Below are 144,179 nucleotides of genomic sequence, written 5' to 3' on the forward strand. Positions count from 1 at the left end.
TTGTGTCTAGGTAGAAAGGTACCGACACAACAGTTTCATCTAAACAAGGTGCAACTTGGGATATCTTAAATTAGTTTGGAGAAGATCCCACAAGAAATCTGACGCAGCATGAGTTATGTTGTGAAGCACTTTATCCTTCAGTCACCTAACCACACTGTCAAGAGGAGCTGTATGTGGCAGCTCTTGAGCTGCTGTGGTCTTCCTCTATTTTGATCAAATGGAGATTTATGAAGTAATTCTGGCAGAGACAATTATAGGAATTATTTATAGTTTCCAAAGCCAACGTAATTGCAATTGTTTTATTGCTACTTGGAGCAGCATCTATCGCAGTGTTTGCCAATATAATGCATTCCTAAACTAGAAAAGTGAGAAAGGTTAGAGTAGAATGAAGAGATGATTATCCTGAACAACTTTATAATCAATTTAATAGCATTTTCTCATTTTTCAACTACCTGCACAATCTATATGCATTCCAATAACATGCATATAAAAACAGTAAGCAATACTTATGAGTGGCCACTTCTACAGGTTTTACAAATTTGTATCGACCCCTAATCTGGTCACATTATGACCTTGATAAACTGAAGTAGGCACTTGTTGTGTTCCAATTTTACCTAGAAACACATTCCAAGGACATGTCCATATTAGCTGGGATGTTTTCTCAATTAGATTTTATGTTGCTTTTTAGCAGACTGTCTTTGACGATATAAAATAACTATAAGGAATTTTGAAAGACATTGAGAAAGGCTATCTCACCTTTGAAGCTGAAGTGAATAGCAGATAAATAAAACTTTGACAATTCAAAAGCAGCTTCAAAGAGAATACAGTATCTGGAAAAAGTGGGAGCAGCTCAGGGTTTTACATGGCAAGGATAATCATCTGCATTTCTTCCAGTTGTTTTGAATTGAGTAAATTATACAATACTGGAGCAATTTCCCAAATTCTATACCTTTTAAAAATTGATTTTAAATAGGTTTCCTATTAAATACATTAGGGATAGGTTTCTGACATCACACTGCTGATGGGGAGCCTTGCCCACTCAAAGTGCATATGGGAAACCCTAGCACACACCACACATAGATTTTTGACCAGCCCCAATAACCTTGCCACACAATCCAAAAACCAACCTCAATAATCTAACCACAATAGCAGGGTGAATGAGAGCTCTGGTCCCCGGGTAAGGGTATGGCCCCTTTATGGAGCTCCCCTTTAAAGATAACTGCACCTGGAGTGGGAGGAGACTTTCTCCAGGCAGGTGAACATAAAAGGGGAGGTTCAGGGGAAGTAAGAGGGGTTCAGTTTGATTTGAGGGAGTTTGGGAGGTGAGTAGCTATAAGACATAGGGGGCAACTTCGTGCCACCTGCTCATTATCATGATTGTAGTGTGCAGCTAGCAGGGGGCCCAAAATTGTGAGAGACAAGCACAAGTTAAAAGTAGCCTGCACTACTTAAAGCCAGCCTGCACTTTTTAAAGGGGAGGTGCATTGTGGCTGGAGCAGGTGGTGGAAGTTCTTGTACAAGTCACTCTGACATGGAAAAAGACTGACATTTTTTTAAAATGTGTTCCTAGGGCGTGGGCACCACTGGCAAAGCCAGCATTTATTGCCCATCCCTAATTACCCTTGAGAAGGTGGTGGTGAGCTGTCTTCTTAAACCACTGCAGTCCATGTAGTGAAGCTACTCCCATAGTGCTGTTAGGGAGGGAATTCCAGGGTTTTGACCCAGCGATGATGTAGGAATGGCAATATATTTCCAAGTCAGGATGGTGTGTGACTTGGAGGGGAACTTGGAGGTGATGGTGTTTCCATGCGCCTGCTGCCCTTGTCCTTCTAGGTGGTAGAGGTCGTGGGTTTGGGAGATGCTGCCGAAGAAGCCTGACACAACATGGGAGAGAGCATGTTCCAAGGTTCTCGAACGCTGCACTGGAGACCTTGGTGGAGGAGGTGGAAAGGAGGAGAAAGTGCTGTATCCACAGGAGGCCCTCCAGACAAACACTCAAAAGGCAGTGGGAGAAGATAGCCGTGGCGGTCAATGCCAGGAGTCAAGCCGCGAAGATCTGGATGCAGTGCCGCAAAAAATTCAATGACCTCACACGAGTGGTCACGGTCAGTGAATTCAGCTTCAAATGCCATATCCCATCAACAGCACCACTAGCCTTAGACACTGCCCAATGCACCACACCCCCATCACTCATGTACCAACAATATTAGGACACATACCTAGGGCTAGAACTTCGTTATAGCCAAAGATTGGGCAGCGCTTAGACTAAAAATGGTTAATTAGCGCCAGGTGAAAATCGTCTAGACTGCATGCAAAATTCATGCTCACTCCTCATTAAAATGATTGCAGTCATAAATCTAGTCTAAAAACCCAAGCTCATTGGCGTTACACTGAAAAGCTGGACCAATATTGGGGGCAGTCTAATTGTAAGTCATGATTGCCACTGTGTCATTGCATCTCTCACCCGCAGACACCAGCTCAGATACTGGCACTACGTGTTCTTTAGAGGCTAGTATAGTAGTGGGATCTACACAGGGTGAGGCACCGGGGACGAATGGACTGCAGCAAGGCCAGGGGGAAAGGGTAGCTCAGGGGCCAGCTCCCCGGAGGGCAAGTTCACGCTTGGGTTCTGCTGCACAGGATTCAGATGAGGACCTCAATGGGGAGACCTTTAGAAGAAGGGTGATGGGAATGCACACGGAGATGATAGGTGCAATGCCAAGGGTGCCTGAGAGCCTCTCAGCAATGGCAAGGGGCATGGAGGAGTCCACCTCCAACATTGCACAAGGCTCTGCACAGAGCATGGAGCCCATCATTTCCAGTCTGCAAATGATGGTACTCTCCCAGAGAGACCGTGGCGACCCAGACATGATGGCATGCATGATGGGCAATGTTGCAGCTTCCATTGCAGCACAGGTGGAAGCGACCCAATATCTTAGTGCTGCAACGGAAGCTCAGACTGCTCTCATGCAGTCTCTGCTTGGTGGCATCCAACCTCTGGCTTCTCTCATGCAGTCTCAGTGTGATGCCACCCAAGCTCAGACTGCTGCCATCACTGTCGACTGGGGCTTTCACGGTGTCGCAGCAGGCCAGCAACCTGAGCTCCAACAGGTTGCTAGGGATGCTGAGGTGCCACCCCAGGGAAGTGGCAGCGGGTCTGTGGAGCAGGAACCTGCTGTCCTCTCGCAGGATGAGAGCATTCCTGCTCCCACCACTGCCACTCTGCCATTGCTCTTGTCACTGCCTGTCATCCAGCCAGCCCAGACTGCTGCCGCCCACGCTGAGGTGGTGCAGTCCGCAGCCGGGCCTTCTAGGTCCAGAGCTGGTCGAGGGCGTCCTGCAAGTCCATCTGAAGTGTCCCGCATGGAAATTACTGTAGAGAACCTCAGTGACCTCCCGGATGCAGCGATGGACGATGAACTGTGAGATGGCATAGTGGTTAGCACTGTTGCCTCACAGCACCAGGGACCCGGGTTCAAATCCGGCCTCGGGTGACTGTCTGTGTGGAGTTTGCACATTCTCCCCGTGTTTGCGTGGGTTTCCTCCGGGTGCTCCGGTTTCCTCCCACAGTCCAAAGATGTGTGGGTTAGGTTGATTGGCCATGATAAAAATTGACCCTTAGTGTTAGGGGGGATTAAATACGTGGGGTTACGGGGTTACAGGGATAGGGCTTGGGTGGGATGGCTGTCGGTGTAGGGACCAGGTGCTAGGGTTTGGGTGATCAGCCATGATCTCGTTGAATGGCGGAGCAGGCTCGAAGGGCCGAATGGCCTACTCCTGCTCCTATCTTCTATGTTTCTATGTATGTTAGCTATGTCTCCTGCTGCAGACTGGAAAGTTCTGCTGGTGAAGAAATTGAGGGCGACGATGACCTTGACTGCCACTGGGAGAGCCGTGGTCGCCCTGGTCTGAGGCTGGAGGTCTGGTTGCAGGAGGTTGCAGAGTTCTGTGACCAACTTCTTGGTGAAGCAGAGCCTTCTAATAAACTGCTCATCACTTAATTGAAGGTAAAGTGCTCTCGGAAAACCCTCGGAGGGTAAGGCCTCCTGTTGAGAGTCCTGATGGCCCTCCTCCTCCCTCTGCACACATGTTCCCATCTTTCTCACTGCTCCGCTCCCTCCACCGTAGATCCTGGAGAGCCAGGTCAACTGCCAGTACAGTCCCCATTAATCTTAGCAAGTGCTGTAGCTTGAATCTTTCCAGAAATAATTATGATACCAAAGAACCTGGAAATTACTAAAGAAAACTGTTGCAGTGCAGGAACTAACACACAGCCACTCAAACTTCACAAACCTGTCAGGTGCAAGTGATTGATGATGATCCCCTTAAGTAACATCACTGGAGCCGGCTTCCTGATGCTGCACGCCACCTCAAACTGTCGTTGTTAACTCCAGCCAGTAAGTCCATTGGCTATAAGGAAGTTGGGAGATTGGGTGTTCAGTGAGCATTGCACACTTGCTGACGTCATGATCTCCATGATGGCGAGGTCCCGAGCAAGTTTACCAGCAGCACTACCGGTAAGACTGATATGGCATGTGGTGCTGGAACCAGCATCAGCTGTTGTTACAGCTGTCAACACCGTTTTAGCGCCATCTTGTGTCACGAATGTATGGCGCAAACCACACAAAATCTTCCCCCCTAATATTCATAACTGCACCTCATCCTCATGCACTTAGCACTGCTGCAAACTTCACAACCACATCTCACTGCTTGCACATACTGCCAGCTATTCAACCATGATAGCCACATCACCCGAACAGATTGCACGACATTCACTGACACACTTCCCTCTCTCTTGCAGGACAAGGTGGCACACAACCAAAGGCAGCTAACCGGCAGGGAACAAGTGCACCTGCAGGTCCTTACCCCCATGGAGGAGATGGTGCTTGCCATCATTGGAGCGGCCATTGCTGAGGCCATGGCCAGCGATGGGGCTGTACCATAGAAGATGACGGTATCCTCATACGTAATACTCCTTCTCACATCCAAGTTCCCCCTCATCCCACAATCTCTTCTGATTTATAAGCTGCAGATGGTGTAAGCATGCACCTCTTGCTCCTCCCTCGCCCTCCCCCTCCCCTGCTTCCCCTCACCACAAACTTATCCGTGGCATTTCTCCTTTCAGATACTCAAGAACTGTAACTTGGCAAGGCAGTGGTAGAAGAGTAACAGGTGGAAGAACAGCAAGACACTGATGATGAAGAAACACCATCACTCGATTTCACACTAGCAGCCACCAGCTCAGATACTGACAATGTGCGTAACTTAGAGGTTAGCATAGAGGCGAGATCTGCACGTGGTGAGACACTGGGCATGAGTGGGCTGCAGCCAGGGCAGGGGGCCGCACACGAGTTCTGCTGCAGAGGACTCAGATGAGGACTTCGATGAGGCAGGCTACAGAAGAAGGCTGATGGGTATGCACACTGAAATGCTTGGTGCATGGAGAAGCCTGCCAGAAAGCCTGCGTGCAATGTCAAGGATCATGGAGGAGTCCGGCACCAACTTTCCAGCATGGAAGTGGTGGCCAAGTCCCATCAGCACACACACAAATTAATATTGAATCGGGGCCAGGGACTCAATAAAATTAACGTAAGTAAAATAACAGTAATGAAGAAAATAATGGCTCTGAAGAGTGATAAATCCCAGAACCAGATGGTTTCCACCCCAGGGTTTAAAAGAAAGTAGGTGAGCATATTGCAGATGCCCTAACAATAATCTTCCAAAGTTCTCTTGTTTCAGCAACTATTCCTTTAGATTGGAAAATTGCACATGTCACTCTACTATTTAAGGATGGCAAGAGAGGGAAACCAGGGAATTATAGACCAGTTAGCCTAACATCTGTTGTCGGGAAATTACTAGAGTCTATAATTAAGGATAGGGTGACTGAACACTTTGAAATTTTTTTAGCTGATCAGAGAGAGCCAGCATGGATTTGTGAAAGGTAGGTCATGCCTGCCAAACCTGATTGAATTTTTTGAGGAGGCGACTAAAGTAGTGGACAGAAAAATGTCTATGGATGTTATTTATATGGACTTCCAGAAGGCATTTGATAAAGTCCCACATAAGAGACTGTTAACTAAGGTAGATGCCCACGGAATTGAAGGTAAATTATTGACCTGGTTAGGAAATTGGCTGAGCAACAAGGGACAGGCAGTAGGGATAATGGGTAGGCACTCAAATTGGCAGGATGTGACAAGTGGCGTCCCGCAGGGATCTGTGTTGGTGCCTCAACTATTCACAATATTTATTAACGACTTAAATAATGGGATAGAAAACCACATATCCAAATCTGCTGATGACACAAACACAGGCTGCATTGTAGGCAGTGTAGATGGAAGCATAAAATTACAAAGGGATATTGATAGATTAAATGAATGGGCAAAACTGTGGCAAATGGATTTCAATGTAAGCAAATGTGAGGTCATCTACTTTGGACCTAAAAAGGATAGAACAGAGTACTTTCTAAATGGTGAAAAGCTAAAAACAGCAGAGGTCCAAAGAGATTTGGGGATCCAGGTACATAGATCATTAAAATGCCATGGACAGGTACAGAAAATAATCAAAAAGGCTAATGGAATGCTGGCCTTTATATCTAGAATTCAATTCAATTTTATTTGTCATATATGCAGCAGACGTGTGTACTGCACAATGAAATGTTGATTTTTACGAGTCCTCCCAACATTGGAATAAATATGGCATAACAATGATAAAATACTAATAGAAATACAGTAATAATAAATAAAACAACAGTAATAAATAATAATAAATTATACATTCATGAGTCTTATGGCCTGGGGGTAGAAGCTGTTTCGAAACCTGCTGGTACGAGGCCGTATGCTTCGGTATCTCTTACCGGATGGGAGCAGGGCGAAGAGGTTGTGGCTGGGGTGGCTCGCGTCTTTAATTATTCTCAGGGCCCCCGGCACCTCTCGGGGTAGATATCCTGGACAGTGGGTAGTTTAATTCCTATAGTATGTTGTGCAGCTTTCACCGCCATCTGTAGAGCCTTGCGGTCTGTGGCGGTGCGGTTGTCATACCAGGTAGTGATGCAGCCGGACAGGATACTCTCGATGGTGCACCGGTAGAAGTTGGTGAGAATCAGGGGGGCCATTCCAAATTTCTTCGGTCTCCTGAGGAAGAACAGGCGTTGGCATGCCTTCTTCGTTACGACGTCGATGTGATGTGACCACGTTAAGTCCTCCGTAATGAATACACCCAGGAATTTGAAGCTGCTGACCCTCTCCACCTCAGCCCCTTTGATGTAGATTGGGGTGTGTCCCTCCCCCTGCCACTTCCTGTAGTCCACGATCATCTCCTTTGTTTTGCTGATGTTGAGGGAGAGGTTGTTGTACTTGCACCATTCTGCTAGAGCTCTTACCTCCTCCCTGTAGCCTGTCTCGTCACCATCTGTCATCAGGCCTACAATGGTAGTGTCATCAGCAAACTTGATGATGGAGTTGGAGTTGTGCGTGGCCACGCAATCGTGAGTAAACAGGGAGTACAGAAGGGGGCTGAGCACTCAACACTGGGGAGCTCCCGTGTTCAGGATCAGTGTTGAGGAGGTGTTACTGCCTATTTTCACCACCTGGGGTCTGCCTGTCAGGAAGTCCAGGATCCAGTTGCATAGGGAGGTGTTAAGTCCTAGCTCGCTGAGCTTGTTGACAAGCTTGGAGGAGATAATGGTATTGAATGCTGAACTATAATCAATGAACAACATTCTCACACAGGTGTTCCTCTTATCCAGGTGTGATAAGGCAGTGCGCAGTACAGTGGCGATGGCATCATCCCTAGATCTTTTTGGGCGGTAAGCAAATTGGAGTGGGTCCAGTGTGTCAGTTAGTAAGGAGTTGATGTGGGTTTTGACCAGCCTCTCAAAGCACTTCATGATGACAGAAGTGAGTGCTATGGGGCGGTAGTTGTTTAAACAGGTTACTTTTATTTTTTGGGGGACTGGAATAACCGATGTCATCTTGAAGCAGGTGGTGACTACAGACTGGTACAGTGAACGGTTGAATATATCCGTAAACACGGCTGCCAGCTGGTCAGCGTATGCTCTAAAGACACGCCCAGGGAGTCCATCTGAACCGGGTGCTTTGTGGGTGTTCACTCTCTTAAAAGTCTTGCTCACGTCAGCCACGGAGATTGAGAAGACTCGGTTGTCCTGAGCCGCGGGCGCCCTTGTAACAGGCCAGTTGTTGTTGGCCTCAAACCGGGCGTAAAAAGTGTTAAGCTCGTCCGGGAGAGAGGCATTGCTGGGCATGACACAGCTGGGTTTCCCTTTGTAGTCCGTAATAGATTGTAGTCCACTCCACATCCTTCGCGAATCTGAGCTATGATAGTGTGACTCCACTTTATCCGTGTATTGTTTTTTTGCATTTTTGATGGTTTTTCTTAGCTCGCACTTTGATTTCTTGTACTCATCTATGTCCCCAGAGTTGAATGCGATGGACCGTGCTTTTAGCATAGCACGGATATCGCCATTTACCCATGGTTTCTGGTTGGGAAATGTTCGTACAACAATCCTCGGAACAACGTCATCTATGCACTTGTTTATGAAACTAATGACTGAATCTGCATATGTGTTGATGACATTGTCCGAGGCATTCCGGATCATATCCCAGTCAGTGGAATCAAAACAGTCTTGTAACATACCGTCTGATTGATCCGACCACCGTTGTAGAGATCTCATCACAGGCTTTTCCTGTTTCAGTTTCTGCCTATAGGTGGGTAACAGCAGGATGGAGTCGTGATCTGATATGCCGAAGGGAGGGCAGGAACGGAGTGTAAACATGATCTGGTGTGTTCTTGGCTCGCGTTGGGCAGGTGATATGCTGATGGTATTTAGGCAGTACTTTCTTCAGATTGGCTTTGTTGAAATCGCCAGCCACGATGAATGCAGCCTCTGGATGGGAAGTTTCAAGCCTGCTAATGGTCCCATACAGCTCGTTTAGTGCCCTATTTGCATTGGCCTGTGGTGGAATATACACCACTGTAATGATCACGGATGAGAACTCTCTCGGGAGGTAGAAGGGTCGGCATTTGATCATCAGGTGTTCAAGATCGGGTGAACAAGAAGATGTAAGTAGTTCCACGTCGGAACACCAAGAATTGTTGATCATAAAGCATACTCCACCCCCCCTATTCTTCCCCGAGTCCTTTGTTTGGTCTAGCCGGTGAATGTTGAATCCCTCTGCTTGAATGGCCGAAGCCGGTATCGATGGATCAAGCCAAGTCTCAATGAAAATCAAGACATTGCAGTTCTTAATGTCTCGCTGGAAGGTGAGCCTCCCCCTGAATTCGTCCAGCTTATTGTCCAGTGACTGCACATTCGCCAGGAGAATACTCGGAAGGGGGAGGTGGTGCTCACGTCGCCTCAGCTTCACTAATGCACCTGCTCGTCTGCCCCGCTTGCACCGTCGTTGCTTCCTGATCACAGGAATGAAGTCAGGTAAGCAGGTGGGAGGGTAGATGGTCGTAGCAGCAGAATCCCAGTTCGAAAAATCGGGGGTAGGTCCTATATCTCTGGACGTGATTGACGGTCGTAGCGGATAAGCGAAGAAACAGTACTTACAAAATTGTTTAATAATAACAATAAAATAATAAATAAAGTGGAAAGTTGTGGACGAGCTCGTAAAACAGCGGCTACCCTCATGAGCCATACAGGTCGGTTAAACAGTAGAATATTTTTTAAAAAACAACTAAACTACTAATACTAAAACTAGAATGCTAAATACTAAACAGTAGAATACTAAAAAACTAACAGTACGATATATTAAAATACAACATTAAATACATTAAATACAACATTAAAATACCAGTTGGCGAGGAGCTCGTAAAACAGCGGCTATACAGGTTGGTTAAACAGTAGAATATTTTTTTTTAAACTAAATTACTAATACTAAAACTAGAGTGCTAAATACTAAACAGTAGAATACTAAAAACTAACAGTACGATATATTAAAATACAATATTAAATACATTAAATACATTAAATACAACATTAAAATACCAGTTGGGGAGGAGCTCGTAAAAAAAATAGAAGACTAGAATGCAAGGGGATAGAAGTTATGTTGCAGTTATACAAAACCCTGGTTCGACCACACCTGGACTACTGTGAGCAGTTCTGGGCACCACACCTTAGGAAGGATATATTGACCTTGGAGGGAGTGCGGCGTAGGTTTACCAGAATTATATCCGGACTTCAAGGGTTAAGTTACGAGGAGAAATTACACAAACTAGGGTCGTATTCCTAGAATTTAGAAGGTTAAGGGGTGATTTGATCAAATTTTTCAAGATATTAAGGGGAACAGATAAGGTAGATAGAGAAAAACTATTTCCACTGGTTGGGGAGTCTAGAACTAGGGGGCATAGCCTAAAAATTAGAGCCAAACCTTTCAGGATTGAAATTCGGAAACACTTCTACGCACAAAGGGTGGTAGAAGTTTGGAACTCTCTTCCGCAAATGGCAATTGATGCTAGATCAATTGTTAATTTTAAATCTGAGATTGATAGATTTTTGTTAACCAAAGGTATTAAGGGATATGGGCCAAAGGTGGGTATACGGAGTTAAGTCGCAGATCAGCCATGATCTCATTGAATGGTGGAACAAGCTCGAGGGGCTAAATCATCCTTTAATTATCTTAAACACCTCAATTAGATTACCCCTTAATCTATTGGGCCAAAAACTGCAGTTGGAGGCTTACCGCCGGAGTATGCCTCCGACCCACGAAGGGAATAAGCATCTACCTGATGGCAATGAGGCTGCGATAACTTGCGGCCTGAGGCTGCAAGGCGGAGGACGGTGTAATGGCCCACGGATCCCAGGGATGCAGGGGGTGCCGAAACATACCCGGGATCAAGTGGGCCTGGTCCTCCAATCAAAAATAGAATTCGATTTCAGTCATTTCCAAAGAGAATCCGTAATGAGATTTAATGGAATCCCAAAATCAGATTTAATTACATTTTACAGGATTGGAATTTAATTCGTAATGAGCTTCATTCCACCAATCTCACTAAAAATTAAATTTTTTGATAATAATTTTCATCATCATTAAAACGCTAATCTGGGCCAATATTTGCAGAAACTCATTTGATACAGTGTATGTGTATAATTTCTGATATGAAAATGTTTGAACCATGCCTGAGGTAGCCCCTTACGCTGAGGCAAACAGGCCCAGAACCTGTTTACATCAACCGTAACATTTCCATATGCAATTGCTGGCCAGGCGTAGCCCAACTCTGCACTAGCAATTACATTTTCGTGGGCCGTGCGGATGACCTGTCAGCGCGTACGTCGACAGGCCGCAAGTTCCGGATTTCGCACATGCACAAGCGCATGCGGAAATCACAAACTTGTGGTGGATTTCAAAGGAGATATGACGGCGTACTCTGAGAGAACACCGTCATACCGACTGCAAAATCCAGGCAAATATACTTAAGGGAATACAAGCCCAATCTATGCAACCTGTCCTCATAATTTTAATCCTTTTAGCCTAGTATCATTCTGGTGAATCTAAGGCCAATATGACATTCCTGAGGTGTGGTGCCCAGAACTGAATGCAGTACCTCAGATGGCGTCTAACTGAGCTCTGGACAGCTGCAATACAACTTCCAGCCTTTGTATTCCAGCCCTCTTGAGATAAGGGCCAACACTTCATTTGCATTTTAAAAATATTTTCTGTACCTGCCTGTTGTGTTTGTACCGCTATCCACAACTACATAAAATAATAAAGTAGCAGAGACTGAGAGTAACTTCAAGTGATCTTTACTGGGTAACTGGAACTTCGGCACTGACTGTACAAATCGATACGCGTCTGTTATGTACGCTCGCAACTAAGGATATACATCCGCAATACAAAGTAGGCCCTTCAATGTTGTATACATTACACTTCCTCCCCCTTTAGTTTAATAGTATATTAATGCAAAATTTCTATAATTAACATACAGAGCCTGTCTTTACAGTAACAAAATTCAAATTCCAACATAACATTTTATTTTGTCAACAGCTCTTTTACAAGTCAAATCTCTGGGGAGGCCTCCTCTGCCTCTCTGGGTAACGTCTCTCCAGACTCTTTTGCTTTGGGGAATGAGACTGTACAGGTACAGTTGCATCAGGTGAGCTATCAGCACAGGTAGAGCTCTCAGCTGAGGATGAGGCTGGTGCTGATGCTAATGAATCAGGAGTGTCTGTTTCCATGTTTGGTGAGTCTGGGCGAGGTATAGGGGTGTTTTCCACCTGAACATCCAGAATTTGGTCCACATGACGTCTCAAAACATTCTCTCCCACATCCACTGTATACATCAGTGGTCCCTCTCTTGTGGATATTGTCCCTGGTTGCCACTTTTCCGTCTGGAAATCACGAGCAAGAACTGACTGTCGCACACTGAAGCTTCTTGTTGGCTTAGCATTCAAATGTTTGAACTGTTTGTTCTCTACATCACGACATACATTCGGTTTAAGAAGGTCCATGCGAGATTTCAGGTTCCTGTTCAGAAACATCATCGCTGGAGTCTGATTAGTGGCTGCGTGTACTGCGTTCCGATAAGCAAAGAGGAATTTGTCTATCTTGTGTTGCAGTGGTAGATTCTCGCTGTACATTGCTTTGATGGCCTTCTTGAAAGTCTGTATGAATCTTTCTGCCAAGCCATTTGTAGCTGGATGGTACGGGGCAGATGTGTAGTGCTTGATTCCATTTTTCCTTGTGAACCTTTGGAATTCGTCAGAGACAAATTGTCGTCCATTGTCTGTGCAGATTTGTTCTGGTAGTCCATTTCTAGCGAACATGGTCCTCAGAACTGAAATGGTCTTTTCAGATGTGGTTAATTTCATTTTAATGACCTCGGGCCATTTGGAATGTGCATCGACTGCAATCAAGAACATGGAGTCCATGAACGGTCCAGCAAAGTCTGTGTGCACACGTTGCCATGGTGATGAGGGCCATTCCCATGGATGGAGAGGGGCTTGTGTTGGTGCGTTCTGGACCTTTTGACATCCTGAGCAGCTCTTTGTCAGGTCCTCGATCTGTTTGTCAATTCCCGGCCACCACACGTAACCATGGGCAAGGCTTTTCATCTTTACCGTACCTAAGTGGCCTTCATGCAGTTCATCTAGCACTCGGTTACGAAGCTTGGGAGGAATCACAACTCGTGAGCCGCACATCAGTGTTCCTCGACACACTGATAACTGCTCCCTCCTAGCTGAGAATGCTGGAAACAATGAGTCACCATGCGCTGGCCATCCCTTCACAGTGATGTCATAAACTTTTGACAATGTAGGGTCATTGCGTGTTTCTCTTTCAATGAGGGAGTTTGTCACTGGTAGCTGCTCAACTATTGTTGTGTGAAATACCTCTGCTGAGTCAACTGTTGTAGTTTCCTCTGAGGTCGGCAGTGGTAAACGTGACAAACCATCGGCGTTGCCATGTTGCTTGGTCCCCTTGTATTCAATGTCATACAGGTGAGCCCCTAGGAAGAGTGACCATCGCTGCAGCCGTTGTGCCGTCATCACTGGAACGCCCTTCCTTGGGTTGAAGATTGAAACGAGAGGCTGGTGCTCAGTTAACAGTGTAAACTCTTGACCATACAAGTAGTGGTTGAATTTCTTGACTTCCCACACAAGGCTGAGGGCTTCTCGGTCAATCTGTGCATAATTGCATTCAGCTGCAGTCAATGATCTTGAAGCAAAGGCTATTGGTCTCTCTGAGCCGTCTGGGAACTTATGTGACAACACAGCACCAATGCCATGGGGTGAAGCATCACATGCCAGTCGAATAGGTAAGGATGGGTCAAAGTGAGCTAACACCTCTTCTGAAGTAATGAGTCTTCTACTCTCTTGAAAAGCTTGTTCACAGCTGTCACTCCACTTCCATTGTGACCCTGTCTGTAGCAGTGCATTTAGTGGATGTAACACTGTGGATAGGTTGGGCAAGAACTTGTGATAGTAGTTCACCAGTCCAAGATATGATCTCAACTGAGACACATTTTCAGGTGTTGGTGCATTAATCACAGCTTCAATCTTGTCTGGAGACTTGTGTAAACCGTCCTTGTCAATCACATGTCCACAGTATGAGATTTCCTTTTTGAAAAACTCACACTTGTCTCGGTTCGCTCGGAGCCCATACTCCCGTAACCTGATGAGCACCTGTTCGAGGTTGGAAAGGTGGCCGTTGTCATTCTTGCCAGTAATGATGATGTCATCAAGATAACACTGAGTACCTGGGATCCCCTGCAGGACTTGGTCCATTGCCCTTTGCCAGATTGCAGGAGCTGATGCTATTCCGAATACCAGCCTGTAGTGTATGTACCTTTAAGAGGAACTATGTTTTTGAAGCCCCTGTATACTGTAGTACCAGTAGTGACCACTCGGGTATATAAGCCTGTGTAGCGTCTTGTGTAGTTAGTTCACCTCCAGACTTTGTTCAGTAAACACTTGTTAAACCAACTCCTGCATTCCGTGTCTCGATTAACACACGGATCTAACAGTGGCGACAAGTTAGAAACAAACTTACCTGCAATTCGGCAGCACCTCAAGGGGATCGATTCCTCAGACGAAGGTCGAAGCCAGAAGCAAGAAAAAAAAACTGTGGTTTCACCAGCTAAACGGGCTGGTGGCAGGTAGTGCTCTGATCCTTCCTGGGCTGCGGCGGGCTAGAGCTCGATCGGGTGGCTCTGCAACGGGGCCGGGCAGCGAGTCGGGAAGCAGAAGCAAAGAGAGAGAGAGGGTGGAGCACTCAGGGCGCGGCCGGTGCTGCAAAGCAGGTCGGCGTTCAGACCGAGCAGAGGGAGGGGAAAGTTCCAGAGGGTCCGCTCCACGACGGGAACGGTTCTCCAAGTAACGGAGAAACTATTGAAGCGATATATAAAAAAAAATAGAAATACCGCGAAAAGCTGCAGGTCGCAACGGGAACCGCGGAGAACAGCGTTGGCAGCAGCGGCAGCGGCGGGAAAGCGTGGGAGGCGCCATCTTAACTCGGCGGGGAAGAAAGAAAAGCGTGGGAGGCGCCATTTTGATCCATCGGGGACGGAGGAAAAGCGCGGGAAGCGCCATTTTAGATTTTCAAGATGCCGAAGACTGGCAATATTACTGCTTTCGATAGTGATATAGAAGATTGGACCACATATGTGGAAAGAGCGGAGGTATATTGCAAGGCGAATGAAGTAGCGGATGATAAAAAGGCATCGGTACTTCTAAATCTGATGGGCGCAAGGACATACGGGCTGTTACAAAACTTGATCACTCCAGCCAAACCGATGGACAAGAATTTGAAGGAGATTGTTGATACCTTACAGGAGCACTTAAACCCAACACCGCTGCTGATAGCGGAACGATTCAAATTCTTCAGGAGGAATCAGCACAAGAATGAAAGTAACGCTGATTACCTCACCGAATTATGAAAGCTGTCAAAGCACTGCCAATTCGGGGCAGGACTGGCAGATTCTCTACGAGACAAATTCGTCTGCGGTCTCCTAAGCGAAGGAACACAGAAAAGACTACTTTCTGAGAAAGATTTGACACTGGACAAGGCTTTCAGTGTGGCTGTATCATACGAAGCAGCAGCAAGAGGAGCTGCAGAGATACAGCAATAGCCACAGGACTTCGGCACCCATGAAATGACACGGGGTTTCGAGAGATGTTATCACTGCGGCAGATCCACCCATGACCAGAAGGACTGCTGGTTCAAGGACAAAGCATGCAGGCAATGCGGAAAGATGGGACACATTGCACGTGTATGCAGATCTGGAAAGAAATCTGCTGACAGTAAAAAGGTCAATAAGGAACAGTACAGAAAGGCACAAATGATGACGGACAGTAGCTCCGAAGACCAGAAGAGCAATAGCGACTCCGGAAACAAGAGACTAAGCTGTCTCAAATTACATAATGTAATTGCCAAAGAAGATTACCAGACCATTTGGGTTGCCCTCACGATAGCGGGGTCCCCAGTCAAAATGGAGCTAGATACAGGATCAGCTCTGACCGTCATGAGTCGACGGGATTACGAGCGGCTATTTCCGCATATACCTTTGAAAGACACATCCATTGTCTTGAAGACATATACGGGGCAGAAAGTATACCCCAGAGGGAAAATAAGGGTGCCTGTTGTATACAACGGCAAGGAAATACAGAAGTTGTATTTATACGTTCTGCAAGATGGTGGTCCACCGTTGTTGGGACGTGAATGGATCAGAAAGATACGTTTAGACTGGCACTCCATTCAGGCACTGACGGTGACCAGTAAGAAAAAAATGATGGTGACGTCATACCTGGACGATTAAAAGAAATCTTGGCTAACACCAAAGAAGTGTTTCAACAGGAACTAGGAACCCTGAAAGGCGCCGCCGCCTCAATAAAAGTGGAAGATGCGGCAATTCCCAAGTTTTTTAAGGCAAGGCCGGTGCCATACGCAATTCGTCCAGCCGTCGAGGCAGAGCTGGAGAATTTGAAAAAAGCAGGCGTGTTATCCAAGGTAGATTGGAGCGAGTGGGCAACACCCATCGTCCCGGTCATGAAGAAAACGTTGAATAATGATAAATATGAAGAACAGAGAAAAATTCGCATCTGTGGGGACTTCAAGGTGACTGTAAACCCGGTTCTTCACACGGTACAGTATCCTCTTCCGAGGATAGAAGATATTTTTGCCTCACTATCCGGAGGGAAACGTTTCACCAAAATTGACTTAGCACAGGCATATCTACAGATGGAAGTTGAGGAGGCCTCTAAAAAGTATCTCACGATAAACACACAATCGACTGGTTTTCGGAGTGGCATCAGCTCCGGCTATCTGGCAAAGTGCTATGGAGCAAGTCCTGCAAGGGATTCCGGGGACTCAATGCTACCTAGACGACATCCTTGTAACAGGAGAAAACGACAACGAGCACCTTGCCAACTTGGAGCAGGTGCTCATGAGGCTGAGAGAACGGGGCCTACGAGCAAATCGCCCCAAGTGCGACTTTTTCCAGAAACAAATATCATATTGTGGCCATGTCATTAACGAAGAAGGGTTGCATAAGTCACCTGAAAAAATTGAAGTGGTCGTAAAGGCCCCAGCGCCTGAAAATGTCTCACAATTAAGGTCGTTCCTGGGATTAGTAAATTACTATCATAAATTTTTACCAAACTTGTCGACGGTTCTGCACCCTCTTAACGCACTGCTACAAACGGGACTGGTTTGGAAATGGAGCGAAGACTGTAAACGTGCCTTCCATAAATGCAAAGGCTTGATCACGTCCAAGGACGTGTTGGCTCATTACAACCCATCACTGCCAATCAGACTGGCGTGCGATGCATCCCCTTACGGCGTGGGAGCGGTATTATCACATAGATTCCCTGATGGCTCGGAGCGGCCGATAGCTTTTGCGTCACGCTCATTGAACTCAGCTGAGCGTAACTATGCCCAGATCGACAGGGAGGCACTCAGCCTGGTGTGGGGGGTGAAGAAATTCAACCATTACCTACACGGACAAACATTTACCTTGTTGACTGACCATCAACCCCTCGTCTCCCTATTCAACCCTAAAAAGGGCGTTCCCATTATGACAGCGCAAAGGCTACAGAGGTGGTCCCTTTTCCTAGGGGCACACCAATATGACATAGAATACAAAGGAACAAAACAGCATGGGAATGCTGACGGGTTATCGCGCCTACCGTTGCCAATGGTGGAAGAGGCGCCTACAGTGGACCCAGTGGAGATGTTCCACTCGACCATAGTGGAATGTCTACCGGTGACAAATTCTACCATTGAAAAGGAAACGCGAAATGACCCGACTCTCTCACGAGTCTACGATTTAACGGTGAAGGGATGGTCAGCACATGGCGAACCACTGTTGCCAGCATTCTCGCAAAGAAGAGAACAGCTGTCAGTGTGCCGAGGAACCTTGATGTGTGGATCCAGAGTGGTGATTCCACCCAAACTCAAGGATAGAGTGCTAAAGGAGCTTCACGAGGGGCATCTGGGTGGAGTGAAAATGAAGAACCTAGCCAGAACATTTGTGTGGTGGCCAGGTATCGATGGAGACATCGAAGAAATGACCAAGAGCTGTCTAGGATGCCAGAAGGTCCAAAACGCCCCAACACAAGCCCCTCTACATCCATGGGAGTGGCCCTCATCTCCATGGCAAAGGGTACATATCGACTTTGCTGGTCTATTTATGGACTCAATGTTCTTAATCGCGGTGGATGCACACTCCAAGTGGCTGGAGGTAATAAAGATATCCTCCACCACCACGGAAAAAACCATCACAGTATTAAGGACCATATTCGCCAGGAATGGGCTGCCTGAACAGATCTGTTCTGATAATGGACCGCAATTTGTATCCGAAGAATTCAGGAAGTTCTTAAAAAACAATGGGGTTAAGCACTACACGTCCGCCCCATACCATCCCGCCACCAATGGATTAGCTGAAAGGTTTGTCCAGACCGTCAAGAAGGCCATAAAGGCCATGGGTAATGAAGACATAAATCTGCAACATAAGGCAGATAACTTCTTGTTTGCATACAGGAATGCAACACATGTGGTTACAAACCAAACCCCCGCCATGATGTTTTTCAATAGAAGCCTAAGATGCCGGCTGGATTTGGTCAAGCCAAACGTCAGAAGGGACGTAGAGAACCGGTAATTTCAAAGCATGAATGAAAGGCCAACTAGAACCTTCCAGATAGGTCAACCAGTTTTGGCCTGGGACTACCGTACCGAGAAATGGCAGCCTGGAACTATTTGCACACGACTAGGACCGCTGATGTATACTGTGGACATTGGAGAAAGCATAATAAGGCGCCATGCTGACCAGATCATAGAGTCATCCGAAAAAGAACAACCTACACCACAACTCTATACGCCTAGTGATGAAGCAGAGATACCCATAGTATCTACCTCCGATCCGGTGATACTGGAACCAGATGAACCCGACACTGGCATTGAAGCTGAATCGACCTTGCCAAAAGAACCTACTACACCACCGAGACATTATCCGGACCGAGTCAGGAAGCCTCCAGAGAGACTTAATTTGTAATTGATTAACTTCAGCAAATGTGTATATTATTATTCTTGTAAAAATGTTATTTAATGATTACTTAAAATGTTATGTACTATTTATCTAAAAGGGGAGGAATTGTAGTGTATGTACCTTTAAGAGGAACTATGTTTTTGAAGCCCCTGTATACTGTAGTACCAGTAGTGACCACTCGGGTATATAAGCCTGTGTAGCATCTTGTGTAGTTAGTTCACCTCCAGACTTTGTTCAGTAAACACTTGTTAAATCAACTCCTGCATTCCGTGTCTCCATTAACACACAGATCTAACACAGCCGATTGTACTGGTAAAGGCCTTTGTGCGTATTTATTGTCAGGTACTTCTTTGATGCATCATCACTTTCCATTTGGAGATAGGCCTGGGCCAAGTCAATCTTTGTGAAGCGTTCCCCTCTTGACAGGGAAGCAAAGATGTCCTCAATGCGAGGCAATTGGTACTGTACTGTGTGGAGGACTGGGTTAACAGTCACTTTAAAGTCTCCACAGATGCGCACTTTTCTTGGCTTTCCTGGTTTTGTGCTGGAGGTTTTCTTCATCACTGGAACTATAGGTGTGGCCCATTCACTCCAATCCGCCTTGGACAGGACCCCTAACTGCTCCAAGTTCTCCAGCTCTGCTTCTACTGAAGGGCGAATTGCATAAGGCACTGGTCTGGCCTTGTGGAACTTTGGATTTGCATTCTCCTCAATCTTAATTTTTGCTTTCATGCCCTTAAGTGTTCCTATTCCCTTCTTGAACAGTTTCTGAGAGTCAGAGAGTATTTGTGACAGTCTCTCAGGAGTGGCGTTGCTGTCCTCCTTTGCTGACACAAACAGTGCTTGGATGGTGTGCCAATCCAACTGTATTTTCCTGAGCCATTCGCGTCCCAGCAATGGTGGTCCTCCATTTTCCACTACATAGAGGTTCAATTGCGGTATTTTTTTTTCTTTGTATGTCACTGTCACTTTTATTTTACCTTTGGGGCACACTCTTTGTCCTGTGTATGTCTTTAACAGTACTTTAGTTGGCCTTAGCGGTATGTGTGAAAACAATTGTTTGTAGTCATGTACAGAGATCACTGTTAAAGCTGAGCCTGTGTCCAACTCCATTTTCAGCCTAACTCCTGCCACTTCTGGAGTAACCCATATTATTCTGTGATCCTGTTTCTTTCACACTGTGTAGTTTTAGACAAGCCAGATCCTCTTCCTCTGAAATAACAACAGAAAATGCTGGAAAAACTCAGCAGGTCAGGCAACATCCGTGGAGAGAAATTTGAGTTGACGTTTCGGGTTTGACCCTTCTTCAAAACTGGAGAGAAAAGGCCGCGGGGGGGGTGGTGGAGGAGGCCGGGGAAGGAGGTGCGGGCAGCAGCCCTGCCTTCGATCTAGTTCCTTTTCTCTCCAGTTTTGAAGAAGGGTCAAACCCGAAACGTCAACTCAAATTTCTCTCCACGGATGTTGCCTGACCTGCTGAGTTTTTCCAGCATTTTCTGTTGTTATTTCGGATTTCCAACATCTGCAGTATTTTGCTATCCTCTTCCTCTGAGTCTGTGTCACTTTTTCCTTTATCTGAACTGTCTCCAGTCATGTAGTGTACCTTCTTGTATCTATCTTTGAAAGGTTTCTTGTTTTCAGTCACTTGGTGTGCCTTTGTATCAGTTTTCTGTTTCTTTGCTTTGCAGACCCTTTCAATGTACCCTCGTTTGCCACATTGTCTGCAATCTTTGGCCTAGAAATTCACTATGGCCCCGCCAGCTGGCTAGCGCCCAAAAGTTAGCGCTGGGCGCGGAGCCATTTGCGACCGTCAGATATTCACTTTTTGCGCCCCAAGTCAGAACCGGGCGCTATTCCAGGGTGTGCCCGCCCCCGCTTGGGGCGCTGAAACTGAATTTCAGCGCTCTAGGTGCCACTGCGCCACCCGATGCGGTGCGGCAGGCTGCGGTACTGCAGGCCTCCTCCTTCTCTTAAGGTGGAGGTGCCTGCAACGGGGAGATCGCCGCTGGATTGTGCCGGCAAATGAGCCCGGCACCACGGAGAAGTGCCGGGCTCGCGGAAAGCAGCCAGCAATGCCGCAGGGGGGGTGGTGGAGGAGGCCGGGGAAAGAGGTGCGGGCAGGCGGCCGCCGAAAAAGTGGCCGGCCGCACCTCCACCTTTATGCGCCCCACTAAGGCTGCAGTAAGGCCCTGGTCTCTGGATGTTAGTAGCGGCCGCCACGGAGGAGGCGGCGGCAACTGAATATGGGCGTCGGGCCGGCATCGGGGCGGAAAAGGGGCACTGCGCACACCGATGACGTCATCGGTGCCGGCGCAGCGCTACCGGCTACCGCCGCCATTACCGCCGAGCTTAATATCAGCGCAACCTCCTCTACTGGCGCAGAAGCCCTCTTTAGGCGGTAACTGGGTGCAAAGCTTGCAGCGCCTTACTGAATATCTAGGCCTTTGTCTTTAAACCAACAGTCATTGTGGTCATGTGACATTTTGCCACAGCGATAGCACTTCTTTTCTTGTTTCAGTGCAGCTATGAGCAGTGGTTTGGGGCTTAAATGGTCTTGGAGTGTGTCCACTATTTGTTTGAATGTTTTGTTTGCTGGCTTTTCAGGGGTTAATAAACTACGTAGCAGCCCGTATGTCTTTGCGCCCATAACACACAGCAAAACAGTGGCTTTCTTTTCTACCTCCACTCCGTTAGTCTCACAGTACAACTCCACTCTTTCAATGTAAGTTGCCCAGTCTTCAATGCTGCTATCAAATGCTGCAATCATGCCAATCATCGCCATTTTGTTTTCCAAACCCGTTTTTCTTTCTTTACTAGTTAGCTAGCGTCATGCAAGTCCTGTGCACTTTTCACTTGACTTACGTATCCCCTGCCTAGCTTAGCAAGCATGCTCCGTTTTCTCTACCTTCTCGCTCCCTTGTTCCAAGTTTCGGTGTCCTCTGAATGCGATGCCAGAATAGGAAGACGTAGGTTCATAATTCTCATCGCCAATTTGTTGTGTTTGTACCACTATACACAACTACATAAAATAATAAAGTAGCAGAGACTGAGAGTAACTTCAAGTGATCTTTACTGGGTAACTGGAACTTCGGCACTGACTGTACAAATCGATACGCGTCTGTTATATACGCTCGCAACTAAGGATATACATCCGCAATACAAAGTAGTCCCTTCAATGTTGTACACATTACACTTCCCACTACTTTGACATCTAAATCTCTCTGCTCATCCACAGTTCCTAGCTTCTCACCATTTAGAAAATACCAGAGTATTTTCTAACTATCTATCTATCTATTTTAGGTCCAAAGTGGGTGACTTCATACTTTCCCACATTGAACTCCATCTGCCACAGCTTTGCCCATTCATTTAATCTTTCAGTGTCCCTTTGCAACTTTCTGCTCCCATCTACACTACTTACTGTGCCACCTGACTTAGTGTCATCAGAAAACTTGGATATTGGGCTCACTATTTATTCATCTATGTCATTTATAAATATAGTGAAAAGCTGAGGCCCCAGTACAGATCCCTGGGGGATACCACAAGTCATATCCTGCCCATTTGAGTACATAATCATTAACCCCACACACTGTCTCCTACCTCTGAACTACCCATGTCAGTAAGTTGGCACCAATTCCATGTGCTCTCATTTTTGTTAACGGTCTCTTATGTGGAAACTTATTGAATGTCTTCGGGATGTCCATATAAATAACATCCATAGACGCGCCCTTATCTGCCACGTTGTTACTTCCTCAGAAAATTCAACTAGATCCATGCTGGCTATCACCGATCAGTTCATATTTGTCCAAATGGTCAGTCATTCTGTCAATAATTTCTCCACAACCACCCCAATAATCTCTCCACACCCCAAAAACCCACAATAATCTCTCCACACCCCAAAATCCAACCCCAATAATCTCTCCACACCCCAAAAACCCCCAATACTCTCTCCACACCCCAAAATCCAACCCCAATAATCTCTCCACACCCCAAAAACCCCCAATAATCGCTCCACACCCCAAAAACCAACCCCAATAATCTCTCCACGCCACTAAAAACCCCAATAATCTATGCATACCCCAAAAACTAACCCCAATAATCTCTCCACACCCCAAAAACCCCCAATAATCTCTCCACACCCCAAAAACCAACCCCAATAATCTCTCCACACCCCAAAAATCCCCAATAATCTCTCCACACCCCAAAAACCAACCCCAATAATCTCTCCACTCCCCAAAAACCCCCAATAATCGCTCCACACCCCAAAAAACCCCAATAATCTCTCCACACCCCAAAAACCAACCACAATAATCTCTCCACGCCACTAAAAACCCCAATAATCTATGCATACCCCAAAAACCAACCCCAATAATCTCTCCACACCCCAAAAACCCCCAAATACTCTCTCTACACCCCAAAAACCAACCCCAATAATCTCTCCACACCCCAAAAACCCCCAAATACTCTCTCTACACCCCAAAATCCAACCCCAATACTCTCTCCACACCCCAAAAACCAAACCCAATAATCTCTCCACACCCCAAAAAACCCCAATAATCTCTCCATACCCCAAAAACCAAACCCAATTGTCAGGGCGAGGCTGGTTCTGGACCCAAGTGCAGACAGACGAGGCGAGAAGCAGGTATGCAGTCTTAAATAAAAGTACTTTACTAGAATCACACAGGTAAACAGTTACAAACATAGGAGCTCAAGACAAGCTACCACTAGGCAAATGGCTTGTCAAGACTGAGCATAGAGGGAAGAAACCACAGAACTTAAATACAAGCAAATACAGGTGAAACCAATAAACCTGATAAAAGGCAGTTAAGTAATAAACACAGGAGAAACTAGTAACAATTAGCAAAGGGAAAAAAACAAGTGAAGGTGCCATCTAGGGGTTACTGAGGGAACTAACCGGCACCCTCACAGGACCCCCTCCCCTAGGAACGGCTCCTGACGTTCCTCCTGGATGATCAGGGTGGCGACGGCAAATATCCCTGATGAGTTCAGGATCCAAAATGTCCCGGGCTGGAATCCAGGAATGCTCTTCAGGACCATAACCCTCCCAGTCGACCAGGTATTGAATGCTCCTCCTAACCCGGCGACTATCAAGGAGGTGACGGACAGTGTAGGCTTGCTGACCGTCAATTATGCGGGGTGGGGGGGGGAGGTCTGGAAGCAGGAACCAAGGGACTGGTAAGTACCGGCTTGAGGTGAGAGACGTGGAATGTGGGATGTATCTTCATCGACCAAGGAAGGAGGAGCCGGTAGGCCACAGGGTTTACTTTTTCCAAAATCCTAAAAGATCCGATGAACCGGGGAGCCAACTTGCGGGACTCCACATGGAGCGGAAGATTCCGGGTAGACAGCCAGACCTTCTGTCCGGTCCGGAACCGAGAAGCTGGGCGGCGGTGTCGGTCAGCCTGCACTGTCTGCCGAGAAGAAGTGAGCTGCAAGGCGGATCGGACCCTCCTCCAGGTACGGCGGCTGCGTTGGATGAACCCCTGGGCAGCCGGGACTCCTACCTCCCTCTCCTGTTCAGGGAAGAGTGGCGGTTGGAAGCCATATTGACATTCGAAAGGTGAGAGGCCAGTGGAGGAGCTCTGAAGGGTATTGTGCGCGTACTCTGCCCAGACCAGATACTTGCTCCAGGTGGAAGGATTGGAGGACACAAAGCTTCTTAGCACCCTCTCCAGATCTTGGTTGGTTCTCTCAGTCTGGCTGTTAGACTGTGGGTGGAACCCAGAGGAGAGACTGATGGAAGCGCCAAGGAGGGAACAAAAAGCCTTCCAGAACCTGGATGAGAACTGGGGACCATGGTCAGAGACGACATCCAGGGGCAAACCATGGAGGCGGAAGACATGCTGGACAACCAGCTGGGCAGTCTCTCTGGCAGAGGGAAGCTTGACAAGAGGGACGAAGTGAGCAGCCTTGGAAAAGCGATCGACCACAACTAGGATGGTAGTGAATCCCTCAGATGGAGGTAGCCCGGTGATGAAATCCAGGGCGATATGTGACCAGTGACAGCTTGGGATGGGCAAGGGGTGCAGGAGACCAAGCGGAGGTTGTTGGGATGTCTTGTTCTGGGCACAGACGGGACAAGCGGAGACAAAGGCCCGGGTGTTGGCTTCAATAGAGGGCCACCAGAACCTCCTCTTAAGGAGCTCGAGAGTCTGACAGATCCCAGGATGACCAGTCAATCGAGAAGAGTGCCCCCATTGAAGGACCTGGGCGCGCACCTGACTGGGAACATAAAGGCTATGAGGAGGACCTCCTCCAGGGTCAGCCTCCTGACGTTGGGCCCCTCGCACCACAGTCTCAATCTCCCATGCGACGGGAGCAACGATGCAGGAACTGGGGATGATAGGTTCCGGGGTCCGGTCCTTTTCCGAGGGGTCAAACTGGCGAGAAAGGGCATCCGGTTTGAGGTTCTTAGACCCTGGGCGGTAAGACAGGAGAAAGTTGAATCGGTTAAAGAAGAGAGCCCACCTGGCCTGCCGAGGGTTGAGGCGCTTGGCGTCCTGGATATATGTCAGATTTTTATGGTTGGTCCAGACGACAAAAGGATGCTCTGCTCCCTCCAACCAGTGTCTCCACTCCTCCAAGGCCAACTTAACTACCAAGAGCTCCCTGTTGCCGACATCGTAGTTACTCTCTGCTGGCTTCAGGCGATGGGAAAAGAAGGCACAGGGATGTAGCTTTTGGTCCTTAGGGGAGCGCTGGGACAGGACAGCCCCGACTCCAATATCCGAGGCATCCACCTCTATGATAAAGAGCAGGGTGGGGTCCGGGTGTACCAGAATGGGAGCAGAGGTGAAGCGTTGTTTGAGCTCCTGGAAGGCCCGTTCCGCTTCAGAAGACCAACTGAACCGTAAAGACGAGCCCTTGGTCAATGCGGAGAGGGAGGCGGCAAGGGAGCTGAAGTTGTGGATGAAGCGTCTGTAAAAGTTGGCAAATCCCAGGAACTGCTGAACCTGCTTAACCGACGTGGGACGTGGCCAGTTCAAGACGGCTTGAACCTTGCTAGGATCCATCTGGACGCTTCCACAGGAGATGACGTAGCCCAGGAAGGTGACCTTAGAGACGTGGAATTCACATTTCTCGGATTTGACAAAGAGACGGTTCTCCAAGAGCCTCTGCAGCACCCGTCTGATGTGTTGGACATGCTGCTGGGGGGACTTTGAGAAGATGAGAATGTCATCCAAATAAACAAACACGAACTGGTTCAGCAGGCCCCGGAGCATGTCATTGACCAGAGCTTGGAAGACAGCTGGAGCGTTAGTGAGACCAAAGGGCATGACGAGGTATTCCCAGTGACCGCTAGGGGTGATAAAGGCAGTCTTCCATTCGTCCCCCTCCCTAATGCGGACCAGGATGTACGCGTTGCGGAGGTCAAGTTTGGAGAAGATGGTAGCTCCCTGCAGCTGCTCAAACGCTGAAGACATCAAAGGGAGAGGATAGCGGTTCTTAATGGTAATTTTGTTAAGCCCCCGATAGTCTATGCAAGGCCTGAGACCACCATCCTTCTTCTTTACAAAAAAGAAGCCAGCACCCGCTGGGGAGGTGGAAGGGCGAATGAAACCTGTAGCGAGGGCTTCCTTGATGTATTCTTTCATGGAAACATTCTCAGGGCCAGAGAGAGAGTAGAGCCGACACCGAGGGGGGCTAGTGCCAGGCAGGAGATCAATGGCACAGTTGTAGGACCGGTGTGGGGGGAGTGTAGTGGACCGCCTCTTACTAAACACAGCATGGAGGTCCGAATATTCAGGGGGCACATGAGCAATGTCCAGCTGATCAGCTGGCTCGGGAGAGGAAGGACGGGGCAGACTAGGGAAGACCTTAAGACAGTTGGCTAGACATGAAGGACCCCACTCCAGCACAGTCCCGGTAGTCCAGTCAATGTGAGGGTTGTGAAGAGAGAGCCATGGATGTCCAAGAACGAGAGGGAGCTCAGGTGAATCGATAAGGTGAAACTGCAGCAACTCTTGATGTCTCTCCCCTACTTGAACATGTAATACCCTGGTGATATGATGAATACGCCCAGAACCAAGGGGCCTGCCGTCGAGGGCGGTGACTTGTAAAGGCTTGTCAAGGCAGGAGAAAGGAATTTTCAGGCTGCACACAAGGGTGGCATCGATAAAACAGCCAGCGGCCCCGGAGTCAACAAACGCCTGGAGGTTGTACTGTTGTCCCTCCCAAGAGAGACGAGCGGGAAGCAGGGTTTGGAAGACAGAAGGGGTAGGAGAAAGGATTTGATCTGTCAGTATTTTCCCAATCCTCCTGGCTTTTTCCTGAAGCTCAGGGCATGTGGCTCTGAGATGGCCAGACAGGCCACAGTAAAGACAACGCCCCTCTCTCAATCTCCTCTGTCTCTCAAACTGGGGGAGCTGAGTTCTGCCGAGTTGCATAGGTTCCTCTTCGGTGCTAACAGATGGACTCGGGGGTACTTGGAAACGCTTGGGCAGATTCAAAACACCGGAAGATCTCACCTCTGTGGAAGTAGTGAATCTCCTCTCTCTACCATGCTCCCGGAGGCGGTTATCCACACTGATGGCAAGGGAGATGAGCGTGTCAAGGTCCTCCGGAACCTCTCTGGATGCCAGTTCATCTTTGATAGATTCGGAAAGGCCATGAAGAAACGTGGAGAGAAGGGCCTCGGTGTTCCAGCGGCTTTCCGCAGTGAGTGAGCGGAACTCAAAGGTGAAGTCGGCTATGCAGCAGTTGCCCTGGCGGAGATTCAAAAGTCTCTTAGCTGCCTCCTGTCCACTCACAGGATGGTCAAAGACTTTGCTCATCTCTTCGGCGAAAAGGAGAATGTCCGAGCAGACGAAAGATTGCTGCTCCCAGATAGCGGTAGCCCAGGCGAGAGCTTTTCCCGAGAGTAGTGATATGATGAATGCTACCTTAGAGCGGGGTGATAGGAACATGGAGGGTTGGAGTTCAAAAACTAGGAAGCACTGGGTCAAGAAGCCGCGACACTTGCCCAGATGACCGTCATAGCGCTCTGGCGTGGGTAGGCGAGGCTCTCGGTCAGCCTGGAGGTCAGCGACCGGTGGGGTAGTACCCAAAAGAACTGATTGAGGAGGAACATCCTGATCAGAAGCCACAGCGGCTGGGTGTTGAATGGTCTGAGTCCACGTATTTACCTTGTCCGAAATGCTTTGGAGAAGTTGCTCAAGGCGGCCGAGGAAAGCACCTTGATGGGAGAGAATAGAACGAAATTCCTCCATCACTGTTGGGTCCATACTGGCTCAGTCTTGCTGTCAGGGCAAGGCTGGTTCCGGACACAAGTGCAGACAGATGAGGCAAGAAGCAGGTATGCAGTCTTACATAAAAGTACTTTACTAGAATCACACAGGTAAACAGTTACAAACATGGGAGCTCAAGACAAGCTACCACTAGGCAAATGGCTTGTCAAGACTGAGCACAGAGGGAAGAAACCACAGAACTTAAATACAAGGAAAAACAGGTGAAACCAATAAAGCTGATAAAAGGCAGTTAAGTAATAAACACAGGAGAAACTAGCAACAATTAGCAAAGGGAAAAAAATAAGTGAAGGTGACATCTAGGGGTTACTGAGGGAACTAACCGGCACACTCACACCCAATAATCTCTCCACACTACAAAAACCCCCAATAATCTCTCCACACCCCAAAAACCAACCACAATAATCTCTCCACACCCCAAAAAGCAGCCCCAATAAACTCTCCACACCCCAAAAACCCCCAATAATCTCTCCACACCCCAAAAAAACCCCAATAATCTCTCCACATCCCAAAAACCAGCCCCAATAATCTTTCCACACCCCAAAAACCAGCCCCAAAAATCTCTCCACACCCCAAACACCAGCCCAAATAATCTCTCCACACCCAAAAAACCAGCCCCAATAATCTCTCCACACATCAAAAACCAGCCCCAATAATCTCTCCACACCCCAAAAACCCCCAATAATCTCTCCACACCCCAAAACCCCCCAATAATCTCTCCACACCCCAAAAAACCAGCCCCAATAAACTCTCCACACATCAAAAACCAGCCCCAATAATCTCTCCAAACCCCAAAAAACCCCAATAATCTCTCCACACCCCAAAAACCAGCCCCAATAATCTCTCCACACCCCAAAAACCAGCCCCAATAATCTCTCCACACCTCAAAAACCAGCCCCAATAATCTCTCCACACCCCAAAAACCCCCAATAATCTCTCGACACCCCAAAAACCAACCACAATAATCTCTCCACACCCCAAAAACCAGCCCCAATAATCTCTCCAAACCCCAAAAACCCCCAATAATCCCTCCAGACCCCAAAAACCCCCAATAATCTCTCCACACCCCAAAAACCAGCCCCAATAATTTTTCCACACCCCAAAAACCAGCCCCAAAAATCTCTCCACACCCCAAACACCAGCCCAAATAATCTCTCCACACCCAAAAAACCAGCCCCAATAATCTCTCCACACCCCAAAAACCCCCAATAATCTCTCGACACCCCAAAAAACCCCAATAATCTCTCCAAACCCCAAAAAACCCCAATAATCTCTCCACACCCCAAAAACCAGCCCCAATCATCTCTCCACACATCATAAACCAGCCCCAATAATCTCTCCACACCCCAAAACCCCCCAATAATCTCTCAACACCCCAAAACCCCCCAATAATCTCTCCACACCCCAAAAACCAACCCCAATAATCTTTCCACACCCCAAAAACCCCCAATAATCTCTCCACACCCCAAAAACCAGCCCCAATAATCTCTCGACACCCCAAAAACCAGCCCCAATAATCTCTCCACACCCCAAAAACCAACCCCAATAATCTCTCCACACTCCAAAACCCCCAATAATCCCTTGACAACCCAAAAAACCCCAATAACCTCTCCACACCCCAAAAATCCCCAATAATCTCTCCACACCCCAAAAACCAACCCCAATAATCACTCCACACCCCAAAAACCAACCCCAATAATCTCTCCACACCCCAAAAACCAACCCCAATAATCTCTCCACACCCCAAAAACCAACCCCAATAATCTCTCGAAACCCCAAAACCCCCCAATAATCTCTACAAACCCCCAAAACCAACCCCAATAATCTCTCCACACACCAAAACCCCCCAATAATCTCTCCACACCCCAAAAACCAAACCCAATAATCTCTCCACACCCCGAAAACCCCCAATAATCGCTCCACACGCCAAAACCCCCCAATAATCTCTCCACACCCCAAAAAACCCGAATAATCTCTCCACACCCCAAAAACCAACCCCAATAAGAACATAAGAACATAAGAAATAGGAGCAGGAGTAGGCCAATCAGCCCCTCGAGCCTGCTCCGCCATTCAATGAGATCATGGCTGATCTGATCCTAACCGCCAATCCACTATCACAGAACCATCTCCTGAATCTAACAGAATTAGACACACAAAATAGGAGCAGGATCAGGCTACACGGCCCCTGGGCCCGCTCCGCTACCCACAGGGCCATGACCGATCCGAACCTAGACTCATGTCCAAATTCCTGCCCGCTCCCCGTAACCCTTAATTTCCTTTACTTCTAGGAAACTGTCTATTTCTGTTTTAAATTTATGTAATGATGTAGCTTCTACAGCTTTTTGGGGCAGCATATTCCATGGACCTACCACCCTCTGAGTGAAGTAGTTCCTCCTCATCTCAGTTTTGAAAGAGCAGCCCCTTATTCTAAGACTATGCCCCCTAGTTCTAGTTTCACCCATCATCGGGAACATCCTCCCCGCATCCACCCGATCCAACCCCTTCACAATCTTATATGTTTCAATAAGATCGCCTCTCATTCTTCTGAACTCCAATGAGTAGAGTCCCAATCTACTCAACCTCTCCTCATATGTCCACCCCCTCATCCCCGGGATTAACCGAGTGAACCTTCTTTGTACTGACTCGAGAGCAAGTATGTCCTTTCTTAAGTATGGACACCAAAACTGTACGCAGTATTCCAGGTGCGGTCTCACCAATACCTTGTACAACTGAAGCAATACCTCCCTATTTTTATATTCTATCCCCCTAGTAATGAAAACCAACATTCCATTGGCCTTCTTAATCACTTGCTGCACCTGCATACTAACCTTTTGAGTTTTGTGCACCAGGGCCCCCAGATCCCTTTGTACTTCAGTACTTTCCAGTTTCTTGCCATTAAGATAATAACTTGCTCTACGATTTTTCCTGCCAAAGTGCATAACCTCACACTTTCCAGTATTGTATTCCATCTGCCAAATCTCTGCCCACTTACTTAGCCTGTCTATGTCCCCTTGCAGGTTTTTTATGTCCTCCTCACTCACTACTTTCCCTCCCATCTTAGTATCATCTGCAAACTTTGATATGTTACACTCGGTCCCCTCCTCCAAATCGTTAACATAGATTGTAAAGAGTTGGGGACCCAGCACTGACCCCTGCGGAACACCACTAGTTACTGATTGCCAGTCTGAGAATGAACCATTTATCCCAACTCTCTGCCTTCTGTTAGACAGCCAGTCCTCTATCCATGCCAGAATATTACCCCCAATCCCGTGATTCTTTATCTTAAGCAATAATCTTTTGTGTGGCACCTTGTCAAATGCCTTTTGGAAGTCTAAATACACTACGTCCACTGGTTCACCTTTATCCACCCTATATGTTACTTCCTCAAAGAACTCCAGCAAATTTGTCAAACATGACTTCCGCTTCATAAAACCATGCTGACTTTGTCCAATTAAATTATGATTATCCAAATGTCCTGTTACTGTCTCCTTAATAATGGACTCCAAAATTTTACCTACCACAGATGTTAGGCTAACCGGACTATAGTTACCAGCCTTCTGTCTACTGCTCTTTTTAAATAAGGGTGTTACATTAGCAGTTTTCCAGTCTGCCGGCACCTTTGCCAAGTCCAGGGAGTTTTGGAAAATTATTACCAATGCATCCACAATCCCTACTGCCACTTCCCTCAAGACCCTAGGATGTAAGCCATCAGGTCCAGGTGATTTATTCGCCTTGAGTCCCATTATTTTACCGAGTACCACTTCCTTAGTGATTTTGATCGTGTTTAGCTCCTCCCCCCCTTTAGCCCCCTGTTTGTCCAGTGTTGGGATGTTCTTAGTGTCTTCTACTGTAAAGACTGATATAAAATATTCATTCAGTGTTTTTGCCATCTCCATATTTCCCACCATTAATTTCCCGGTCTCATCCTCTAAGGGACCGACATTTACTTTAGCCACCCTTTTTCTTTTTATATAACTATAAAAACTCTTACTATCTGTTTTTATATTTTTTGCTAATTTACTTTCATAATCTAACTTCCCTTTCTTAAGCAATCTTTTTGTTATGTTTTGCTGTCTTTTAAAGTTTTCCCAATCCTCTATCCTCCCACTAGATTTGGCTACTTTATATGCCCTTGTTTTTAGTCGAATACTATCCTTAATTTCTTTACTTAGCCACGGATGGCTGTCTTTACTTTTACACCCTTTTCTTCTCAGTGGAATATATTTTTTTGGGAAGTTGTAAAATAACTCCTTAAATGTACACCACTGATCATGCATCATCTTACCCTTTAATCTATTTTCCAAATCCACTCTAATCAATTCCACTCTCATACGTTCATAGTCTCCTTTATTCAAGCTTAGCACGCTTGTTTGAGATCCAACCTTTTCACCCTTTAATTGAATATGGAATTCAACCATGTTATGGTCGCTCATTCCAAGGGGATCCTTCACTAGGACATTTTTAATTAATCCTGTCTCATTACACAGGACCAGATCTAAGGTTGCTTGCCCCCTGGTCGGTTCAGTTACATACTGCTCAAGAAACCCATCCCTAATACACTAAATGAACTCATCCTCAAGGCAGCCCTGCCCAATTTGATTTGTCCAATTAATAATCTCCCCACACACCGAATACCCCCAATAATCTCTCCACACCACAAAAACCCCCAATAATCTATCCACACCCCAAAAACCAACCCCAATAATCTCTCCACACCCCAAAAAGCAACCCCAATAATCTCTCCACACCCCAAAAACAAACCCCAATAATCTCTCCACACCCTAAAAACCAACCCTAATAATCTCTCCACAACCCAAAAACACCCAATAATCTCTCCACACCACAAAAACCCCCAATAATCACTCCAAACCCCAAAAACAAACACCAATAATCTCTCCACACCCCAAAAACCAACCCCAATAATCTCTCCACACCCCAAAACCCCCCAATAATCTCACCACACCCCAAAACCCCCCAATAATATCACCACGCCCCAAAAACCAACCCCAATAATCTCTCCAAAATTCAAAAACCCCCAATAATCTCTCCACACTCCAAAAACCCCCAATAATCTCTCCACACCCCAAAAACCAACCCCAATAATCTCTCCACACCCCAAAAACCAACCCCAATAATCTCATCACACCTCAAAAACCAACCCCAATAATCTCTCCACACCCCAAAAACCAACCCCAATAATCTCTCCACACACCAAAAATCAAACCCAATAATTTCTTCACACCCCAAAAACCAACCCCAACAATCTCTCCACACCCCAAAAACCCCCAATAATATCTCCGCACCCCAAAAAACCCCAATAATCTCTCCACAACCCAAATACCAGCCCCAATAATCTCTCCACACACCAAAAACCCCCAATAATCTCTCCACACCCCAAAAACCAACCCCAATAATCTCTCCACACCCCAAAAACAAACCCCAATAATCTTTCCACACCCCAAAAACCAACCCTAATAATCTTTCCACACTCCAAAAACCAACTGCAATAATCTCTCCACACCCCAAAAACCAACCCCAATATTCTCTCCACACCCCAAAAAACCCCAATAATCTCTCCACACCCCAAAAACAAACCCCAATAATCTCTCCACAACCCAAAAACACCCAATAATCTCTCCACACCCCAGAAACCAACCCCAATAATCTCTCCACAACCCAAAAACACCCAATAATATCTCCACACCCCAAAAAGCAACCCCAATAATCTCTCCACACCCCAAAAACAAACCCCAATAATCTCTCCACAACCCAAAAACACCCAATAATCTCTCCACACCCCAGAAACCAACCCCAATAATCTCTCCACAACCCAAAAACACCCAATAATCTCTCCACACCCCAAAAACTAACCCCAATAATCTGTCCACACCTCAAAACCCCCAATAATCTCTCCACACCTCAAAAACAAACCCCAATAATTTCTCCAAACTCCAAAGACCCCAATAATCTCTCCAGACGCCAAAAACAAGCCCCAATAATCTCTCCACACACCAAAAACCCCCAATAATCTATCCACACCCCAAAAACCCCCAATAATCTCTCCACACCCCAAAAACCAACCCCAATAACCTCTCCACACCCCAAAAACCAACCCCAATAATCTCTCCACACCCCAAAACCCCCCAATAATCTCTCCACACCCAAAAACCAAACCCAATAATCTATCCACACCCCAAAAACCAACCCCAATAATCTCTCCAAACCCCAAAACCCCCCAATAATCTCTCCACACCCCAAAAACCCCCAATAATCTCTCCACACCCCAAAAACCTCCCCCAATAATCTCTCCACACTCCAAAACCCCCAATAAGCTGTTGACACCCCAAAACCCCCAATAATCTCTCCAAACCACAACCCCCCCAATAAACTATCCACACCCCAAAATCCAGCCCCAATAATCTCCCCACACCCCAAAAACCAACACCAATAATCTCTCCACACCCCAAAAACCAACCCCAATAATCTCTCCACACTCCAAAACCCCCAATAAGCTGTTGACACCCCAAAAAACCCCAATAATCTCTCCACACCCCAATAACCAACACCAATAATCTCTCCATACCCCAAAAACCAACCCCAATAATCGCTCCAAACCCCAAAAGCCCCCAATAATCTCTCCACACCCCAAAAACCAACCCCAATAATCTCTCCACACCCCATAAACCAACCCCAATAATCTCACCACTCCAAAAACCAACCCCAATAATCTCTCCACACCACAAAAACCAACCCCAATAATCTCTCCACACCCCAAAAACCAACCCCAATAATCTCTCCACACCACAAAAACCAACCCCAATAATCTCTCCACACCCCAAAAACCAACCCCAATAGTCTCTCCACACCCCAAAAAACCCCAATAATCTCTCCACAACCCAAAACCCCCCAATAATCTCTCCACAACCCAAAACCCCCCAATAATGTCTCCACACCCCAAAAACCAACCCCAATAATCTCTCCACAACGCAAAAACACCCAATAATCTCTCCACACCCCAAAAGCCCCCAATAAGCTCTCCACACCCCAACAACCCCCAATAATCTCTCCACACACCAAAAACCAACCCCAATAATCTCTCCGCACCCCAAAAACCCCAATAAACTCTCCACACCCCAAAAACCAGCCCCAATAATCTCTCCACACCCCAAAACCCCCCAATAATCTCTCCGCACCCCAAAAACCCCCAATAATCTCTCCGCACCCCAAAAAACCCCAATAATCTCTCCACACCCCAAAAACCCCCAATAATCTCTCCACACCCCAAAAACCAGCCCCAATAATCTCTCCACACCCCAAAAAGCCCCAATAATCTCTCCACACCCCAAATACCCCCAATAATCTCTCCACACCCAAAAACCAACCCCAATAATCTATCCACACACCAAAAACGCCCAATAATCTCTCCACACCCCAAAAACCAACCCCAATAATCTCTCCACACCCCAAAAAAACCCAATAATCTCTCCACATCCCAAAAACCACCAATAATCTCTGCACACCCAAAAAACCCCAATAATCTCTCCACACCCCAAAAAACCCCAATAATCTCTCCACACCCCAAAAAACCCCAATAATCTCTCGACACCCCAAAAACCCCAACAATCTCTCCAAACCCCAAAACCCCCGAATAATCTCTCCACATCCAAAAAACCAACCCCAATAATCTCACCACACCCCAAAAACCATCCCAATAATCTCTCCACACCCCAAAAAACCAACCCCAATAATCTCTCCAAACCCCAAAACCCCCCAATAATCTCTCCACACCCCAAGAACCTACCCCAATAATCTCTCCACTCCCCAAAAACCAACACCAATAATCTCTCCACACCCCACAAACCCCCAATAATCTCTCCACACCCCAAGAACTTACCCCAATAATCTCTCCACTCCCCAAAAACCAACCCCAATAATCTCTCCAAACCCCAAAAACCCCCAATAATCTCTCCACACCCCAAAAACCAGCTCCAATAATCTCACCACACCCCAAAATCCAACCCCAATAATCTCTCCACACCACAAAAACCTCCCCCAATAACCTCTCCACACCCAACAAACCCCCAATAATCTCTCCACAGCCCAAAAACCTACCCCAATAATCATTCCACACCCCAAAATCCAACCCCAATAATGTCTCCACAGCACAAAAACCAACCCCAATAATCTCTCCACACCCCAAAAACCATCTCAATAATCTCTCCACACTCAAAAACCCCCAATAATCTCTCCAGACCCCAAAACCCCCCAATAATCTCTCCACACCCAAAAAACCAACTCCAATAATCTCTCCACACCCCAAAACCTCCCCCAGTAATCTCTCCACACCCCACAAACCCCCAATAATCTCTCCACACACCAAAAACCAACCCCAATAATCTCTCCACACTCCGAAAAACGCCAATAATCTCTCCACACACCAAAAACAACCAAAAATGTCTCGGCACCCCAAAAACCAACCCCAATAATCTCTCCACACACCAAAAGCCAACCCCAATAATCTCTCCACACTCCAAAACTCCCAATAAGCTGTTGACACCCCAAAAACCCCCAATAATCTCTCCACACCCCAATAACCAACACCAATAATCTCTCCACATCCCAAAAACCAACACCAATAATCTCTCCAAACCCCAAAAACCCCCAATAATCTCTCCACACCCCAAAAACCAACCCCAATAATCTCTCCACACCCCAAAACCACCCCCAATAATCTCTCCACACCCCAAAAACCCCCAATAATCTCTCCACACCCCAAAAACCAACCCCAGTAATCTCTCCACACCCCAAAAACAAACCCCAATAATCTCTCCACACCCCAAAAACCAACCTCAATAATCTCTCCACGCCCCAAAACCCCCCAATAATCTCTCCATACCCCAAAAATCAACCCCAATAATCTCTCCACACCCCTAAAAACAACCCCAATAATCTCTCCACACCCCAAAAACCCCCAATAATCTCTCCACACCCCAAAAAACCACAATAATCTCTCCATACTCCAACAACCAACCCCAATAATCACTCCACACCCCAAAAAAGCCCAATAATCTCTCCACACCCAAAAAACCAACTCCAATAATCTCTCCACACCCCAAAACCTCCCCCAGTAATCTCTCCACACCCCACAAACCCCCAATAATCTCTCCACACACCAAAAACCAACCCCAATAATCTCTCCACACTCCGAAAAACGCCAATAATCTCTCCACACACCAAAAACAACCAAAAATGTCTCGGCACCCCAAAAACCAACCCCAATAATCTCTCCACACACCAAAAGCCAACCCCAATAATCTCTCCACACTCCAAAACTCCCAATAAGCTGTTGACACCCCAAAAACCCCCAATAATCTCTCCACACCCCAATAACCAACACCAATAATCTCTCCACATCCCAAAAACCAACACCAATAATCTCTCCAAACCCCAAAAACCCCCAATAATCTCTCCACACCCCAAAAACCAACCCCAATAATCTCTCCACACCCCAAAACCACCCCCAATAATCTCTCCACACCCCAAAAACCCCCAATAATCTCTCCACACCCCAAAAACCAACCCCAGTAATCTCTCCACACCCCAAAAACAAACCCCAATAATCTCTCCACACCCCAAAAACCAACCTCAATAATCTCTCCACGCCCCAAAACCCCCCAATAATCTCTCCATACCCCAAAAATCAACCCCAATAATCTCTCCACACCCCTAAAAACAACCCCAATAATCTCTCCACACCCCAAAAACCCCCAATAATCTCTCCACACCCCAAAAAACCACAATAATCTCTCCATACTCCAACAACCAACCCCAATAATCACTCCACACCCCAAAAAAGCACCAATAATCTCTCCACACCCCAAAAACAAACACCAATAAACTCTCCACACCCCAAAAACCCCCAATAATCTCTCCACACCCCAAAAACCCCCAATAATCTCTCCACACCCCAAAAACCCCCAATAATTTCTCCACACCCCAAAAACCCCGAATAATCTCTCCACACCCCAAAAAACCCCAATAATCTCTCCACAACACAAAAACCCCCAATAATCTCTCCACACCCCAAAAAACCCCAATAATCTCTTCGCACCCGAAAAACCAACCCCAATAACTCTCCACACCCGAAAAAACCCCAATAATCTCTCCACAACCCAAAACTCCCCAATAACCTCTCCGCACCCCTGAAACCAACCCCAAAAATCTCTCCACACTCCAAAAACTCCCAATAATCTCTCCACACCCCAAAAACCCCCAATAATCTATCCACACCCCAAAAACTCCCAATAATCTCTCCACACCGCAAAAACTCCCAATAATCTCTCCACACCCCAAAAACCAACCGCAATAATCTCTCCACACCCCAAAAACAAAGCCCAATAATCTCTCCACACCCCAGAAACCAACCCCAATAATCTCTCCACATCTCAAAACCACCCAATAATCTCTCCACACATCAAAAACCAACCCCAATAAACTCTCCACACCCCAAAAACCAACCCCAATAATCTCTCCACACCCGAAAACCCCCCAATAATCTCTCCACACACCAAAACTCCCCAATAATCTCTCCACACCCCAAAAAAAACCAATAATCTCTCCACACACCAAAACCCACAATAGCCTCTCTACACCCCAAAAACCTGCCCCAATAATCTCTCCACACCCCAAAACTCCCCAATAATCTCTCCGCACCCCTGAAACCAACCCCAATAATCTCTCCGCACCCCAAAAAACCCCAATAATCTCTGCACTCCCCAAAAACCAGCCCCAATAATCTATCCATACCACAAAAATCAACCCCAATAATCTCTCCACACCCCAAAAACCAACACCAATAATCTCTCCACACCCCAAAAACCAACCCCAATATTCTCTCCACACCCCAAAAACCAACCCCAATAACCTTTCCACACCCCAAATAGCCCCAATAATCTCTCCACAACCCAAAACCCCCCAATAATCTCTCCACACCGCAAAAACAGCCAATAATCTCTCCGCACCCCAAAAACCTGCCCCAATAATATCTCCACACCCCAAAAACCAACCCCAATAATCTCTCCACACCCCAAAAACCCCCAATAATCTCTCCACACCGCAAAACCACCCAATAATCTCTCCACACCCCAACAACCAACCCCAATAATCACTCCACACCCCAAAAAAGCCCAATAATCTCTCCACACCCCAAAAGCCCCCAATAATCTCTCCACACCGCAAAACCACCCAATAATCTCTCCACACCCCAACAACCAACCCCAATAATCACTCCACACCCCAAAAAAGCCCAATAATCTCTCCACACCCCAAAAGCCCCCAATAATCTCTCCACACCCGAAAACCCCCCAATATTCTCTCCACACCCTAAAAACCCCCAATAATCTCTCCACACCCCAAAACCCCCCAATAATCTCTCCACACCCCAAAAAGCCCCAATAATCTCTCCACAACCCAAAACTCCCCAATAATCTCTCCACACCCCAAAAACCAACCCCAATAATCTCTCCACACCCCAAAAACCAACCCCAATAATCTCTCGACACCCCAATAACAAACCCCAATAATCTCTCCACAACCCAAAAGACCCCAATAATCTACCCACACCCCAACAACCCCCAATATTCTCTCCACACCCTAAAAACCCCCAATAATCTCTCCACACCCCAAAACCCCCCAATAATCTCTCCACACCCCAAAAAGCCCCAATAATCTCTCCACAACCCAAAACCCCCCAATAATCTCTCCACACCCCAAAAACCAACCCCAATAATCTCTCCACACCCCAAAAACCAACCCCAATAATCTCTCGACACCCCAATAACAAACCCCAATAATCTCTCCACAACCCAAAAGACCCCAATAATCTACCCACACCCCAACAACCCCCAATAACCTCTCCACACCCCAAAAACCCGCCCCAATAATCTCTCCACACCCCAAAAACCCCCAATAGTCTCTCCACAACACAAAACCCCCCAATAATCTCGCCACACCCCAAAAACCAACCCCAATAATCTCTCCACACCCCAATAACCAACCCCAATAATCTCTCGTCACCCCAAAAACCAACCCCAATAATCTCTCCACACCCCAAAAACTCCCAATAATCTCTCCACACCCCAAAAACCAACACCAATAATCTCTCCACACCCCAAAAACCCGCCCCAATAATCTCTCCACACCCCAAAAACCCCCAATAGTCTCTCCACAACACAAAACCCCCCAATAATCTCGCCACACCCCAAAAACCAACCCCAATAATCTCTCCACACCCCAATAACCAACCCCAATAATCTCTCGTCACCCCAAAAACCAACCCCAATAATCTCTCCACACCCCAAAAACTCCCAATAATCTCTCCACACCCCAAAAACCAACACCAATAATCTCTCCACACCCCAATAAACCACCCCAATAATCTCTCGTCACCCCAAAAACCAACCCCAATAATCTCTCCACACCCCAAAAGCCCCCAATAATCTCTCCACACCCCAAAAACCAACCCCAATTAGCTCTCCGCTCCCAAAAACCCCAATAAACACTCCACACCCCAAAAACCCGCCCCAATAATCTCTCCACACCCCAAAAAATGCCAATAATCTCTCCACACCCCAAAAACCCCCAATAATCTCTCCACACCCCAAAAACCCCCAATAATCTTTCCACACCCCAAAAACCGCCAATAATCTCTCCAAACCCCAAAACCCCCAATAATCTCTCCACAACCCAAAAACCCCCAATAATCTCTCCACACCCCAAAAAAACCCTAATAATCTCGCCACACCCCAAAAACCCCCAATAATCTTTCCACACCCCAAAACCCCCCAATAATCTCTCCACAACCCAAAAACACCCAATAATCTCTCCACACCCCAAAAAAACCCTAATAATCTCGCCACACCCCAAAAAACCCCAATAATCACTCCACAACCAAAAACCAACCACAATAATCTATCCACACCCCAAAAACGCCCAATAATCTCTCCACACCCCAAACAACCACCCCAATAATCTATCCACACCCCAAAACCCCCCAATAATCTCTCCACACCCCATAAAACCCCCAATAATCTCTCCACATCCCAAAAACAAACCCCAATAATATCTCCACACACCAAAAACCCCCAATAATCTCTCCACACCCCAAAAACAAACCCCAATAATCTCTCCACACCCGAAAAACCCCCAATAATCTCTCCACATCCCAAAACCCACCAATAATCTCTGCACACCCCAAAAACACCAATAATCTATCCACACCCCAAAAACCCCAATAATCTATCCACACCCCAAAAAACCCCAATAAACTCTCCACACCCCAAAACCCCCCAATAATCTCTCCACACCCCAAAAACCCCCAATAATCTCTCCACATCCCAAAAACCACCAATAATCTCTGCACACCCCAAAAAACCCCAATAATCTCTCCACACCCCAAAACCCCCCAATAATCTCTCCACACCCCAAAACCCCCCAATAAACTCTCCACACCCCAAAAACCCCCAATAATCTCTCCACACCCCAAAAACCCCCAATAATCTCTCCACACCCCAAAACCCTCCAATAATCTCTCCACACCCCAAAAACCCCCAATAATCTCTCCACACCCCAAAAACCCCCAATAATCTCTCCACACCCCAAAACCCCCCAATAATCTCTCCACACCCCAAAAACCCCCAATAATCTCTCCACACCCCAAAAACCCCCAATAATCTCTCCACACCCCAAATACCACCAATAATCTCTCCACACCCCAAAAACCCCAATAATCTCTCCACATCCCAAAAAACCCCAATAATCTCTCCACACCCCAAAAACCCCCAATAATCTCTCCACACCCCAAATACCACCAATAATCTCTCCACACCCCAAAAAACCCCAATAATCTCTCCACACCCCAAAAACCCCAAGGCCTAGAAATTCATTGATGCCACTTTTGGGGCGCTAAAGTGGGGCGTCCGCTAAAGTTTGCGGCCGCCGCCAAATCTATGCCACTTCTCCGATATTCATTAGTTTCGCCCTACTAGTTCGGGCGAGCGCTAAAACTGCTGCTGGACGCCTCTTTTTGGGCGCTAAGCCGGAGGTGGTGATCGATAGCGCCGAGCGAGACCGGGCGCAGCGCAGGTGCGACCATCTTGTGATTGACAGCAGACACCCTGGCGCCGGCCAGCTCTTAAGGGGGAAGGGTCGACTGTGTCTGCTGCCACGCCCTGGATAGTGGAGCCCTCCAGCTAGGCCTGAACACTGCTGCTGGACCCAAATAGTGCCTGAAGACATGGAGAAGGCCCGTGAACCTGCGCAGCGCTTCTCAGAGCGTGATCTGAGTGTGCTGCTTGCTGCTGTGGAGAAGAGGCGCCATGTTTTGTACCCGGACAATGGCAAGAAGGCGACGGTCCGCGTCTACAGGAGAACCTGGAGGCATGTCGCCAGCAAGCTGTCAGCCAACAGCGACGTCCCCAGGACCGGTGCCCAATGCCGCAAAAAGTTAAATGACCTCACACGCATTGTCAGGGTGAGTACCCTTTCCAATTACCTCCTCATCCTTGCATGTGCACCTCACATTATGGGCAAAGGGACCTGAAAGCTCTAATGGCCAGCCTTCATCCAGCAGCTATGGGACAGGCATGAGCATCAATTGCACATTCTGCACTGAACACACTGGCCAAGCTATTCCACCATGGGAGGCAGTGCACACCAGATCATGGCGACACACTGGCCAGGCTATTCCACCATGGGAGGCAGTGCACACCAGATCATGGCGACACACTGGCCAGGCTATTCCACCATGGGAGGCAGTGCACACCAGATCATGGTGACACACTGGCCAGGCTATTCCACCATGGGAGGCAGTGCACACCAGATCATGGCGACACACTGGCCAGGCTATTCCACCATGGGAGGCAGTGCACACCAGATCATGGTGACACACTGGCCAGGCTATTCCACCATGGGAGGCAGTGCACACAAGATCACGGCGACACACTGTACTTAGAGGCCGTCCTTTCTCTTGCAGGCCAAGCTGGCGAATAATCGCAAGAGCCGGACTGCGACCGGGGGAGGACGACCCCATATCCAGCCACTCACCGACCTGCAACATCGCGTGGAGAGCCTCATGGGTGGCCGGGTGATTGGGCCCGTTGCATGTGGAGATGCCGACCCTGTTCTGGGCAGCAATGGTAAGGACATCACCTTTTGCACCTCTCTCGCCCCACTTGCGCATCAGATCTACATCCTTTGCCACTGTCCGACCAATGCGCTGAATGCCACCACTCATGCATCCCGCACTGATGCCCTCTCCTCACTCTAAAGCTACTCTTGTGCCTTCCTGCTTTCAGATGGTCAAGAGGAGGTCCCTCAACTTGCCAGTGACAGACCCTCCGAGGAGGAGCAGGAGGAGGAGCAAGAGGAAGGCGGCCCATCAGGGGAACCCTCAGCCGCGGCCACCCAGGCAAATGTAGGGGACACGTCTTCCCTGGAGGGCAGCGTGGCGGAAGTGTCGAAGGGGAGGGGAGCTCCTGGGACCTGCGTGCTGCAGAAAGGCGGGAGGGGGGTGGAAGCTCGGCGGCCTTCTCCCCAGAGGGGGGATGCGTCGGAGGGGAGTCCAATTGCTGGGCCCAGCGGCCTCCAGCAACGCAGGAAGGGTCGGCCAGCTCGGCAGCCTTCTCCCCAGAGGGAGAGTCCGGCCTCCAGTCAGGAGATGCTCTTCGCCGAGGAGTTGGAACGCCTCGAAGACTTGTCCGCGGACTCGGAGCGCCGGCACACGGAGCTCATGGCAGCAGTGGCACGGTTGCCTGAGTCCATTGATTCCCTCTCTCGGAGTGTGGCCGAGTTCGGGCCCTTAGAGGCCACCAGTCGGGCGGAATACCGGGCAGATCTGTCAGCGACTGGCCAGGTGATCAGTGGTGCCGTCCAGTCACTGGCTGCTCTGCTGCGGTCAGTGAACAGGTCAACACGGGCACTCACTGCTGCCACACTCGCTGTGTCAGCCAGTCATCGCCAGGGCACCCGGCGCGCTGCAGCAGCACAGCGGTCTGTCCCTCGGCAGATTGGTGCGCATGCTGCAGTGCTGGCCCGGGCGAGTGCCAGTGTCTCAGGCGACCAGCGAGCGCCTGCCATCCGCCAGCTTGCCGCCATTCCTCCAGCCGCCACTGCCACTCCCCCACTGGAGCTGCCAGGAGCTGCTGCAGCGACTGATGCTGGCCAGCCACAGCTGCAGCAATCAACAGCCGGCCGCTCGACGGCCAGACCTCGACTAGGCCGACCCCCAAGGGCATCTGCCGTCACGACATGTGCCCCTCAGGAGCCTGCCCCCAGCCTTGCAGCAGCCAATGACCTTACTTTGAGGCGGAGCAGCAGGGCGGGCAGGGGCCACCCAAAGATGGCCAAGGCATCGCCCTAGCGGGCCAAATAGTCGAATGTGTGGCCATTTGTGTTTGTTTCTTGAGGCCGAGAATTGGATGTTTGTTTTTTGAAGGCCGATGATGTGATGTTTGTTTTTGACGAAGGCCGAGAATGACGGCCATTTTAGTTGCCCTATTTTGTTAATCCTCTCCAGGTTGTGGGAGCGAGTAATGTGTTTGAGTGTTTTTTGGGGGTTTCGTCTGTTTTTGGTTTTCATGTGGGAAGGGCCCAGAGTTTGTACAATAAAGCATTTTATTTATTCACATTGTCCATGTTTGATCTTTGAAGTGTTTGTTGCCTTAACCGGCTGAGGGCTTGCGGAGCGGCTGCAATCATGTTCTATCATTGGCACAAGCCATTCCCTGACAGGGGGCCTAGAAGTGACGTTCAATAAGCCGACGACGGGCGGCCCTTGGACCTTGTGCGTCCCTCCTGGGCTGGTACTCCTCGTCCTCGTCGTCCTCATGCTCCTCCTGCTCCTCCTCCTGAGGTGGTGTCCAACGTGAGGTGGCAGTGCCTGAGTCCTGCGGATAGCCAGGTTGTGCAGCATGCAGCAAACGACAACGAATTGGGAGACTCGATCCTGCAAATACTGGAGGGCTCCCCCGGAGCGATCGAGACAGTGGAACCGTTGCTTGAGCACGCCGATTGTTTCTTCTATGAGGTTCCTCGTCGCTTGATGGCTCTCGTTGTATGCCTCTTCAGCAGGGGTCGTGGGCGCGCGGAGCGGGGTCATGAGCCAGGTACACAAAGGATAGCCTTTGTCCCCGATAAGCCATCCTCTTGGGGAGGCTGTGCCTGGAACATGTCAGCCACAGTTGTCTGTCGCAGGATAAAGCCATCGTGGCTGCTGCCTGGAAAGCGGGCATTGACAGCTAGGATGCGCTGCCTGTGGTCACACACCAGCTGTACATTGAGGGAATGGTAGCCCTTCCGGTTGCGGTACTCCTCGGCATGCTCAAGAGGTGCCCGCAAAGCCACATGCGTGCAGTCAATGGCGCCCTGCACCATGGGGAAGCCCGCTATTCTTGCAAACCCCACTGCACGCTGCTGCTGCTTGTCCAGGGTCATGGGGAAGGAGATGAATTGATGTCTCCTTCTGAAAAGGGCTTCGGTCACCTGGCGGATGCAGCAATGCACGGCGAACTGGGAGATGTTAGCGATGTCCCCAGTAGCGGATCGGAAGGAGCCGGAGGCATAGAAGTTGAGAGCCACCGTCACCTTCACTGCCACCGACAGAGACGTCCTGCGCATCAGCTGTGGCTGCAGATCTCTCTGAAGCAGCCGGCAGATGTCTGCAACCACCTCCCTTCGGAATCGCAGCCTCCTAACACACTGCGCGGCAGACATGGTCAGATAGGAGAACTGCTGGCGGTATACCCTGCGTGGGGAAGGCCTCAGTTGGCGACGCCTGTTGCCCCCTCTGCGTCTGGCCAGGGCTGCCACTCTCTCACGGCGTCTGTAAGCCCTTCTGGCATAAGGCTGAAATTCAGCGTTGCCACCCAATGCAGCCCCCATTATATGCTGGCAAACACTGAGCTCTGAATGAAGGCAAAGATAATTGGTAAGCTCTGGCCTGAGCCAAAATTACCTGTCCAAGTGTTGGTCCAAACCAGTAAACTCTCCTCCTTGGTCTCTGTCCAAAAAACCGTTGCACAAGAGTGAATGCTGCAAAATGGCATGGCTGGCCTTTATACTGCTGGGTAATTGCCCTTTAATTAGCGCTCCCCGCGGCCCGGCTGGCCTGTGTACCGTTCCACTTCACAGTCGCTCGTGCCGCCCGCCGCACATTGGGCCGGCGCGAGTGAAGTTCCGGTTTGAGGCGCACAAAGGGCGTTGCACTATTAAATGACGTCATGATCTGCGATCGCAGCAGGGCGCGCGCTAAGACTTTGCGCCGGCGCTAAATGTGTCCTGAAGTTGGGGAGAGGCGCAGATCGCGCTGCGCCCAGGCGATAAGCGCCTAGCGCTCGAGATCTACTCCTCCTAAGGCGCTAACGGCTGGCGCGCCCAACTGAATTTCTAGGCAACATAATCTCTCCACACCCCAAAAACCCCAATAATTTCTCCACACCCCAAAAACCCCAATAATCTCTCCACACCCCAAAAACCCCAATAATCTCTCCACACCCCAAAAACCCCAATAATCTCTCCACACCCCAAAAACCCCAATAATCTCTCCATACCCCAAAAACCACCAATAATCTCTCCAAACCCCCAAAACCCCCAATAATCTCTCCACACCCCAAAAAACCCCAATGATCTCTCCACACCCCAAAAACGCCCAATAATCTCTCCACACCACAAAAACCCCCAATAATCTCTCCACACCCCAAAAACCCCAATAAACTCTCCACACCCCAAAAACCCCCAATAATCTCTCCACACCCCAAAAACCCCAATAAACTCTCCACACCACAAAAACCCCAATAAACTCTCCACACCACAAAAACCCCCAATAATCTCTCCACACCCCAAAACCCCCAATAATCTCTCCACACCCCAAAAACGCCCAATAATCTCTCCACACCACAAAAACCCCAATAAACTCTCCACACCCCAAAACCCCACAATAATCTCTCCACACCCCAAAACCCCCAATAATCTCTCCACACCCCAAAAACCCCCAATAATCTCTCCACACCACAAAAAACCCCCAATAATCTCTCCACACCACAAAAACCCCCAATAATCTCTCCACACCACAAAAACCCCAATAAACTCTCCACACCCCAAAAACCCACAATAATCTCTCCACACCCCAAAACCCCCAATAATCTCTCCACACCCCAAAAACGCCCAATAATCTCTCCACACCCCAGAAACCCCAATAAACTCTCCACACCCCAAAACCCCCAATAATCTCTCCACACCCCAAAAACCCACAATAATTTCTCCACACCACAAAAACCCCAATAATCTCTCCACACCACAAAAACCCCAATAATCTCTCCACACCCCAAAAAACCCCAATAAACTCTCCACACCCCAAAAACCCCCAATAATCTCTACACACCCGAAATCACCCCAATAATCCCTCCAAACCCCAAAAAACCCCAATAATCTCTCCACACCCCACAAAACCCCAATAATCTCTCCACACCCCAAAATCCACCAAAAATCTCTCGACACCCCAAAAACCAACCACCAATAATCTCTCCAAAACCCCAATAACCAACCCCAATAATCTCTCCGCAATCCAAAACCCCCAATAAGCTGTCGACACCCCCAATAAACCCCAATAATCTCTCCATACCCCAAAAACCCAACACCAATAATCTCTCCACACCCAAAAAAAAACCCCAATAATCTTTCCAAACCCCCAAAAACCCCAATACTCTCTCCACACTCCAAAATACAACCCCAATAAACTCTCCACACCCCAAAAACCCCCAATAATCTCTCCACACACCAAAAACCCCCAATAATCTCTCCACACCCAAAAAAACCAAATCCAATAATCTCTCCACACCCCAAAAACCAACCCCAGTAATCTCTCCACACCCCAACAACCTCCAATAATCTCTCCACACCCCAAAAAACCCCCATTAATCTCTCCATTACCCCAAAAACCAGCCCCAATAATCTCTCCACACCCCAAAAACCCCCAATAATCTCTCCACTCTCCAAAAACCCCCAATAATCTCTCCACACCCCAAAAACCAGCCCCAAAAATCTCTCCACACCCCAAAACCCCCCAATGATCTCTCCATACCCCAAAAACCAGCCCCAATAATCTCTCCACACCCCAAAAACCCCCAATAATCTCTCCACTCTCCAAAAACCCCCAATAATCTCTCCACACCCCAAAAACCAACCCCAATAATCTCTCTACACCCCAAAAAACCCCAATAATCTCTCCACACCCCAAAAACCCCCAAAAGTCTCTCCACACCCCAAAAGCCCCCAATAATCTCTCCACACTACAAAAACCCCCAATAATCTCTCCGCACCCCAAAAACCAGCCCCAATAATCACTCCACACCCCAAAAACTCACCCCAATAATCTCTCCACACCCCAAAACCCCCCAATAATCTCTCCACACCCCAAAAACCAACCCCAATAATCTCTCCACACTCCAAAAACCAGCCCCAATAATCTCTCCACACCCCAAAAACCCCCAATAATCTCTCCACACCCCAAAAACCAACCCCAATAATCTCTCCACACTCCAAAAACCAACCTCAATAATCTCTCCACACACTCCAGGCATCATGAATGTGGGCAAGCTTGATGGATCAGCAGGTCTTTTCCTGCCTATGATTTTCGTATGTTCGTATGGTTCATAAAACCCACCCTTTATAATCCCTAACCTTACAATCAGCACTCTCCTGCATTTGACCACTCCTGGAATGCTGCACAAGACTCTCATGTGCCGCAATATGCCAGCACATCATATATACGGATCTGTGCAGTGGACTCCTTCCTGAGTGTCAGCAACTTTGTTGCTAACAGGTACTAAAGAAATCAGGAATATTCAACCTGAGTGTTAAAAGCCATTTCCGGTGACATTAAAATCGATATTAGACCTGATAAGCACAGTTATATTCAGTGGTTGCTTTCTAGAATGGCAGTTATCAGCAAGGTAGATATGTGATGTCACTACCAATCATGACCCTGCCCTCACCCACACAACAAACCTTACAACTGATTTTCTTGTTCTAACCTAGGGATGTCATGGCCGGTTTAATATCCTGGGAGTTCGCCCAGGAGGCGTTGGCCAGAAGTGTGGTCCACAGAACTCTCACCCAGTGCCGGAAGAAATTCAATGACCTCACTCCGGTGGTCAGGGTGAGTACATGCTTCAAAAACCTCCACATGCCACCATCTCAATCTCACTCTGTGCACACACTGTATAAACCGCCACATCCCCAACACTCACCCACCAAATATGTCCAGCTACTGAAAGTCACATCCACATCTCGTGCCTTTCATATATTAACAGCTATTCAACTATGGTAGGCACATCTGCCAAACACATAGCTACACACTCACTCACATGCTTTCCTTTTTCTTGGAGGCCAAGCTTGCTCACAACAGGAGGGGGCAGCTACGAACGGGAAGAGGTGAGGCGGAGCTGCACCCCCTTACAGACCTGGAGGAGCGAGTGGTCCACATCATTGGGGCCCAGGTCGTGGGTGCTGTGGCTGTCGGAGATGTCGACCCCCTTGGGGACAACAACGGTATGTTCAGCGCCACTCCCTCTTCTCTCATACCACTTCCCCCTCACACCACAAGCTTTTCTCACTTTCCATCTAAGTATACTGGCCTAGAAATTCATTGACGCCACTTTTGGGGCGCTAAAGTGGGGTGTCCGCTAAAGTTTGCGGCCGCCGCCAAATCTAGGTCACTTCTCCGATATTCATTAGCTTCGCCCTACTAGTTCGGGTGAGCGCTAAAACTGCTGCTGGACGCCTCTTTTTGGGCGCTAAGCCGGAGGTGGTGATCGATAGCGCTGAGGCCGGGCGCAGCGCAGGTGCGGCCATCTCGTGATTGACAGCAGACACCCTGGCGCCGGCCAGCTCTTAAGGGGGAAGGGTCGACTGTGTCTGCTGCCACGCCCTGGATAGTGGAGCCCTCCAGCTAGGCCTGAACACTGCTGCTGGACCCAAATAGCGCCTGAAGACATGGAGAAGGCCCGTGAACCTGCGCAGCGCTTCTCAGAGCGTGATCTGAGTGTGCTGCTTGCTGCTGTGGAGAAGAGGCGCCATGTTTTGTACCCGGGCAATGGCAAGAAGGCAACGGTCCGCGTCTACAGGAGAGCCTGGAGGCATGTCGCCAGCAAGCTGTCAGCCAACAGCGACGTCCCCAGGACCGGTGCCCAATGCCGCAAAAAGTTAAATGACCTCACACGCATTGTCAGGGTGAGTACCCTTTCCAATGACCTCCTCATCCTTGCATGTGCACCTCACATTATGGGCAAAGGGACCTGAAAGCTCTAATGGCCAGCCTTCATCCAGCAGCTATGGGACAGGCATGAGCATCAATTGCACATTCTGCACTGAACACACTGGCCAAGCTATTCCACCATGGGAGGCAGTGCACACCAGATCATGGCGACACACTGGCCAAGCTATTCCACCATGGGAGGCAGTGCACACCAGATCATGGCGACACACTGGCCAAGCTATTCCACCATGGGAGGCAGTGCACACCAGATCATGGCGACACACTGGCCAAGCTATTCCACCATGGGAGGCAGTGCACACCAGATCATGGCGACACACTGGCCAAGCTATTCCACCATGGGAGGCAGTGCACACCAGATCATGGCGACACACTGGCCAGGCTATTCCACCATGGGAGGCAGTGCACACAAGATCACGGCGACACACTGTACTTAGAGGCCGCCCTTTCTCTTGCAGGCCAAGCTGGCGAATAATCGCAAGAGCCGGACTGCGACCGGGGGAGGACGACCCCATATCCAGCCACTCACCGACCTGCAACATCGCGTGGAGCGCCTCATGGGTGGCCGGGTGATTGGGCCCGTTGCATGTGGAGATGCCGACCCTGTTCTGGGCAGCAATGGTAAGGACATCACCTTTTGCACCTCTCTCGTCCCACTTGCGCATCAGATCTACATCCTTTGCCACTGTCCGACCAATGCGCTGAATGCCACCGCTCATGCATCCCGCACTGACGCCCTCTCCTCACTCTAAAGCTACTCTTGTGCCTTCCTGCTTTCAGATGGTCAAGAGGAGGTCCCTCAGCTTGCCAGTGACAGACCCTCCGAGGAGGAGCAGGAGGAGGAGCAAGAGGAAGGCGGCCCATCAGGGGAACCCTCAGCCACGGCCACCCAGGCCAATGTAGGGGACACGTCTTCCCTGGAGGGCAGCGTGGCGGAAGTGTCGAAGGGGAGGGGAGCTCCTGGGACCTGCGTGCTGCAGAAAGGCGGGAGGGGGGTGGAAGCTCGGCGGCCTTCTCCCCAGAGGGGGGGTGCGTCGGAGGGGAGTCCAATTGCTGGGCCCAGCGGCCTCCAGCAACGCAGGAAGGGTCGGCCAGCTCGGCAGCCTTCTCCCCAGAGGGAGAGTCCGGCCTCCAGTCAGGAGATGCTCTTCACCGAGGAGATGGAACGCCTCGAAGACTTGTCCGCGGACTCGGAGCGCCGGCACACGGAGCTCATGGCGGCAGTGGCACGGTTGCCTGAGTCCATCGATTCCCTCTCTCGGAGTGTGGCCGAGTTCAGGTCCTTAGAGGCCACCAGTCGGGCGGAATACGGGCAGATCAGGCAGCGACTGGCCAGGTGATTAGTGGTGCCGTCCAGTCACTGGCTGCTCTGCTGCGGTCAGTGAACAGGTCAACACGGGCACTCACTGCTGCCACACTCGCTGTGTCAGCCAGGCATCGCCAGGGCACCCGGCGCGCTGCAGCAGCACAGCGGTCTGTCCCTCGGCAGATTGGTGCGCATGCTGCAGTGCTGGCCCGGGCGAGTGCCGGTGTCTCAGGCGACCAGCGAGCGCCTGCCATCCGCCAGCTTGCCGCCATTCCTCCAGCCGCCACTGCCACTCCCCCAGTGGAGCTGCCAGGAGCTGCTGCAGTGACTGATGCTGGCCAGCCACAGCTGCAGCAATCAACAGCCGGCCGCTCGACGGCCAGATCTCGACTAGGCCGACCCCCAAGGGCATCTGCCGTCACGACATGTGCCCCTCAGGAGCCTGCCCCCAGCCTTGCAGCAGCCAATGGCCTTACTTTGAGGCGGAGCAGCAGGGCGGGCAGGGGCCACCCAAAGATGGCCAAGGCATCGCCCTAGCGGGCCAAATAGTCGAATGTGTGGCCATTTGTGTTTGTTTCTTGAGGCCGAGAATTGGATGTTTGTTTTTTGAAGGCCGATGATGTGACGTTTGTTTTGGACGTAGGCCGAGAATGACGGCCATTTTAGTTGCCCTATTTTGTTAATCCTCCCCAGGTTGTGGGAGCGAGTAATGTGTTTGAGTGTTTTTTGGGGGTTTCATCTGTTTTTGGTTTTCATGTGGGAAGGGCCCAGAATTTGTACAATAAAGCATTTTATTTATTCACATTGTCCATGTTTGATCTTTGAAGTGTTTGTTGCCTTAACCGGCTGAGGGCTTGCGGAGCAGCTGCAATCATGTTCTATCATTGGCACAAGCCATTCCCTGACAGGGGGCCTAGAAGTGACGTTCAATAAGCCGACGACGGGCGGCCCTTGGACCTTGTGCGTCCCTCCTGGGCTGGTACTCCTCGTCCTCGTCGTCCTCATGCTCCTCCTCCTGAGGTGGTGGTCCAACGTGAGGTGGCAGTGCCTGAGTCCTGCGGATAGCCAGGTTGTGCAGCATGCAGCAAACGACGACGAATTGGGAGACTCGATCCTGCGAGTACTGGAGGGCTCCCCCGGAGCGATCGAGACAGTGGAACCGTTGCTTGAGCACGCCGATTGTTTCTTCTATGAGGTTCCTCGTCGCTTGATGGCTCTCGTTGTATGCCTCTTCAGCAGGGGTCGTGAGCGCGCGGAGCGGGGTCATGAGCCAGGTACACAAAGGATAGCCTTTGTCCCCGATAAGCCATCCTCTTGGGGGAGGCTGTGCCTGGAACATGTCAGCCACAGTTGTCTGTCGCAGGATAAAGGCATCGTGGCTGCTGCCTGGAAAGCGGGCATTGACAGCTAGGATGCGCTGCCTGTGGTCATACACCAGCTGTACATTGAGGGAATGGTAGCCCTTCCGGTTGCGGTACTCCTCGGCATGCTCAAGAGGTGCCCGCAAAGCCACATACGTGCAGTCAATGGCGCCCTGCACCATGGGGAAGCCCGCTATTCTTGCAAACCCCACTGCACGCTGCTGCTGCTTGTCCAGGGTCATGGGGAAGGAGATGAATTGATGTCTCCTTCTGAAAAGGGCTTCGGTCACCTGGCGGATGCAGCAATGCACGGCGAACTGGGAGATGTTAGCGATGTCCCCAGTAGCGGATCGGAAGGAGCCGGAGGCATAGAAGTTGAGAGCCACCGTCACCTTCACTGCCACCGACAGAGACGCCCTGCGCATCAGCTGTGGCTGCAGATCTCTCTGAAGCAGCCGGCAGATATCTGCAACCACCTCCCTTCGGAATCGCAGCCTCCTAACACACATCGCGGCAGACGTGGTCAGATAGGAGGTCTGCTGGCGGTATACCCTGCGTGGGTAAGGCCTCAGTTGGCGACGCCTGTTGCCCCCTCTGCGTCTAGCCAGGGCTGCCACTCTCTCACGGCGTCTGTAAGCCCTTCTGGCTTAAGGCTGAAATTCAGCGTTGCCACCCAATGCAGCCCCCATTATATGCTGGCAAACACTGAGCTCTGAATGAAGGCAAAGATAATTGGTAAGCTCTGGCCTGAGCCAAAAATACCTGTCCAAGTGTTGGTCCAAACCAGTAAACTCTCCTCCTTGGTCTCTGTCCAAAAAACCGTTGCACAAGAGTGAATGCTGCAAAATGGCTGGCCTTTATACTGCTGGGTAAGTGCCCTTTAATTTGCGCTCCCCGCGGCCCGGCTGGCCTGTGTACCGTTCCACTTCACAGTCGCTCGGGACGCCCGGCGCACAATGGGCCGGCGCGAGTGAAGTTCCGGTTTGGGGCGCACAAAGGGCGTTGCACTATTAAATGACGTCATGATCTGCGCGCGCAGCAGGGCACGCGCTAAGACTTTGCGCCGGCGCTAAATGTGTCCTGAAGTTGGGGAGAGGCGCAGATCGCGCTGCGCCCGGGTGATAAGCGCCTAGCGCTCGAGATCTACTCCCCCTAAGGCGCTAACGGCTGGCGCGCCCAACTGAATTTCTAGGCCACTGTCTCCATTTCTTGCTCCCTTCCTACACCCCTCCCCTGACCTAAACCCCACTCTTGTGCCTTTATGGCTTTCAGATAATCAGCCACCACATGACCAACCTGTCCCTCAGCCTCCTAGTGGCAGCGACACAGTAGAGGAGGAGGAAGAACAAGCCAGAGCCTCACTGCCTGTGTCTCCCGAAGGCGCTAGGTCAGATAATGGGGCGACACGGCCGCTGGAGCGGAGCCTAGAAAATGGGTCTGATGTGGGTGAAGCTCCGGGACTCAGCGGGCTGCAGCAACACCATGGGCAAAGGAAAGCTCGGGGGCCATTTCCCCGGAGGGTGAGTTCGCGCATGAGTTCTGCTGCACAGGACTCAGATGAGGACATCGATGTGGAGGCGTTGACCAGTCGGGCGATGGGCATGCACACTGAGCTCATGGGTGCAATGTCAAGGGTGCCCGAGAGCATGGATGCACTGGCAAGGAGCGTGGAGGAGTCCGCCTCCAACATTGCACTCAGCTCTGCTCACACCATCGAGCCCGTCCTTGGCAGTTTGCAAAGTATGATTGGCTTGCAGAGAGACCGTGGGGACCCAGACCTCATGCCACGTGTCATGGGTGAGGTGGCAGCAGCTATTGCAGCACAGGCCGAAGAAATGCAACGGCTTAGTCCTGGAATGGAGATGGAGTCAATGGTTGCTGGCATCCAATCTCAGACTGCTCTCATCCAGTCTCAGACTGCTCTCATCCAGTCTCAGATTGATGCCATGCAAGCAATGACTGCTGCCATCATCGCTGGGTTGACCACAGTCCACCAGGGACCTGACGGTGCCGCAGCAGGCCAGCAATCTGTGCTTGAGCAGATTTCTCTGGATGCTGAGGTTCTGCCTCGGGGGAGTGGCAGTGTGTCGGTCGAGCAGGAACCTGCTGTCCTCTATCAGGATGACAGCATTCCTACTCCCACCACCGTCACTCCGCCGTTGCACATGCCGCAGCCTGTAACCTAGCCAGCCCAGACTGCTGCCGCCCATGCTGAGGTGTGCAGCCTACAGACGGGCCTTCCAGGCCCAGAGCTGGTCGAGGGCGTCCTGCAAGGCCATCTGCAGTCTCTGGCTCCCAGACTCAGCAGCCTTCCACCAGCCTTGCTGCAGCCACTGGGGCCACATTACGGAGGAGCAGTAGGGTTGGGAGGGGGGAAGTGCAAAGGGGAGGGAAATCATTGAAGAAGGGGAGTAAAGAATACTTTAGTAGCAAATTGGGGTAGTGTGTGTTAATAAATTGATGTGTTTGTAAATATATTGTTGTGTTTGTGAACAAATAGTTATGCTTGTAATTAAATATTTGTGTTTGGTAACAAATAGTTCAGTTTGATAAGAAAGAGTTGTGTTTGTTGATAAATGGTTGTGTTTGTTTATGAATAGTTGTGTTTCATAAGAGAGAGTTGTGTTCGATAATAAATTGTAAATTTGACATAGCACATTTTGTGATGTTTCTCATTTGACCTTTGCCTGGTGATAGGGACCGTGAGCTGGCTGTAATGATGTGGTTGTGCTGCACAATGGCCATGTGCTACATCATTCATTGGAAGCGCTGTCTAATGAGGCGCTCACGCACGGCCCTTGCAGAAGCAAGATTGAGTGGCTCCATCCACCACTGCTGCTGCTCCTCCTTCTCTTCATCCTCCTCCTCCACCTTCTCCTCCTCCTCTTGTCCCTCTTCCTCCTCCTGAGGTGGACCGCCAACACCTGGTGGCAATGACTAGGCCCTCAGAATGGCCAGGTTGTGCAGCATACAGCACACAATGATGAAAAGGGAGACGCAATCAGGGGAGTACTGCAGGGCTCCTCCAGAGTGGTCAAGGCAGCGGAACCATTGCTTTAGCACCCCGATAGTCTGTTCGATCAGGTTCCTTGTGGCGGTATGGCTGTTACGTTATGCACGATGAGCGGGAGTGTTGGGGTTGGAGAGGGATGTCATCAGCCAGGTGGCGAGTGGATAACCCTTGTCTCCGAGCAGCCAGCCGCGAGCTTCATGTGGTGGGTGGAACAGTGCTGGGACACGGGTCTGCAGCCGAATGAATGCATCGTGGCTGCTGTCAGGACAGCGGGCATTGACGGCGAGGATGAACTGTCTGTGGTCAAACACCAACTGAACGTTCAAAGGGTGGTAATCTTTGCGGTTACGGAACACCTCTGCATTTTGATGAGGTGCCCGCAATGCCACGTGGGTGCAGTCAATGGTGCCCTGAACCATGGGGAAGCCTGCTATCCTTGCAAAGCCACATGAGCATTCATCCTGCTTCCCTCTGGTGATGGGGAATGAGATGTACTCCCTTCTCCTCCTGTAGAGAGCATCTGTTACCTCCCAGATGCAGCAATGGACGGCAAACTGCGAAATATATCCCCTGTTGAAGCCTGGAAGGAGCTGCTAACATAGAAATTGAAAGCGACTGTGACCTTAACTGGCACTGAGAGAGATATCCTGGTCCTGAGCTGAGACTGGAGGTCTGGCTGCAGGAGATGGCAGAGCTCTGTGACCACCTCCTTGCTGAAGTGGACTCTTCTAAGGCACTGCTCCTCTGAGAGATAAATGTAGGAGAAGTGCTCCCGGAAAATCTTGGGAGGGTAAGGTCTCCTGTTGCAAGGTCTGTCGGCCCTCCTCCTACCTCTGGCCACATTTGGCAATCTCTGCCTCTGCATCTGCTGCCTCCGACATAGTTGCCGGAGGGCAAGGTGGAGTGCCAGTACAGCCCCATAAATGAGAGAAAAGAGGACGTAGAAATGTTCAGAGCAATACAAGTGAAGAAACTGTGAGAGCAGCAACAAAGCAAAAATGGAGAAAATGTGAATGCAGCCAAAATGCTATCTGACAAGCCCGCAATGAATCTGGCCTCACTTTAAATAGTGCCCCGGAGCGGCAATCCCAGGTATCAACGCCTGCTATTTCTGTCGTTCTCAGTGCCAGGCAGTAAACCAGGGGAAGCGACTGAATTTCGCATCCGGGGTGCTAACGGGGCGTCGCACACTCATTGACATGACGGTCTGAGCGGTGCTCGAGGGCCAGGCGCTAAGTTTTAGTGCCGGTGCTAAATGCCGACTGAATTTCACGGGCGGCATTGGAATCGCCGCGCCCGGGTGATAAGCCCTTAGCGCCCCATTAGCGCCCCGCCCGAGTGCTGTATTGTCGGAGGTGCTGTCTTTCGGATGAGACGTTAAACCGAGGCCCCGTCTCCTCTCTCAGGTGGATGTAAAACATCCCATGGCACTATTTCAAAGAAGAGCAGGGGAGTTATCCCTGGTATTTATCCCTCAACCAACATAACAAAAACAGATTATATGGTCATTATCACATTGCTGTTTGTGGGACCTTGCTGTGCGCAAATTGGCTGCCGCATTTCCCACATTGCGACAGTGACAGCACTCCAAAAGTACTTCATTTGTTGTAAAGCTCTTTGAGACGTCCGGCGGTCTTGAAAGGCGCTATATAAATGCAAGTCTTTCTTTCTTAACAGGAGGCGCTAAGGTACTGAATTTCTAGCCCTACTTGTTTATTTATTCCACAGAAAACATTGAGCGCTGCATTACTCAGAGAGTGGTAAGAATGTGGAACCTATTACCACATGGAGAGTTGAGGCAAACATCATAGATACCTTTATAGGGAAGCTAGATAAGTACATGAGGGAGAAAGGAATAGATGGATAGGCTGATAAGATTAGATGAAGTCAGGTGGGAGGAGGCTCATGTGGAGCATAAACACTGGCATAGACCTGTTGGGCTGATCTTGTTTTTAAGAATCAGCTTTCATTATAATTATTAGCAACTCTTTCATAACAGAAGATTTTTTGGAAGCTGCGAGGAAACTCTCCGTGGGTTACCTATATTCAATATAACTAACAGACTAGACTGACCTGCCAAAGGTTATTAGACAGTGAGAATTCTGCTGTGTTCAGGGTGCTACCTATAAGCACTAGATAGGTGTGGCAATTATACCAAGATGGCCATGCACTAGGGAACAATGACATGCAGATATATATGATAAGAGGAGATAGCAGAGCAAATTTATAGGTAAATTTCTGAAAGATGCAAGAACAATAGAGTAATGATAATGGGGGACTTCAATTATCCTAATATAGATTGGGATAGTAACAGTGTAAAGAGCAAAGAGGGGGAAGAATTCCTGAACTGTATACACAAGAACTTTCTTAACCCATATGTTTCCAGCTCAATGAGGAAGGAAGCAGAGCTGGATCTGGTTCTGGGGAATGAAGTGGGGCAAGTGGAGCATGTTCCAGTGGGGGAGCATTTGGGGAACAGTGATCACAATATCATTAGGTTTAGAGTAGTTATGGAAAAGAACAAGGAAAAATCAAATGCAAAAATACTCATCTGGAGGAGAGCTAATTTCAATGAGTTGAAAGGGGATCTGGCCCAGGTGGATTGGAATCAAAGATTGGCAGGTAAAACAGTAAATGAGCAATGGGAGGCCTTCAAAGAGGAGATAGTTCAGATGCAGACTAGAATCATTCACATGAGGAGGAAAGGAAGGGAATCCAAAGCTAGAGCTCCATGGATGACTAAAGATACAGGCCAAGAGTTTCCGCTTTGGGCGCAATCAACAATCTGGGCGCCAATTGCACTAAAATTGCACTAGTTTGAAGAAGTTTTTTTTTGCTCAAGTTTCCACTCAAACTCATTTGCATATTGCCAAACATAACGGCCTAGAAATTCAGTGGCCTGTGCCACCCAGTAGCGCCATAAGAGGGCACTTAGTGGGTTTTGCGCCACTGGCCACGCCTCCCGCTAAATTTAGCAGGACGCTAATGGCGGCACTAGCCATTAGCGCTGCGCCGCTACCTATGACAACACCCCGCTACCGCCCTGATCGTGAAATTTAGTAGCGCCCACTGCTTTAACGCCAGTCGCAATTTGCGACCGGTTCAGGGGGGCCTACCTGCAGTGGTAGAGGCGCTGAGGTGCGAGGCAGCCATTTTTTTTGCTGGCCGCCTGCCAACACCTCTCCGCGCCGCCATCCCCAGCCTCCTGAGCACCCTCCCCCCCCCGCCCACGGAGTGCCGGCTGTGTCCCAAGAGCCCGGCACTTCTCCTCGGTGCCGGGCTCTTTTGCCAGCACTCGCGCTCTTCGAGCGTGCTGCAGCAGGCCCCTCCCCTTTAAAAAGGGGAGGAAGGCCTGCAGTACTGCAGCGCGCCGTGCCGCAGCGTGTGGCGCTGCGGCACGTTGCGCTGCGATTTTCAGTTGCAGCGCCCCAAGAGGGATGCGGGGCGCCTCGAGTAGCGCCGCGCTTCCGTCTGGGGCGCTGAAACTGAATTTGCGGCGGGCGGCCGCGACTCCTTCCGGGGCGGTACTTCCGGCGCTCTGGCGAGGCTGGCGCCCCAAACAGGGCGCCAGTGAATTTCTAGGCCAACATCTTCCATGAAGCAGCACAATCGTGGCAGCGTTTTAGAACATCATTTTAAAAAAACAATTTTGCATTAAAAAATATTCCTTGATATATTTAAAAGTGGTAACCTGGTGCAGTTTGAGTAATGCAGCTGAAAATGGGTTTATCACAAAAAATAAGCATTCTTAATCAGAGTGTCTAGTCCACCATCTGTGAGTAACCCGATTTTAAATAACTGAAAATTACTTTAAAAATCTATAAAGAGCCATTTATTAGTTTCAGTGGTGTACATTAGTCAGTTTCTTAGTAAATTAAAAAAAATATTTAAATGCTTTTAAAACATGCCTACTAGTGTGCTTACACCTAAAAAGGAGCTTAATTTTAAGAACCTCCTCGAAGGCCCACAAATGGGCACAAATAGTGGAAACTCCCAATGGTGATTAATTAGATCTGGGGGGACATGGCCAGTTTTGTGCACGGGGCTGGCTTCCAGCGTGATGCTTTTTAAACTAATGCAAAAGTTCGCGGAAAGTTGATTTGCGCTGGACATAATTTGTGCTTGAAATTCCTCTGGTTTGGTCGATGTCAGGCGAATTGCACTGAAAAAACCAACACAACCTCATGGGAACTCCAGGCCAGAGAGATTAAAATTAAACAGAAAAAGGAGTCTTATGATAATTGTTAGATTCATAATAGGGTAAAGAGCCAAGCTGAATACAGAAAGTTAAACTGTAAAAGGAAATAAGAGGGGCAAAGGAAGTGTAAGAGAATAGATTAGTAGGTAAAATAAAAGAGAACACTAAAGCCTTTTATAATCATATAAATAGTAAAAGGAGAGTCAAAGGAAATTTGGGGACTATTAGGGACTAAAATGGACATCTTCTTGTGGAGGCAGTGGACATGGCTGAGTTACTGAATGAATATTTTCCATCTGTCTTCACTAGAGAAGAGGTTGCTGCCAGCGTCACAGTAAAGGAGGAGGTAGTAGAGAAGTTGGATAGGATAACAATAGATAAAGAGGAGGTACTTAACAGGATGGCAGTGCTTAAAGTAGAAAAGTCATCTGATCCAGATGGGATACATACTAGTTTGCTGAGGGAAATAAGGGTGGAAATAACAGAAGCTCTGGACACAATCTTCCAATCCTCCTGAGACATGGGAGTGATGCCAAAGGACTGGAGGGTTGGAGAGGGATAAACGAGGCAACTACAGGCCAGTCAGGCTAACATCAGTGGTGGGGAAACTTTTTGAGACAATGGCCTTGATATTAACTTGGAGACATGCTGGGAGTGATATTGAGCAAGAAACCCAGAAGTAAGTTCAGTGCGTCTGTCAGTGGCATTTTAACAGCCACCTCATTAGCAATTTACTTCTGGGTTTGGCGACCAATCCACAACAGCGGGCATGATGAGGACCAGCATGATGTGATCTCAACTCTAGCATTTAAAGGGCCAATCCAAAGATGGAATTTGGAGGAGTTGGAGTTTGAAACAAAGAAAGTGGAAGTTAAAGAATAGATTCCAGGTGGACAAAGGCTTCAACATGTTTCAATGACGCCTCCTTTGATGTACTCCTGGGGTCAGTGAGGAACCAGAAAAAGATACTCTTCCCCAGCAATGGGAGGAATAAACCCACTGCTGCCACAAAGAAGGCGTGGCTGGAGGTGGCCCAGGTGGTCAGCAGCAGGAGCATTGTGCCACGCTCCTGGATTCAGTGCAGGAAGTGCTTTAATGACTTAACCAGGTCAGGAAAGGTGTGTACAGTTGCACATTCACCTACATCCTGCTGTGTGCATCATCCCACCCCCTCACTCTGCCTTGTCAAGCCTACTCCATCATATCACTCCTCACACCCACTTATCTTGCAAGCGCACCCATCCTTCTCTTTCTATACAATTCCTCACATCCCCATCTATCCATCCACCACTCCCATTCACCCTCATCCTTATGCAATTTGATGACTCTCCCTGATACTCACCCTCACCAAATGCACTCATCCATCAGGTGAACACATGTCATTACAGTCACTCACAGGTCTGCTCTTTCCCTCCTTGCAGGAGAAGAGAACACAGAACACAAGGGAGAGGGAGAGAACCTGATGTCGGCCTCCATTTCCCAGCTTACAAGTGCATAGGAGGAGGTGCTGGCAATAAGTGGATTTTCAGCGCCCCTGGTCGCTGAAAATGGGGAGATGGGGACCATCTAGCTTCCTGGTGACATAATTAAATATCAGCGACTCACATGTCATACAGTACTCAGTCATGTTGAGTTAATTTCAACAGTGGGTGAAATATGATCATCTCCATAATGATAACTTGCAACATTCTTACCTTGCCAGAACTAATTCATGTCTTTTGTCTCTGCCAGGGCCTTCACGCATGCAACAGAAGTTGGTGGACCTCATGAACAACAAATCCTCAGAGGAGCTGAATCATTCTGAGGGTGCGCCGTCTCAGGACTCATGCTCACCATGCACCAGCTCAGATACTTGCATTTTGGTGGGACCAGTAAGGTAGATAGCTGAGTTTTCACCTGATGACTTATTCTACACAAGTGAGCAAGAGCAGATGGTAGTATGGTGGTGGCAGGGACAGCAGTGGAGAGTCCACGTTGGAGGGTGCAGCCCTCTCCCAGCTCTGCTCAGCTGGACACAGATGCTGTACCCCGTGGACCATCGATGAAAAGGAGATTCATTGAGCAGCAGCAGAGAATGTGCGATGCACTGACAGGCCAACACGCACACTGACCACAATTCAGAGAGAATGGGGGAGTCTGCCTTAAGCATGAGTGGGATGATGTCACTGGGCATTGCGATGATGTCTTCTTCCATGGATGGAGTGGCCAACTCTGTGGAACATCAAACGCTGCAATCAAATGAGTCCATGCAGGCCTTGGCCATGGCCGTGCACACTCTGGATGACATCAAGTCTACCACCTTAGATAGGATGACAGCTGCCTTAGCCTTGGCTTTCATTGCTGCACTGATCTGCACCAAACTGCTCTCCAGTAGAGTGGTAGCAATGAAGTGCAGCTGGCGCATGAGAGGGATGATGGCGAAAGGGGACATGGAAGTGTGGACTACACTCAAAGCGCTTCCACTGCTCACCTGTTGCCCCCCCCACCCCCCCCAGTCAGTAGCCCACATGCTGCCTTGAGTCCCAATGGCTGAGTCTGCCCCTGAACAGGTGCAGGTAGAGCAGTCTTTGGTTGGGCCCTCACGGGCCCCAAAACCCAGAAGTTGTCGGCCAAGAGCATCTCAGCAGTCAGAGCAGAGATCTGAGCAGCCTGCCTCTACCTCTGCTGAAGCCACAGTGGTTGCACCACATAAGAGCGGAAGGAAAAAGAAGAGTAAAGCTTTATAGTTGCACAAGGGTATGCACATGGGTGTCTGAGAAAATTTAATGCTGTTAAGTTTCTGTTGTTTAGTTAAAGCATATAAATTTCATTATTTTGCACCACTTTCCCATCTTGCTCATTCTTGGTTGCTGGGTGGTAATTCACCTTTTAACTTGTTCGATGATGAATGGGAAGACACAAACTGACGGGGACCAATGGGGGGATATGCAAGGGGTGGTTGGTTGTTTGCAGGACCGCTTTGTGTCAGTGGCATTGTGGGAGGGGGGCATGGAAAGAGTGGCCATTGCATATGCTTCTGGCATTGATCCACTGGTGCAACCTAAGTGAACTTTGCATTAATAAGGGCATCCCTGGCATTCCAGGCACCAATGTGAGCAGCTGGTGGAGCATTGCCCTCGTCACCTTCCTCCTCCTCAGAATCGTCTGAAGAGGATCTGCACTCTGCGTCTTGTTCCTCCTGCAGGTCTAAACCTCGCTGCTGCACAATGTTTTACAGAGCGCAGCAAACCACAACCATTCTGGACACCCCAGCTGCTGCATACTGATCTGTCTAGGTACCTGAAGCTCATCTTCAGCATGCCGATAGCTTGTTCGTTCACACATCTGGTGGTCAAATGGCATTCATTGTAGCGCTGTTGGGCTTCATTGGTCGAGTTTCTGACAGGTGTCATCAGCCAAGTTTGAAGTGGGTACCCCTTGTCTCCTAGCAGCCACCCCTTAAGTCTGCTTGCAGGTCCAAAGAGGTCAGGGAGCTTGGACTGCCGCAGGGCGAAAGCATCATGGCTACTCCCCCGTAATCTTGCGCGCACCTGCAGAAAAATCTTCTTGTGGTTTCACACCAGCTGCACATTGATGGAGTGGAAGCCCTTGTGGTTGACGAACACTCCTGGTTGATCTGGGGGTACCCGGATTGCCACGTGTGTGACGCCCTGCACCTGTGGGAAACCAGCCAGAGACGCAAATCCGAGCACCCACTCATTCTGACTGGTGTCATCACAGACGAAGTTCACAGAATTGCTGGCCCTGGCAAACAAGCTATCAGTCACCTGTCTCATGCGTTCCTGGGCTGCCAACAGGGAGATCCCGGATATGTCTCTGACAGAGCCCTGGAAGTTGAGGGTAGTGGTGACTTTGACAGCATGGCCACCGGGTCCAGCAGGGAGCAGGTCTTCTTCTAGGAGGCTTCAGATGTCTGTCACCACCTGACACGACAACCTGAGCCTCCTGAAGCACTGTCGAGGAAACCCAGCCTCTGCCTGTACTCTCTGTGTCGCAGGTAGTGCCTCCTGCGAGCTGCACCCCTCTGCTGCTCCCCTCTCTGCTCCAGTTACAGGTCTCTGAAGAGCAGGCTCCTGGTCCTGCTGCTACTGCTGGTGCTGGTCATATTGCTCCTTGGCCGAGGTCCAATCTAAGGCAGCCAAAGTGCCATCCATGCTGATTTGTTTCAGAAAACCTCCAAATTGTGGAAAGTAAACTCTCAGCAAAAGTACTATGAACACACCCTTTCCCACTAGCAGGTATGAAAGCTGCTGTGAGTACTGAGTATGTAGAGCAGTAGTGCCATGAGATTGATTCAGCTCCCTCAATTGCCATTGTGTTCTCACCTTGCTTTCACTGGTGGGTTTCAGGAAGCTCGAGAACCTCGTGGATGCGCCGTTAAATTTAAGTCAGTTGAAATATCGCTTCAATTGAGTGATTAGTATGTGTTTTTCCAAATTTCTGACATTTTTATCAATATATGTTTGTGAAAATTCTTTAAAGATTTTTTTTACTCTTTAAAATTGTTTCTAAAATGCCTATATATATAATTCATGTCTGAGGTGCCTCATTAATATTTAAATATCAATGTCTGATGATGTCATTCAGATACCGAAGCGATCTTAACTGCTGAGTGTGGCAGTGACACCCAATGCCAGAGCCGCCATTGAAGGTTGATGACAAGCTGGAGCCGGAGCCAGAGCCAGGCCATAAGAGGCCAACAAAAGTTATTGCGGGTGAAATTCGATTAAGCTCAAAAACAGGCACGGGGATCACGATGCACGATCTGCTTGTGCCCATTCAAAGGAGTTCAGGCAGCACGTAAAATTCGTGCTGCCGACTACTTTACATGATTTCAGCCCACAGCCCAGCTCAGCAGGGGGCCGAAGTTCACGATGTTCGCGCAAAGCTAGCCTGCGTCTCTTAAAGGCAGTCTGCTCCTCTTAAAGGTGAGCTGCCTTCTGGTGATAAAAAATGTAAAAAATGCTTCCGCACAAACCCAAATGGTTCAACAGGCCAGGGAAAGGGCACCCAGGGTCTCGGAGGCAGCACTCAAGGCCTTTGTACAGGGGGTGAACACTCAAAGAGAGGTCCTCTACCCACAGGGGGCATGGAGGCTCTCCAGAAAGAAGGATGTGGGATCAAATCGGCAAGGCGGTCACTGCCAGTAGTGTCGCCCCTAGGACGTAGCTCCAGTCCCCAAAGAAGTTTCATGGCCTCCGACGAGGGGTCAAGGTCAGTGAATGGATCCTACCAACTGCACCACTAGCCTCACACACTGCTCAATGCATGACCCCCTCATCACTCACCTAACAACAATCTCTACCAAAAAAGAGGCACACCTCACATTCCTATCTTCACCTCAACCCCTTGGAGGAGATGGTGCTGGCCAATCTTAGTAGGGGCATGGCTAAGCCCATGGCCAGCAGTGGGGCTGAAAGAACACAAGATGCTGGTACATTAATACATTATCTGCCTTCTCACATCCCACTTCCCCTCATTCCACAATCTCTTCTGATTTACAAGCTGCACTTGGTGTAAGCATGCACCTCTTGCTTCCCCCCTCTCCCCTCACCACAACCCTACCCTTCTGCCTTCCTCATTTCAGACACCCAAGAAATCCAGTCATCCCAGGCCAGTGGTTGAACAAGAAGAGGGAGAGGAGTGAAGAAGAAGAAACACTGTCACTCAATTTCACACTCCCAGCCACCAGCTCCATGAGGTCAACCCCACTGAAAGTCAGCAGCCTTCCACCAGCCATGCTGCAGCCACTGGGGTATCACTGTGTAGGAGCACTAGGATAGGCAAAGGCACACGCAAGACACTCACTAAGGGAATGCACAAGGGTGATTGATTTTTTGATGCCATATTGGATGCATATATGGATAAAGTTGGATTGGAAAATTTGCTTTGTGGCCAAGAGGACGCTGTGATGGTCAGTAACAGAGTGAAGGTAAGGTGTGGGACTAAGGTTGAAAGGGGAAATGGAGTTGTATTCACTGGTACCGCAGGCGGATGATTCGATCCCAGATATCTCAGAAAGGGGCTGTCTAGGTTGCTTCCTTCCTTTTGCTTTCTCCTCATCTTCCATTTCCTCCTCTCATGTTTCTCCCTCTTCTGCTTCCTCCTCTTCCTCCTCCGCCTCCCTCTGCGAGCAACTTGTCCACTTTGCTGCCTCTGCTCCATCTCCATGTCATGCTGCAGCCCAAGCGGGACTGCAATAGAGCCCCCAGGACTGGGAGCAAGTGGTGATCTCAGAGGCCTTCCTTTAATAGCCAAAGCCCAGCAAATGTTCAGCAGCATTCCCTGCACTCCCTGCACACTTTGACAATTTTTTAAATGTCCCACACCAAGCCACTACTCAAATAAACTGTACAGGAACCAGTACAAAAGCAAAAATCAAAACTTACCTGAAAGTTGTGTGTGTCCCTTTAAGTAGCGCTAGTGGGGTGTCCGTCCTGCAGCTAAACACACATTCAGCTGTGTGTGCTCTGGAGAGGGCGTACATTTGAGCGTCGACGTCCAAAATAGCAGGTCATGCATCAAATCAACATTGCACGCCTCATTACAACTTTTATAGTGAGTGCAGGCAACGGCCGCGCTGCCGACCTGCCCAGAATTGCGGCCACTGCAGCCCACGCCGGAAGTGGGCGGAAGCAAGGCGGCCGCCATTCTTTTGATGAAACCGGCCATAACAGCCGGCGCTAAGGTTCCGAATTTCACGGCCATCATTTTTAATTGTATTTAGTTTTCCTTGTGGGCCAAGAGGAGCAGGAATGCTCGTCCAGGCCTCACAAGGAAACCTTGGGTCTCCCTCATGCTCCCCCAACCGATCACCTGAGGAACACCCACCAACCACTTATCTTATGCCAGGGACCATTCCCTCAGTTCCTTAGTGGCAAACTCCTGCTGCCCGCAATCCCACGTCCGCCCGCCAGCCGGTAGCAATTCCCGCCAGTTTCAGGCAGGAGGCCGAGTTCCATAGTTTAAATGCGGCTCGGGAGTTCAAATCTCCCGAGTCTCACACTTCGATTTGCCAGGCAGTTCGCCACACGCCTCAGCCCCCACATGCCTTGAGTTAAATCGGGTCTCTCGTAAGCTAACCACTGTAAATAGAAGTTTGACAGTCCCAGGCTCAACTCTTCTACTTCGCTATTTTAAAAACTTTTTGTCCAGGTTTTCTCTTTCTCCAAAAGGCAGTAATTGCAGGTCCCTGCTGATGGTTTGGAGCCTTGCCAGACACCAGTGTGGGGTGGAAAATTATAGCGAATGCTATAGCTGTACTTTCTAGCTGCGCTCACGTCTCGTGATATTCCACATACACCACACTCAACACACACCAAACACACCCCACACGCACCCTGCAGACATACACACACCACACACACCCCACAGACACACAGAATCCAAACACACCCAACCCACACACCCCACAGACACACCACACACCCCACAGACACACCACACACCCCACAGACACCCCACAGACACACACACCCCACAGACACACAGTCCCCGTCCCCATACACCACACACACCCCACAGACACACACACCCCACAGACACACACACCACACAAACCACACACACCCCACAGACACACACACCACACAAACCACACACACCCCACAGACACACACACCACACACACCCCACACACACCCCACAGACACACAGCCCCGTCCCCATACACCACACAAACCCCACAGACACACACACCCCACAGACACACACACCCCACAGACACACAGTCCCCGTCCCCATACACCACACACACCCCACAGACACACACACCCTACAGACACACACACCCCACAGACACACACACCCCACAGACACACACACCCCACAGACACACACACCACACACACCCCACACACACCCCACAGACACACACACCACACACACCCCACACACACCCCACAGACACACACCCCACACACACCCCACAGACACACACACCCCACAGACACACATACCACACACACCCCACAGACACACACACCCCACAGACACACACACCCCACAGACACACATCACACAGACACACACCTCACAGACACACACACCACACATACCCCACAGACACACACACCACACACACCCCACAGACACACACACCCCACAGACACACATCACACAGACACACACCTCACAGACACACACACCACACATACCCCACAGACACACACACCACACACACCACACACACCAACACACACACCCCACAGACACACACCCCACAGACACACAAACCACACACACCAACATACACCACACACAAACACACACACATACCACACACACCCCACAGACACACACACACCACACACACAGACTCACACCACAGACACACACACCAACACACTACCGCACACACCGACACACCACACAGGAACAGGGTGGGGTGGGGCGGGGGTAAGGATGGAAAACCCAGGGCAGGAGAGGACTAAACTTTCCTTATGGGACTCGGAGGAGTACTCCTGCTCTTCCTGGCCCCACTAGGAAAGTAAATAAAAAGGAAAGCCACATACCATTTTGGATCTCTTCTCACCCTGGTTCTTCTTCTCGCTATATTGGCCTGGTTAAAATAAGAGTCAGGCCCCGAAGCTGTCATCAGAGCCCGATCTGCATATTTAAAGAAGGACCCTGCCAGCTTCTGGCAGGTGTTCCTCTCGCTTGCTCTCAGAAAAGCAGGTTAAGCTCGGAACCTGCAGGAAATCAGCGGGACCTCGGCAGGTAAGTCTTACGGGCGATTTTAGCTGCACAATGGCTCGGTTTCCACCGGGTGGGCAGGGTCAAAATCACCCCGAGTGAAGCAACATCAAATGAAATGGCAAACTGAATGGCTTATATAAATATATTTGGCAGATAATTCAAATCAGTCAGCTACAACAATTTTGGTTGATTAGTTAAACAGTAGGATGGGTCTTTATGTATGTTGGGCCAACATAAAATATATACTGAGTACACTGAGACCTCACCTACTGCACACAGGCTATAATTGCACCTTTTCAATTTTATAAAATATCTTCAAAAACTAGAAACCATTTTGCGTTTTCAGAGAAGTGAAACAAGCCCTGACATAAAATCATCCTACGACTATGTTGTGACTAGAACTGACAAGTACAGCTCACTGTTGCAATTTCAGAAAACATTTGGCTGGCAGCTGAATTACCAGAATGATTCAAGACAACTTTTATTCACACACTATTTAGAGACCATCAAAATTATATCTTAAATTCCATATAATGTGGCACATGCACAGGATTTTGCAGCGTTGCCCCAAGTTTCTAGTTTGTGTTTAAACTACAAAAGGTATCTAGCAATGGTTTGGACCTCATTGCACATAAACTGTCTGCTTAACTTTCTCCAGACAGTTAATAGTGACACTTAAATGACACTAAAAAGGCATCTTACCTTCTCAAACTGCTCATTTGCACAGAAGTTCTCATCCCAAGCTAGCTCATGTTTCTGAGGAGTTTATGAAAGAAAAGAAACAAAATCAGTCTCGCATAAGTTAAAAATAACAGTAATGATGATACCGCAGGGCCTGTCCCATTATTTATTTAGTCCATAACAGCTCTAGTTTGACAAACACTTTTACCAAAGTAGAAGAAGACTGTTCGACAGACAAACACACATTGGTTAAACTCACCACTCTTGCTGATTTTTTGTTACGAAAAATTAAAAGCCTCCACATTTTTTTAACACGATAATTTTCTCAGCATTAGAAATGGACAATGTCGAGTTTTATCATTTAAAAAGGAACTTGAGTGCTTTGCAGTGAAAGCTACTACCAGTCCAGCACAGGAAATTATGCAATTTCCACCACAAGCCTCAAACTTCACATTGATAGCATGGAACAAGGTTTCTGGAAATGATAAAAAAAAAACAAGGTCGTCTGTTCCTACGCAATCATTGTACCTTGAGTGAATGCGATATACTTTCACTGTACTCTAATCAGTTACAGGCAGCAGTACATTGCTGGTACATCACCCTGTTATCCCACTGAAAATCAGTGGCTTTTGCGATCAGTTTTCTCACACTCACACACACACACACACACACACACACACACACTTTTAAAGAATAAACATCATAACACTTCTGTGACAAAGAGATGAGGGATCCCTGTATTCCCTGATAAACATGACAAAAAAATCCTGACACTCCTGGCTGTTGTGAAGATGCTTCAGAATGACTCATCAACTGCCACATCGCAGCTTTCATCACCAGCCAACTAGGAATATGTGACAATTGTAAATTTTGCCTTCACTCTAGTTCTATTTCCTTACCTCAAGTAGCTGTATTTGGATGCTTAGTTTGCCAAATTGCATGGAAACAATGAACGGCACCTCACCTTCTCCATGTGGTCTCTTGGCTGTGGAACTGTACTTTTTTACTAAGATGATTTTAAGCAGCCATTCACTATTCCTTATGTTAACACTCTCAGTGCTTGTTATAGATAGAAGGTAAGAAGCTGTATAATCCAGAGAATGCATGCATGAGTCCTGTAGCTGCAGTAATGTATTTATAAGTGACCATAGTGAAATCAAGTCTGTGTTATCTTTATGGTCATGTGTGGGATAAATTCTCCATTGCGTGGGATTCTTAAATATACTATATTATGGCCTTGGATTCAGAAGGTCTACAAAGGAAGAGGCAGGTCTGCACTGCAAGCCAATGAAAAAATCTAATTGAATGGAATAATTGCATAACTGTTCACTCATGTCCATAGCGATTTCACCCTCTCCATCTTATATTGTTAGACTATGCATCCAGTACTTGGCTTTATATAGTCTAAAAGCTTTCCCATATTTAATCACAGCTAGATACTGAGCGGCACACAAACAGTTGCCTTCATTGAAAACTATTTACTCAGCATCTTCCATGAATACTTAGTGGTAATTGTTATAGGCCCCCAGGTCAGGCACCTGAACATGATGGGTTACTATGGAAACAAATTCCTAAAGCCTCTGAATGATATGATGTCTGCTTGATGCAAGTCTTTAATTTTTCAGGAATTCATAAGAACATAAGAATTAGGAGCAGGAGTAGGCCATACGGCCCCTCGAGCCTGCTCCACCATTCAATGAGATCATGGCTGATCATCGATCTCAACTCCACTTTCCCGCCCGATCCCCATATCCCTCGATTCCCCTAGAGTCCAAAAATCTATCTATCTCAGCCTTGAATATACTCAACGACTGAGCATCCTCAGCCCTCTGTGTTAAATCTGTGAGTTGTTCAAGTAATTAATACTCAGACTTAATCAGTAACAATAAAACAGGTCTTTACTGGTTGGAGGTAGGGACTATACGTAGGTCTTTACTTCATGCCCACAGGCGGGAACTGAGGGGAGATCAGTACCCACAGTACTATTTATACCCCTATGGCCAGGAGTGGTACTGCGTATCACTACGCCCAACAAGTAGTGCAGTCCTGTCCATAGGTTCAAAGTAGCACACATATTACATACACAACATTCCTCCCTTCCTAGCTTTACAGTCATCTCCCCATTTAACATAACGTAATAACATATATACATATATAACTTCAGGTTTACATAACAGAATAACATAGATACATAGATAACTTCATGTCAAAACAGATCACAGATTCAGTCTCTGCGGAAAACAGTTCACAGATTCAATCTCTGTGGTGGAGTCGGTTCACGTTGCTGGAGTGACTCATTCAATAGTCCTTCCATGGATTTAACAGTTTGAACTTCCGAACTGAATTGGCTCCGTTCGGAGGGACCACGTGTGTGATCTGGTAGAGGTGATAATGGTTCAGATGGGTCATCTTCTGTTTTTACTTTTCCTTTTCTGCTTCTTGGAGACTCTCTGGGCTCCATTGTCAGCTGCCACAGCTGCCAGCTGCATGCGCAGTTCCTCCTTCTCTTCCTCCTGTTTCCGTCGTAGAGCCAGCTTCTCCCGATGTTCCGTAGACTTTTGGTGCTCCTCCATGATTTCTGCACTTTGGGAGTCGAAGTTACAAGCTGGGCAGGACAGGACATCGTAATATTCGGTGTCGTCCACCAGGTCATAGTAATATTCGGTGTCGTCCTGAGCTAGACCAGTGAGAGGGTCATCTATTTCCTCCATACCCAGCTGGACGTTAGCCAGCTCTTGTTCCAAATCCAGACATCTTTCCTGAAGAGACTTCTTCATGTGTACCTCTGCATCCAGCTTTTTCTGGGCTTTCAGCAAGTCGTTTACTAGTGACCTCATTTGTGATTTTAATACTTCAACTTCCTTTGGAGATTGATTGATCGGACTATGCAATCCCTCTACCGGAGCAGCTGTTTCAGCGGTCTGTTGTTCTACGTTGACGTGAGTCAGCGTACTTTTGGCATCCAAGGGCTGCTCTGTTGCAGTCATCTCAGTCTGTGTTGCCACCTCAGCTCTTCCAATAACCTTTGAGAGCTCCGAACCCCTTTCGTTTGAATATTGAAGTTCGTGTTCAAGTTTTTCCCATTTCAGAGTCCTGTCCTTCAGCATATGCAGGAGTTGGCTGACCGTTAACTCCTCTGACATCAGACGTTTTGTGTGCTCCTGTTCCATTTTCTCCATCAGCTGCTTCTGTTGTCTTTCCAGATTCTCCAACTCTATATCAAAGAACTCTTTCGTTGCATTCAACTCTTGCTCACAACGGCGAAGCATTTGTTCTAATTGCTGTTGTAGTTTGAAATGGAGTTGAGTTCGAGCCCGGTGTCCCTCAGAAATGGGCACATCAGTAGACTTGCCAGACTCAGAATCCACAGTTAAACTATGTTGTTGTTGCTCAGTGGAATTCTGTGCTGAAACTTTGTCTTTTGCACCTGAGTTGGGCTTACCATCATCCGTTCCAGAGTCTGGGCCGACTATCTTCACCGAGTTCTCACTCGTTATTGTTTGTAGGAAATGCCAGTCCATATTCATTTTCCTAATCCACTCCCGTCCTAGTAGTGGAGGACCTCCTTCAGATATCACATATAAGTCCATTATTTGACTGTCTTCGCCCTTGTGGACCACTGCAACCTCTATTTTCCCGATGGGGTACACTCTTTGCCCCGTGTATGTTTCCAATATAATCCCTGTATCCTGTAGGGGAATATGTTGGAATAACTTTCCGTAATCTTTCTTATTTATGACCGTCAATGCCGATCCAGTGCCCAATTCCAGTTTTACTTGGACTCCTTCTATCTGAAGAGTAACCCAAATTGTCTGGAGGTCTGCACCCTTACCAGCGTTGAGTACTCTTAAGCTAGCCAGTTCATTACAGCTTAAGCTAGCCAGTTCATTACTGCTAGCGTCTGAATCGGACTCCTGTTCGGTCACCTTGTGTACCTTTGCGTATTTTCCTTGCAGTGACTTCTTGTTGTTGGTCTTCTTCCCTGACCTGCATACTCTAGCTATATGTCCAAGCCTACCACAAGTTCTACATTCTTGGTTTTTAAACCAACACTGGTTCTGATCATGCGTTGTCTTTCCACAACGATAACATTTGCCAGAACTCACACCCAATTTGTGTGCACTGAGCTCCGGTGACCGTAGCTGCATTACTGCCGTGCCTCTCGCTGCGGCTTCGTGTGCTGCTGCCATAGTGACCGCCTTCTCAAGCGTCAGCTCATTCTCCTCGAGCAGTCGCTTTTGTGTATCCTGTTTAAATAAACCACACACAAATTTGTCTCGAAGTGCCTCTGTCAGTCCCGTTCCAAACTGGCAATATTTCGCTAATTTACGCAATTCCAGCAAATAATCAGCATTGCTTTCATGCTGTAGCTGCCTTCTGTCGTAAAATTTAAATCATTCCGCTAGCATCAGCGGCGTGGGGTTTAGATGATCTTTCAGGACAGTAACAATCTCATCGAACGTCTTATCCGCCGGTTCATCTGGTGATAACAGGTGTTTCAATTGCCCGTATGTCTTCGCACCCATTAAATTTAATAATGTTAGAGCTTTATCTTGGTCACGAATTTTATTGGCCTTACAATAATTTTTTACTCTTTCAACATATATGGCCCAATCTTCGAGGTCACTATCAAAGGTGCTAATATTCCCGTGTTTAGGCATTGTAGATTTGCAATTTCTCAGATTTTTTTTTTTTTTACTGCTATCCAAGATGGCGGCTTCCCGCTCTTGCCGTCGTCCTCCGCCCACAAAATGGCGGTTTTCCCGCGCTTGGCGGTCTTCACCCGTCCCCCAACGCCGTCTCCCTTCAGCGCCCGAGTGCGGCCCTTATCTTCGTCGCGATCGCCCGAGTGCGGCCCTTATCAGCGGATGCGATCGCTGGATCGCGAAGCGGCTCTCGGCTCTTATCAGGAGATGCGATCGCTCCGTTGAAACGCCTCCCGCTCGAAGCGGCTCTCGCGCCCTATTCCTCCAGCTCCCCCAGCCCCGTTCGTGCGGCCAACGCGGTCGACTGCCTGTCGCGTCGCTGCCCAGCTCAGACAACGGCTTACCCACCACCAAGCTGGAGAAGAAGCTGACGGTCGCCGATGGAGGCTCCGAGGTCAGGATGTCTTCCAGTGGGGTGGAGAGGGTGGAAACCTCTCTGCAACGTCCTGGCTGTGGACGAAGCTGCCGTGGAGTGACTGCCGCAGGGTCCGAATCAGACTCGTCCCCAGTGTTAAATCTGTGAGTTGTTCAAGTAATTAATACTCAGACTTAATCAGTAACAATAAAACAGGTCTTTACTGGTTGGAGGTAGGGACTATACGTAGGTCTTTACTTCATGCCCACAGGCGGGAACTGAGGGGAGATCAGTACCCACAGTACTATTTATACCCCTATGGCCAGGAGTGGTACTGCGTATCACTACGCCCAACAAGTAGTGCAGTCCTGTCCATAGGTTCAAAGTAGCACACATATTACATACACAACACTCTGGGGCAGAGAATTCCAAAGATTCACAACCCTCTGGGTGAAGAAATTCCTCCTCATCTCAGTCTTAAATGGCTGACCCCTTATCCTCAGACTGTGCCCCCGAGTTCTAGACACTCCAGCCAGGGGAAACAACCTTTCAGCATCAACCCTGTCAACCCCTTCAGAATCTTTATGACATGACGGTACACCATTTGAAGTGGTGAGAAATGAAACTGAAAAATTTGTTGAAATAATACAGGACTGTTTCCTAACTATTTGTCAAAGAAGATACCAAGATTTAGTGTTTCGTAGCAAGCCCAACTTGATATTGGATCTCCATGTGGGAGAACAGCTGGGTAACAGTGACCACAATATTATAAGGTTTCAATCAGCTGATAGAACAAAAGGTGCTGAAAATCTACAATTAATTCCAGATTTCAGAAGGGCAAACCTTTGTAAAATGGCAGATGATTCGGAACAGTTCAATTGATCAAACCTATCCGGTGAGGACAAAACCAATACGGAATTAGAAATGGCAAGTTTTAAGAGCAAACTAAACATGTAGGCCATGAAATTCAGCACCATAGCGTCGGTTGATCAGGCCGATTTCGGAGAAAAATGACAGCTGCCTCACTTCCGCCCACTTCCAGTGGGTCCCACAGCGGCCGCCATTTTGGGCAGGTCAGCAGCCCGGCTGTTGCCTGCGCCCACAAGAGAAATGGTAATGAGGCAGATTGTGACGTCAATGAGTGTGCAATGCTGATTTGATGCACAACCTGACATTTTTGACGTCGCCGCTCCATTCAATGCTCTCTCGGAATCATGAACAGCTCAACATGCGTTCAGCAGCAGGAAGGACGATCCACCAATGCTATTTAAAGGGATCAGCAACAACTTGCAGCTGACTTGCTTTTTGATTTGTATTGGCTTTGTGTAAGTTTGCGCAACTGTTTGGAGCTTTCTACAGTTATTTAAAGTTGCTGAGGTCACAGAGAGTGTTGTTGCAAGTGAAGAACGTTTTGCTTCTGATTTCAAGGGTTCTGCTCATACCACTTCTTCCCAGTCATGCGGGCTCTACTTGCAGTGGCTTTGCTAGGATATCGGACTTCCCCATGGTGCATGGCGCCATCCACTGCAAATATGTGGCTTTGTGGGCACCGCATATCAATCCTGAGATACACCGCAACCACAAGGCTACCATTCATTTAATGTGCAGTTGGTGTGCGACTATGCCCAGCACATCATGATGGTGAATGCCCAGTATCCTAGCAGCAGTCATGATGCCTTCATCCTGTGCCAGTCCGGTGTGCCAGCAATCTTCCAGCCACCACATTAAATCCGAGGGTGGCTGCTCGGAGACAAGGATTATCCGCTCTACACTGGCTGATGACTCCCCTCCGCAACCCCACCATCCGTGGTCAGCACTCATATAATGAGAACCATGCTGCCCCAAGGAACCTCATTGAGCAGACCATCGGGGTGCTGAAGAAACTGTTCCGCTGGCTTGACCACTCAGGAGGAGTCCTCCCGTACTCGGCGGAGCAGGTATCCCATTTCGTTGTGGTCTGCTGCATCCTCCACAACTAGGCCATCCTGAGGGCACGGCTCTTGTCACCACAGGGTACAGTAGCATAGTGGTTATGTTACTGGACTAGTAATCCAGAGGCCTGGATTAATGATTTGGAGACGTGAGTTTAAATCCCACCACAGGCAGCTGGGGAATTTAAATTCAATTAATTTAATTAATCTGGAATTGAAAACTAGTATCGGTAATGGTGACCATGAAACTACTGGATTGTCGTAAAAACCCATCTGGTTCATTAATGTCCTTTAGGAAAGGAAATCTGCTGTCCTTACCCAGTTTGGCCTATATGTGACTCCAGACCCACAGCAATGTGGTTGAATCTTAACTGCCCTTTGCAGTTCAAGGGCAATTAGGGATGGGCAATAAATGCTTGCTAGCAATGCCCACATCCCAGGAACAAATTTAAAAAAGGTTCTGCGACCATCTCAAGAGGAGAAGGAGGAGGGGGAGGAGGCAGGCAGCAGATCTCCATTCCAGACAGGCTGTCCGTGAGAGCCTCATCAGAATCTGGTTCCCCTGAATGGATCCCTGTTGCTCACCACTTCCCCATTTTACCATCTCTCTGTCATGGAACATCACAGCATCCTGTTGGCAAGTTGGCTAAGGTTGATTGGGAAATTAGATTAACAGGTATGATGGTAGATAAGCAGTGGTAAACATTTAAATAAATATAGAAACATAGAAACATAGAAGATAGGAGCAGGAGTAGGCCATTTGGCCCCTCGAGCCTGCTTCGCCATTCAATAAGATCATGGCTGATCATCCAAATCCAGTACCCTGTCCCTGCTTTCTCCCCATATCCCTTGATCCCTTTAGCCTTAAGAAATATATCCAACTCCTTCTTGAATATATTTAATGAATTGGCCTCTACTGCCTTCTGTGGTAGTGAATTCCACAGGTTCACCACTCTCTGGGTGAAGAAATTCCTCCTCATTTCTGTCCTAAATGGCTTACCCCTTATCCTTAGACTGTGACCTCTGGTTCTGGACTCCCTGACCATCGGGAACATCCTTCCTGCATCTAGTCTGTCCAGTCCTGTCAGAATTTTATAAGTTTCAATGAGATCCCCTCTCATTCTTCTAAACTCCAGCGAGTATAAGCCCAATCGACCCAATCTCTCCTCATACGTCATTCCTGCCATCCCAGGTATCAGCCTGGTGAATCTTCGCTGAACTCCCTCCATGGAAAAACATCCTTCCTCAGATAAGGCGACCAAAACTGAACACAATACTCAAGATGTGGTCTCACCAAGGCCCTGTACAACTGCAGCAAGACATCCTTGTTCCTGTACTCAAACCCCCTCGCTACGAAGGCCAACATACCATTTGCCTCCTTAACTGCCTGCTGCACCTGCATGCTTACCTTCAGCGACTGGTGCACAAGGACACCCAGGTCTCATTGCACTTCCCCTTCTCCCAATCTATTGCCATTCAGATAATAACCTGCCTTCCTGTTTTTGACACCAAAGTGGATAACCTCGCAGTTATCCACATTATATTGCATCTGCCATGCTTCTGCCCAATCACCCAACCTGTCCAAATCATCCTGGAGTTTCTCGGCATCCTCCTCACAGCACACACGCCCACCCAGCTTTGTGTGTCAAATATTCCAAAATTTTCAACGAATATGCATCCCATTGAGAAATAAAAACTCCACGGGAAAAGTGATCCATCCATGGCTAACTAAAGAAGTTAAAGATAGTATTAGATTAAAAGAAGAGGCTTACAATTTTGCAAAGAGGCTTATAATTTTGGGAAAGCTTTAGAAACCAGCAAAGAATGACCAAAAAATTGATAAAAGGGGAGAAAATAGATTATGAGAGTAAACTACTATAGCAAGAAATATAAAAACAGATTGTAGAAGCTTTTACAAGTGTGTAAAAAGGAAGAGAGTACCAAAAGTAAGCTGAGACAGGTGAAATTACAATGGGCAATAAGGAAATGACAAAGACTTTAAACAAATATTTTGTATCTGTCTTCACAGTAGAAGATATAAAAAGCATACCAAAAATGATGGGGAACCAAGGGTCTAATGAGAGTGAGGAACTTAAAGTAATTAATACTAGTACAGAAAAAGTACTTGAGAAACTAATGGGTCTAAAAGCCGACAAATTCCCTGGACCTGATGGCTTACATTCTAAGGTTCTAAAAGAGCTGGCTGCAGAGATAGTGGATGCATTGGTTGTGATCTTCTAAAATTCCTTAGGTTCTAGAATGGTCGCAGTGGATTGGAAGGTAGCAAATGTAACCCCGCTAGTCAAGAAAGGAGGGAAAAAGAAAACATAAAGTACATGCCAATTAACCTGACATCAGTTGTCGGGAAAATGCTGGAATCCATTATTAATGAAGTGGTAACAGGGCACTTAGAAAATCATTATATGATTAGGCAGAGTCAACATGGTTTTATGAAAGGGAAATCATGTTTATTAGAGTTTTTTGAGGATGTAACTAGCAGGGTAGATAAAGGGGAACCAGTAAAGGTAGTATATTTGGATTTCCAAAAGGCATTCGATAAGGTGCCACATAAAAGGTTGTTATGCAACAAAAGGGCTCATGGTGTTGAGGGTAATATGGATAGAGGATTGGTTAACGGACAGAAAACAGAGAGTAGGGATAAATGGGTCATTTTCAGGCAGGCAGGCTATAAGTAGTGGGGTGCCGCAAGGATCAGTGCTTGGGCCTCAGCTATTTACAACCTATATTAATGACCTAAATGAAGGGAACTGAGTGTAATGTACCAAGTTTGCTGAAGATACCAAGACAGGTGGGAAAGTAAGCTGTGAGGAAGACATAAAGGCCTCAATTTTCATTGGGCCGTGAGACAGGCTTTTAGGCATGTGGGGGGTTAAAATCGCAAAACCTGGGGGTCGCGAAGCCCCCCGCCTGGTTCCCGCCTCCACGCTATTTTAACCTAGGTGTGTCTGATTGACCCGAATCCTGGTCTTTAGGGCCCTTAAACAGCACTGATTGGCCTTTATAATCCCATTTTAACAAGCCCTTGCCTGTTTAACCCTTTTCCCACGTAAAACGCGCCCGGTGGGGATGACGCCTGTGAAACCTGGCGTGAACACTATTGGCTTGCTGACTATCAGCTGCAGGTAACTGTGGAAGTTTGGAGCCTGACACCCATCTCCAGTGTAACCTCCTGTGAGACCCCTCTCGCCACCCTCACTCAGCGCTTCCTCAACTGAGGCACCTACCAGAGCATGGGAGGCCTTTTTTTCCTTCCCCTCTTGGCATTAGAGGACCTCCAGCCCCATTCGTGAAATGACACACGCCACAACTGCAGAAGTTGCCAGCAGAAACTTTATTTACAATAACCAACTGATGGCATTTTTAAAATAAACACAACATTTCACCCAAGTGACTACCCTTGTGAATTTTAGTGCTTTATTTTCCTCTTACGCATGCTCCTACGTAGTGGTTCCCCTGTGGCTTCAGCAGATGTGGAGGCCCCTTGCTCACTTTCCTGCTGCTCCTGTCTCGACACCTTTGGCGGGCATCCTCTGGGATGGCGAGCCTGTGAGGGCTCGCCAGCAGTCTGCTGCTCCTGTGGCTGTGCAGGGGTTGAGACCTCTATCTCCGTTGGGTGTGTACTCCGGTGGGGCTCTGACCGAGGGCTCTGCAGTGGCATGGAAGTGTGAGCGCTTGGAGAGGAGCCGCCACTTCCTTGAGATCTGCCACCAACCTCCCTCTCATGGGTCAGGTCCCCCTCAGTGCCTGCAAGTGGCTTGAGAGCAGCTTGCTGCACATCAGGGGGGCCATGGGGACCCGTTTCTACAATGGCAGTCCTACTCAGAGGGCCTGCCATGAAGGGCTGGTTTCTCTGTTCAATAGCTGACCATCACTCCTCCAGAGATGTCAGTCTATTCTGAACACTCACCATGTTTTCAACACTCTGGTGACTTAGCTCCTCCATGGCCGTAGCCATCCTCTCCTCTACTGTAGCCATCCTTTCCATGGAGGTTGCCATCCTTTCCGTGTTGATGCGTTCATGCGCCAATGACTCCACAGAGGCTCTGCTCATGTTCCCTATGGACTCCTCCATTCGCTCCACACTTGCAGCGACCCTAGAGACAAAACCTGCCAGAGACTCCTGCATCTGTGCATGGAGTTCCATCACCTCTGATCTTACGGATGGACCCAGAGGCAGAGGGTCGACATGCAGCTGAGCCGAGCTGGCAGAGTCCTGCGCCCTCCGACGAGGACTCTCCACTGCTGTCCCTGTCTCCACAATCTGCTGATGCTCACTTGTGAGCTGTGATACACCAGGTGACAACTCTACTCTATGTCCCAAAGGTCCCACCAAGGTGTGAGTGTCTGCGCTGGTGCTGGGTGCGCTTATTTCTGATGACGCTGCGCCCTCAGAGGTTGCAGATTCCTCTGAGGAGTCCGGCTGCTCAGGCTCTTCCTCCTGCACCGTGGGGACGGGGGCTCTCGATGGTCCTGTGGGGGAGTCAAGGAAAAAGTTAGAGATGTGATGCCAAGGTTACATGCACAGTGCATTTTGCAGATGATCATAAGTCCATATGATGTAGCTTCAGATTCATTATCAGCGACTCATGCAATGCCAATGAGAGAGATGGAAAACTATTCTGTCACCAGCTTGCGGGGATGCTCCTGCCTGTCGTTCCCCAACGTCCACATCTCGGTCAGCCCCGGCAATGTCCAGGACGCCTTCCTCCCAGGGGGTGAGCTGGGCTAATGAGGGCAGCCCTCCTTCTGTCCTGGCTTGCTCTCCCCTGTTGTGAGCTCTCTTTTCCTGCAATGAGGGAGACAAGTGGAGGTTGAGTGAGAATGAAGGAGTGAGTGCAGAGATTGCATAGCATAGATACTTAGAAGGAGACAAAGATGGAGTGAGGTTGCAATACCAAGGGCCCTCCCTGTGTGTTGTCAGTTGTGTTCAAAGCATCAGAGTGAGAGGGAGTGTGAGGGCTGCATGGTGGCATAGTTCTGTGAATGTGAGCATAGAGAGAGAGGGAATGGGTAAGGGTGCATGGATGTGAGTGTCTAGTGGGATGTGCAGGAAGAGATTGCTAAAGCTGAGTGCTGGTGAGGAAAGGCAATGGGGATCAGATTGAGGGTGATGGAAACATCATACAGTACTTACTTTTCCAGTGCGAAGAAGGTCATGGAATCTTTTCCTGCACTGCAATCACGTTCTTCGTGTGAGCCCCAAGGAGTTGACTTGCCCTGCCACCTCTAGCCACACAGCCTTGGTCTGACTGGGAGACCTCTTCCTCCCTGAAGAAGGGAAGAGGACCTCCCTGTGGGCCCTAGCACCATCCAATAATGCCTGTAGTGAAGCCTCATCAAACTTGGGCGCAGGTCTGGCCCTCCCGCTGGCCGTTCCTCCTGCAGGCTCCTGTGCCATCTTAATGCTGAAGGTTGGAAGCCTGCAGAGGAAGCAAGGCTTGCTGTGAACCTTAAGAGCAGCAACAATGATGATGTCATATTCTGCGACTTTCTGACTGGAAATACTCAATTGCCAAGGCTTCCCACACGCTGGAAATCAATTGGCCAATTGTGTTAAATTTGTATCAATCTCACAGACCCATTTACAATCGTGTCGGAATCACTAAATTCGGGGAAACCGCCAATTCTCCGCACCTGAACTAAAATCAAGCCCAAAGAGTGCAAAGGGATATAGACAGGTTAAGTGAGTGGCCAATAAGGTGGCAGATGGAGTATAATGTGGGGAAATGTGAGGTTATTCACTTTGGTAAGAAGAATAGAAAAACAGAATATTTTTTAAATGGTGAGAAACTATTAAATGTTGGTGTTCAGAGAGATTTAGGTGTCCGTGTACAGGAAACACAGAGAGTTAGCATGCAGGTACAGCAAGCAATTAGGAAGACAAGTTGCATGTTGGCCTTTATTGCAAGGGGTTTGGAGTACAAGAGTAAGGAAGTCTTGCTACAATTGTACAGGGCCTTGGTGAGACCACACCTGGAGTACTGTGCACAGTATCTAAGGAAGGATATACTTGCCTTAGAGGCAATGCAACAAAGGTTCACTAGATTGATTTCTGGGATGAGAGGGTTGTCCTACGAGGAGAAATGAAGTAGATTGGGCCTATACTCTCTGGAGTTTAGAAGAATGAGGTGATCTCATTGAAACAAATAAGATTCTGAGGGGATTGACAGGATAGATGCTGAGAGATTGTTCGCCCTGACTGGAGAGTCTAGAACTAGGGGGCACAACCTCAGGACAGCGGTCGGCCAGTTAATACTGAGATGAGGAGGAACTTCTTCACTCAGTAGGTTGAGAATCTTTGGAATTCTCTGCCCCAGAGAGCTGTGAATGCTGAGTTGTTGAGTATATTAAAGGCTGAGATCGATAGATTTTTGGACTCTAGAGGAATCAAGCAATAAGGAGATCAGGCGGGAAAGTAGAGTTGAGGTCAAAGATCAACCATGATTTTATTGAATGGCAGAGAAGGGTCGAAGGGCCGTATGGCCTACTCCTGCTCCTATTTCTTATGTTCTTATGTAAAACCATTTATATTAGCAGCTCTTGGTGTCTTATATACAGCCTGTGTGTCTATATGTGTTAACAGAATGAAATAATTGAGTCAATGACCTGCTTAGCAATACTTGTGTCACCAGTGGGCATTCATTCCATTGTGATGTCACTGTACTTAGCAACAAGCCTGGCAACAGACAAAATAACCGGAAAAGTAAAGAGAAAGCTAGGCTTCCTCCTTCCTTATTTGGTCATTTAATTTTTGGAGGAAAAAAGAAGGTATTTTCTCCCCTTTCCTAGCTCGCCTTGTAAATATTCTATCCCTCGTCCAGAATGTGGGCAGACAACCCAAATTCAGGCCTCTAGTAATAAAGTACTGACATTAACTTCCAGAAGGAGATCAAAAGCAACTCTGAGTGCCTCTCCCTCTCTCTCTACCTGTTTCTCTTTCCTTCTCACTGCAGGGAACTGCTAGTTGGCATAGTTGAGGTCAGGCATTCAATTAGTTGCAATCTAATATCTACCACTCTGTAGTCTGGTGTATTATCATTGCCAATGTGCGGCATCGTTGCACCAGTTTCTTCATCCTTCCTTTCAAAACTTTACAGCTGTACACATCCCTGTCCCTCTGACCTTGTGGCAGTGTGGTACTTTGGCTTTGAACTTTATCAACACCCATGCTTTGAGCCTTTTGACAGTGAGGCAACGGACAGTGAGGAGGAGATGAAAATAAAACAAAAAAACTTTGCTTTCAGATAAAGTAATGAGTGTAAAACAATAAAAATAAAGAAAAAGAAAAAGACTGGAAAAGAGCTATAAAGACATACAGAGGGATTGAATAATTGCACAGTGGCTCAGGAAGTCCATCGGATCAGTAGCTGAGCCATACAGACCAGGATAATGGTGAAGTTTGAAAACCCAGGAACATAATGCATTGCTCATATCACCTCTGCTGATACCTGGCTTACAAGGAATGTGTATGAATATAGTTGGTGACAATGATGTTGACAGATGCTAGTGCTGATTCAGTACTCATGTGTTCTTTGCGAGGTGCAATGATCAAAGGGAGTGTGCTGTGAGTGCACAGATCTTGATTTTGCACTCATAAGTTAATGAACGGAAAATAACAGCCTGTGATTTCCCATCATGCAATCTCTGGCTCTGCCCTTGAGAAGACCACCCCAGAGCGAAACCAAGAAAATTAGTTTAGTGTTCAGTGAGAATAATGATTTATATCAAGGTCTTAGTTGTTTGCCATGGGAACATAGCACCAATGCGTTAGACAATGCATAGTTGAAGCTTGGAGAATGGAACCATTTACCTTGGAATATTTTTCACGGGTTTAAAAAAACCTTACAATGTAACACATCCTCAAGAGTCAGGTTTAATTAAATATGCAGGCAAAGCCTGGCCTGTAATGAGCCTGCCACAAGGAGCTCACCAAACTACCTGCTGGGTAAGTTAAAGGGATATGACCATTAAAGGCAAGTAATTGCATTTAGGGGTAAACATTTTGGGGGGGATTTTAACTCAGGCGCAGGATGCTGTCGTGTTATCCGAATTTCGTGTTTCCCACATGAATCTAAATGGATGTGGGAGATTGATACAATTTTAACTGAATTGGCCAATTGATTTCCAACGTGTGGGAAGCCTTTGCAAATGGGTTTTTCATGACTGAAAGTCCCCTCCGATGACGTCATCATTGCTGCTGCATTTAAGGTCCACTGCAAGCCTTGCTTCTTCTGCAGACTGCCAAGCTTCTTGACTGCAGTGTGAGGGAGCTGCAGCAAATATGACAAGCGGGAGGGCCAAATCAGCTCCTCACTTTGACGAGGTGGCACTGCAGGCATTAGTGGATGGGGCTACGGCCAACAGGGAGGTGCTCTTCCCTTCATCAGGGAGGAAGAGGCCTCCCACTCAGACCAAGGCAGTGTGGATGCAGGTGGCTGAGGAGGTCAACTCCTTGGGAGTCACCTGCAGAACCTGGATACAGTGCAGGAAAAGATTTCATGACCTTCAGCGCACTGGAAATGTGAGTATGAATTTCCCATCACCCTCAATCTGATCCCCATTGCCTTTCCTCACCAGCACTCAGCTTTAGCAATCTCTTCCTCCACATCCCACTTGATACTGACATCCATGCACCCTTACCCATTCCCTCTCTCTCTATGCTCACATTCACATAACTATTCGACCATGCAGCCCTCACACTCCCTATCACTCTGATGCTTTGAACACAACTGACAACACACAGGGAGGGCCCTTGGTCTTGCAACCTCACTCCATCTTTGTCTCCTTCTATGCAATCTCTACACTCACTCCTTCATTCTCACTCAACCTCCACTTGTCTCCCTCGTTGCAGGAAAAGAGAGCGCACAACAAAAGAGAGCGAGCCAGGACAGGAGGAGGGACAGCCTCAATAGCCCACCTGACCCCCTGGAAATTATGGGAATAGAGGATGATTCGCGCATGGGGGACGGACAGACAGGTGTAACACAGCAAGCTGGTGACAGAAAAGTTTCCCATCTCTCTCTTTGACATTGCATGAGTCGCTGATAATGATTGTGAAGCTGTAACAGATGGACTTATGAGCATCTGCAAAAAGCTATGTGCATGTAGCCTTTGCATCACATCTCTGACTCTTTCCTTTACTCCCCCACAGGACCATCACAAGCATCCGTCCCCCCTAGCCAGGAAGAAGAGGCTGAGCAGCCAGACTCCTCAGCGGAAGCTGCAACCTCTGAGGGCGCAGCGTCAGCAGAATTCAGCGCACCCAGCACCAGCTCAGACACTCACACCTCAGGGCGACTTTTGGGACATAGAGTAGTGTTGTCACCTGGTGTATCACAGCTCACAAGTGAGCATCAGCAGATTGTGGAGACAGGGACAGCAGTGGAGAGTCCTAGTCGGAGGGCGCAGGACTCTGCCAGCTCAGCTCAGCAGCATGTCGACCCTCTGCCTCTGGGTCCATCCATAAGATCAGAGGTGATGGAACTCCAGGCAGAGATGCAGGAGTCTCTGGCAGGTTTTGTCTCTAGGGTTGCTGCGAGTGTGAAGTGAATGGAGGAGTCCATAGCAAACATGAGCAGAGCTTTTGTGGAGTCATTGGCACATGAACGCATCACCACGGAAAGGATGGCTACCTCCGTGGAAAGGATTGCTAGTTCCGTGGTAAGGCTGGATACCGTAGAGGAGAGGATGGCTACGGTAGAGGAGAGGATGGCTACGGCCGTGGAGGAGCTTAGGCGTCAGGGTATGGAAAACATGGTCATTGTTCAGAATAGAATGACACCTCTTGAGGAGTGATGGGCATCTATTGAACAGAGAAACCAGACCTTCATGGAAGTCCTTCTGAGTAGGACTGCCATTGCAGATACGGGTCCCCATGGCCCCCCTGATGTGCAGCAAGGTGCTCTCCAGCCACTTGCAGGTGCTGAGGGGGACCTGACCCATGAGAGGGAGGTTGGTGGCAGACCTCAAGGAAGTGGGGGCTCCTCTCCAAGTGCTCACACTTCCATGCCACTGCAGAGCCCTCGGTCAGAGCCCCACCGGAGTCTACACCCAAGTGAGATAGACGTCTCAACCCCTGCACAACCGCAGGAGCAGCAGACTGTTGACGAGCCCTCACAGGCTCGCAACCCCAGAGGATGCCCGCCAAAGGTGTCGAGACAGGAGCAGCAGCAAAGTGAGCAAGGGGCCTCCACAACTGCTGAAGCCACAGGGGAGGCACCACGTAGGAGCATGCGTAAGAGGAACATTCTGCACAAGGGTAGCCACTTGGGTGCAATTTTGTGTTTATTGTAAAAATGTCATCACGTCGTTATTGAACATAAAATTTCTGATGGCAAATGTTGCAGTTGTGATGTCTGTCATTTCACTATTGGTACTTCCACATTGAGGCCTTAGGAATACTTGCAACTGTCAATATGGTGGTCAGAGTGCTAGGAATCCTCTGGTTCTTGGCCATTGTCAAAGCTCTGGTAAGAAGCAGCGAGGCAAAAGTGTTTGATTGACTAAGCTAAGCAAATCTGGCCAGGATGAGTGCGTTCCTTGCATCCCGGGCAGCAATGTTCTCGCGTAATGCTGCCGCTGGTTGATGGGCCTCTGCAGGATGTTCGTTTTCGCACTCCTCCTCCTCCTCCTCATCTGAGGAGGATATGTGAGGAGCCACTTAGTCCTCAGGAATCTGCAAGCCATGTTGTGAAGTGCACAGCAAACCATGACGATTCTGGAGAACCTGGCTGCTGAGTACTGTAGGGCTCCACCTGACCTATCCAGGCATCTGAAGTGCATCTTCAGCAAACCGATGGTTTGCTTGATAATGGATCTGGTGGAAATGTGGCTGGAGTTGTAGCGCTCCTCAGCTTCGTTGGCTGGCCTCCTCAATGGTGTCATTAGCCACGTCCTCAGGGGATAGCCCTTGTCTCCAAGTAGCCATCTGTTATGTTGGTCTGGTGGACTGAATAGCGGAGGCACACTAGACTGGCGCAGTATGAAGGAGTCATGGCAACTGCCAGGGTACATGGCACAAACATGCAAAATCTCCTTCTTGTGGTCACACACCAGCTGAACGTTGAGGGAGTGGAAGCCCTTGCGGTTGACAAAAATACCTGGATTGCGATGGGGTGCCTTAAGGGCCACGTGTGCAGTCAACGACGCCGTGATGCAAGTGTGTGCGGCCGCCTGGGAGATGCCACTGATGTCTGCTGCTGATCCCTGGAATGAGCCTGAGGCAAAAAGTTGAGTGCGGTGGTGACTTTGATGGCCACTGGTATTGCTTGTCCACCTGGTCCTCTGGGCAGCAGGTCTTGCTGTAGCATTGCGCAGATGTCAGTCACTACCTCTCGCGAAAGTCGGAGCCGCTTTTGGCACTGCTGCTCAGACATGTTGAGGTAGCTGACCCTGTGTCTGTAGACCCTGTTTGGGGGGTATCTCCTGTACCAATGGGCTTCCAGGCACTGGCCCCTTCTGGCCTGTGCAGCTTCAGGTGGGTGAGCAGCAGCCTGGCGCTTCTGCTGCTGCTGCTGTTGCTGGTGCTGCTGTTGTTCCTGGTTCTGCTGCTGCTGCGGCTGGTGCTCGAGCTCCTCTAATGCCCAGGTGGGAAGGAAATAAATGGCTCCCATGCTTCTGGTATATGCCTCCATTGAGGAAGCGCTGAGTGAAGGTGGCGAGAGGGGTTTCCCAGGAGGTCACACTGGAGATGGGTGTGAGGCTCCAACCTTCCACAGGTGTGGTTAAGCCTTCTAAAAGTTGCCCCAGACCTGAGACCACTAAGTGCTGCCACCTGCAAATCATGGCTGATCAAATTTCCTCTTTAATGGTTGACCTGCAGTTGATAGTCAGCAATCCAATAGTGCTCCCGCCAGGTTTCACATTCGTGTTTCCCACCAGGCGTGTTTCATGTGGGAAAAGAGTTAAATTCGCAAGGGCCTTTCAAAATAGGATTATAGAGGCCATTTAGTGGTTGTTAAGGGCCTTAACGACCAGTCCCGCCTGTTGGATGCGGGACGGAGTCGGGACCATCAGACACGACTGAGTTAAAATTGCTCGGAGTCGGGAACCAGGCCGGGGGGGTGGTGGGGTCCCACTGTCCCGCCCGCCAGTTTTTGCGATTTTAACCCGCCGCACGCCTCCAAGCCTGACTCCGCGGCTCAATGAAAATCGAGGCCTTTGGGAACCTTTAAAAGAAATTGAAAATATTTTAAATGAGTATTTCTGTCTTTCTAAAGGCTGCTCGGGGTAAACAGTGGCTGCCAAAATGCAGTGGATAACACAAGAAATATGGAGACAGGGAACAGAATCTGTGGGGAAGTGAAGGGGTGGCGCAGCATCTTTGTTTGCTGACTGGTGAATTTGAGATGCTGGTGAAGTGGATGTAGATGCAAGGAGGGGTGTCCTGCCTGGCACTCCAGGAGGTGATAGCAAAAACATTGAGGGAGGTGAGCTTGACTGTCACTGGCAGTGCCATCCTATGGTACCGTTTGGCAGCAGGTGTCCTTGCTGCAGATCTGTAACTGGTGCCATGCTGATTTGGAACCTACAGAACAAGTTCCACACTGCAAATGCCAGTTTGGTGTGCAAGGACCTGCAGATACAGTTGGTGTGGGCAATCTGGTTCTAATGCTTGCCGATGTCCTTGCCATGCCTTCTTGTATCATATCAACCATGAAATAGTGATTGCGCTTCAAAATCAATATAAATTACTAAGTTGAATTGATTTTATGATCCCAGGGTCGCTTCACTTCACATAGCTCCCTGAACTCCTGTGAAAGGTTAAATTGTAAGAGCTCCTTTTTCATGTCCCATCTCTTTTTCAACTCTTCCTGTTTGGCTAAAGTCTTGTAAGTGTTTCAATTGCCGTCAGCTTTCTGATGATTAGCAGATAATATTAAGCTAGTTTAGGTTCCACATAAACGTACTCTCAGGAGAATTAAACATTTCTCCCCAAAAAGAAGTTAAAAAAATTAATGAGAGCATTTATCATAAAATACCAACAAAAATTAATAACAGAAACCTGAACTGAAAATGAGTACAAAGTGTAAAAAAAATTCCAAACTTTAAAAGCTCCATCACTCATGGACCTCCCCTTAAATGGGAGAAGTGAGCTCCCCCCTCAATTCTGGCCTATGCAGAGGGAAAATGGTTCTTGGCTTCATTCAGATGTATTGTAATATTTAAATTAAGTTGTGGCTTATTTTGCTAGAAACACATTGGCCTGTCCAAAAGGCATACTAGCGTAAAAGTGGCGCAGATATGGATACATGAGCTCCCATTTTAACTCGGAGTGCGACTGGCATGGAGGGGCGGGCCGAGTGATAGGCTCAGATCGCCACACCTATATAAGGGCTGGGTCATTTTAAACCCCGGGCCTTATTGTTTATAATTGCTTATTGATATGTACTGGCTCATATAGAGTTTGTAGGAGTACTGGGTTGCTGGAAGAGATTTTAAAAGTTGTTAAAGTGTGCCGGGAGTGCTGCTGGATGTTGGGAAGGCGTTGGTTGCTACTGGAAGGCCTTTGACTACACAACTTGCTCCTAGTCATGGGGGCTCTAGTTGTCATCCCCTCGCACTGCAGCATGACAGGGAGATGGAGCAAAGGCAGCAAAGAAGACAAGCTGCTCGCAGAGGGAGGAGGAGGTGGAGGCGCTCAGCAGGAGACCTCACCCACTTGGGTCTTCAGGGAGCACTTCTCATACCTGCACCTAAGCCAGGAGCAGTGTGCTCGGTGGCTCCGCGTCATCAAGGAGGTGGTCACAGAACTCTGCCACCTCTTGGAACCAGACCTGCAGCCTCAGAGCAGGACAATGACAGCACTGCCAGGGGCCCTCAAGGTGACTGTGGCCCTGAATTCTTTTGCCAGCAGATCCTTCCAGGTTGGAACAGGCGGCAAATCAACATCTCACAGTTCGCCGTCCATCATTGCATCCGGGAGTCCACAGAGACTCTGAATGCTAGGAGAGGGAAGCAGGAGGAAAGGGCAAATGCCTTTGCCAGGATATCGGGCTTCCCCATGTTGCAGGGTGCCATCAACTGCACACACATGGCTTTGCGGGCTCCATATCTCAATGGTGAGATGTACCGTAACCGCAAAGGTTACCACTTGCTTAATGTGCAGTTGGTGTGCGACCATGCCCAGCACATCATAATGGTGAATGCCCGGTATCCTGGCAGCAGTCATGATGCCTTCAACCTGCACCAGCCCGGTGTGCCAGCAATCTTCCAGCCAACACGTCAAACCCAAGGGTGGCTGCTTGGAGACAAGGCCTATCTGCTCTACACCTGGCTGATGACTCCCCTCCGCAATCCCGCCACTCATGGCCAGCACACATATAATGAGAGCCATGCAGCCCCAAGGAACGTCATCGAGCAGACCATCGAGGTTCTGAAGCAATGGTTCCACTGCTTTGACTGATCAGGAGAAGCCCTCCGGTACTCGCCAGAGCGGGTGTCACAATTCATGATGGTCTGCTGCATCCTCCACAACTTGGCCATCAGGAGGGCACTGCCCTTGCCACCACGGATTCTGTGACCACCTCAGGAGGAGAAAGTGGTGGAGGAGGAGGCAGCCTGCACCTCAATGTTCTGGACAGGCTGTCCGTGAGCGAATCACCAGACTCCGGTTCCCCTGAATGAAACCCCAGATCACCATTGCGTAACACTTCCCCACCTTACCATCCCTCTGTCACAGAACATCACAGCTTCCTCTTGGCCACAATTCTGAAATAAAAGCCACCACAAAGACTCCAAACCAAATTTATAAATCAATCAATCCAATATTACATAACAAAATCAACTAATCACCCTTGTGCATTTGCTTAGTGCTTGTCTTCAGTGTGTCTCTGCCTGTCAGGAGAACGTAAGAATATAGGCCCCTTAAGCCTGCTCTGCCATTCAATAAGATCACGCCTGATCTTTGACCTAGTGCTTCTACGAAGTGCTACCCCAGTGGCTGCAGCATGGCTGGTGGAAGGCTGCTGACTTTCCATGGGGGACACCGCAGATGGCCTTGAAGGATGACCTTGAGCAGCTCTGGGTCTAGAAGGCCCAGCAGCGGACTGCACAACCTCGGCATGGGCGGCAGCAGTCTGGGCTGGCTGGCTGACAGGCAACAGCAAGGGTACAGGCGGAGTGACAGTGGTGGAAGGACAAATGCTGTCATCCTTAGCAAGGACGGCAGGTTTGTGGTCCATGGAGCCACTGCCACTCCCCCGGGGCGGTGCCTCAGCAATCTAGTAATCTTTTGGAGGACAGATTGCTGGACTGCTGTGGCACCCTGTAAGCCACTTTCAACACTAGTAAATGCAGCCACAATGGCAGCAGTCTGAGCTTGCGAGGCAACAAGCTGAGCCTGCATGAGAGCAGTCTGAGCTTGCATGACAGAAGTCTGAGCCTCCATTGCAGCACTCAGATGTTGGGTCACTTCCACTTGTGCTGCAATGGAAGCTGTGACATCGGCCATCAGATGCGGCATCATGGTTGGGTCCACAAGTGCTCTAATGGAGTTGCCCATCACTTCCGTCCTGGAAATCATGGCTCCAAGCTCTGCGCAAAGCCCTGTGTGAAGTTGGTGCTGGACTCCTCCATGCTCCTTGATACTGAAAACACGCTCTCTGGTAAGCCTGCTAATGCACCAAGTATTTCTGTGTGCATGCCCATCACCCTTCATCTATAGACAGCCCCATCGAAGTCCTCATCTGAGTCCTCTGCAGCAGAACCCGTGTGCAACCTCGCTGGCACCTGCCCTGCCCATTCCCCCTGCCCTGGCTTCAGGCCACTCATGCCCAGTGTTTGCAGATTCCGCCTCTATACTACCCTCCAAAGTATGCCCAGTGCTAGTGCCTGAGCTGCTGCCTGTGAGTGTGAGATCGAGTGACAGTGTCTCTTCTTCTCCATCACCCTTGCTCTTCCTACATTGGCTGGCCAGGTGGTAGCTCTTGGCTATCTGAAAGGAGAAAGACACAAGGGTAGGGTTGTGGTGAGGGGAGAGGGGGAAGCAAGATAAACATGCTTCTACCATCAGCAGCTTGTAAGTGAGAAGAGGTTGTGGGATGAGGGGGAAGTGGGATGTGAGAAGGAGAATTAGGTATGAGCATACCGTCATCTTCAATGGTCTCAGCCTCGCCGCTCGCCACAGCCTCAATGATGAGCACCGTCTCCTCCACCGGGTTAAGGATATGCAGGCTTGCCTCTCCCCTGCTGGTTAGCTGCTGCTGCCTGCTGTTATTAGCCATCTTGCCCTGCAAGAGAAAGGGAAGTGTGTCAGTGAGTGTGGTGCAATGTGTTTGGGTGCTATATCTGTCATGGTTGAATAGCTGGCAGTGTGTGCAAGCAAGAAGATGTGGGTGTGAGGCTGGCAGCAGTGGGAAATGTGTGAGGTGAGGTGAAGCTATGAATGTGAGGTTTGATTCATGATTGATAGAGATTGTTGGTAGGTGAGAGAAGGAAGTGTGGTGCATTGAGCAGTTTCTGAGGCTAATGGTGCAGTTGGTGGGAGGCAGCATTTGAAGATGCATTCACTGACCTTGACCACTTGTGTGAGGTCATTGAACTTCCTTTGGCACTGCATCCAGTCCTTGGGGCAAGACTGCTGGCATTAACCTCATTGGTTATCTGCTGCCACTGCCTTCACTGTATGTCTGGAGGGCCACCTGGCCCCATGCGGATAGAGGACCTGTCTTCTCCTTTCCACACCCTGCACTAACTTTACATAGGATAGGATTACATAGGATATACAGCACAGAAACAGGCCATTCAGCCCAACCAGTCCATGCTGACGTTTATGCTCCATTCGAGCCTCCTCCCATCTTTCCTCCTCTAACTCTAGCAGCATAACCCTCTATTCCCTTCTCGCTCATTGGCAGATACAAAGGACTAAAAACAGTGGAAGCCCTAGAGGGGTATAGAAAGTGCAGGGGGTACTTAAAAAATAAATTAGGAGCGCGAAGAAGGGGCATGAAAAAACACTGGCGGGCAAAATAGAGGAAAATCCCAAGGTGTTTTGTAAGTATATTAAGGGCAAGAGTAGGGTCCAATAGGGACCAAAGTGGCAATCTGTGTGTAGAGCCGGAAGATGTAGGTGGGTTTTAAATGAATATTTTGCATCTGTGTTCACTATGGAGAAGGATGATGTAGGCATAGAAATCAGGCAGGGGGATTGTGATATACTTGAACAAATTAGCATTGAGAGGGAGGAGGTACTAACGGTTTTAGTGAGCTTAAAAGTGGATAAATCCCCAGGCCCTGACGGGATGTATCCCAGGCTGCTGTGTGAGGCAAGGGAGGAGATTCCAGGGGCTCTGACACAAATTTTCAGAACCTCTCTGGCCACAGGGGAAGTGCCAGAGGACTGGAAGAGAGCTAATGTAGTATCATTATTCAAGAAGGGTAGTAGGGATAAACCAGGGAATTACAGGCCATTGAGCCTAACATCAGTGGTAGGAAAATTATTGAAAAAATTCTGAGGGACCAAATTAGTCTCCACTTGGAGAGGCAAGGATTAATCAAAGATAATCAACATGGCTTTGTCAGGGGGCGATCATGTCCAACCAATTTGATTGAATTTTTTGAGGGGGTGGCTAGTTGTGTGGATGAGGGTAGTGCAGTTGATGTAGTCTAAATGGACTTCAGTAAGGCTTTTGACAAAGTCCCGCATGGAAGACTGGTCAAGAAGGAAAGAGCCCATGGGATCCAGGGCAATTTGGCACATTGGATCCAAAATTGGCTTAGTGGCAGGAGGCAGAGGGTGATGGTCGAAGGTTGTTTTTGTAACTGGAAGCCTGTGTCCAGTGGTGTACTGCAGGGATCGGTGTTGGGTCCCTTGCTGTTTGTAGTGTACATTAATGATTTAGATATGAATGTAGGAGGTATGATCAGTAAGTTTGCAGATGACACGAAAATTGGTGGAGTGGTAAATAGCGAGGAGGGAAGTCTCAGGCTACAGGACGATATAGACGGGTTGGTCAGATGGGCGGAACAGTGGCAAATGGAATTTAGCCCTGAAAAGTGTGAGGTGATGCATTTTGGGAGGACTAACAAGGCAAGGGAATACATAATGAATGGTAGGACCCTGGGAAGGACAGAGGATCAGAGGGACCTTGGTGTGCATGTACATAGGTCCCTGAAGGCAGCAGGATAGATAGATAAGGTGGTTAAGAAGGCATATGGGATACTTGCCTTCATTAGCCGAGGCATAGAATATAAGAGCAGGGAGGTTGTGATGGAGCTGTACAAAACGCTAGTTAGGCCATTGCTGAAATATTGTGTGCAGTTCTGGTCGCCATGCTATAGGAAGGATGTGATTGCATTGGCGAGGGTGCAGAGGAGATTCAGCAGGATGTTACCTGGGCTGGAGCGTTTCAGCTATGAAGAGAGACTGGACAGGTTGGGGTTGTTTTCCTTAAAGCAGAGAAGGCTGAGGGGGGACCTGATTGAGGTGTAAAAAATTATATGGGGCATAGATAGAGTAGATAGAAAGGAACTGTTCCCCTTAGTAGATGGGTCAATAACCAGGGGGCATAGTTTCAAGGTAAGGGGCAGGAGGTTTAGAGGGGATTTGAGGAAAAACTTTTTCACCCAGAGGGTGGTTGGAATCTGGAATTCACTGCCTGAAAGGGTGGTAGAGGCAGGAACCCTCACAACATTCAAGAAGCATTTAGATGAGCACTTGAAACGCCATAGCATACAAGGCTACAGACCAAGTGCTGGAAAATGGGATTTGAATAGATAGGGCTTGATGGCCAGCGTGGACACGATGGGCCAAAGGGCCTCTTTCTGTGCTGTACCACTCTATGGCCTAGAAATTCAGTTCGGACGCTATTGCGGCGCTAAAGTCGGGCGCTCGGCAAATTTAGCGGCCGCCGGAAAGTGCAGGCGAGCTCGCCGAAATTCAGTAGATTTGGCCAACTTTTTGGCCGAGCGCTGCAAAAGGCGTTGGAACCCTGTGTTCAGGCGCTAATCCGGCGATGCAGCCTGATAACGCCGATTCCGGGCGCAGCGCAGGTGCGATCATGTGGTGAGTGTCAGCAGACACCCTGACGCCGGCCAGCTCTTAAAGGGGGAAGGGTCAACTTTGACTGCAGCCACGCCCTGCATGCTGTAGCCCTGCAACTAGGCCTCAGGACTGGTTGTGTACCAAATCAACGCCTGGAGGTCATGGAGAGGGCCCGTGAAAGAGCCCAGCGGTTCTCTGAGCATGCGCTGGGTGTGCTCCTTCATGGGGTACGCAAGAGAAGACGGGTCGTGTGCCCGGCTAGTGGCAGGAAGGCTCCCAGAAGCCAGTTCAGGGAGGCCTGGACCAAAATTGCCCGGAGGGTCTCCTCCAACTCCGATGTTCCCAGGAGTGCGGACCAGTGCCGCAAGAAATACAATGACCTATGTCGGCTGGTCAAGGTGAGTACCCTTTCCAGTGTCCCCCTCATCCTTGCATGTGCACCTCCCATTAGGGCCAAAGGGACATCCAAGGTCTAATGCCCAGCCCTGCTGCCGCTGCAATGGCACTTGCATGTTAATCAATAGCTCTTTCTGCACTTATCACACTGTGCAAGCTATTCCACCATGGGAGGCCTCACACACAGCAACAGGGCACCACACTGTGCAAGCTATTCCACCATGGGAGGCCTCACACACAGCAACAGGGCACCACACTGTGCAAGCTATTCCACCATGGGAGGCCTCACACACAGCAACAGGGCACCACACTGTGCAAGCTATTCCACCATGGGAGGCCTCACACACAGCAACAGGGCACCACACTGTACTTAGACGCCCTCCTTTCTCTTGCAGGCCAAGCTGGCGAGGAACGCCAGGAGCCTGCGTGTCACTGGTGGAGGCCCTCGCGATTACCAGGAGCTAACGGTTCTGGAAGAGAGGGTGGCCCGACTGCTGCGTCACCCGGTGATTGGGCCTGTGGCGCTCGGCGACGCCGACCCTATACTGGAACCCACTGGTAAGGACAGGACCGGGTGCACCTCTCTCCTTGCCCTCGCGCATCAGATCTACATCCTTCCCCACTGGCCAAAAAATGCGCATAATGCACCAGTGCGGCCTCCCTCGCTGTCGGCCTGTCCTCACTCTAAAGCTACACTTGTGCCTTCCTGCTTTCAGCTGGTGAGGAGGAGGTGCTCCCTGAAGCCCAGACAGCCAGGCCCTCGGAGGAGGAGGACGTCGAGGAGCAGCAGGAAGGCGCCACCTCGGGGGAACCCTCCTCCGCTCCAGGAGATGGCAATGAAGGGGAGACGTCTGGCGTGCCGGAGAGCCAGGGGGAGGCGGGGGAGGGGAGCCCCGAACCTGGTCCCAGTGGCATGGACGCACGCGGCAAGGCTCCGGCGGCACACCAGCCTTCTGCCCAGAGGGGGGAGGCGGTGGAGGGGAGGGCAGAACCTGGTCCCAGTGGCGTGGCCGCACGCGGCAAGGCTCCGGCGGCACGCCAGCCTTCTGGCCAGAGGGTGGAGGCGCCCTCCAGTCCGGACTCGGACGTCGCCCAGGAGGTGCGCCTCCTGGACGAGATGTCGGCGGCGTCGGAGCGGCGGCACGTCGAAATCATGGAGGTGGTGGCACAGATGCCTCACGCCATCGAAAGCCTCGCACAAAGTGTGGTGGCTTTCGGCCAATCCCAGGCCAGGGGCCTAGAGCAATTCGCAGCAGCGCACGCCAGGGGGGTGGAGCTCCTTGTGGCAGCGCATGAGAGGGGGGTGCAACAACTCGAGGCAGCGCAGCACGCCAGTCGCCAGCTGAGAGGTGCTGTGCAGACAATGGCACTGCAGATGCGGGCACATGCCGGTGCAGTTGGGGCACTGACTTCTGCCACCCTCGCACTGGCGCGGAGGCGTCGCCAGGCCAGCCGCCGCCCTGCTGCCGCACACCGGTCTGGCGACCAACAGTTTGGCGCGCTTGCTCCCCGGCCAGGCCGCCCGAGTGCACGTGTGTCTGGCGACCAGCGCGCGCCTGGCATCACCCACCTTGTCCCCATTGGTGCAGGCGAGCCTGCCACTCCCCCAGCCAGGGTGCAAGGAGCTGCTGCAGCCAGTGAAGAGGGCCACCCACAGCTGCAACAGCCACCAGCCGGCCCCTCCCGGGCCCGCCCTCGTGTAGGCCGACCCCCAAGGGCATCTGGCAAGACGCCTTGTCGCCCTGAAGATCCTTCCCCCAGCCTCGCCACAGCCTCACGGCCCAGCTTGAGGCGCAGCAGCAGGACGGGCCGGGGCAAAAGACGGCTGTCGACAGACTCGCCCTCTCGCCACACCGAATAGAGTGTGTTGAGCGAGGGTTTGGGTGATGCGGGGGCTTCTGTTCTGGGGGGCATTATGTGGTTTGGTTTTATGGGGGTGTTTGTGTTGTGGGGGGGGCTTGTTTTTGTTAGGCCAGTGACGAAGGCCATTTGGATGGTGATGTTTTGTTAGTCCTCCCCAGGTTTTGGGAGTGACAGAAGTTTGTGACTGTTTTTTGGGGGTCTTCTCTGTTTTGCTCTTCCATGTGGGAAGGGCCCTGAGTTTTTGAAATAAAGATGTTTATTTATTCACCATGTGCAGGTGTCATGTTTCAAGTGGTTGTTGGGTTAACCGGCTGAGGGCTTGCGGAGCGGCTGCGTTCAGTGGCCCAGGCCATTCCCTGACAGGGGGCCTAGAAGTGTCGAGCAATAAGCCCCCGACGGACGGCCCTTGGACCTTGTCGCTCCCTCCTGGCCTGGTGCTCCTCCTCCTCAGGGTCCTCCTGCTCGTCCTCCTGAGGTGGTGGGGCAATGTCAGGTGGCAGTGCCTGAGTCCTGCGGATAGCCAGGTTGTGGAGCATGCAGCACACCACGACGAACTGGGAGACTCTATCCGGCGAATACTGAAGAGACCCGCCCGAACGATCCAGGCAACGGAACCGTTGCTTGAGGACGCCTATCGTTTGCTCTATTAGGTTCCTTGTGGCTTGATGGCTTTCGTTGTATGCCAGCTCCGCTGGGGTCCTGGGCGCGCGGAGCGGGGTCATGAGCCATCTGCACAAAGGGTAGCCCTTGTCCCCGATAAGCCATCCCCTTGGTGGAGGCTGTGCCTGGAACATGTCAGCCACAGTAGTCTGGCGCAGGATAAAGGCATCGTGGCTGCTTCCTGGGAAGCGGGCATTGACAGCTAGGATGCGCTGCCTGTGGTCACACACCAGCTGCACATTTAGGGAATGGTAGCCCTTCCGGTTGCGGTATTGCTCGGCATTGTGGATAGGTGCCCGCATAGCCACATGCGTGCAGTCAATGGCGCCCTGCACCATGGGGAAGCCCGCGATCCTGGCAAATCCGACTGCACGCTGCTCCTGCTTGTGTTGGGTCATGGGGAAGGAGATGAATTGGTGCCTCCTCGCGAAAAGTGCTTCGGTGACCTGTCGGATGCAGCGATGCGCGGCGAACTGGGAGATGTTCGCAATGTCCCCAGCAGCGGCTTGGAAGGAGCCGCTTGCATAAAAGCTGAGAGCCACCGTGACCTTCACTTCCACCGAGAGAGACGCCCTGGACATGAGCTGTGGCTGCAAATCTGCATGAAGCAGCTGGCAGATCTCTCCAACCACCTCCCTTCTGAAGCGCAGCCTCTTAACACAATGCGCCGCAGTCATGGTGAGATATGAGACCTGCTCCCGGTATTGCCTGACTGGGTAAGGCCTACGTTGGCGACGCCTAATGGCCCCTCTGCGTCTAGGCATGCCTGGCCCTCTCTCAAAGCGTCTGCGAGCCCTTCGCACAAAATGTAGCAACTGAGGGTTGGCCCCCCATGCAGCCCCCATTACAAAGTTCCAAACAGCAAAATCACAAGGATGCAAATGTCAAAGCACTGGCTAGAAGCCAAAAATACCTCTCCTATGGTGTCCGAAATCAGTAATCTCTGTGCCTTGCTCTCTGTGCAGAAATCCAAACCAGTCAAGTCATTGCAGCGAAATGGCTGGCTTTTATGGGTGAGTGGATGTGCCCTTTAATTAGCGCTCCCCGAATCCCACAGGGCCTCTGTTGAGTTCCATTTCACAGTTCTTAGCAGCGCCACGCCCACATCGGCCGGGCGCCACTGAATTTCCGGTTTGGGGCGCACAAACGGCGTTGCACGACGGAATGACGTCATAAGATGCGCGCGCAGCTGAGCGGGCGCTAACACTTTGCGCCGGCGCTAAAGCCCAGCTGAATTTCGGCGTAGGCGCAGATCCGGCGGTGCCCGGGCGCTAAGTGGATAGCGCCGGAAATCTGGCGCTAACGGCTGGCGCAAACAGCTGAATTTCTAGGCCTATGACTCTATGGCCCCGATTTTCTGGCCGCCGTCGGGCGGCTTTTCATGCGGCTGGGGGCCGAAAATCAGCGAAAAAGCGGGTTGGGACCCCCCCCGCCTGATTCCCCGCCCCGTCCGACTTTCGGACCGCCGTTTCCACGCCCCCCGCTTCAGTCCCGGCCGCCGCTGGCGGGACTGCTCGTCAGAGCACTAATCACCAATGATCTCCTTGTTAAGGAAGATTTTCCGGGGCCGTTGCGAATTTGGGGCTTTCCCCACATGAAACACGCCTGCGGGGAACCCCGCCGATAAGAGCTGGCATGAAAACAGCTGGCTTGCTTGCTTGCAGCATCAGGTCGCTGAGGGCTGAAGAGACTTAAATAGGCAGCATTTGCAGGCTGCAGGACCTTGTTGATCAAGGCTTGGGGGAACTTTTTGAAGCCTTAGGAGCAGCTGTAGAAAGTTGGAGCCTCACACACTTCTCCAGTGTGAGCTCCTGGGAAGCCCCTCTCACCACCCTAACTCAGCGCCCCCTCAACGGAGGCATCTGCCAGAAGCATGGGAGGCCTTTGGTACCTTCCCTTCCTGGCATTAGAGGATCTCCAACAGCAGAGGCGGCAGCAGCAGAACCAGGAACAGCAGGATGAGCACCAGGAGGCTGCTCACTCACCTGAAGCTGCACAGGCCAGAAGGGGCCAGCGCTTGGCATGGGAGCCGCGGTGAATGCAAACGCAGCCGGTGTAAAAGACCAGGCTGCAAGCGGGCTGGGAGACGCAACAGCGTCGAGAGAGAGCTCGACCACGACCGGGGAAAAAGGCCGGGCAGCTACCGAGGCCGCGAGGCGCGGGATAAAATTTTTAAAAAACCGCGGAGAACTCAGCCGCAGCCGGGGAAAAGGACCGGACTGCAAGAGGGGCTGGGCGGCACGATTTGAGAACCGCTGGGGAGGGCGAACGCAGCAATACGGCAATCGCCATTACAGCCAGCGGGGGAGAAAGGCAAACGCGGGAAGCCGCCATTTTCGTAGGCGGGGGAAGAAGACAAGCGCGGGAAACTGCCATTTTGAAAAAAAAAGAAAAATTTCTTTTTGTTTCTCAAGAAGATTGCGAGGATGCCTAAGCGTGGTAACATCAACGATTTCGATCCCGATGTTGAAGATTGGGCCACGTATGTAGAACGCATAGAGATTTATTGTAAGGCAAATAAAATATCAGATGAAGATAAAGCACTAACCTTACTAAACTCAATGGGTGCGAAGACATACGGGCTATTGAAGCATCTTCTATCACCAGCTAAACCGACGGATCAGGCTTTCGCTAATATTGTTGCTGCCCTGAGAAATCATTTGAACCCCACACCGCTGATGTTAGCGGAACGATTTAAATTTTATGCGAGAACGCAACTGAAAGAGGAAAGCAACGCGGAGTATTTAATTGAACTGCGTAAGCTAGCGAAATACTGTCAGTTTGGGGAAAGACTGACAGAGGCACCGAGAGACAAATTCGTGTGTGGATTGTCGAAAGAAGGAACACAAAAGCGGCTGCTTGAAGAGAATGATCTTACACTTGATAAGGCTGTCACTATTGCAGCATCGCACGAAGCCGCAGCGAGAGGCACTGCGGAAATGCAGCTGAAGGCAGCGGTACTCAGCGTAGATCAAATGGCTTTGGGTACAGCGAAATGTTATCGTTGTGGAAAGACAACACACAATCAGAACCAATGCTGGTTTAAAAATCAGGAATGTAGAAAATGTGGCAAGCTTGGTCACATAGCTAAAGTATGCCGGTCAGGAAAGAAGACCAGCAACAAAAAGTCACTGCAGGAAAAGTGCAGAAAGGTACATAAGGTGGCTGAGAAGAGTTCGGATGAACAGAATTCGGATTCAGACTCCAACAGCAAGGAACTGGGTAGTCTGAGAATTCACAATGTGAGTAAGGAAGCTGACCTACAAACTATCTGGGTCACACTTCAGATAGCAGGAGTCCAAGTGAAGATGGAATTGGACACCGGATCGGCGTTGACGGTCATGAATAAGCAAGATTACAAAAGGTTATTCACACATATTCCCCTATGGGATACGGAGATAGTATTGCAGACATACACGGGGCAAAGAGTATACCCCATCAGAAAGATAAAAGCCAAGGTGGTACACAAGGGCAAAGAACACCAAGGAATGGACTTATATGTACTACCTGAGGGAGGTCCACCACTTCTGGGACGGGAGTGGATCAGGAAAATAAATATGGACTGGCACTCCCTAAAAGCAATAACGGTAGATTCCGGAAAAAAAAAAAGATGTCAAACCTGAACGATTGTCCAGAATATTGGATGAGGCTAAAGAGGTGTTCCAACAGGGACTGGGAACACTGAGAGGAATTACAGCAAAAATCAAGATTGCAGAACATGCAAACCCAAAATTTTTCAAAGCCAGACCGGTACCTTATGCGATACGGCCTGCTGTGGAAGCTGAGCTGGAAGGGCTAGAACGTTCAGGAGTACTGTCTAAGGTGGACTGGAGTGAGTGGGCCACGCCCATTGTTCCCGTCATGAAGCGTTCATCGAGTAACAAGCCAGGGGAACTGGGGAAGGTCCGCATCTGTGGAGACTTCAAGATCACGGTTAATCCGGTGCTTCACACAGTGCAATATCCGCTTCCGCGGATTGAGGATATCTTTGCTTCATTGTCTGGCGGGAAACACTTCACCAAGATAGACCTGGCGCAAGCGTACTTACAGATGGAAGTTGAGGAAGAGTCGCGCCAGTATCTCACAATCAACACGCACAGAGGCTTGTATCGATATAATAGATTGGTTTTTGGAGTGGCTTCGGCTCCAGCAATTTGGCAGAGGGCCATGGAGCAGGTATTACAGGGAATTCCAAGCACTCAATGTTACTTGGACGATATCCTGATTACAGGAGATGACGATGAGGAACACCTTGCAAATTTGAAACTGGTGCTCACCAGATTGAAGGAATATGGACTTCGAGTTAATCGCCAGAAATGTGAGTTCTTTCAGAAACGGATCTCGTACTGTTGTCATGTCATTGACCAGGAGGGGCTGCACAAGTCACCTGACAAGATCGAAGCTGTTGTGAAGGCTCCCGCTCCGAAAAATGTATCCCAGTTGAGGCCGTTCCTAGGGTTGATTAAATATTACCATAAGTTTCTGCCAAATCTATCCACGGTGCTGCACCCGCTGAACGCTCTTTTGCAGAAAGAAGTACCATGGAAGTGGAGCGAGGACTGTAAGAAGGCCTTTCGCAAAAGCAAGGCATTGATCACCTCAGAGGAAGTGTTGGCTCACTTCAACCCAACGCTACCTATTCGTTTAGCTTGTGATGCTTCTCCTTATGGTATTGGAGCAGTACTCTCACACAAGTTGCCAAATGACTTGGAAAGGCCAGTCGCATTTGCATCGAGATCATTGACCTCCGCTGACCGCAACTATGCTCAGATAGATAGGGAGGCTCTCAGCCTTGTGTGGGGAGTAAAGAAGTTTAATCATTATCTGCAGGGCCAGAAGTTTACACTGCTGACAGACCACCAGCCGTTGGTATCCATTTTTAACCCTAAGAGGGGTGTTTCGGTGATGACAGCACAGAGGCTCCAGAGATGGTCCCTTTTCCTAGGGGCACATCAATATCAGATAGAATTCAAAGGTACAAAGCAGCATGGTAATGCTGATGGGCTGTCGCGCCTGCCACTACCTACTGAGGAGGAGGCACCGACGGTTGACCCGGTGGAGTTATTTCACTCGACCATCATCGAATGTTTACCTGTCACCAATGCAAATATTGAAAGGGAGACTAGGAATGACACGACACTGTCCCGGGTCTACGAATTGACAGTAAAGGGATGGCCAGCCCATGGTGATCCACTGTTACCGGCATTCTCAGCAAGACGAGAACAGCTGTCCATCTGTCAGGGAACATTGATGTATGGAACAAGGGTGATTATCCTTCCTAAGTTAAGAGAGAGAGTTCTAAAAGAACTACATGAAGGTCATCTGGGGGGAGTCAAGATGAAAAGCCTTGCTAGGGCTTATGTGTGGTGGCCGGGTATCGACCAACAGATAGAGGATCTGACGAAAAGCTGCTCAGGGTGCCAAAAAGTCCAAAATGCACCTCCAATTGCACCGTTGCATCCATGGGAATGGCCTTCAACCCCATGGCAACGTGTACATATTGACTTTGCTGGTCCATTCATGGATTCCATGTTTTTAATTGCGGTGGACGCACATTCTAAATGGCCAGAAGTGATTAAAATGACTACCACTACCTCGGAGAAGACGACCGCGGTGCTAAGAACAATATTTGCAAGAAATGGATTGCCAGAGCAAATATGTTCAGACAACGGACCACAGTTCGTGTCAGAGGAATTCCAGAAATTCCTGAAGAAGATTGGGGTGAAACATTATACCTCTGCCCCATATCATCCAGCTACGAATGGGCTGGCCGAGAGGTTTGTACAGATGTTCAAAAAGGCAATAAAGGCCATGAGCGAAGATCAGATTCCACTGCAACACAAGGTGGACAATTTCCTACTGGCATATCGAAACGCCACCCATGCAACAACAAACCAAAGTCCTGCCATGATGTTCTATAACAGGAGGTTGCGGTCCAGGTTGGACTTGTTAAAACCAAATGTGCGGAGGGAAGTCGAAAACAAACAGTTCCAGCATATCAATAACAAGCCCACTCGGAGTTTTGAAATAGGACAACCGGTGTTAGCCAGGGACTATAAAAACGAGTAATGGCAATCTGGAACAATTCGGGCCAGACAAGGACCCCTGATGTACACGGTAGATGTTGGTGAAAATGTAATGCGACGTCATGCTGACCAACTGGTGGGATCGAGAACAAGGGTCGAGCCCATGGTTACGACAGAGACAACCGTGGAGGAAGTTAGTGAACCTGAAGCATCTACCTCAGAAGTGAATATACCTGATGATGATGTCCTATCCATAGGGGATCAACTAGATGAGTCACCCCAGCAACGAGAACCAGAGACCCCTGAAAGGCGTTATCCATCTCAGATCAGGAGGCCTCCTCAGAGACTGAATCTGTGAACTGTTTTTACATGAAGTTGTGTATATATGTTATTATGTTATGTTTAATGGGGAATATATACTGTTAAGCTAAAAAGGGAGGATTGTGGTGTATGTAACCGTTCCACCTTTAAGAGAACTATTTTAAGAGATGCACTACTTTATCTTGGCTGCTGTATACTGTAATACCGGTGGTGACCACACCGGTATATAAGTGCTGTGTAATGATTTATTGGGCAGTTCAGCCTGACCTCCGACTAGTAAAGACCTGTTGAATTTACTCTTGTGGTCTGTGTGCAGTGATTCTTATTAACAATAACTAGAACACACAGACTTAACACTACTCAGAAGGACTTCCATGAAGATCTGGTTTCTCTGTTCAACAGATGGCCAACGCTCCTCAAGAGATGTCATTCTCTTATGAGCACTCACCATGTTTTCCATACCCTGGTGAGTTATCTCCTGCATGGAGGTTGCCAATGACTCCACAAAGGCTCTGCTCATGGTCGCTATGGACTCCTCCATTTGCTCCACACTCGCAGCGACCCTGGAGACAAAACCTGCCAGAGACTCCTGCATCTGTGCATGGAGATCCATCACCTCTTCTCTTGCGGATGGACCCAGAGGCAGAGGGTCGACATGCAGCGCAGCTGAGCTGAGCTGGCAGAGTCCTGCGCCCTCCGACGAGGACTCTCCACTGCTGTCCCTGTCTCCAGAATCTGCTGAGGCTCACTTGTGAGCTGTGAAACACCAGGTGACAACACTATTCTATGTCCCGAAAGTCCCCCCGAGGTTTGAGTATCTGCGCTGGTGCTGGGTGCGCTTACTTCTGCTGACGCTGCGCCATCAGAGTTGGAGCTTCCTCTGAGGAGTCTGGCTGCACAGCCTCTTCCTCCTCCACAGTGAGGGCGGGGGCTCTGGATGGTGCTGTGGGGGAGTAAAGGAAGGAGTTAGAGATGTAATGCCAAGGTTCTTCTGGTGATTTCCAGCGAGTTGGCATCTGCTGACACCTGCATCCATGCAGCATTGGTCTCAGTGGGAGGCCTCTTCCTCCCTAACCTAGGGAAGAGGACCTCCCTGTGGGCCCTAACCCCATCTAATAATGCCTGCAGTGAAGCCTCGTCGAATTTGGAGGCAGCTCGGGGTCTGGCACTGGCCACAGCTGCTGCAGGCTCCTCTGCCATCCTGTATGGTTCGTTTGGAAGCCTTCAGAGGATGCAGTGCTTGCTATGGACCTTGAAAGCACCACAAATGATGACATCATACTGTGGGGATTTCTGACTCGAATTGGACAATTAGCAAGGCTTCCCACATGCTGGGAATTAATTGGCCACTTGAGGGAAAATTGCGTGGAGCTGGCTGACACTTTTTTATGTGTGTCAGAAACCCCACATTCAGGGAAACCCGACCATTCCCCACACAAGCCGAAAATCGGGGCCAATGACTCTATGACTCATATGCTTATCTAACCTCCCCTTAAATGCATCAACCACTCCCTATGGTAGTGAGTTCCACATTCTCACCACTCTCTGGGTAAAAAGTTTCTTCTGAATTTCCTGTTTGATTTGTTGGTGACTATTTTATATTAATGGCCACTAGTTCTACTCTTCCCCACAAGTGAAAACACTCTCTCTGTATATACCCTATCAAAACCTTTCATAATTTTAAAGGCCTCTATTAGGTCACCCCTCAGCCTTCTCTTTTCAAGAGAAAAGAGACCCAGCCTGTTCATCCTTTCCTGATAGGCTAGTTTAAGAATCTTGGCGCCATTTCTCTGGCCTGTTGCACCATTTTCACTCTTCTTCTTTCTGAACCTTGCCTCCACAACCAGTTGCATGAGCTGCTGCAGGCAGAATGCACCACCTCTTTAAGAGGTGCAGACTGCATTTAAGAAGTGGAGGTTAACTTTAATTGGAGCTAGCCTTACACAAACTTGGGCCCATGCTGAACATTCAGGCACTCAGCAGCGCGTTCAGCACTGGGCTGAATGCTGCAATCATTGTAATTAGCAGGCAGCACGAAGGTCATGTGCTGCCTGCATTCCTTTCAATGGGTGCAGGCCGATCGCGCATGGCAATCCCCGAGCCTGTTTTCGAGGGCTATCACTTGATGGAACTGCACAGAAAATGAGACAAGGTTGCTTACACTCATGGAGCCTCTCCCCATCTGATTTTCTTACGTGATCCAGATGATCCAATATGCCCAGGAACAAGAAAATTTGACCCATTTCACAATGGTGACTTAGAAAATTACCACAGCACATACTACAAATAAATCAGAAGTGAGCAGCTGAGGGTGACACTGAGATGATCCTCCATTCATGCTCTCTGCTGTTTATCTAATACTGATCATAATATGGTTGAGTTCAACGTTGTGTTTGAAAGCGAGAAACGGGAAACAGCTACTAAGATTCTAGATTTAGGTAAGACTGACTTCTACAGGATGAGACAGAGACTATCCACAGTAAACTGGGCAAATCTGTCAATGGGGAAATCGACAGAAGATCAGTGGGAGGTGTTAAGAAAAGAATCTAATGTGATACAGAACCAGTTTATACCCGAGGGGCAAGAGCTCTACTTGCCAAAAAAAAACAGCCCTGGATGACTTAACTGGTAAAATAGATGGGGGAGAGCCAGTGGATGTGGTGTACCTTGACTTCCAGAAAGCCTTCGATAAGGTTCCACACAAAAGATTATCATGCAAAATTAAGGCTCATGGGATTGGGGGCAAAGTATTAACGTGGATAGAGAACTGGCTGGCGGATAGAAAACAGAGAGTTGGAATAAACGGCTCGTTTTCGGAGTGGCAGGCAGTGACCAGCGGGGTGCCGCAAGGATCTGTCCTGGGACCCCAGCTGTTCACAATATATATAAATGATCTGGATCAGGGAATTGGATGCAATATTTCCAAATTCGCTGACGACACTAAACTAGGAGGAGGGGTGGGCTCTGATGAGGATGTCAGGAGGCTACAGTGCGATTTGGACAGGTTGGGGGAATGGGCGGATACGTGGCAGATGCACTATAATGTGGATAAATGCGAGGTTATCCACTTTGGGGGTAAAAACAGGAGGGTAGATTATTATCTAAATGGCAATAGATTGGGAGATGGGGAAGTGCAGAGGGACCTGGGTGTTCTTGTGCACCAGTCACTGAAGGAGAGCATGCAGGTGCAACAGGCGATTAAGAAGGCAAATGGTATGTTGGCCTTCATATCAAGGGGGTTCGAGTATAGGAATAGGGATACCTTACTACAGCTGTACAAGGTGCTGGTGAGACCGCATCTGGAGTATTGTGTACAGTTTTGGTCGCCCCATCTGCGGAAGGATGTTCTTGCCATGGAAAGAGTGCAGCGGCGATTCACCAGGCTGATACCTGGAATGGCGGGAATGACCTACGAGGAGAGATTGAATAGTTTGGGCTTGTACTCACTGGAGTTTAGAAGATTGAGAGGGGATCTCATCGAAACATATAAAATTATGGCAGGCCTGGACAGGCTGAATTCAGAGAGAATGTTTCCAATGGCAGGGGAGCACAGAACCAGGGGCCACAGTCTAAAAATAGCGGGCAAATCATTTAAAACAGAGATGAGGAAGAATTTCTTCACTCAAAGAGTGGTGAGCCTGTGGAATTCCCTGCCACAGAGGGCTGTGAAGGCTAATTCAATAAATATTTTCAAGAGAGAATTGGATATATTTCTGAAGGCTAAGGGGATTAAGGGTTACGGAGAAAAGGCGGGGATGGGGTACTGAACTGGTAAGATCAGCTAAGATCTCAGATGATGATCAGCCATGATCTCATTGAATGGCGGAGCAGGCTCGAAGGGCCGAATGGCCTACTCCTGTTCCTATCTCTATGTTTCTATGTTTCTATGACAAAAGGGGTAAAGGACAACATAAAACTAAAATAAAAAGCACACAAAAATGCAAAACTAGCACAGATCCTGGCCACTGGGAGAGATACAAAGAACAACAAAAGGTGACAAAACAGATAGTAAGAGCTACAAAAAGGAGCACAAAAAGAAACTTGCAAGGGATATCAAAATTGACACAAAATATGTTACAATTATATTAGGAAAAAGAAGGTGGTCAGTAGTAATGTGGGCCCTTTGAAAACTGATAACGATGATATTGTAAATGAAAATAAGGAAATGGCAGACATGTTGAATAATTACTTTGTGTCAGTATTTACAGCAGAGGAAGACATGTCAGACATCCCAAGGAAACTAATACTGAATCAGGGATGGGGGCTCACCAAAACTAATGTAAGCAATATAACTTAAATGAAGAAAATAATGGCACTAAAGAGTGACAAATCCCCAGGACCAGATAGTTTCCATCCCAGGGATTAAAAGGAAGTAGGTGAGAACATTGCAGTTGCCCTAACTATACTCTCCAAAGTTCTCTTGATTCAGGAACTGTTCCTTTAGATTGAAAAGTTGCACTCCACTATTTAAGAAAAGTGAGAGAGGGAAACCAAGGAATTATAGACCAATTAGCCGACCATCTGTTGTCGGGAAATTAATTAAGAATAGAATGACTGAACACCTTGAAAATTTTCAGCTGATCAGAGAGAACCAGCATAGATTTGTAAAGGGTAGGTCACGCCTGATGAACCTGATGAATTTTTTGAAGAGGTGACTAAAGTAGTGGACAGGGAAATGTCTACGGATGTTATTTATATGGACTGTTAGCTAAAGTTGAAGCTCATGGAATTGAAGGCAAATTATTGACCTGGTTAGGAAATTGGCTGAGTGGCAGGAGACCGAGAGTAGGGATAATGGGCACGTACTCTAATTGGCAGGATGTGGCTAGTGGTATCCTGCTGGGATCTGTGTTGGGCCCTCAACCGTATTTATTAAAGACTTAGGGGGAGAAATTGAGTATTGCCCCGTTTGGGGTGCCAGCCTCGTCAGGGCGCTAAAAGTAGCGCCCCGGAAGCATTCGCGGCTGCCCGCCAGAAATTGAGTGGTAGCGCCCCAAAGGGAAGCGCGGCGCTACTGGAGGCTCCCCGCATCCCTCTTGGGGCGCTGCGACTGAATATCGTGGCGCAATGTGCCGCAGCACCACATGCTGCGGCACGTCGCACTGCGGTATTGCAAGCTTTCCTCCCCTTCTTAAAGGGGAGGGGCCTTGTGCAGCGTGATCTGGGGCCCAGCTGGGCCCCCGAGGATCGGGAGCGCAGGCAAAAGAGCCCGGCACCGAAGAGAAGTGCCGGGCTCTTGGAACGCAGCCGGCACTCCGCGGGGGGAGGGGGTTCAGGAGGCCGGGGACGGGAGTGCAGGCAGGTGCTGGCAGGCAGCCAACAACATAAATGGCCGCCCCGCACCTCTCCTTTAATTTGCGCCTCCCCGGCCGTAGGTAAGCCCCCCTGAACCGGTCGGACATAGCGTCCGGCAGTAAATCAGGGGGCTGCCAAAGATCGCGGCCGGGGCGTAAGCGGGGTGCTGCGCACATCGATGACGTCATCGGTAGCGGCGCAGCGCTAACGGTTAGCGCCACCACTAACGTCCCGCGGAATTTAGCAGGAGGCGTGGACAGTGCCGCGCCCGGGCGCCAGTTGGCTTGTGATATACCTATCAATTCCTCCAATAAAAGGCGAAGAGTTACGAAGGTGACTAAAGGTTTTTATTGACTAAATAACAGCCCACTCTCGTGGGTGATCCGATCCAAGCAGGAGGAATACCAGCCAGTCGCTCACCTTTATACCTGGCCTGGTGGGTGGAGCCAAGGCGGAGTCGGCAGTGGTCATCCCAGGTATAGCAGTGTGGCAAGAGGCGACCTCGTACCGTGATACAATAGTGGTCAGTGATACAGTTATAACGAACAGTGGTGAACAGTGCTAACGATAGTGAACGTGGTTTACCACATTCACCCCTTGTTTAGAATTAAGTCCGGCGGGGTGAAGTGTACTACCAATTCTGGTAGGTCAGTCTGTCCGGAGGCTTCGTAAGCCTCTCCGATCGCCGCAGCGGTGGTGTTGCCTTATCCGGTGCTGGTGCCTTATCCGGTGTTGATGCTGGTGTTTGCGTGGTCGGCGAGGGCTCGTGGGGTTCCGGCATGCCGTCTACCTGGACTGAGGTTGGGGGGGGTGGTGGCGGTGTTTCCGGATCGGCTGAGGGTGCGAGGTCTCGTAGGGAGACAGTGTCCTCCCGCCCGTCTGGGTACGCCACGTAGGCGTACTGGGGGTTGGCGTGCAGGAGGTTCACCCTCTCGACCAGGGGGTCCGTTTTATGGGTCCTCACGTAAAATTGATATACCTATCAATTCCTCCAATAAAAGGCGAAGAGTTACGAAGGTGACTAAAGGTTTTTATTGACTAAATAACAGCCCACTCTCGTGGGTGATCCGATCCAAGCAGGAGGAATACCAGCCAGTCGCTCACCTTTATACCTGGCCTGGTGGGTGGAGCCAAGGCGGAGTCGGCAGTGGTCATCCCAGGTATAGCAGTGTGGCAAGAGGCGACCTCGTACCGTGATACAATAGTGGTCAGTGATACAGTTATAACGAACAGTGGTGAACAGTGCTAACGATAGTGAACGTGGTTTACCACAGCTTGCGACCCACTTAGCGCCCTCTTAAGGCACTAACGGGTGGCGCAACCTACTGAATTTCCCCCCCCTTAGAGCCACAAATCCAAGTTTGCCGATGACACAAAGATTGGCAGTGACATAAATCGTGCCATTCATGTAGAAATGACTTATGAAATATACTGGGCGGCGCTGTCCAGGGAGAGTATAAATACTCGGGCATGAGCTCAGCTTGCTCAGGGACATTTTGTAAACAGAAACTAGTGAAGGATAACTAGACTTCCATGTTGTGAAACAGTTGATTAAAGCCTTGTTTAATACTCTGACCAAGTGCCTAGTAGTTTTCTTATGTCAATTTAATCGACTGCGTCTATTCTTAGTCCGACTAAGTCAGTAGAAAGAAGCCGCTGGACTTCCAATCTTTCAGGCGGGAAGAATGACATAAATTGTGCCATTCATGTAGAAATGACTTATGAAATATACTGGGCAGCCTGCTGGCGGCGCTGTCCAGGGAGAGTGTAAATACTCAGGCACGAGCCCAGCTTGCTCAGGGACATTTTGCAAACAGGAACTAGTGAAGGATAACTAGACTTCCATGTTGTGAAACAGTCGATTAAAGTCTTGTTTAATACTCTGACCAAGTGCCTAGTAGTTTTCTTACATCAGGCGGCATTGTAAGCAGTGTAGAGGGAAGCATAAAGTTACAAAGAGATATTAATAGATTAATTGAATGGGAAAAACAGTGGCAATTGGATTTCAATATAGGCAAGTGTGAGGTCATCCACTTTGGACCTGAAAAGGATAGAGCAGAGTACTTTCTAAGTGGTGAAAAACTAGAAACAGTGGAGGCCCAAAGAGACTTGGGGGTCCAGGTACATAGATCATTAAAATGTTATGAACAGGTACAGAATATAATCAAAAAGGTTTTATATCAGAGGATTAGAATATAAGGGGATCAAAGTTATGCTACAGCTATACAAAGCCCTGATTAGACCATATCTGGAGTACTGTTTTAAGTTCAGGGCACCACAACTTAGGAAGGATATATTGGCCTTAGAGGGAGTGCAGCATAGGTTTACCAGAATGATACCCAGACTCCAGTTGTTAAATTACGAGGAGAGATTACACAAATTAGGGTTGTATTCCTTGGAATTTGGAAGGTTAAGGTATGATTTGATCAAAGTTTTCAAGATATTAAGGGGAACAGATAGGGTAGATAGAGAGAAACTATTTCCGCTGGTTGTGGAGTCTAGGACTAAGAGGCATAGTCTGAAAATAAGAGCCAGACCTTTCAGGAGTGAAGTTAAGAAACACTTCTACACGCAAAGGGTGGTAGAAATTTGAAACCCTTTTCTGCAAATGGCAATTGATGCTAGATCAATTGTTAATTTTAAATCTGAGATTGATAGCATTTTGTTAACCAGAAGTATTAAGAGATATGGGGCAATGGCGGGTATATGGAGTTAGATCACAGATCAGCCATGATCTAATTGAACGGCGGAACAAGCTCAAGGGACTAAATGGCCTCCTCCTGTTCCTATGTTCCTATGCTGCCACCTCCAGTTGCTCCTCTTCACTCATGCTGTATACTTCACCCAATGCTCCCTCCTCTATCCCAAGGATCAACATTTCCTCACAGCGGATGTATTGTGCTGATGTTTGTGACAGGTGGGTACAGCTGTGAACTGTGAGGCAGTAAGCTCAGCATCCTCAGGCAGTGTGACTGGCAGTTCCTTGGGTACCTGTATGGAAACACAAGAGGAACAAGTATTAGAATGGAATCAACAATACTTCTGATATTGAGGCAAAGTTGGCCTTCATAGCGAGAGGATTCGAGTACAGGAGCAAGGATGTCTTGCTGCAGTTGTACAGTGCCTTGGTGAGACGACACCTTGAGTATTGTTTGCAGTTTTGGTCGCCTTATCTGAGGAAGGATGTTCTTGCCATGGAGGGAGTGCAGCGAAGATTCACCAGACTGATACCGGGGATGGCAGGAATGACGTACGAAGAGAGATTGGGTTGATTAGGCTTATATTCGCTAGAGTTTAGAAGAATGAGAGGGGATCTCGTTGAAACTTATAAAATTCTAACAGGACTAGACAGACGAGATGCAGGAAGGATGTTCCTGATGGCGGGGGAGTCCAGAACCAGGGATCAGAGTCTAAGGATAAGGGCTGTGATGTGGAGATGCCGGTGTTGGACTGGGGTGGACAAATGTGAGAAGTCACACAACACCAGGTTATAGTCCAACAGCTTTATTTGAAATCACAAGCTTTCGGAGCACTGCTCCTTCATCAGGTGAAGTGGAGAGATGCATATAGGCACAGCATATATAGTCAGAGAACACTGCCAGATGATTACAGGTAATCTTTCGAACTGCCCTTTATCACACCTCAGCAGAGAGATAATCACAGCAATCAAAGGTGTGAATGGTGTCCAAACAGGTCAGTCAGGAAAACATTACATCAAAGAACAATGAGGTGGGGTCACAAGGGGTCAAATGTTGCAGATGCTGGGGTCTGTATGAAAAACAGAAAAAAAACAAAAAACTTTGCTGGAAATCACAGCAGGTCCAGCCGCATCTGTGCAGAGAGAACAAGCCAACGACGACTCGAGTCTGGATGACTCTACGTCAGGTGGGGTTACATGCAGCGTGACATGAACCCAAGATCCCTGTTGAGGCCGTTCTCATGCATGCGGAACTTGGCTATCAGTTTCTGCTCGACGATTTTGCGTTGTCGTGTGTCTCGAAGGCCGCCTTAGAGAATGCTTACCCGAAGATCGGAGGCTGAATGTCCTTGACTGCTGAAGTGTTCCCCGACTGGGATGGAACACTCCTGCCTGGCGATTGTTGTGCAGGGTCCATTCATCCGTTGTAGCAGTGTCTGCATGGTCTCGCCGATGTACCATGCTCCGGGGCATCCTTTCCTGCAACGTATGAGGTAGACAACATTGGCCGAGTCACATGAGTATGTACCATGTACCTGGTGGGTGGTGTCCTCACATGTGATGATGGTATCTGTGTTGATGATCTGGCATGTCTTGCAGAGGTTGCCGTGGCAGGGTTGTGTGGTGGCGTGGCCGCTGTTCTCCTGAAAGCTGGGTAATTTGCTGCGAACGATGGTCTGTTTGAGGTTAGGCGGTTGTTTGAAGGCGAGTAGTGGAGGCATAGGGATGGCCTTAGTGAGGCGTTCGTCGTCATCGATGACATGTTGAAGGCTGCGGAGAACATGGCGTAGTTTCTCCGCTCCGGGGAAGTACTGGACGACGAAGGGTACTCTGATGGTTGTGTCCCGTGTTTGTCTTCTGAGGAGGTCTATGCGATTTTTCGCTGTGGCCCGTCGGAACTGTCGATCGACAAGTCGAGCGTCATATCCCGTTCTTACGAGGGCGTCTTTCAGCGTCTGTAGGTGTCCATCGCGTTCCTCCTCATCTGAGCAGATCCTGTGTATTCGCAGGGCTTGTCCATAGGGGATGGCTTCTTTAACATGGTTAGGGTGGAAGCTGGAGAAGTGGAGCATCGTGAGGTTGTCCATGGGCTTGCGGTAGAGTGAAGTGCTGAGGTGTCCGTCTTTGATGGAGATTCGTGTGTCCAAGAATGAAACCGATTCTGAGGAGTAGTCCATGGTGAGTTTGATGGTGGGATGGAACTTGTTGATGTTATCGTGTAGTCTTTTCAGTGATTCTTCGCCGTGGGTCCATAGGAAGAAAATGTCGTCGATGTATCTGGTGTATAGCGTTGGTTAGAGGTCCTGTGCAGCGAAGAAGTCTTGCTCGAACTTGTGCATGACGATGTTGGCGTATTGGGGTGCGAATTTGGTCCCCATGGCTGTTCCATGTGTTTGGGTAAAGAACTGGTTGTCGACGGTGATGACATTGTGGTCAACGATGAAGCGGATGAGTTGTAGGATGGCGTCTGGAGATTGGCTGTTGTTGGTGTTGAGTACTGAGGCTGTCGCAGCGATGCCGTCATCGTGGGGTAAGGATAACGGGTAAGCCATTTAGGACTCAGATGAGGAGGAATTTTTTCACCCAGAGAGTGGTGAACCTGTGGAATTCTCTACCACAGAAGGCAGTTGAGGCCAACTCATTAAATATGTTCAAGAAGGAGTTAAATATATTTCTTAAGGCTAAAGGGATCAAGGGATATGGGGAGCAAGCAGGGACAAGGTACGGAATTTGGATGATCAGCCATGATCTCATTAAATGGTGGAGCAGGCTCGAGGGGCCGAATGGCCTACTCCTGCTCCTATCTTCTATGTTTCTATGTACATAAAAGCTAACTGCTACAATAATGCACCATAGCACCAATAACCACGCTTGAAGGATTAGGCTAAAGCAGCCAAGCCCTTTGATCTGTCATGGGCCCATTTTCCATGTATGAGATAAACGGTGGGGGATGGAATCGCAGAACATCTCATGAAATTTGGCATGGTACCTCTTTTACATGATTATTCCAGTTAAATAAGACTTGTACTTACCTGAGATGCAGCCTCACTTGTACCCTCAAAATCAACCATCAGAAAATTCAGCACACTGTGAATTGGGCGCATGACCCCACATGCCTGTTCCCTCACAGCTGGCACCAGTGAAACTTTCCACCACTGATGAAGCCTTGCAAAAGTAGGTCTCATGTGGCAACTTGACTCAGTTGGTAGCAGTCTCAACTCTAAGTCAGAAGGTTGTGGGTTCAAGTCAAACTCCAGGACTTGAGCACACAATCAAGGCTGACCATCAAGTGCAGTAGGGATATGCTACATTGTCAGAGGTGCAGTTCTTTAGATAAGTCATTAAATGGAGGGCCAGCCTGTCTATTCTGGTGGTTCAGCCAAATGTTAAATATCCCAAGGCACTATTTGAAGACTAGTAAGGAGACATCCCAGTCCTGGCCAACAGTTCTCCCTCAGCTAATGCTATAAAATAAGAGATTATTTGCTGATTGATCTTTGTGAAGCCAATGCCCCATTTCATGGCTGAGATAGTATTTTATCTCTCTTGCTGCACTATCTCTGGCAAATATAAAGAACTTGAGCGCATGTCATTATGTAAGTCGAAGAGGAAACCACTCACCAAATTCTGTGCATGATAACCCTTATAGCCTGGGTGTTGAAATTTCTGTTGCAACTTGTTTATTGTGAAATTCCATATAGGAGAAGTAAAAATGAAGCCTGAAATAACTGTTAGCAGTTACCATTGAATGCTTAACACAATTAGATCAAGTCCCTCTCTCTACTCTCTTAACAGAGGCACTAACCTGTTTACTTTAAACAGGTTAACACCATCATTACAACAGTGGATAGAGGAGTTCGATAAAGCATGTTGAGCATTTGTATAACAGTACCAGTACTAGTTATCAAACTCAAGTATATTCAATGATCCATATAGTTGATATTCATGCATATTCCTCCCTCAAACCTCAATATAGGATTCTGACCGGTTATCAGGCCATCTGATAATAATAGTATCTCTGACTTTGGCAGCAAGGCTGTTCAATACAGGCTGTCCAGTACAAGCCATGCAATCCAGAAAGATTCCTGAATCAATGGCCAGCCTGTGCTGTGTTAGCTGATGTCAGCCAGCACAGCAGGAAGTGTAGTAAAATCGGCCTCAGCTATCCTAGGTATGGGTGAAGAAAATTACCGCGGGTTCCCAGTGTAATGTATGTACCTTTAAGGGGGGGAACTACTTTTTACATAGAAACATAGAAACATAGAAGATAGGAGCAGGAGTAGGCCATTCGGCCCTTCGAGCCTGCTCCGCCATTCAATGAGATCATGGCTGATCATCCAAATTCAGTACCCTGTCCCTGCCTTCTCCCCATATCCCTTGATCCCTTTAGCCTCAAGAAATATATCCAACTCTTTCTTGAATATATTTAATGAACTGGCATCCACCGCCCTCTGTGGCAGAGAATTCCACAGGTGCACCACTCTCTGGGTGAAGAAATTCCTCCTCATTTCAGTCCTAAATGGCTTAGCCCTTATCCTTAGACTATGACCCCTGGTTCTGGACTCCCCGTCCATCAGAAACATCCTTTCTGCATCTAGTCTGTCCAGACCTGACAGAATTTTATAGGTTTCGATGAGATCCCCTCCCAATCTTCTAAACTCCAGTGAGTATACGCCCAATTGACACAATCTCTCCTCGTACGTCATTCCTGCCATCCCAGGTATCAGCCTGGTGAATCTTCGCTGCACTCCCTCCATGGCAAGAACGTCCTTCCTCAGGTAAGGTGACCAAAACTGCACACAATACTCAAGGTGCGGTCTCACCAAGGCCCTGTACAACTGCAGCAAGACATCCTTGTTCTTGTACTCAAACCCTCTTGCTACGAAGGCCAACATACCATTTGCCTTCTTAACCGCCTGCTGCACCTGCATGCTTACCTTCAGTGACTGGTGCACAAGAACACCTAGGTCTCTTTGCACTTCCCCTTCTCCCAATCTATTGCCATTCAAATAATAATCTGCCTTCCTGTTTTTCCACCAAAGTGGATAACCTCACATTTATCCACATTATAGTGCATTTGCCATGTTTCTGCCCAATCACCCAACCTGTCCAAATCGTACTGGAGTTTCATGACATCCTCCTCACAGCATACCCTCCCACCCAGCTTTGTGTCGTCTGCAAATTTGGAGATATTACATCCAATTCCCTCGTCCAGATCATTAATATATATTGTGAACAGCTGGGGTCCTAGGACCGATCCTTGCGGTACCCCACTAGTCACTGCCTGCCACTCAGAAAATGACCCGTTTATTCCAACTCTTTGCTTTCTGTCCGCCAGCCAGTTCTCTATCCAAGTCAATACCTTGCCCCCAATCCCATGTGCCTTAATTTTGCATGCTAACCTCTTATGCGGGACCTTATCGAAAGCCTTCTGAAAGTCCAAATACACCACATCCACTGGTTCTCCCTTATCTATTTTACCAGTTACATCCTCAAAAAATTCCAGTAGATTAGTCAAGCATGATTTACCTTTTGTAAATCCATGTTGACTTTGTCCGATCCTGTCACTGCTTTCCAAGTGCTCCGCTATTACATCTTTTATAATGGACTCTAGCATTTTCCCCACTACCGATGTCAGGCTTACCGGTCTATAATTCCCCGCTTTTTCTCTGCCACCATTTTTGAATAGTGGGGTAACATTAGCTACCCTCCAATCCATGGGTACTGTTCCAGAGTCTATTGAGTTCTGGAAGATGACCAGCAATGCATCTACTATTTCTAGGGCCACTTCCTTAAGTACCCTGGGATGTAGATTATCAGGCCCTGGGGATTTATCGGCCTTCAGTCCCATCAATTTTCCTAACACCATTTCCCTACAAATACTGATATCTTTCAGTTCCACCCTTTCATCAGACCCTATGGTCCGCGGTATTTCTGGGAGGTTATTTATGTCCTCTTTTGTGAAGATAGAACCAAAATATGTATTTAGTTGGTCTTTCACTTCTTTGCTCCCCATTATAAATTCCCCCAATTCTGACTGCAAGGGACCTACGCTTGACTTCACCAATCTTTTCCTCTTTACATATCTATAAAAGCTTTTACAGTCAGTTTTTATGTTCCCTGTAAGCTTACTCTCATATTCTATTTTCCCTTTCTTAATTAATCCCTTTGTCCTCCTTTGTTGAATCCTAAACTGCTCCCAATCCTCAGGATTATTGCTTTTTCTGGCCAATTTGTATGTCCTCTCCTTGGATCTTATGCTATCCCTAATTTCCCTTGTTAGCCACGGTTGAGTCACCTTTTTTGTTTTATTTTTATGCCAAACTGGGATGAACAACTTCTGTAGTTCATCCATTCGGTCTTTGAATGTTTGCCATTGCCTATCCACCGTCAACCCTTTGAGTGCCATTCCCCAATCAATCCTACCCAACTCGCTCCTCAGACCATCGTAGTTTCCTTTATTTAAATTGAGGACCCTAGTTTCTGAGTCAACTACTTCATTCTCCATCTTAATGAAGAATTCGATCATATTATGATCGCTCCGACCCAAGGGGCCTCATACAACAAGATTGCTAATTAATCCTTTCTCGTTACATAATACCCAGTCTAAGATGGCCTGATCTCTGGTTGGTTCCTCGACATATTGGTCCAGGAAACCATCCCGTAAACACTCCAGGAATTCCTCCTCCACAGTATTGTTACTAATTTGGTCATAGTGGTTAGCACTGTTGCCTCACAGCGCCAGAGACCCGGGTTCGAATCCGGCCTCTGGTGACTGTCTGTGTGGAGTTTGCACATTCTCCCCATGTTTGCGTGGGTTTCCTCCGGGTGCTCCGGTTTCCTCCCACAGTCCAAAGATGTGCGGGTTAGGTTGATTGGCTATGATAAAAAATTGACCCTTAGTGTTAGGGGGATTAAATACGTGGGGTTACGGGGATAGGGTGGGATATGTGTTGGTGTAGGGGTTACGGGGATCGGGTGGGATATGTGTCGGTGCAGGCTCGATGGGCCGAAATGGCCTCTATCTGCACTGTGGGGTTTCTGTGATTCTGTGATTCTGTGATATGTAGGTTAAAGTCACCCATGATGACTGCTGTGCCCTTCTTGCACGCTTCTTTAATTTCCCTTTTAATGCCATCCCCAACCTCCGCCTTACTGTTTGGAGGTCTATATACCACTCCCACTAATGTTTTTTTCCCCTTAGTATTTCTCAATTCTACCCATACAGATTCCACCTCATCAGAGCTAATATCCTTCATTACAATTGTATTAATCCCTTCTTTAACCAGTAATGCTACCCCTCCTCCCTTTCCTTTTTGCCTATCTTTCCTGAATATCGAATACCCCTGGATGTTGAGTTCCCAGTCTTGGCCGTCCTTGAGCCACGTTTCCGTAATCCCAGCCAAATCATATTCGTTTACCTCTATTTGCGCAGCCAATTCATCCACCTTATTACAAATGCTCCTCGCATTAAGACACAAAGCCTTCAGGCTTGTTTTTTTAACGCTCTTAGACCTATTCAAATTATTATTTACTGTGGCCACGTTTGATTTAAACCGTTGATTTCTCTGACTGCCACTTTTGTTTTTCTCCTTCCTATCTTTTGCTTTTATCCTTGTTTTCCTTTCCTCTGTCTCCCTGCTCAGGTTCCCAACCCCCTGCCATTTTAGTTTAAACCCTCCCCCACAGCACTAGCAAACACTCCCCCTAGGACATTGGTTCCAGCCCTGCCCAGGTGCAGACCGTCCGGTTTGAACTGGTCCCACCTCCCCCAGAACCGGTTCCAATGTCCCAGGAACTTGAACCCCTCCCCCTGGCACCATTCCTCTAGCCACGTATTCATCTGAAGTATCCTTCTATTTCTACTCTGACTAGCACGTGGCACTGGTAGCAATCCTGAGATTACTACCTTTGAGGTCCTGTTTTTGAATTTACCTCCTAACTCCCTATATTCCGCTTTTAGGACCTCATCCTGCTTTTTACCTATATCGTTGGTGCCTATATGCACCACGACAACTGGCTGTTCACCCTCCCCTTCCAAGATGTTCTGCAGCCGCTCGGAGACATCCTGGACCCTTGCACCAGGGAGGCAACACACCATCCTGGAGTCTCGTTTGCGGCCGCAGAAACACCTATCTATTCCCCTTACAATTGAATCCCCTATTACTATAGCTCTCCCACACTTTTTCCTTCCATTCTGTGCAGCAGAGCCACCCCTGGTGCCAGGAAGTTGGCTGCTGCTGCCTTCCTCTGATAAGCCATCCCCCCCAACAGTACTCAAAGTGGTATATCTGTTGGAGAGGGGGATGGCCACAGGGGATCCCTGCACTACCTGCCTGCGCCTAGTACTCTGCCTGTTGGTCACCCGTTCCCTTTCTTCCTGTCCAACCTCTACCTGTGGTGTGTCCAACTCCCTAAACGTGCTATTCACGATGTCCCGAGCATCGTGAACGCTCCAGTGTGCATCCAATCGCAGCTCCAGCGCCGCAATGCGGCCTGTCAGTAGCTGCAGCTGGGTGCACTTCCTGCACACATAGTTGTCAGGGACACAGGAAGTGTCCCTGAGTTCCCACATATCGCAGGAGGAGCAGATCACGGGGCCCAGCTTTCCTGCCATGACTTACCCTTTAATTAATTGAGTTTAAATTAAATCAATCAATCCCACTAATTACACTACAGTTAAATAGTTTACCAACAGTCCCCGCTACACCAGAGAGACCTTAGAAACTATAAAACAGAGTTAAAGTTTAAAAAAGAGGGAAATACTCACCAACCAATCACTTACCTGCTTCCTGCTGACGTCACACTTGGATTACTTTTTACCTCTCTCCCGGAACCTGGATTGGTCGTGCCTCGCTGCCTCGGGCTGCTGTTTAAGTACCTCCGCCGCCTCTGGTGATCCCTCGCAGGTCCGCTGCCTCTCCGGTCTCGGGGCTCTGGGCCTCGCTGCCTCGGGCTGCTGTTTAAGTACCTCCGCCGCCTCTGGTGATCCCTCGCAGGTCCGCTGCCTCTCCGGTCTCGTGGCTCTGGGCCTCGCTGCCTCGGGCTGCTGTTTAAGTACCTCCGCCGCCTCTGGTGATCCCTCGCAGGTCCGCTGCCTCTCCGGTCTCGGGGCTCTGGGCCTCGCTGCCTCGGGCTGCTGTTTAAGTACCTCCGCCGCCTCTGGTGATCCCTCGCAGGTCCGCTGCCTCTCCGGTCTCGGGGCTCATGTATACTGTAGTACCGGCAGTGACCACACCTGTATATAACGCTGAGTAGTAATCTGTACAGATCAGTTGCAGTCTGAGCCACGTTGAGTAAACATCTATTGTACCATTCTCCGCAGTCTGTGTCTCATTATACACGGATGTAACACCCAGCAACTCCTGCTGGAAGTACCTATGAGTAGACGCTTGTGAGGAAAGGATCGGTTTCTACTGTGATTCCTCCATGATCAAATAGACAGTCCACATTTATTATCTGGGATCATGCATGAAGAATGGTCACTTGGCCAGAGGTAATGAAACATAATTGGTGCCCATGGTACCACACCTTGACAAGGAGTAAACAGGATAATTGGATGTTGCCCAAGTCCTGCTGGGGGCGAGCATGGGCTGCTCCATTAGTGGTGCAGTTGTGAATGGAGCTGAACACTGTAGAATCATAAGTGATCAGCCCACTCCAGTCTATATGGCAGAGTGAAGGTCACTGATGAAGGACTGCAGATTGACCTCCAACAACCACCGCTGTCTTCTTTTGTGCCAGGTATGATTCCAGCCACTGGAGTGTTTTCCCCCTGATCCCCATTGCCATCAGTTTTACTAGGGCTCCTAGCTGCTATACTCAGTCAAATACTGCATTGATGTCAAGGGAACTCATTCTCCTACTTTTCCCTACCTCACAGCACTGTGGGAGTAACTTCACCACATGGACTGCAGTGGTTCAAGAAGAAGGCCCACCACCACCTTGTCAATGGAAACTAGAGATGGGCAATAAATGCTTGCCTTGAAAGGAACACCCTTATTTTTTGTATTTTTTATTCATTCATGTGATGTGGGCATCGCTGGCAAGGCCAGCATTTATTGCCCATCCCTAACTGCCCTTGAGAAGGTGGTGGTGAGCCACCTGCTTGAACCGCTGCAGTCCTTGTGGTGAAGGTACTCCCACAGTGCTGTTAGGGAGTTCCAGGATTTTGACCCAGCGATGATGAAGGTTCGGTGATATATTTCCAAGTCAGGACGGTGTGTGACTTAGAGGGGGACTTGGAAGGGGTGGTGTTCCCATGCGCCTGCTGCCCTTGTCTTTCTAGGTGGTAGAGGCCAAGGTTTGGGATGTGCTGTCGAAGAGGCCTTGGCGAGTTGCTGTAGTGCATCTTGTAGATGGTACACACTGCAGCCACGGTATGTCAGTGGTGGAGGGGGTGAATGTTTAAAGTGGTGGATGGGGTGCCAATCAAGCAGGCTGCTTTGTCCTGGATGGTGTCGAGCTTCTCGAGTGTTGTTGGAGCTGCACTCATCCAGGCAAGTGGAGAGTATTCCATCACACTCCTTACTTGTGCCTTGTAGATGGTGGAAAGGCTTTGGGGAGTCAGGAGGTGAGACACTCGTCACAGAATACTCAGCCTCTGACTTGCTCGTGTGGCTGGTCCAGTTAAGTTTCTGGTCAATGGTGACCCCCCCAGAATGTTGCTGTAGGGGGATTCGGCGCTGGTAATGCCGTTGAATGTCATGGGGAGGTGGTTAGACTTTTTCTTGTTGGTGATGGTCATTGGCTGGCACTTCTATGGTGCGAATGTTACCTGGCACTTATCAGCCCAAGCCTGAATGTCGTTCAGGTCTTGCTGCATGCGGGCATGGACTGCTTCATTATCTGAGGAGTTGTGAATGGAACTGAATACTGTGCAAATATCAGCAAACATCTCCACGTATGACCTTATGATGGAGGTATGGTCATTGATGAAGCAGCTGAAGATGGTTGGGCCTAGGACACTGCCCTGAGGAACATCTGCAGTGATATCCTGGGGCTGAGATGATTGGCCTCCAACATCCACAACCCTCTTCCTTTATGCTAGGTATGACTCTAGTCAGTGGAGAGTTTTCACCCTGATTCCCACATTGACTTCAACTTTACTAGGGCTCCTTGATGCCACACTCAGTCAAATTGTGCCTTGTCAAGGACAGTCACACTCACATCACCTCTGGAATTCAGCTCTTTTGGGAGATCGGAGATAAACTGGAGAAAGATGTGAGTTCAGGGCTAGGGCAGGGGGGAACCTTAGAGGAAGTTTGGTCTGGTAGGCTAGGGGAAGGAATGGAAGTGGCACAGGCAGCTGATTGGATGGTCTCAATCTTAGAGACAAAGAAGTCCATGAGCTCCTCGCACTTGTTGTTGGAGGTGAGGGTGGTGGAGACAGGGTAGAGGGGTTTAAGAAGATGGTTAGCAGTAGAGAATAGAAACCGAGCGTTATATTTGCATTCCAGGATGATCCTGGAATAGTGAACAGTTTTGGCAGACAACAGTAGGACCCGATAGTACTTTATGCAGTCCAGCCAGATCTGGCGGTGAATGTCTAAACAAGTTGTCCACCATATCCATTCAAGTCTGCGTCTCTTGGACTTAAGGGAGCAAAGATGAGGGCCGTGCCAGGGGGAATGGCCAGGGTGAGAGAGAGTAATTGTTTTAATAGGGACGAGGGCATCAAAGGTGGTGGTGAGAGTGTGGTTAAGCAGATCGATAGCTGCAGAAATGTCATGGTGAATGGAGAGCCAAAGGCTGGACAGTTGGGATTCGAAAAGTGAAGTTATAAGAGAGCTGGGAGAGTTTTTTCCAGGGGCGGACACAGAAGGAAGTAGGTGTTAGATCCATGTATCTTAATGTTGTGTCCTTCAATAATCAGACAACAGACTGCAGGGAATGATTCAACAGGTGTTTACTGAATGAGGGTTACTCTAGAATTAACTATACAGATCATTACTCAGGGTTTATATACAGGTGTGGTCACTGCCGGTACTACAGTATACAGGAGCTGTAAAAAGTAGTTCTCCCCTTAAAGGTACATACATTACAATTCCTCCCCTTTTAGATTAACAGTACCATAACACTCATTAAACAATTAAATATCAAATTAATTACAATTAACACTTTTAACATGCAACATTAGCTGAAAATAGTCTATTTATAAATTCAGTCTTTGGGGAGGCTTCCTGATCCTTTCTGGATCGCGCCTTTCCCGAGTGTCTTGCTCTTGGTGCGGAGGCGATTCTGGCCCCCTGTCGTCGGTTGGTTCATCAGCTTCTGATGCTACTGTTTCTAGGGTAGATGCTACCTGTACGTCGGGTTCATCACCAGGTACATATGGGTGAGGCATGGGGTTGACTTGTTCCTGTGACTCTAGGATCTGGTCAGCATGGCGTCTCATGATGCTCTCCCCAACGTCCAGTGTGTACATTAGTAGGCCCTGCCGTGTGCATATTGTTCCTGGCTGCCATTTTTATGTTCGGTAGTCGCGGGCCAAGACTGGTTGCCCTACATTGAAGCTCCTTGTTGGCTTCTCATGGATGTGCTGGAATTGCTTACTCTCAACATCTCTTCGTACGTTTGGTCTGAGCAAATCCAGGCGAGATCTTAACCTTCGGTTAAAGAACATCATGGCTGGGGCCTGGTTGGTGACTGCATGTGTCGCATTCCGGTAGGCGAACAGGAAATTGTCCACCTTGTGCTGCAGCGGAATGTTGTCATTGTACATAGCCTTTATTGCCTTCTTAAAGGTTTGTACGAACCTCTCAGCCAATCCATTTGTGGCTGGATGATAGAGGGCGGATGTGTAATGCCTTACCCCATTCCTTTTCATAAATCTTCGAAACTCTTCGGACACAAACTGTGGTCCATTATCAGAGCAAATCTGCTCTGGCATCCCGTTCCTGGCAAAAATGGTCCGTAGGACTGCAATAGTTTTCTCCGTGGTGGTGGAGGACATTTTGATCACCTCAGGCCATTTCAAGTGCGCATCCACGGCTATTAAAAATATTGAGTCCATGAATGGACCAGCAAAATCAATATGCACCCGTTGCCATGGAGATGAGGGCCACTCCCATGGGTGTAGAGGGGCATGTGGTGGTGCATTTTGGACCTTCTGGCATCCTGAGCAGCTCTTTGTCAGGTCCTCGATTTGCTGATCGATCCCCGGCCACCACACATAAGCCCTAGCAAGGCTTTTCAGTTTCACCCCTCCCAGATGACCTTCGTGAAGCTCATTGAACACTCTCTCCCTTAACTTGGGTGGAATTACCACTCGGGATCCACACATCAAGGTCCCCTGGCATACTGACAGCTGTTCTCTTCTGGATGAGAATGCTGGCAACAGTGACTCGCCATGTGCTGGCCATCCCTTCACCGTCAAATCATATACCCGAGACAGTGTCGGGTCATTTCGGGTCTCCTTCTCTATACCAGCGTTAGTTACTGGCAAGCATTCAATTATAGTCGAATGAAATATTTCGACAGGATCCACTGCTGGTGCTTCCTCCGCAGTAGGCAGTGGCAGGCGTGATAGCCCATCAGCGTTTCCATGCTGTTTCGTGCCCTTATACTCGATTTCATATTGGTGCGCCCCTAGAAAAAGGGACCATCTTTGTAACCGTTGCGCAGTCATCACCGGAACGCCCTTCTTTGGATTAAAGATGGAGACAAGTGGTTGGTGGTCAGTCAGCAAGGTGAACTTCTGCCCGTGCAGATAGTGATTGAACTTTTTCACTCCCCACACTAGGCTGAGGGCCTCCCTGTCAATCTGGGCGTAGTTATGCTCGGCTGAGGTTAGTGATCATGACACAAAGGCTATTGGCCTCTCTGAGCCGTCCAAGAATTTGTGCGACAGCACCGCTCCAATGCCGTAGGGTGACGCATCACATGCCAACCGAATTGGTAATGCCGGGTTGTAATGGGCCAATACCTCTTTCGATGTGATTAGTGTTTTGCTCTTCTGGAAAGTTCGTCTACATTCGTCACTCCACTTCCATGGCACCCCAGTTTGCAGTAGGGTGTTCAGTGGGTGTAGTATTGTAGACAAATTTGGCAAGAACTTATGGTAGTAGTTTACCAGCCCGAGGAACGACCTCAGTTGTGACACATTTTCCGGTGCTGGAGCCTTGACTACTGCCTCAGTCTTCTCTGGGGACTTATGTATCCCCTCTTTATCGATAACGTGGCCACAATACGAGATCTGTTTTCTAAAAAACTCGCATTTGGGGCGGTTAGCTCGGAGCCCATATTCCTGCAATCTAGTGAGCACCTGCTCCAGGTTGGCAAGATGATCACTGTCATTTTCGCCCGTGACCAGGATGTCATCCAAATAACACTGGGTCCCTGGGATCCCTTGCAGGACTTGTTCCATTGCCCTCTGCCAAATAGCCGGAGCTGATGCTACCCCGAATACCAGCCGGTTGTATTGGTAGAGACCTTTATGGGTGTTGATTGTGAGGTATTTTTTTGATGCTTCTTCTACTTCCATTTGCAGATACGCCTGGGCCAGATCAATCTTAGTGAAGCGTTTCCCTCCAGATAGCGAGGCGAAAATATCTTCAATCCGCGGAAGTGGATATTGTGCCGTGTGAAGGACCGGGTTCACTGTTACCTTAAAGTCCCCACAGATGCAAATCTTCCTTGGTTCCCCAGGCGTGCTGCTCAACGACTTTTTCATCACAGGGACGATGGGTGTAGCCCACTCGCTCCAGTCTACCTTGGACAGTACACCTGAACGTTCCAGACTCTCCAGCTCTGCTTCAACGGCTGGGCGGATCGCATAAGGTACCGGTCTGGCCTTAAAAAATTTTGGGCTTGCGTTTTCTTCAATTTTAATCATCGCTGTCATGCCTTTTAGTGTTCCGAGTCCTTGCTGGAACACTTCTTTCGCGTCAGTTAGGATCTTTGACAGTCGCCTAGGTGTGACTTCGTCATCCTTTTTGTCAGCCACAGTCAGTGCCTGTATGGAATGCCAATCTAGCTGTATCTTCCGGATCCATTCAGGTCCTAGTAGTGGTGGTCCTCCATCTGGCAATACATATAGGTCCATTTTTGGTGTTTCCTTGCCGTTATATATAACGTTCGCCCTTATTTTTCCTTTAGGGTAGACTTTTTGCCCCGTGTACGTCTTCAAGACAATCTTTGTATCTCTCAGGGGTATATGTGAGAACAGCCGCTTGTAGTCCCTTCGGTTTATGACTGTTAGGGCTGATCCTCTGTCCAATTCCATTTTCACTTGGACTCCTGCTATCTTTAGCGTGACCCAGATAGTTTGGTGATCCTCCATTTTGATCACATTATGTAGTTTCAGACAACCCAGCTCCTTGCTTCCGGAATCTGTATCACTCTTCTGTTCGTCTGCACTACTCTCCGTCACCTTATGTACCTTCTTGTACTTCTCCTGTGGAGATTTCTTGCTGCTGGTTTTCTTTCCCGACCTGCAGACCCTTGCTATGTGTCCTACTTTTCCACACTGTCTGCACACTTTGTCCTTGAACCAGCAATCATTATGGTCGTGTGTTGTTCTGCCGCAGCGATAGCACTTCACTGTTCCGTATGACATTTCATTTGTGCCATATTCTTGCGGTCTCCATTGTATCTCTGCAGCGCCCCGTGCTGCTGCTTCATGTGATACTGCAATGCTGAAAGCCTTGTCCAGCGTAAGATCCTTTTCTGATAGAAGCCGTTTCTGGGTTCCTTCACTTTGAAGCCCACACACAAACTTGTCCCTTAAAGTATCTGCTAGTCCCGTTCCAAACTGGCAGTGTTTCGATAGCTTGCGCAGTTCCGTTAAATACTCAGCCTTACTTTCATCTTTATGCTGGTTCCTTTTGTGAAACTTAAATCTTTCTGCTATCAGCAGCGGTGTGGGATTTAAGTGGTCCTGTAGGATTGACACTATGTTTTCAAAATCCTTTTCTACTGGCTTCTCTGGGGTTACTAGGTTTTGTAGTAAGCCATACGTTTTTGCACCCATTGAATTCAACAATACCAGTGCTTTCTTGTCATCTGGCACTTCATTCGCCTTGCAGTATACTTCTATGCGTTCGACATATGTCGTCCAATTTTCGACTTCATTGTCGAACGCTGTGATACTGCCACTCTTCGGCATTTTTGGGTGTGTTTAGACTGGCTTAAAATGGCATCTCCCGCGCTTTCCTTTCTTCCCCGCTGCGGCTTAAAATGGCGTCTCCTGCGCTTTCCTTTCTTCCCCGCTGCGGCTTAAAATGGCGTCTCCTGCGCTGCTGCCAACGCCGCTCTCGGCGGTCCTCGTGGCAAATGGCAGCGCCTCGCGTTTTCCTGCGCGCCTCTCTCCCCCGTTGACGCTGCTCGGCCCTTGAACACCGGCTGCGCTCTGCTCTCTCTCGTCTCTCTCCCCCATTGATGCTGCTCGGCCCTTGAACACCGGCTGCACTCTGCTCTCTCTCGTCTCTCTCCCCCGTTGATGCCGCTCGGTCCTGAACACCGGCTGTGCCCTGTGCGCTCTGCCCTCTCTCTCTCCTCCATCGACGCTGCTTGGCCTTTTTCTGTGCCGTTCGGTCGGGCTCTAGCCCGTCGCTGTTCGGGAAGGGTCTGCGCAGTACCTGTTGCCAGCCCGTTTCGCTGGCCCACCGTGACTGGAAAGCCAAGCCTGGCTCTCGACAGCCTCCCCTGCGATGCTCAAATCTCCGCTGGATGACTGGGCGGTTGCCCGTGGTTGACGCCCGTGCTTCTGGACCCGACCTTCTTCCACTGTTCTCCAGGAGCGAATCCCTGGGAGGTGATGCAGAGTTGCAGGTAGGTTCGAACTTGCTCATCGCCACTGTTAGATCCGTGTATCTTAATGTTGTGTTCTTCAATAATCAGACAACAGACTGCAGGGAACGATTCAACAGGTGTTTACTGAATGAGGGTTACTCTATAACTAACTGTACAGATCACTACTCAGGGTTTATATACAGGTGTGGTCACTGCCGGTACTACAGTATACAGGAGCTGTAAAAAGTAGTTCTCCCCTTAAAAGTACATACATTACAGTAGGGTTGGGGGGGGGATGGGGAATGTGGGTGGAGAGCGATAAAAGGAAGTGGTCAGAGATGGCCTTATCTGCGATTGACATGATGGGAGTAGCGAGGCCACGAGAGATGGCAAGGTCAAGGGGGTGGCCTTGAATGTGGGTTAGGGAGTTTACATAGAGGGGGAGATTAAGGAGAGTAGTGAACTCAGGAGAGAGAGAGCATGATGAATTGAGATGGAGGTTGCAATGACAGAGGATGAGAAATCGCTTGGTGCAGAGGCTGAGGGAGGAAAGCAGTGAAAATGTCTCAGTGATAGAATTTTTATGGTACTTGGGTGGGTGGTAGAGAACGAGAATTTTAAATGAGAGGTGAGATGTTCAAAGGAGGCGAAAGTGCCAGAGGGGTAGGGGGACAGACCAAGATGTGATTTGGTGATGAGAGCCACACCGCCACCACGGCGGTCTGAGCGGGGCAAGTGGTAGAAGGTATAGCCAGGCGGGGAGGCTTCATTTAAGCATAAGGTTAACTTCTAGTTAAATAAAGAACTTACAGGTCATCTCAAAGTACTTCACAGCCACTGAAGTACCTTTGAAGTGTAGTAACTGTTGTAATGTAGGAAACACGGCAGAAAGTTTGTGCACAGCAAGGTTCCATGAAGAGCAATGAGATAAATGATCAGCGAACCTACTTTAGTAATGTTGGTTGAGGGATGATTATTGGTCAGGACACCAGAACTAATCTGGTTTTCTTCAAATAACCTTTTATGGTCACCTGAGAGGGAAGACAAGGCCTCGGTTTAACGTTTCATCCAATAGATGGCACCTGAGACACTGAAGTGTCAGGTCTCAGGAATGGGGCTTGAAGCCATGAACTTCTGACTCAGAGGTGAGGGTGCTACCACTGAGCCAAGGATGACACAGTTGCAGGTTATAATTATTTCAAGTACACATATGCGGGCAACAGGTGTTTTCTGTAAGGTGTTAATATGAGACAGACTGATATAAAAGTCACCAGGCTAGAAATGACTTAAAAGGAGCAAAAAATAAAGACTGAATTTTGCACCTAGAATTTCTAACTCACGACCAATTTGCTCTTTTGTAAAGAAATATAACTTTAGGCATCGCCTGAGTAATAAAATCCCATAAAAGACCAGTTAAAAGGATCTGGACCCAAAATTGATTCTGGAAGATTCACCAATTTTATCTTTATTCAGAAATGGCCTGGATTCTCACGATGTCCTCCATTTTGTAATTCTATTCTATCGCCTTTAACACTCGGAGGTTAATGGTATGTTTGTGGACACCCTTTACAATTGGGCTCAGAGGTCTCAGGCTTCCAAAGCACCAAATGGACTCAATGCTAACCAGCCAAAGACTCATTAGGCCCATGAAAAATATTTACTAAACATACGAGTTACATAGAAATTACAACATTGGTTGCTTGGGCCAGTCCATGATGATGTTTATCCTCCACACTGTTGTGTATGTAACCGTTTACCTTTAAGGGAACTATAGAATGTAACCGTTCGCCTTTAAGAGCACTACTTTAGGGTGGCACTATCTATTGGCTCATGTATACTGTAATACCGATAGTGACCACACCAGTATATAAGGGTTGTGATACGTTAACTAGGGCAGAATTGCCCGAGCCTCTGAATAGTAAAGACGTGTTTTATTTTGTTAACAGTGGAGTCTGTGATTATTTATAATACAACCCACAGACTTAACATTGGCGACGAGTCAGGATTCGAACCCTGCGGCAGTTGTTCCACGGCGGCTTCGTCCGAAGACAGGACGTTGAAGAGAGGTTTCAATCCTCACCAGTCTGGAACCGACAGGCTGGAAGCGACAGGCATTAGGACCCTGAAGCCTCCATAACCTCGTGGGTAAGCCGCAGCGTTGGCTGCAAAGACAGGGCAATCGCAATCCCTGATAAGAGCCGCGGTGAAACGCGCGAGCGGGTAAGCCAGAGCCCGGGAGGGAGCGAGCAAGAGCCGCGCGAGCGGGTGAGCCAGAGGCCGGGGGCCGCTTTCAAGTGCGAGGCGCAGCCGGGCCATCGATCGCATCCGCTGATAAGGCCCGCACTCGGCCTGAAAGTCAGCGTCGGGGAACGGGTGATAACCGCCATTGAAGTGGGCGGAGAGCGCCGAGAAGCGCGGGAAAACCGCCATCGAAGTGGGCGGGGAGAGCGAGAAGCACGGGAAAGCCGCCATTTTTCGCGGGGAAACCGCTGAAGAAGAAGGAAGAAGCGGGAAACCGCCATCTTGGAAATTATTAAGAATTTCAGGAAAGTAATAAGATTTTTCAGAAAGGCTGGTGTGTTCTCAAGAAGAGAGGGAAAATAAGTATAAGTACAGCAATACTTGTGGTGTTCTCAAGAAGAGAGAAGAAAATTAATAATAAGTAAAGTAATACTTGTACTGTACTCGAAAAGAGAAGAAGATGCCTAAGCGAGGAAATATTAATGATTTTAATGCTGAAATAGAAGACAGGGCCACGTATGGGGAACGCATAGGAATATATTGCGTAGCCATATACGACAAGGCAATAACTTTGTTAAATTCGATGGGAGCAAAAACATACGGGCTTTTGAAACATCTAATAGCACCAGTTAAACCAGTGGACCAGACCTTCGAAGAGATCGTAGCAGTGCTGAAGGATCACTTGAACCCCACACCGTTGATACTGGCTGAACGATTTAAATTTTACGCCAGAACCCAGAGGCAAGATGAAAGCAATGCGGAATACTTAGTCGAACTGCGTAAGCTAGCGAAATACTGCCAGCTTGGAGGGAATTTGACAGAGGCGCTGCGGGACAAGTTCGTATGCGGCTTGGCCAAAGAAGGAACGCAGAAGCGACTCCTGGAGGAAAACGACCTCACACTGGACAGGGCTGTCCTCATAGCTTCATCGCACGAAGCCGCAGTGAAAGGAACGGCGGAAATGCAGCTAAAGGCGGCGGCACTCGGGGTGGACCAAATGACTGCAAGCATTTCCAAATGCTACCGTTGTGGAAAGACAACGCACGACCAGAATCAGTGCTGGTTTAAGAATCAAGAGTGCAGGAAATGTGGCAAACTGGGTCACATCGCGAAGGTATGCAGGTCCAGAAAGAAGACCAACAAACAAAGGAAGCCACCACCACAAGAAAAGTACAACAAGGTGCATCAGGTGGCTGAAAAGAGTTCAGACGAACAAAATTCAGACTCAGACCCAAACAGCCAGGAGTTGGATAGTCTGAGAATCCACAATGTGGGTAAAGTAACTGATCTACAGACGATCTGGGTCACACTAAAAATAGCTGGAGTCCAAGTACGAATGGAGCTGGACACGGGATCAGCTGTATCAGTCATCAACCAAAAGGACTACCACCGACTATTCTCTCACATACCCTTAAGAAATACCAAGTTCGTATTACAGACATACACGGGGCATCGCGTATACCCCATGGGGAAAATAAGAGTCAAGGTGAGAGATAGGGGTAAAGTACACCCAAGAATGAATTTGTACGTACTACCTGAGGGAGGACCACCACTTCTAGGACGGGAGTGGATCAAGAAAATAGACATGGAATGGCACTACCGACAAGCAATGACGAGTGAGGACTCGGTGCAGACAAGCAGCTCAGACTCTGAGCCGGAAGACGATAAGTCCAGCTTATGTATGAAAAACAAGGTTAACATTAACTCACAGACTAAGGTTGGAAAATCGATGGCGTGCATAAAGACAGAGAATTCTGAGTCTGTTCAAGCTACAGACATATGCATTACGGAGGAACACCGGGCTCGAACTCAACGCTATTTCAAAGTACAACAACAATTAGAACAATTAAGTTACCGCCTCGTACAAGAGATGAAAACAATGAAAAAGTTCTATGACACCGAATGGGAGAGTCTGGAAAGACAACAGAACCTACTGGCTCAAGCAGAGAGCGACCATAGAGCCATCGTGACCAATTACCGATCACATCTCCCTGATGATGTTCAGGGGTTAGAATATTTGCATGATCTAGAGATACAGCAGAAGGGCAAATCACGCTGCACTGAGGATTTTGTTCTGCAATTAGAGACGGAGCTAGTGCAGGCAAAGTTAAGAGAAGTTGAATCACAGGGTGCTCTTAAGGAGATGCAGAAACAAATCTTGGACATGGAAAAGAGAAACGCTTCTTTACCTGATGAGAATAATGTGGCCATGTTGCAAGAGGAGCTTATAGGGGCGAAACTGAAAGAAGCTAAGCAAAGGATGTTGGAACTTGAAACGCAGAACCAAATCAGCGGTAATCAGCTATGTCAAGCAGAGAAGGAGTGCAAGGGTCTACATGAGAAGGTGCAATATCTCTCAGCCCAAAATAAGGGACTACTCACTCAGTTAAATGAAAGTAAACGGGAAATGGCTGAGATGGACTGCAAGAATAAAGAAGAGTTGATGGCAGTGAGACTTCGAGAGGCAGATAGCATAGCAGCCTTGGCTGAACTCCAACAGGAAATTGCGAAAGAAACAAATGAAGAGGAATCTTCAGGAAGCCAGGATTTTATTCCAGTTCTTCTCTACGACTCCTTACAAGCAGAGTGCGAGAAGTTGAAAAAACAGTATGAACAGGCCCAGACTACAATTCTGGAGGGGGTTAACTCAGCAACCTCCGAAAAGCTAGTTTCGTTGGAAGTATATGAGCAACTAAAGGTTGAACATGAGCAAGAAGTCCAAAGGCTGCAGGAAATTCTTGAGGAGCTCAGGGCCAAGACAGACTCATCGGTAGAAGTTCCATACATAGATGAGGATGTAGAGGTGAAAGACATGGCAGAACTCATAAAAATATGGAAGGAAGCCCAAGACAAATATGAGGTGGCAATTACCGAGGTTGACCGACTTGAAGAACAGTTTCAACTGGGAATGGGCCCTGAACATGAGCTAGAGAGCATCGAGGCGCAACTTCTCCAAGCACTGGAAGCCAAAGTACAAGAGGAAGAGAAGATGAAAGCATTGGAGAAAATGATGGATGAAATGGAGGAGTACGCTGAATTACGTCCAGGGGAACAGGAGAATGGGGAAACAGCTACTTCAGTAGAAGGATTAAATAGCCTGATAACGAAATCCCTGAAGGAAGGGAAAGGATTGAACGCACAAATGAGGCCAGGAGGGAAGGAAGGGCAGACATCCGAGGAAGAGCAGGATGAATATGATTGCTTGAAGAAGGGTTTTGACCTGTTGAGTGACACCGAATGTTATGAGGATGTGGTCTGCCCAAATTGTGATGGGAACTCCCAAAGTGCTGAAATCCTGAGGAAGCACTTAAGGTCTAAGGAACATAGAGAGTTGGTGGCGCTACAGATGGCAGCCGGGAAAAGAGCTCGGAGAGTTTCAAAAAGGCAGAAAAGAAAAAGAAGAAGCAGAAAATAATAACTGTTTAAAATATTATTACTTCTACTACCTCAGTCCGAACACTACGAAAGGTGCTAAATTTGTAAAAAAAATCCAGGGACATTATCAAGACAGCCAGTGGGTTGTATAAGTCCGCACTGCTGGTTCAACAGGACGAAAGTACAAGCTGTTAAAAAAAAAAAAAAAAAAAGGCTATGGAGGATGCTGTCTGGAACGAATTAATACCAGAGACTGAATTTATGAACTGTTCCCACAGAGACTGAACCTGTAAACTGATTCCACTGAGAGTATGTTTGTAAACTGTTATATGACGTTGACTCCATTGAGAGTATATCTGTAAATTGTTATATGACGTTGACTCCATCGAGAGTATATCTGCAAACTGTTTATATAAAGTTGAAGATTGTATGTTTAACGGGATTCTGTAAGTAATAAGCTAGGAAGGGAGGAGTGTTGTGTATGTAACCGTTTACCTTTAAGGGAACTATAGAATGTAACCGTTCGCCTTTAAGAGCACTACTTTAGGGTGGCACTATCTATTGGCTCATGTATACTGTAATACCGATAGTGACCACACCAGTATATAAGGGTTGTGATACGTTAACTAGGGCAGAATCGCCCGAGCCTCTGAATAGTAAAGACGTGTTTTATTTTGTTAACAGTGGAGTCTGTGATTATTTATAATACAACCCACAGACTTAACACACACGAGCAGTCATTCTAATCTCATATTACCACCCTGTTCCCATATCCCTTTATCCTCTGTTTTCCTTCAACCACCTATCTAACGTTTTTTTTAAAGTTGACGGGAGAAAAATTCGGTATTACCCATTTTGGGGCGCTAATATCTCCCCCAGTCTCTCTCTCTCTCTCTCTCTCCACCCCCACAGTCTCTCTCTCTCACTCCACTCCATCTCTCTCTCTCTCACTCCACTTCGTCTCTCTCTCTTCCCCAGTCTCTCTGTCTCACTCCACCCCATCTCTCTCTCCCCCAGTCTCTCTCTCTCTCTCTCTCTCCACCCCCACAGTCTCTCTCTCTCACTCCACTCCATCTCTCTCTCTCTCACTCTACCTCGTCTCTCTCTCTCTCCACCCCCACAGTCTCTCTCTCTCTCACTCCACCCCGTCTCTCTCTCCCCAGTCTCTCTCTCTCTCTCTCTCCACCCCCACAGTCTCTCTCTCTCTCACTCCACCCCGTCTCTCTCTCCCCCAGTCTCTCTCTCTCTCTCTCTCCACCCCCACAGTCTCTCTCTCTCTCACTCCACCCCGTCTCTCTCTCCCCCAGTCTCTCTCTCTCTCTCTCTCTCCACCCCCACAGTCTCTCTCTCTCTCACTCCACCCCGCCTCTCTCTCCCCCAGTCTCTCTCTCTCTCTCTCCACCCCCACAGTCTCTCTCTCTCTCACTCCACCCCGTCTCTCTCTCCCCCAGTCTCTCTCTCTCACTCCACCCCGTCTCTCTCTCCCCCAGTCTCTCTCTCTCTCTCTCTCTCCACCCCCACAGTCTCTCTCTCTCTCACTCCACCCCGCCTCTCTCTCCCCCAGTCTCTCTCTCTCTCTCTCTCCACCCCCACAGTCTCTCTCTCTCTCACTCCACCCCGTCTCTCTCTCCCCCAGTCTCTCTCTCTCACTCCACCCCGTCTCTCTCTCCCCCAGTCTCTCTCTCTCTCTCTCTCTTCCCCCCAGTCTCTCTCTCTCTCACTCCACTCCATCTCTCTCTCCCCCAGTCTCTCTCTCTCTCTCTCTCTTCCCCAGTCTCTCTCTCTCTCACTCCACCCCGTCTCTCTCTCCCCCAGTCTCTCTCTCTCTCTCTCTCTCCACCCCCACAGTCTCTCACTCTCACTCCACTCCATCTCTCTCTCACTCCACTTCGTCTCTCTCTCTCTCTTCCCCCCAGTCTCTCTCTCTCTCACTCCACCCCGTCTCTCTCTCCCCCAGTCTCTCTCTCTCTCTCTCTCCACCCCCACAGTCTCTCTCTCTCACTCCACTCCATCTCTCTCTCTCTCACTCCACCTCGTCTCTCTCTCTCTCCCCCCCCAGTCTCTCTCTCTCTCCCCCCCAAGTCTCTCTCTCTCTTCCTCCCAGTCTCTCGATCCTCTCTTCTCCCCCAGCCACCAATGGATCCAGTTCTCTCATTGAGCTGAAGAAAATGTGGTCACGCTGCAAGGCCGCAACTGTTGGGTAATGTGCATGCGCGGCTCTGGGATTCCACGTGCATGCACAGAAGGCCGCAGGAATGGCGGTGTGGATTAATCAGCATTCACAGGCAGTACCTCAGGGCTCAGGGTCAGGCCTGGAGCAGGCTTCAGCGTGCAGGCGCCCAAATGAGTCCAGTATGCAGACGCCGAAGCCCGCTCCTGAGGGCCTAAAGAACGAGCTTGTGGGACGCGATTAAAAAAGCGCCTGTGCGCTGGAGCCTGCTCCAGTGGGACTGTGTGGCCTGCAACACCTGGGGCGTGGCCTGCAACACCTGGCGCGCGGCCTGCAACACCTGGCGCGCGGCCTGCAACACCTGACGCGCGGCCTGCAACACCAGGGGCGCGGCTGCAACACCTGGGGCGCGGCCTGCAACACCTGGGGCGCGGCCTGCAACACCTGGTGCACAGCAGCCACATGGGAACTGCGTGGGCACGCAGCTTTGGGGATACAGTGGTGGCGAGTATTCCATCACACTCCTGACTTGTGCCTTGTAGATGGTAGAAAGGCTTTGGGGAGGTAGGAGGTGAGACACTTGTTATGTATTGTGTGTTCTATTGTGTGTTCTCCTCCCACCTGTGGTGGCGCTGTCACAGGAGATAAATGGTTGGGTGTTCTCTGTTAAGTTTAGCTCTCTTTGTTCGGAACTTTCCAGAACTTCCTTTCCTTCCAATAAAGCACTTCATGTTTGAATCTCTGAGTTCTGAGTCCTAAATTGTGTCTACGTAGAAAGGTACCAACACAACAAGTGGCAACGAGGAGCGGATGAATCTGCGTACGTTACGGGTGCAGTGAGTAAACAGAAAATTTAATTTGAAACGTGAGATGGCTACTATATTAGGAAACATCGGTGATTTTGATGAAAATGTGGAGCAATGGAGCGCTTATACAGAACGTTTTGACTATTTTGTATTGGCGAATGCGGTGGCAAATGAAAAGGTCGTGCCTACCTTTTTGAGTGTAATTGGGCCGAAGACATTCAATTTACTTCACAGCCTCGTGCAACCAGATAAGCCAGGAACTAAAACATATAAGCAACTAGTGGAAATTCTTGGAGCACATTTTTCACCACAACATTTGGTTATTGCTGAGAGATTTAGATTTCATAAATGGAATCAAGAGGAGGGGGAATCAGTGACGATGTTTATTGCTGCTTTAAAAAGGTCGGAACACTGCCAGTTCAAGGAGGTGCTGAATGACACCATTAGAGACAGACTTGTGTATGGTTTGCAAAATGCAGCCACACAGAAGCGCCTTCTTACTAAGGACAACCTTATTCTTGAAAAGGCCATTGAAGTTAGTGTCTCCATGGAGATGGCGGAAAAGGAGGCTCACCAGTTGAGTTCAACAGGGAGAGTTCACAAGGTGTCGTCTGAGCCTAAAGGTGCACGGAACAGCACATGTTACCGTTGTGGGAAAACGGGCCATCACACTAATGACTGCTGGTGTACGGAGCTGGAATGCCGAAATTGTGGCAAAAAGGGTCACATTGAACGCGCCTGTAGAGGTAAAAAAAGAAGACAGAGCTGGGAAGCATGGAAGCAAAATGTCTGTATTTGGACAAGAGAGGAAAAAGAGTGTTCATTCAGTGCAGTATGATGGAACAAGCAAAACAGAGGGGAGCGACACCTCTGAGGAGGAAGAGGTGCACATACTGATGGTTGCAGGTGGTTCAAATGGCTACTGGGTGTCACCACTGGTGGAGGGACAATCAGTGCGGATGGAGGTGGACACAGGCGCGGCTGTGTCCCTTGTTTCAGACACTGTCTACAACAAAATGCTAAAGCATCTTACCCTTCAGCCAACAAACATTGTGCTAAAGACGTATACCGGCGAACCTGTGGCCATGAGAGGCGTCATTGAGGTGACAGTTAAATTGAACGGACAGACTGCAAAACTGCCACTATATGTGGTAAAGGGAAATTACCCATCGCTACTGGGACGTGCGTGGCTAGAGAAAATCACGCTGGACTGGCCTGCAATCCGCATGATGTCAAAAGGGGAGTCAGGTCTGACTGCAGTGTTAAACAAACATGCAGAACTCTTCAATGCGGAACTTGGGAGCATGAAAAAGATCAGCGTGAGACTGGACATTAAACCTGACAGCAAGCCGAAGTTTCACAAAGCCCGACCTGTACCCTATGCAATTAGGCCAAAAGTTGAGGCTAACTTGGAGGCCTTAGTCGAGAATGGAGTCCTGGAGCCTGTGAGCGTGAGCAAATGGGCCACACCCATTGTTCCTGTCCTGAAAAAGGATGGATCTGTTCGAATCTGCGGGGATTTTAAAGTGACTCTTAACCCGGTGCTGTCTGCGGAACAGTACCCTCTTCCCCTCATTGATGATCTTTTTACGGGCCTGCCGGAGGGCAAAAGTTCAGCAAAATAGACTTATGCCAGGCTTATCTACAAATGCATGTCGATGACAAATCAAAGGAGCTGCTGACAATTGTGACACACAAGGGGCTATACAGGTACTGCCGCCTTCCGTTTGGAATTACGTCGGCCCCTGCTCTATTCCAAAGGGCAATGGATCAGATTTTGAGTGGACTGCCAGGAGTCCAGTGCTACCTGGACGACATCCTTGTCACTGGGACAAATGAGGAGGATCATCTTCTGAACTTGGATGCGACACTACAATGACTGAAAGAGTACGGACTCAGAGTTCGTAAAGACAAATGTGAATTCTTTCAGTCTTCAGTTGAGTACCTGGGGCATGTGATTGACGCTACTGGCCTGCATAAGGCGCCATCAAAGGTCAAGGCGATCGTGGAGGCCCCAGCACCCCAGAATGTGAGCCAGTTACGTTCATTTCTGGGGCTACTTAACTACTATGGGAAGTTTATTCCAGACTTAGCAACATTGCTGAAGCCGTTACATCAGTTGCTATGTGTGGTAAACCACTGTTGTTAGTATTGTTGTTCACTGTTGTTCACTGTTGTTCACTCTTGCACATTGTTGTACTTGTCTGTGCATGCCTCAGCTGACTCCGCCCCTGGCTCCACCCTCATGGCCGGGTATAAAGGTGACTGCTCGGCAGCCCCCTGCCCTTTTGGATACCAGGCAACCACGAGAGGCATGCTCTGTTCTTTGGTAATAAAAGCCTGTTTGTTACTCTCTCTCAACTTCCAGTCTTTTGTAGTAATTGATAGCGCATCAATTTTATTACCAAAGTTAAATGTTGGCTCCGAATGCTGATCAACCGATGGCGCAAAACGCTGAGCAGCAGGCGCTGCTGCGAGCCCTCAGACCAACATGCCTGGACCTAGACCCCCAAGAAGCGGGTTCATCGACTAAATTCGCACAATGGCTGCATTGCTTTGAGGCGTATCTGGAAGCCTCAACCGTGACTCTCGATGAAAATAAACTGAAAATCCTGGCCTCGAAGGTGAGCCACCAAGTCTATACTTTAATCCAAGATGCGACGACCTACGCGGCGGCTATCGACCTACTGAAAGGGCAGTATGCACGCCCGGTTAACACGGTCTATGCCAGGCACCTTTTAAGATCTCGCAGACAGCAGCCCGGGGAATCGGTGGAGGCCTTCCTACGGGCACTGCGGGTACTCGGACGCGGCTGCGACTGCAAGGAAGTATCGGCCGCGGCACATGCGGAGGGACTGATACGAGACGCTTTCGTTGCGGGTCTAAGGTCCGACTACTCCCGGCAGAGGCTGCTGGAGAAGGGTGAAATAGACCTGACAAAGGCAGTGTCCCTCGCGCTCTCGCTCGACGCGGCCCACAGAAATATGGACGCTTTCTCCCCTAATCGCCCCGCGCCGTGGACGCCGCAATCTTGGGCCATGGGACCGCCACCTCCGACTGCTGCAGCGATGTCCAAGGCACAAAAATGCTATTTTTGTGGCCAAGCTAAACACCCTAGAGCACGCTGCCCCGCGAAGAATGCTACCTGCTCCGGCTGCGGGAAGAAAGGTCACTACGTTAGCGCCTGCAAAGGGAAGACCGCTAACGCCAGCAGCGCCGCGTGCGAACCGTGGGCGCAGCCATCTTGTCCACCATCTTGGGCTCCCCCAGCCGCGTGGGGATCAGGACCGTGGGCGCCGCCATTTTGTCCGCCATCTTGGACGCCTCCGACTTCGGTTACGGGGGACCCGGACTCCACCACCGCCTCATCGGACGACCGCATCAACGCGCTTGAACATACGCTGGCTTCCGTGACGCTGGATCAATCTCTCCCACATCAACTGTCCAGGTCCATGATGGCCATTACGGTAAACGGCCGCGCCACTACCTGCCTTTTTGACAGCGGGAGCACGGAGAGTTTTATACACCCCGACACGGTGCGCAGTTACTCTCTCCCGGTCCTGCCGACGCGTCATCGCATCTCTATGGCTTCCAAAGCCCAGTCAGTGGACGTCGGTGGCTACTGTATGGTGACTCTTTCAGTGCAGGGTACTGAATACAAAAATTTTAAACTTCTGGTCCTGCCCCATCTCTGCGCTGCCGTCCTACTGGGGTTGGATTTTCAGTGCCACCTTAAGAGTGTCACTTTAGCGTACGGTGGACCCCTCCCCCCTCTCACAGTCTGCAGCCAGCAGTTTTTAAATCGCCCGCCGCGCGCCATTTGCAGCCTCTCCATCCTTAAAGTCTCCCCCCACTCCTTGTTCGCTAACCTCACCCACGACTGTAAGCCCATCGCTACCAAAAGTAGGCATTACAGTGCCGGGGATAGGGGTTTCATTAAATCCGAGGTAGCGAGACTCCTGAAGGAAGGGATTATCAAGAGCAGCAATAGCCCATGGCGAGCACAAGTGGTGGTGGTGAAGGCTGGCGGCAAACAGCGCCTAGTTATTGACTACAGCCAGACGATCAACCGCTACACCCAGCTGGATGCATATCCACACCCCCGCATATCTGACATGGTCAATCAGATAGCACAATACCGGGTGTTCTCGACGATTGATCTGAAGTCGGCATACCACCAGCTCCCCATCAGGGCTGAGGACCGCCAGTACACAGCTTTTGAAGCTGACGGTCGGCTCTATCACTTTCTCAGAGTTCCCTTCGGCGTCACCAACGGAGTTTCTGTCTTCCAACGGGAGATGGACCGGATGGTTGACCAGAACGCGCTCCAGGCCACTTTCCCATATCTAGACAACGTCACCATCTGCGGCCACGACCAGCAGGACCACGACGTTAACCTAGAGAAATTCCTCCGGACGGCCCAGCGGCTGAATCTCACATACAACAAAGACAAATGTATGTTTCGTACTACGCGCCTTGCTATTCTTGGCTGCGTAGTGGAGAACGGAGTCATCGGCCCAGACCCCGACAGGATGCACCCCCTTATGGAGCTCCCCCTCCCCCACTGCCAGAAAGCACTGAAGAGATGCCTGGGGTTTTTCTCTTACTATGCTCAGTGGGTGCCCAACTATGCGGATAAAGCCCGACCCCTCATCAAGTCCGCCTCCTTCCCCCTGACAGCAGAGGCCTGTGCAGCCTTCACTCTCATAAAAGGAGACATTGCGAAGGCCACAATGCACGCTGTGGATGAGTCCCTCCCTTTTCAAGTGGAGAGCGATGCATCCAACTTTGCCCTAGCTGCAACCCTTAACCAGGCAGGGAGACCCGTGGCCTTTTTCTCAAGGACCCTCCAGGGCCCCGAGATTCGACGCTCCTCTGTCGAAAAGGAGGCCCAGGCCATTGTGGAAGCCGTGCGACATTGACGGCATTACCTGGCCGGAAAACGATTTACCCTGCTCACTGACCAGCGTTCAGTGGCTTTTATGTTTCATAATAAGCAGCGGGGCAAAATCAAGAATGACAAGATCTTAAGGTGGAGAATCGAACTCTCCACCTACAATTACGATATCTTGTACCGGCCCGGGAAACTCAATGAGCCCCCAGATGCCCTATCACGTGGTACATGCGCCAACGCGCAGGTTGATAGACTGCAGACCCTCCACAATGACCTCTGCCACCCGGGGGTCACCAGGTTCTTCCATTTTATCAAATCCCATAACCTGCCCTACTCCATCGAGGAGGTCAGGACCATGACCAGGAACTGCCAGATCTGTGCCGAGTGCAAGCCGCATTTTTATAGGCCAGACAGAGCGAGCCTGATCAAAGCCACGCGCCCCTTCGAGCAGCTGAGCATCGATTTTAAAGGGCCCCTCCCCTCCTCTGACCGCAATGTGTACTTCCTCAATATAATTGATGAGTACTCCCGTTTCCCGTTTGCCATCCCTTGCTCGGACATGACCAGTACCACGGTCATTAAATGTCTGAATGACCTCTTCGCCTTGTTCGGTTTCCCTAGCTATATCCATAGCGACAGGGGCTCATCCTTTATGAGCGACGAACTTCGGCAGTACCTGCTCGCGAGAGGCATTGCTACAAGCAGGACCACCAGCTACAACCCCCGGGGGAACGGCCAGGTGGAAAGGGAGAATGCGACGGTCTGGAAGGCAGTCCTTTTAAACTTAAAATCTAAGGGCCTTCCGACCTCCCGCTGGCAGGAGGTCCTCCCTGCGGTGCTCCATTCCATTCGGTCGCTGCTCT

General features: G+C 49.0%; 1 protein-coding gene across 1 annotated transcript; it reads left to right on the forward strand.

Moving 5' to 3' along the window:
• The first annotated feature begins 60,729 nt into the window (after positions 1-60,729).
• On the forward strand, positions 60,730-107,364 carry LOC147121260 (uncharacterized). The gene is made up of 4 exons (XM_085977742.1): positions 60,730-60,852; positions 96,629-96,791; positions 96,950-97,932; positions 107,308-107,364. Exons 1-4 carry the CDS (start codon positions 60,730-60,732, stop codon positions 107,362-107,364), a joined length of 1,326 nt encoding a protein of 441 aa, XP_085833868.1.
• The last annotated feature ends 36,815 nt before the right edge of the window (positions 107,365-144,179 follow it).

Source organism: Somniosus microcephalus, chromosome 3 (genome assembly GCF_052327205.1).
Source record: "Somniosus microcephalus isolate GS21.2 chromosome 3, FLI_Smic_1.0, whole genome shotgun sequence".
NCBI classification, from domain to species: domain Eukaryota; kingdom Metazoa; phylum Chordata; class Chondrichthyes; order Squaliformes; family Somniosidae; genus Somniosus; species Somniosus microcephalus.

Bases quoted from the DNA above. Each gene is read 5' to 3' on its own strand.
- LOC147121260 (XM_085977742.1), top strand. From the start codon at position 60,730: ATGGCTGAGTTACTGAATGAATATTTTCCATCTGTCTTCACTAGAGAA. The intron at 60,853-96,628 runs GTACTTAACAGG...TTTCTCTTGCAG, and splicing joins TAACAATAGATAAAGAGGAG to GCCAAGCTGGCGAGGAACGC. The intron at 96,792-96,949 runs GTAAGGACAGGA...TCCTGCTTTCAG, and splicing joins CCCTATACTGGAACCCACTG to CTGGTGAGGAGGAGGTGCTC.